This window comes from Sorghum bicolor, chromosome 4, assembly GCF_000003195.3.
Source record: "Sorghum bicolor cultivar BTx623 chromosome 4, Sorghum_bicolor_NCBIv3, whole genome shotgun sequence".
In the NCBI taxonomy this organism is placed as follows: Eukaryota; Viridiplantae; Streptophyta; class Magnoliopsida; order Poales; family Poaceae; genus Sorghum; species Sorghum bicolor.
Genome location: NC_012873.2, coordinates 12,928,401 through 13,059,200, shown reverse-complemented (window position 1 = coordinate 13,059,200; position 130,800 = coordinate 12,928,401). Strand labels below are relative to the sequence as shown.

Genomic DNA, 130,800 nt, shown 5'->3' with positions numbered 1-130,800 from the left:
TCGATTTCGAGTGAAAGCTTTTGACGATTTTGCATGCATCTTTTTGTTAAAAAGGTGCCTATTGTCAGGACTGAATTGTTTGGTGCAAAGTTAGATAAACATTTTTTACCAAATAAAGTATGTCAGGACTGAATTGTCAGTTGCAGTTTTTGGAAGTATTTTACAAGTTCGTTCAGATGCCAAAATTGCTGGTAAAATTGTCACTACTAGGTTGGTAAAAGCAAATAGAGGGGCCGCTAAAATCGTCCTTGGGTGGTAAAATCATTAGGGATGGTTGGTAAAAGCAAATAGAGGGGCTGCTAAAATCTTCAGTCCTTGGGTGGTAAAATCATTAGGGATTGGCTGGTAAACTCTTTAGACCTTGGGTGGTAAAATCTTTAGTCGGGTGTCTTTAGTCCTTGGGTGGTAAAATCATTAGGGATTTGCTGGTAAATTTTTGAGGGATTATCTGGTAAAATCATGAGGGATTGGATGGTAAAATCATCAGTCCGTGGTAAAATCATTAGGGATTGGTTGGTAAAATCTTTAGTCCTTGGGTGGTAAAATTATTAGGGATTGGCTGGTAAAATCTTCAGTCCTTGGGTGGTAAAATCATTAGACCTTGAGTGGTAAAATCTTTAGTCCTTGGGTGGTAAAATCGTGAGGGATTGGATGGTAAAATCATCAGTCCTTGGGTGGTAAAATCATTAGGGATTGGCTTGTAAAATCTTTAGTCCTTGGGTGGTAAAATCATTAGGGATTGGCTGGTAAAATCTTCAGTCCTTGGGTGGTAAAATCATTATGGATTGGCCGGTAAAATCGTCAGTACTCAAGTCAGAGCACGTGCTGTTCTTCCAGCCCCTAGGTTGGTAAAATCGTCAGTACTCAACTTGAGATTTTGCAGCCTGACCTGGCTAGAACCTGCGATTTTTACCTGGATGGAACCTGAGATTTTACCACATGTTTGCAGCCAAAGCAACAGATTCAGCCAAAGAGTCAGAGCACGTGCTGTTCTTCCAGCCCCACGCCGCTCGTGATGAGCCGTGAGGTTTGTTCCTTGCCAACTTCGTTACTGTTTTTTCTGCTAAAAGAAAACAAAATGTATGCATTTCCTCTGGTTTTGATTCTGGTTTTGATATAGAAGAAACAAAGAAACGCACACAAATGGACCCAAGATGAAGAAGAGTTTGTTAAAAAAGAAGCTTCGAAGTATCTTAGTTCTCATGGTGTTCCACCCAAAAGAACTAGATTGTATCGTAATGTTGCAACTTCAGCGAATATGTCCGGCTATGTTCAATTGGATGCTAACAATGTTGAGCAAAAATTTCGCCAGTACGAGAAGAAATGGAATACGCTAGGTCTTAAAGATACGGTATGTCCCCCACTCCTGCTCGTTCTTTCCCCACTCCTGAAAACGCTAGGTCTTATTCAGTATGTTTTTTTTCCTCTCGAATATGCAGGCATACAGTGAGTTATTCAGCACGTTATTCGGTGGTCCTAACACTGGATCCAAAAGTTCAGGTCCAATAGGTGTTACAAGTTCAGGTCCATTGGGTGGATCCAAAAGTTCAGGTCCAATAGGTGATACAAGTTCAGGTCCATTGGGTGTTACAACTTCAGGTTCAATGGGTGTTAGAAATTCAGGTTCAATGGATGTATCGATGATGCCACCAAAGAAAAGGATGCTGCAGAGAGTGGAGGAGGTCGAGGAACCCGAAGACATAACAAGTGCATGCTCTTATATGTTTAAACATATGAGGGGCTTGTACCCTGGGGAGTGGAACAAACATCATTGGGACGAGTATTATTTCTATTCAACGGCACTGCAGGAAACATCTGTCTTAACTGGGTTTCTTGCATTGAAGGGCATGGACTTTGATATTAGGCGCTCTTTCCTCCTTTCTAGGCAGGACCAACAGAACCCATCTGGTGCATCTTCCTGCTCTTCCTGCTGATACTATTGTTTAGTTCATACAAATTAGTTTGGTTTTTTGTGACTATTATTTTTACTACTGTAATGTGTTGCAACTTCATGTTTTTTAGACTTTTGAAAGCTACTGTAATGGCTTAGATATTTTACCAGTTTAGATTTAGAGATTTATTTTACCAGCATGGGCTTTGAGATTTTACCAGCATGGGGGTTTAGAGATTTATTTTACCAGCATGGGCTTTGAGATTTTACCAGCATGGGCTTATACTATGCCATTGTTTAGTTCATACAAATTAGTTTGGTTTTTGGTAAAATCTCAAAGTCCATGCTGGTAAAATAAATCTCTAAACCTAAACTGGTAAAATATCTAAGCCATTACAGTAGCTTTCAAAAGTCTAAAAAACATAAAGTTGCAACACATTACAGTAGTAAAAATAATAGTCACAAAAAACCAAACTAATTTGTATGAACTAAACAATGGCATAGTATAAGCCCATGCTGGTAAAATCTCAAAGCCCATGCTGGTAAAATAAATCTCTAAACCCCCATGCTGGTAAAATCTCAAAGCCCATGCTGGTAAAATAAATCTCTAAATCTAAACTGGTAAAATATCTAAGCCATTACAGTAGCTTTCAAAAGTCTAAAAAACATGAAGTTGCAACACATTACAGTAGTAAAAATAATAGTCACAAAAAACCAAACTAATTTGTATGAACTAAACAATAGTATCAGCAGGAAGAGCAGGAAGATGCACCAGATGGGTTCTGTTGGTCCTGCCTAGAAAGGAGGAAAGAGCGCCTAATATCAAAGTCCATGCCCTTCAATGCAAGAAACCCAGTTAAGACAGATGTTTCCTGCAGTGCCGTTGAATAGAAATAATACTCGTCCCAATGATGTTTGTTCCACTCCCCAGGGTACAAGCCCCTCATATGTTTAAACATATAAGAGCATGCACTTGTTATGTCTTCGGGTTCCTCGACCTCCTCCACTCTCTGCAGCATCCTTTTCTTTGGTGGCATCATCGATACATCCATTGAACCTGAATTTCTAACACCCATTGAACCTGAAGTTGTAACACCCAATGGACCTGAACTTGTATCACCTATTGGACCTGAACTTTTGGATCCACCCAATGGACCTGAACTTGTAACACCTATTGGACCTGAACTTTTGGATCCAGTGTTAGGACCACCGAATAACGTGCTGAATAACTCACTGTATGCCTGCATATTCGAGAGGAAAAAAACATACTGAATAAGACCTAGCGTTTTCAGGAGTGGGGAAAGAACGAGCAGGAGTGGGGGACATACCGTATCTTTAAGACCTAGCGTATTCCATTTCTTCTCGTACTGGCGAAATTTTTGCTCAACATTGTTAGCATCCAATTGAACATAGCCGGACATATTCGCTGAAGTTGCAACATTACGATACAATCTAGTTCTTTTGGGTGGAACACCATGAGAACTAAGATACTTCGAAGCTTCTTTTTTAACAAACTCTTCTTCATCTTGGGTCCATTTGTGTGCGTTTCTTTGTTTCTTCTATATCAAAACCAGAATCAAAACCAGAGGAAATGCATACATTTTGTTTTCTTTTAGCAGAAAAAACAGTAACGAAGTTGGCAAGGAACAAACCTCACGGCTCATCACGAGCGGCGTGGGGCTGGAAGAACAGCACGTGCTCTGACTCTTTGGCTGAATCTGTTGCTTTGGCTGCAAACATGTGGTAAAATCTCAGGTTCCATCCAGGTAAAAATCGCAGGTTCTAGCCAGGTCAGGCTGCAAAATCTCAAGTTGAGTACTGACGATTTTACCAACCTAGGGGCTGGAAGAACAGCACGTGCTCTGACTTGAGTACTGACGATTTTACCGGCCAATCCATAATGATTTTACCACCCAAGGACTGAAGATTTTACCAGCCAATCCCTAATGATTTTACCACCCAAGGACTAAAGATTTTACAAGCCAATCCCTAATGATTTTACCACCCAAGGACTGATGATTTTACCATCCAATCCCTCACGATTTTACCACCCAAGGACTAAAGATTTTACCACTCAAGGTCTAATGATTTTACCACCCAAGGACTGAAGATTTTACCAGCCAATCCCTAATAATTTTACCACCCAAGGACTAAAGATTTTACCAACCAATCCCTAATGATTTTACCACGGACTGATGATTTTACCATCCAATCCCTCATGATTTTACCAGATAATCCCTCAAAAATTTACCAGCAAATCCCTAATGATTTTACCACCCAAGGACTAAAGACACCCGACTAAAGATTTTACCACCCAAGGTCTAAAGAGTTTACCAGCCAATCCCTAATGATTTTACCACCCAAGGACTGAAGATTTTAGCAGCCCCTCTATTTGCTTTTACCAACCATCCCTAATGATTTTACCACCCAAGGACGATTTTAGCAGCCCCTCTATTTGCTTTTACCAACCTAGTAGTGACAATTTTACCAGCAATTTTGGCATCTGAACGAACTTGTAAAATACTTCCAAAAACTGCAACTGACAATTCAGTCCTGACATACTTTATTTGGTAAAAAATGTTTATCTAACTTTGCACCAAACAATTCAGTCCTGACAATAGGCACCTTTTTAACAAAAAGATGCATGCAAAATCGTCAAAAGCTTTCACTCGAAATCGAAATCGAATCATTGAGAAATACCTAGAAATACCTGTTCTTGTTCTTCTCTGTTGCTCTTCTCTGTTGCTCTTCTCTGTTGCTTCGGCTGCTCTTCTCTATTGCTCTTCTCTGTTGCTTCGGCTGCTCTTCTCTGTTGCACTCTGGTTCCGCCGGATTCCGTTCGGCCGGATTTCACTCTAGTTCGGCCGGATTTCACTTTGGTTGCCCCAGCATTGGGTTGCTGGGGCAGGGGCTGCTTGGCTGCTCTTCTCGTCTTCATTCGGCTGCTCTTCGTAATATACCAATGGGGGGGAGGGCGAGTAGTAGGCCTCATTACTGCTGCTAGCTCCGCCTTTTGAGAGCTCCCATTAAGCGAGGAGCTGAGAGAGCAGACCTGGCCGGCGTTTGCGTGTGGGAAAGGAGCGAGGAGCTGAGAGAGCAGACCTGGCCGGCGTTTGCGTGTGGGAAAGGAGCGAGGCGTGAAGAGGAGAGAGGAGAGAGGGAGCGTCAAACGGCGTGTGAGATATAAATGGAGGAGAGATGTGGCGGGCGCGGGATGGGCTGGTAAAATCATCAGTCCATGTGTGAAATCGTTGTGTCAGTGTGAAATCAAGTCCCCATAAAAAGCCGCGCTCTGCTTCGCCGCGGAAGCCGTTCCCGCTCTGCTTCGCCGCGGAAGTCCGGCCGTTCCCACCATCATCTTGGTGTCCACCATCATCGTCTTCATCCTGGTTCCACCATCATCCTTGTATTCCTCATCCTCGTTCCTGGATACCTCCCCATCCTCGTTCCCGGATACCTCCTCATCCTCGTTCCTTGATACCTGCTTGCCCTTTGTGTGCTGCAAAAAAAAAAAGGACCAATTCTCTAGCAAGCAAGCAAGAAAATTGTCTGCAGCAGCAAGCAAGATGGTAAAATCTCAAAGCAAGGATCTTTGCAACGCCGCTTGGTGGCCAATACCTTCTTTGAGGGGGGACGATCATCTTGTTTGGCGCCGTCGTCTGGCGGATCATCTTTGCGGATCCGCTTGGCGGCGCCGGAAATTTTGGGCGGAACCCGACGCTTCTTTCTGCCGGGAGGCATGGGGGCTTGCGCGGCATGATCTTCATCCTCGGGTTCTTCTGACGGATCTTTGCAACGCCGCTTGGTGGCCAATACCTTCTTTGAGGGGGGACGATCATCTTGTTTGGCGCCGTCGTCTGGCGGATCATCTTTGCGGATCCGCTTGGCGGCGCCGGAATTTTTGGGAAGAACCCGACGCTTCTTTCTGCCGGGAGGCATGGGGGCTTGCGCGGCGAAGCAGAGCGGGAACGGCCGGACTTCCGCGGCGAAGCAGAGCGGGAACGGCTTGCGCGGCGAAGCAGAGCGGGAATGGCCGGACTTCCGCGGCGAAGCAGAGCGGCGGGAACGGCCGGACTTCCGCGGCGAAGCAGAGCGGGAACGGCTTCCGCGGCGAAGCAGAGCGCGGCTTTTTATGGGGACTTGATTTCACACTGACACAACGATTTCACACATGGACTGATGATTTTACCAGCCCATCCCGCGCCCGCCACATCTCTCCTCCATTTATATCTCACACGCCGTTTGACGCTCCCTCTCTCCTCTCTCCTCTTCACGCCTCGCTCCTTTCCCACACGCAAACGCCGGCCAGGTCTGCTCTCTCAGCTCCTCGCTCCTTTCCCACACGCAAACGCCGGCCAGGTCTGCTCTCTCAGCTCCTCGCTTAATGGGAGCTCTCAAAAGGCGGAGCTAGCAGCAGTAATGAGGCCTACTACTCGCCCTCCCCCCCATTGGTATATTACGAAGAGCAGCCGAATGAAGACGAGAAGAGCAGCCAAGCAGCCCCTGCCCCAGCAACCTAATGCTGGGGCAACCAAAGTGAAATCCGGCCGAACTAGAGTGAAATCCGGCCGAACGGAATCCGGCGGAACCAGAGTGCAACAGAGAAGAGCAGCCGAAGCAACAGAGAAGAGCAATAGAGAAGAGCAGCCGAAGCAACAGAGAAGAGCAACAGAGAAGAGCAACAGAGAAGAACAAGAACAGGTATTTCTAGGTATTTCTCAATGATTCGATTTCGATTTCGAGTGAAAGCTTTTGACGATTTTGCATGCATCTTTTTGTTAAAAAGGTGCCTATTGTCAGGACTGAATTGTTTGGTGCAAAGTTAGATAAACATTTTTTACCAAATAAAGTATGTCAGGACTGAATTGTCAGTTGCAGTTTTTGGAAGTATTTTACAAGTTCGTTCAGATGCCAAAATTGCTGGTAAAATTGTCACTACTAGGTTGGTAAAAGCAAATAGAGGGGCCGCTAAAATCGTCCTTGGGTGGTAAAATCATTAGGGATGGTTGGTAAAAGCAAATAGAGGGGCTGCTAAAATCTTCAGTCCTTGGGTGGTAAAATCATTAGGGATTGGCTGGTAAACTCTTTAGACCTTGGGTGGTAAAATCTTTAGTCGGGTGTCTTTAGTCCTTGGGTGGTAAAATCATTAGGGATTTGCTGGTAAATTTTTGAGGGATTATCTGGTAAAATCATGAGGGATTGGATGGTAAAATCATCAGTCCGTGGTAAAATCATTAGGGATTGGTTGGTAAAATCTTTAGTCCTTGGGTGGTAAAATTATTAGGGATTGGCTGGTAAAATCTTCAGTCCTTGGGTGGTAAAATCATTAGACCTTGAGTGGTAAAATCTTTAGTCCTTGGGTGGTAAAATCGTGAGGGATTGGATGGTAAAATCATCAGTCCTTGGGTGGTAAAATCATTAGGGATTGGCTTGTAAAATCTTTAGTCCTTGGGTGGTAAAATCATTAGGGATTGGCTGGTAAAATCTTCAGTCCTTGGGTGGTAAAATCATTATGGATTGGCCGGTAAAATCGTCAGTACTCAAGTCAGAGCACGTGCTGTTCTTCCAGCCCCTAGGTTGGTAAAATATTAATTCCTTGGCTGGTAAAATCGTCAGTACTCAACTTGAGATTTTGCAGCCTGACCTGGCTAGAACCTGCGATTTTTACCTAGATGGAACCTGAGATTTTACCACATGTTTGCAGCCAAAGCAACAGATTCAGCCAAAGAGTCAGAGCACGTGCTGTTCTTCCAGCCCCACGCCGCTCGTGATGAGCCGTGAGGTTTGTTCCTTGCCAACTTCGTTACTGTTTTTTCTGCTAAAAGAAAACAAAATGTATGCATTTCCTCTGGTTTTGATTCTGGTTTTGATATAGAAGAAACAAAGAAACGCACACAAATGGACCCAAGATGAAGAAGAGTTTGTTAAAAAAGAAGCTTCGAAGTATCTTAGTTCTCATGGTGTTCCACCCAAAAGAACTAGATTGTATCGTAATGTTGCAACTTCAGCGAATATGTCCGGCTATGTTCAATTGGATGCTAACAATGTTGAGCAAAAATTTTGCCAGTACGAGAAGAAATGGAATACGCTAGGTCTTAAAGATACGGTATGTCCCCCACTCCTGCTCGTTCTTTCCCCACTCCTGAAAACGCTAGGTCTTATTCAGTATGTTTTTTTTCCTCTCGAATATGCAGGCATACAGTGAGTTATTCAGCACGTTATTCGGTGGTCCTAACACTGGATCCAAAAGTTCAGGTCCAATAGGTGTTACAAGTTCAGGTCCATTGGGTGGATCCAAAAGTTCAGGTCCAATAGGTGATACAAGTTCAGGTCCATTGGGTGTTACAACTTCAGGTTCAATGGGTGTTAGAAATTCAGGTTCAATGGATGTATCGATGATGCCACCAATGAAAAGGATGCTGCAGAGAGTGGAGGAGGTCGAGGAACCCGAAGACATAACAAGTGCATGCTCTTATATGTTTAAACATATGAGGGGCTTGTACCCTGGGGAGTGGAACAAACATCATTGGGACGAGTATTATTTCTATTCAACGGCACTGCAGGAATCATCTGTCTTAACTGGGTTTCTTGCATTGAAGGGCATGGACTTTGATATTAGGCGCTCTTTCCTCCTTTCTAGGCAGGACCAACAGAACCCATCTGGTGCATCTTCCTGCTCTTCCTGCTGATACTATTGTTTAGTTCATACAAATTAGTTTGGTTTTTTGTGACTATTATTTTTACTACTGTAATGTGTTGCAACTTCATGTTTTTTAGACTTTTGAAAGCTACTGTAATGGCTTAGATATTTTACCAGTTTAGGTTTAGAGATTTATTTTACCAGCATGGGCTTTGAGATTTTACCAGCATGGGGGTTTAGAGATTTATTTTACCAGCATGGGCTTTGAGATTTTACCAGCATGGGCTTATACTATGCCATTGTTTAGTTCATACAAATTAGTTTGGTTTTTTGTGACTATTATTTTTACTACTGTAATGTGTTGCAACTTTATGTTTTTTAGACTTTTGAAAGCTACTGTAATGGCTTAGATATTTTACCAGTTTAGGTTTAGAGATTTATTTTACCAGCATGGACTTTGAGATTTTACCAGCATGGGCTTATACTATGGCATGAATGTTGTGGAAGTTGTTTGAAGAAATTCATTGTGCTACCACCTCTTAGCATTCTTATCTCATTTGTTTTTCAGTTGAGCACTGTCCAGCTTTTTGGTATTAATAGAGATTCCTTTTGATCTTCGCTGCAGGCTCAAATGCAAAATGATGGACACATGTTGGCGAGAAGCTTCTGCTGAAAACTGTGCACAACCTGCACTTGGGTCTGCATTGCCACTAATGTTTTTTTCTTTAGTGATCTTTTTAGCCTGTTGGTGATGAACCGATGTCATTGTGGAACTTGTAATGCTTGTCGGATTGTTTCCTTATTTCATCCCCTAGTTGCTCAACGTATGTGCTGCTGCCCAACAGTCCCATGCACATGGGTGTTCCATGCATGCAAAGGACACATGAGGATTATGTCAACGTGATTAACTATTTCTTCTCCTTGCGATGTTTTTTCTTTAGTGATCTTTTTTGCCTGTTGGTGATGAACCGATGTCATTGTGGAACTTGTAATGCTTGTCGGATTGTTTCCTTATTTCATCCCCTAGTTGCTCAATGTACGTGCTGCTGCCCAACAGTCCCATGCACATGGGTGTTCCATGCATGCAAAAGACACATGAGGATTATGTCAACGTGATTAACTATTTCTTCTCCTTGCGTCAGGCTCATTTACAAGGTGAACTCGAATAATGCATTCAGGGTCTTGCCATGAACTAGAGAATCACCAGACTACAAGTAGGCCAAGCCTCATCGTCGCTCGTCAAACCGCGTATACGGCCAACGCGCGTACATACCTCGCTCGGATACGGCCGGCAAGCGTATGAGCAAGGCACCGTATTCTATCTAGTGAACTTGTAATGCTTGTCGAATTGTTTCCTTATTTCATCAAGTCAAGACCGGTTTAGCCTGGTAACATACCACGTTAAGTACGCGGCGCTTTAGCCTGGTAAGTGCGGGTGCGGAGCTAAACCGGACTTGACTTGATGAAGAGAGACATGGATTTTTTTTGGGTTCGGTTTGAGTCCTGACCTATATATATGTGGCCCTACGGGTTCCATCAATTGAACACCCAAACCAGCCAAGGACTTTGGCTGGCCCTACGGGGTCCATCAATTGAACACCCAAACCAGCCAAGGACTTTGGCCGCACCGAAGGTTCCCACTCTTAATTTACCAATTGCATCGGATGCCGAGCGCGCCCGGGCTCACGCCAACATCGACCTACTTGAGAAGCGACGCTCTGACGTGGCGGCTCTTGTAGGTAAGTGCGGGTGCGGAGCTAAACCGGACTTGACTTGTTGAAGAGAGACATGGATTTTTTTTTTGGGTTCGGTTTGAGTCCTGACCTATATATATGTGGCCCTACGGGTTCCATCAATTGAACACCCAAACCAGCCAAGGACTTTGACTGGCCCTACGAGGTCCATCAATTGAACACCCAAACCAGCCAAGGACTTTGACTGGCCCTACGAGGTCCATCAATTGAACACCCAAACCAGCCAAGGACTTTGGCCGCACCGAAGGTTCCCACTCTTAATTTACCAGTTGCGTCGGATGCCGAGCGCGCCCGGGCTCACGCCAACATCGACCTACTTGAGAAGCGACGTTCTGACGTGGCGGCTCTTGTAGAAAAGGCCGGCCAAAGGAGGCAACTGGACGCCGACTATCCCCCGGATGTTGGCACTATCCTCTCGTGGCTCATGTAGAAAAGGCCGGCCAAAGGAGGCAACTGGATGCCGACTATCCCCCGGATGTTGGCACTATCCTCTCGTACCCGGCTAAGGAGCTTCTGGAGGAGGTGGACTCCTAGGAGGTGGAACCGGATTGGGTCGTCAATTCGATTCTTATTTTGTTCATGGAGCTCAGTTAGTTTTTTTTAGATCATCAAATTAGAGTCATGTGTTTATGGAGCTCGGTTAGTTTTTTTAGATCATCAAATTAGAGTCGTGTGTTTAGGAAGGGGCATGGTGATGAACCGATGTTATTGTGGAACTTGTAATGCTTGTCGGATTGTTTCCTTATTTCATCAAGTCAAGTCCATCAGTAAGGATTTTTAAATGACACCATATTACCCCGTTTAAATGACATCAGTTAGTTGATGGACATGGTAATCCCTAATGATAAATCTTTAAATGACACCATATTACCCCGTTTAACTTCGATAATTGCATGAATTTAATATCTAAACTAATGATCATACTCTATAATCGGGTCATATTCGTATATGCATGTGTTTTTGGAGGATTTTGATTTATGCAGGATAAATGATAAATTAGAGATGAATATGGGCTAAATTCGAGACAAGCGAAAGATGAAGGCCGAAAGCCCGGATGAAGCAGGCCTAATAGGCTCAGGTGCCCAAGCCATGGACTTGATGCCCACTCATGCCCGGATGCAGCCCACCAACCTCCAAGATTGCTTAAGGACTAAGCAAATGAAGATAAGATCAAGTTACTTCGGGATGAAGGCAATTCAAATGGAAAGTCATCAAGAGATAATTATATCCCGAAGCAAACGACGTCCTGGACCCACATGCAGCGAAAGGAAGACTTTAGAAGCATCAAGGAAGCTTGGGTAAAAAGTTGAGCGCAAATGGGCCAAGGAATGGCCCAGGCCGCGCGGCCAAGGCTCCCTTTGGCCGCGCCGCCCAAGGCTTTCCTTAACCGCCTCGCCTTCCCCTTTGACCTAGGGTTTCCCAAGACTATAAATATCTCACCTTTCGGCCGGCACCCCATCATTCGAAGCAGAAAGCCGAGGAACTTGAGGGACATCCATCTACGGAGAGCTGAGGGCCGTGCAGTTGTCTAGAGGCTAGCCTAGGCTAGGCTCTAGCCGGCGGGATCACCATGGGGGAGTGGTGGTGCGAGCCCAGCTTCGGCCTGTAGCGGTTCACTTCAGGGCGCGGTGGTGTGCCGGTCCGGTCGGGGTCGGTGCGCCCGTTCCCTTTCTTTACGTTGCTGGCCTGGCCTGGGTGCGTGCTCCGGACCTCCTGTAGGCTGGCGCAGGGAGATCGCTGGGTGCGTGCTTGGTTTCTGGAACTCTAGAACGCGTTTGTCCTATTACTTTTTTTATGAAAGCTTTGTTGATTCTATCTCTTCAAACAAATACTGCGGAGTACAAGAACTGTCGAATATAATGGACTTAGGCCATATTTATATTTGATGATTAATTCAAAAATCCATAATAAATGCTATAATAAAAACAGTTTAGTACCGTATTAATGATTAACAATGTGTTAACTCAACTTAAATAGGTGGCCTTTGATAGCTCCTATGGAGAAGTTGAGAAAGGGAAAAGGTGTGCCACACGCGCGTGCCGCCGAGCCGTGGCGTGCTTGTCTTGTCGAGACACACGAGGACCAGACGAGACGTGACGTGGCACACGCATGGTGAATAAGGAAAGGAAGAAAAATGAGAAAAATGGGGTCTGACGGGATCTGACTGTTGTGCAATTAATGACAATTATTTAATAATTGATTGACTCGTTAATAGCAATTAATTATGATTGATTGCCATTAACCTATGCAGACACTCTTTTCTAACCTGTGAGACAGAATCAGTCATACCTGTCTTTCCAGTCGCGTTGCTCGTTTTTGGGAGCGTCTTCCGCGACCGCTCGCCGGCGAGATCGTCTTCTTCCACTCCTGCATTTCTGGTGGACGGTCGAGTTCGTGACTGCGACTACTTCGTCTTCTTCCTAGTGGACGTTCGTGGAACTGCACTGCGATCATCTTCCTGCATCGACTATGGTCCACTACAGCAAGCAACACACTATGTCGACTAGTGCGAATGGAGCCACCGGTGTCTTCGGCACTGGTCCCTCCTTGGGGTACAAATCTAATCTACTTTCTTTTATTTTCAGTATGTCTGCAGTAGTATTTGCAATATTTATCTCTAATCTGAGTAGTGATAAAATTGTACACGTGCACATCTATGCCACCCTAATATTATGCGTTTATCTAGATTAAATCAAACATTAAAATATCTAATTTTCTAACAATCCAAAAACTTGATATTAGACCTTTCTGTTAGTGGTTTTGCTGCTGCGTTAATACCGGATCCGTTTGATGGTTCAAACTATAAGCGGTGGCGCGCGAGAATGATATTGTGGTTAACTGCTATGAGTTGCTATCACGCTACGAAGGGGAAGCCGGAACAGTTTACTCCTGAGGAGGAGCAAACGTTCATGGGAGCCGATAACTAACCTCTTCAGAGGCGCCGTGATCAGTGCGCTCGATAAAAAGTATGTTGACAACTATATCATTTGCACTACTGCTAAGGAATTATGGGATGCGCTTGAGGCCAAGTTCGGGGTTTCTAATGCTGGTAGCGAGCTGTACCTCATGGAGCAACTGTTTGATTACAAAATGGTGGATAACCGTCTGTGATTGAACAAGCACGTGAGATACAGGCACTAGGTAAGGAACTAGAACAATTCCCTTGTGTGTTGCCTGAAAAGTTTGTGGCCGGCGGTATAATCGCTAAGCTGCCACCTTCTTGGAAGGATTTTGCTACTTCTCTAAAACATGAGAGGAAAGAGTTTGGTCTTACCGAACTCATGGAAACTCTTGATGTCGAGGAGAAGGCGAGAACAAAAGATACACATGAGAAAGGCGTTGAGTCTTCTAGTGCCAATGTGGTGCAGAAGAAAAAGCAATTCGCATTCCGTAATAAGAAAAAGAACAAGCAAGAGAACAAGCCAGGGACAAATCCGAAGCCAAAGCAAACTGTAACTTTTAAGAAGAAAAAGGCAGATGGTGGCTGCTTTGTTTGCGGTAGCGATGACCACTAGGCAAGTGTTTGTCCAGACCGCAAATTCAAACGAGAAGAGAAAAAGTCAGTGAACATGGTCATCAGCGAAGCTGAAGGAGGAACATCTGGGTATGGTAATTATTTACCCACTGTTCTTTCAGTCTGTCATTCACCTGAGTGGTGGATGGATACTGGGGCTAATGTTCATGTATGTGCTGGCATCTCTTTGTTTTCTTCTTATCAGGCCGGCGACAATGGAGCCTTACTGATGAGGAACGGCTCTCATGCGTGTGTTCTTGGTGTTGGTACGGTCATTCTGAAGTTCACTTTGGGAAAGACGGTGCTGATGAAGAACTTGCAGCATGTCCCCTCCATCAAAAAGAATCTAGCTAGCGGCTCACAGCTTTGTAGAGATGGCTACAAAATAGTCTTTGAGGCCAATAAAGTTATACTTTCAAAGTTTGTAACTTTTATTGGTAAAGGTTATGATTGCGGAGGCTTGTTCCGTTTATCTATGCATCATGTGTGTAACAAAATCGTGAACCATACTATTATTTCGAATGAGTCGAATATTTGGCATTCGCGATTTTGTCATGTTAATTATGGTTGTTTAACGCGGCTAGCAAATATGAATTTAATCCCAAAATTTAATTTAGTCAAAGGTTCTAAGTGCCATGTATGCGTGCAATCCAAGCAACCACGCAAGCATCACAAGGCTGCAGAGGCGAGGAACTTAGCACCATTAGAACTAATCCATTCTGATCTATGCGAGATGAATGGTGAGTTGACTAAAGGTGGTAAACGATACTTCATTACATTTATAGACGATTGTACTAGATTTTATCATGTGTACTTGCTTAAAACAAAGGATGAAGCATTACAATATTTTAAAGCCTATAAAGGTGAAGTAGAAAATCAACTTGAGAGGAAAATTAAACGCCTAAAGTTCGATCGTGGTGGAGCATATTTTTCAAGTGATTTTTCTGATTTCTGCGTAGAACATGGAATTATTCATGAGAGGACACCGCTATACTCACCACAGTCCAATGAGATTGCTGAAAGAAAGAACCGTACTCTAACTGAGATGGTTAACGCCATGTTAAAGACTTCGGGACTATCTAAGGAATGGTGGGGTGAGGCGATATTGACAGCATGTCATGTCCTGAATAGAGTTCCTACAAAGAATAAAGAAATCACACCATTTGAGGAATGAGAAAAGAAAAAGAATAAATGTCTCCTATATATTTGCGTACTTGGGGTTGTTTGGCTAAAGTGAATGTGTCAATAAAAAAGAAACGCAAAGTCGGACCTAAGACAGTTGATTGTATTTTTCTTGGTTATGCTACTCATAGCGTTGGGTATAGGTTTTTAATTATAAATTCTGGAGTACTAGATATGCATGTTGGTACTATAATGGAATCAAGAGATGCAACATTCTTTGAAACTGAGTTCCCTATGAAAAGTACACCTAATATTTCTAGTCATGAGTCTATAAATTCCCATGAGCAATTTATTCTGATAGAATAATTTGAGGAACCCCATGTTCACTATCCTAAGGAGGATGATAATGTAGTCACTCGAACGAGCAAAAGACATAGAAAAGTGAAGTCTTTTGGAGATGACTATATTGTGTACCTTGTGGATGATACCCCAACAACCATTAAAGAGGCATTTTCCTCTCCTGATGCTGACTTGTGGAAGGGAGCAATATGGAATGAGATGGATTCAATAATGTCTAATGGAACTTGGGAAGTGGTTGAATGTCCTTATGGGTGTAAACCTATAGGGTGTAAATGGGTGTTCAAGAAAAAGCTTAGGCCTGATGGTACAATTGAGAGGTACAAGGCTAGGCTTGTGGCTAAGGGTTATACCCAAAGAGAAGGGGAAGATTTTTTTTGATACTTATTCATCAGTTGCTCGTTTGACAACAATTCGAGTGTTAGTATCTTTGGCTGCCTCTCATGGTCTTCTCATTCATCAGATGGATGTGAAGACAGCTTTCCTAAATGGAGAGTTAGAGGAAGAGATCTATATGGATCAGCCTGATGGATTTGTAACAAGTGGTCAAAAGGGCAAGGTGTGTAAGCTATTAAAATCCCTATATGGCCTAAAACAAGCTCCAAAACAATGGCATGAGAAGTTTGACAGAACTTTAACTTCTGCCGGCTTTGCTGTTACTGAAGCTGACAAATGTGTGTACTATCGGTTTGGTGGGGGTGAAGGTGTGATCCTTTGTTTGTACATGGATGACATACTGATTCTTGGGACAAGCCTTGATGTGATCAAGGAAGTTAAAGAATTTTTGTCTAATAACTTTGAGATGAAAGATTTGGGAGAAGCTGATGTTATTCTAAACATTAAGCTTTCAAGAGAAGGCAATGGTGGGATTACACTTGTGCAATCTCACTATGTTTAAAATATATTAAGTCGCTTTGGGTACAGTGACTGTTAATCTGCTCCTACGCCTTATGATCCTAGTGTGTTATTGAGGAAAAATCGAAGAATAGCAAAGGATCAACTAAGATTCTCCCAAATTATAGGCTCACTGATGTACCTTGCAAGTGCCACGAGGCCTGATATCTCGTTTGCAGTGAGCAAACTTAGCCGGTTTGTGTCAAATGTGGGAGATATTCATTGGCAAGCTCTTGAGAGAGTGATGCGCTATGTGATAGGTACTGTGAGCTATGGCATTCACTATACCGGATACCCCAAGGTATTAAAGGGTTATTGTGATGCGAATTGGATATCTGATGCTGATGTGTTAAAGGCTACAAGTGGATATGTGTTTCTTCTTGGAGGTGGCGCTATTTCATGTAAGTCTTGCAAGCATACTATCTTAACGAAGTCAACCATAGAAGCACAACTCATAGCATTAGACACCGCCGGCGCTGAGGCCGAGTGGCTTCGTGAACTCCTGATGGATCTACCAGTGGTTGAAAAACCTGTGCCGACTATTTCTATGAACTGTGACAATCAAACGGTGATCACAAAAGTCAACAGTTCTAAGGACAACATAAAGTCCACAAGGCATGTCAAACGGCGTTTGAAGACTGTCAGAAAATTGAGAAACTCCAGAGTTATAGCGTTGGACTATGTCCATATGTCTAAAAATCTGGCAGATCAATTCACAAAGGGACTATCACGTAATGTGATAGATAGTGCATCGAGTGAGATGGGTTTGAGACCCACATGAGGTCTACCATGGTGGCAACCTATTCTATATGATCGGAGATCCCGTGAAGTAGAATGGTGAAACAAGCCAAGTAGATTGTGAGGAAAGACCCTTTACTTAACTCATCTCAATTGCACTTCTTTTCTAAGTCTATAAGGAAGGCTCGTTATATACCTTAATGTATTCCAAAGTGGCTTGTGAAGCGATAGATGTTGTCCTACAGAACATCTTTAAGGAATATACCTATATGAGTTTGACTACTAGTCACAGTCTATGAGATTTGGGTGATGTCTAAGATACTCATGAATGGGCCAGAAGTATGACTTATATGCTTCAACCAGAGGGGATGTTCATGCAACCCGATATCAGTTATGAGTTTAGATGAAACTTATATCACACAAAACTTGCAATTCAAGGCATAGTCCATTGTTCAAGTTGTGACTGAGTGTAGTCTGTACTCTAGGTGGAAGTTCAACTTAACAGTCTCCACTGAAACGACTGGTATATGAAACGACATGAAAATTCGAGAGCTTTTCTTATGTGCCCTAGAAATAATTGGGGATTGTTGAATATAATGGGCTTTTAGCCCATATTTATATTTGATGATTAATTCAAGGGCCCATAATAAATGCTATAATGAAAACGGTTTAGTACCGAATTGATGATTGACCATGTGTTAACTCAACTTAAATAGGTGACCTTTAATAGCTCCTATGGAGAAGTTGAGGAAGGGAAAAGGGGTGCCACACGCGCGCGCGCCGCCGCCGTCGCCGAGCCGTGCCGTGCTTGCTTGTTGTCTTGTCTTGTCTTGTCTTGTCGTGCGTGACACACGAGGACCAGACCAGACGTGACGTGGCACACGCGTGGTGAATAAGGAAAGGGAAGAAAACGATGTCTGACGGGATCTGATCGTTGTGCAATTAATGGTAATTATTTGCTAATTGATTGACTCGTTAATGGCAATTAATTATGATTGATTGCCATTAACCAGACGTTTCCTCCTGAGGCCTATATATTCCATACGCAGACACTCTTTCCTAACCTGCGAGACACAATCAGTCATACCTGCCTTTCCAGTCGCGTTGCTCTCTGTCCATCCCCGTCCCGAACCTCTGCGCGCATAGAGATCGGGAGAGCAGGCCTCCGGAACTCGACGCCCTGCATCGAGACACCTGCTCGGGTGTGCGGGCAATCAGGTTTTTAGGGAGCGTCTTCCGCGACTGCTCGCCGGCGAGATCGTCTTCTTCCACTCTGGCATTTCTAGTGGACGGTCGAGTTCGGGACTGCGACTACTTCGTCTTCTTCCTGGTGGACGTTCGCGGGACTGCACTGCGATCATCTTCCTGCATCGACTGTGGTCCACTACTGCAAGCAACGCACTATGTCGACTAGTGCGAATGGAGCCGCCGGTGCCTTCGGCACTAGTCCCTCCTCGGGGTACAAACCTAATCTACTGTCTTTTATTTTCAGTATTTCTGTAGTAGTATTTGCAATGTTTATCTCTAATCTGAGTAGTGATAAAATTGCACACGTGCACATCTATGCTATCACAATATTATGCGTAATTATCTGGATTAAATCAAACATTAAAATGTTTAATTTTCTAACAAAAACAGATTCATTTCGTCTTTAAAAATAATAAACCTTGCTCTTTATCCGAACGCAATCTGAACCAACCCATCCGTCAATCGTCAGCTGACGTGGGCATTGAAAATAATTAAAAAACATGATACAACAGGGCTGTAAAAGTGTTAGGCCTTGTTTGCTTCTAAAAAAATTAGGGTTTTTTTAGATTGGTGCCATTGCAATTTTACAAGTTTGGAGAAATACCATTACTATTCGCCTTTTTGGAAATATGTCATTATAATTCTTCTTTAGCGAGATCGTGCCATTTTCTATGTATTGGCCAGCATTGGGCCCACGTGTAGGTGACTGAAGGTCTATTTATTCTCGTATGTCCCAAAATGCCCCTACAGCTTCTCTCTCCATCTACTCACTGACGTGCATCTTCTTCAACCTTGAGCCGTCTGTGTCCCTGCCACTGTACAACCTGCGACCCCATGACCTTTGTGACCAAAGCGTCATGATAGTTTCAAAGACCCCTCATATAATCTCCAGTGGGTATAAGTTCGAGCATGTAGGAATGTCGACCACTACATAAGTCGTCGGCACAGAAAGCTCGCAGAGCTTCCCTTCATTCGCTTCATGGGAGTCGCACACAACACATAGCTAGAAGTTAGAGGGCTTGTACTACCTGCCTAACCCTTCGGTCTGAGGGACCGTAGAATGAAAAGCGCATTCTAAAACAGCTTGGTAGAATGGAAGGGACGTATGTATTTGCATGACCCCTCAAAGAGCTTCCCTTCATTCGCTTCGCGGGAGTCGCACACAACACATAGCTAGAAGTCAGAGGGCCCGTACTACCTGCCTAACCCTTTGGACTGAGGGACCATAGAATGAAAAGCGCCTTCTAAAACAACTGGACAGAAGGGAAGGGGTTTATGTATTTTGCATGACCCTGTGGATTTGACCCTACCTACACCCGGAGCCAATCCACTAGTAGTCTTGCCACCACGGCGCAGAACAGGAGCTTGTGTGGAACCTTGGATTTCTAGCGTAACAGCGGTGGAAGCTATAAAAACATTACGGGCATATAACATAACATAGGGGCCTACACTAAGGTTAGCCAAAATATGGACACCCAAAGGGCGCGTTGCGCATAATCCTATCCTATCTGAGCTCATTATTAATTGCATGGGTTGAGCCATGCAGCGAGACCCACGATGACACAAAACAAAGGTGATACGCTCCGCCAGCTCTGAAAATCTCACGACACACCTTTGACTCACTAAGTAATACGCTCAGGGGCTCGCTACACCGCAAATGATGACAGCAAGGCTTACATCGACTACATGGGCGCCAAGCTGCTACATCCATTCTATCCCTAAACCCTTTGCCTAGTCATGTACATATTCACATACATGTTTGTTCCTAGCAGAACTATCAGAACACATCTTAGAGCACGAAACATGCACAACCCTTCGTTAACATGCCTTCTTCCCGAGTGACCCATCTCGACCTACGCAACGGGTATCCCCTCATAGTGGTTAGCGCACTGGATCTATTGTGGATGTTCCCGCGGGAAAGGCCATGCTAGGCCGTGTGGTCGACGCCTTGGGAGTACCTATTGATGGAAAAGGGGCTCTAAGCGATCACGAACGAAGACGTGTCAAAGTGAAAGCCCCAGGGATTATTGAACGTAAATCTGTCCATGAACCTATGCAAACAGGCTTAAAAGTAGTGGATAGCCTGGTTCCTATAGGCCGTGGTCAACGAGAACTTATAATCGGGGGCAGACAAGACAAACTGGAAAAACAGCAATAGCTATCGATACTATATTAAACCAAAAGCAAATGAACTCAATGGGCACAAATGAGAGTGAGACATTGTATTGTGTCTATGTTGCGATTGGACAAAACCCTAAGGACCAACTCCGAGGCGAGGTCGAGCGCCCATGCATAAGAATAAAGTGTTGGGAATATGCTCTAGAGGTAATCATAGAGATGATGATATTACGATTGTATCCATGATATATATTATGAGTTTAATGAATATTTATTATAGACAAACTTGTATCGATTGACAATTATATGAATTGTTTGTGAAACTCTTTTACTTGTATGGTTATTCTAAAGTTGTCCCTGATCAGAGTTCATGTGAGGACACACATGAATATTAGATTAGCACATATATTAGTTGATGACTATGTTTCACAAGTCATAGACATAGAGATGTTAAACTAATAATGTGGACACATGTATGACATGGGGCTTGACTGACCCAATGTGAGATGTTCTTATTATCTCTTTATGCATGGACATTATGTCCTTGGACCTGAGACTGTCTAGTGGTAATCTCATGATCTATAACTAGCAATTGATCTTGTTTTATGAGATTAAAAATTTTGTTTTATAGCTAGCATAGCATCCTCATAAACCTTCATAAAGGGAGGTGGAATGCTGCCTGTTCCCAAGATTTTTGTTCAAGGTACCTCTTGAACATGCCAATGGGTCGCACAAGTCAAGTCCTGTAGACTAGCTCCCTGGCAAGGTCGAGCACCCACGTGTAAGAACAAAGGGGAAACGGAAAGCTACCTTGACCTGAGCAAAAGAGGTGAAAGGACCTAACTGGCCTAGAGCGGGGTGAATAGCACTTTTTACAAAACCAAAAACTCACAAACTCGAATTTGCAAAAGTAAATATTGGACCGGAAGTTCCGGTGGTCTGGATCAGAAGTTCTGATGAGGGTACCGGCATTACTGGAAACGCATCCTCTACCGAAGGTTTGAGACTTTGCCGAGAGCCAAACTTTGAGCACTTGGCAAAGCCACTCTTTGTTGAGGGCCCTCTTCTGAGGCCCTCGGCAAAGAAAAGCCCTCGGCAAAGAAAGGCCCTCGGCAAAGAAATTCTTCATCGAGAGCCTCGGCCCTCGGCAAAGATGCCCTCGACAATTTGGGTCCATCTGGTAACGGCGGTCGAGCCCGTTAACCTTTGTCGAGGGCCAACCGTCGGGCCCTCAGCAAAGGTTGTTTAATTTTTTTAAAAAAATTCTTTGCTGAGGGCCGCAGGCTAGGCCCAGGCCCTCGGCAAAGAATTTTTTGTTTTTTGGATTTTTTAGCCCTTTTTTGTCATAAAATACATTGTTTTAAGCATAGTTTTAAAAATTGGGTCAAATTTGACTTTTTTATATATTTCGTTAATTTATTTCAATTCGTCGCAATTTTTTCACTGTTATAAATTTGAACTGTGCATAGAATAATTCACTGTAGTTTTTCAAAAAATATTATTCATGTTGTTTGGTGTATGTTGAGTCCCTATGAACAAACTCGCATCAAATTCCATGCATCTTCTACGTGTAACAAACTCGCATCAAATTCCATGCATCTTCTACGTGTAACATGATGAGCCACTTGTCGGAAAAGTGATTTAAAATTATATAAAATCCATACAAAATCCAAAAATCACAAAACTTGACGAGACCTCATGTTAACGCATGTGTAGGCGGTGGTAAAAAAATTCACACGGTTTCGAGCAAGTTGAGACGCCAGATGCTTAAAACCCACACATCTCCACATATGTTTTTGAGTGATCAAATGTGGAGATGTGTGGGTTTTAGACATCCAATGTCACAACTCACTCAAAACCTTCTTAACTTTTTACCAAAGGCTACACATGGGATAACATGACATTTTAAAACACTTTTTTGACAAGTGGCTCGTCATGTTACACGAAGAAGATGCATGAAATTTGATGGGAGTTGATAGATAGGGACTTGTAACATCCCAAAAATTCACATTCAAAAATCACTCGCATTAAAAATTATTTTCAAAATATATTTCAAAAACTATAAATTATTTGAGCTCTATATTATCTTCTTCTCATTTTTTTTCATCCATCCCAATATATCCCGCACAACGTAACATTAGCATCACCTGTCCACTGCTCATCTCTCTCTCGCTCGTTTTGCCCGATATCCGGCAACAGCGTGTGCGCCGACCCCACCACCATCGGCGTCGCAGCGCACTCGTGCCCGGGCCCCTCGCCAAGCGCAAACGCTCGCACGCGCACCGCGACATGCAGGCTCCACCTTTTGCCTTTCCCTCGCTCCTCTTTTGCTGTACAAAAAGATAGCAAGTCGCAAAGCATAGGCAGGGGATAATTTATATTTTTTTCCGCACAAATAATAGCAAGTACCCACAGCGTGTACGCCCATCAACAGCAAGTTAGGCACCGTCTATTTGCATAGCAAATATCTACACTAAGAGCCACCGTCCATGCATGCTGCCGCACCGTCCATCTGCAGCTCGTACCATCACTCCTGTGCATCAGTCATCTCAGACACCCAGCACGAGAACCGCTGTTGATGACGAAGCCACCAAGCTCACCGGGCAGTGCCCTCCTCTGGCCTATAAAAGCCAATGTCGAGGAGCACTACTCCACCTTGCCAACCACGCTCAGCCGTTAGCTCTGCGGCCACTCACTCGCTTATCTCCTTCCTCCTCTGTTCTTACACAGAGAGAGAGCTGCACCCCGTAGATCTCCTTCTCTGGACAACAATCAGCAAGGTAGCTAGCATCCATCAATTTCCTACCTCTCCTATCTCTCTCCATGTTCTTGTATTTTCTACAACAGTGGTCTAAACCGTCAGCTAGCCAAGTTTTCACAGCCAGCAATGGCGTATGAGCACGCATGATGAACGTGGTCACTGTCCTGCCTCTGTCGTGTCTCAGTACCTCCTCTCCCTTCGTTGTCTCCTTATAGTCTTAATTAAATACAAGATTAGAATGCTGACCAAAGTACACCGCTCACAGCTCTCAACGCCCTTCTCCAAAAAGCCTTGTTTATTTTAGTAGACAATAATCTTGTAAAATTAATATCTCCTTCATCTGAATTCTGATTCAAATTCTTTGTTCTAAATTCATCTAAAATCATGATCTACCACCCATATTAATTTCATAATTTTTAGGGCTCATTTAAATTTATGTGATTTATTTATCTTTGCTTGTTGTCTGTGTCGATCGCCCCGTATTTTAGGTGACGTAGTGAACGAGCCGAAGAACGAGGATATTGGAGACGAGTACCACGATTTCGATACCGAGGATCCGGACTGTCAGCAGGAGTTTGCCGCAGCCGCTGACGGAGGCAAGTCCAACCGATTCCCTTTGATGCATATTGATCTTATTTTTAAAAACAACACGTAGAAGCCGATTTAAATATTACATGTACCATATATGTACGAGATATTTTTGTTGCTTAGTTAAAATCTGTTGAATAGCCATCCTTGAATTGATATTACCCGATAATTGTCTTATTCAAACCTAGGAACAAATAGTATGCTAACAGAAATATTATTATTTAATTTGCTTAGGACTTGTTACTCATCGTGGATACTCAACGCTATATTTTCTTAAATATAATGATTTTAAAAGCAAAACTGTGTGAGTAGGTGAAAATGTATTGTGAAAGGGTTAATGAACAAGTTAGAGATGTGATTACTATGGAGATGGGGTGGATGGGATCCCTTTTGGGGATGCCCTGGTGTTGTAGCTTATACCTTACGGGGTTAAGTGGGAAGATATCTGCCTTGTCTCGATTAAGGACTGAGTTGATGGTTCATCTTGCCTAACGAATTTATCGTACAACCACTCATCTTGTATGGGAAAGGCTTAGTCTAAATCCCTCTAGTTAGTATGGTAATCACCTGGAAGCAGGTGTACAACGGGACACTAAGAGATGTATGTGAAATGGTGGAAATATATGAAATATAAAGAGCTCTGTGAATTATTGTGGTATCATGAGATGTGGCCTTAGTGTTCCCATGGTGAGCACCATTACTTAGCTATGGAGGGTAATGACTTTGATGGATCTGTGCGTGCACGACGGTGTTAGTTATGGTATCCTACTTGTGGTGAAAGTGTACAACCTCTGCAGAGTGTAAATCTATGTGGATAGCCGTGTTCGTGGTCTCGGACGGGTTATGGTTTGGTTTCAACAACTACATGGGTTTGGATGAGTGAAAACATGAGAGTGAGTGTGATTTTGGAAATAAATGGTTAACTGTCATTGTGTTGTGGGAACAAGGCTTCAACAACACTTAAAATTATGATCAAACCCCCATTTTCAGAAATAATATCATATGTGGAAAAAGAGGTCTTTTACAAAAGTATTTGTGAAATAAAACCTTGCGTGTGTAAAAAGATAGCTTTATGCGAATAAAACTAAGCCTCGTCCTTGATTTATCCATATGCATATATATTGCTATCCCCTTCTGTAGGGTAAGGTTTGATTTGTTGCGTACGTTGTACTAACTCTTGCTTTATTAAACAGAGGAAGATCCAAACTTCGATCCCAAAGTGGCGTTCAAGTAAGGTCGTGTCTACACCCAACTAAGCCTGTGGCATTGGGACTCGTTAGATGTTCGGTTGTGATATCGTCTGTTTCTGGGTCCTTTAGACCTATGTTGTATTTTGGTGTCTTATTATTATAGCATGCCTTCATTGTCCACGCTTATCGAGACTACTGCGCTGAAACTTATCTGATGTAATAAATGTGTTACTAGCCTCCTAGGACTAGTATTGTATCACATTTGAGTTCCTGGTTTACTAGGGGCGCTTCAGGTGGTATCAAAGTGGTAGTTGGCTGTAGGACGCGACCTTAGGCTTTTCTGGACCAGTATTTTACTAAATGAAAGTATTTTACAAAAGTTCTTACCCTATTCCCTCTGTTTTATAAAAATATTTACCCTCATCTATTTCTCTCAGATGGTACAAGGTGTTTGGACTAGAAGTTACTGTCTAAATGTAGAAGGCTTTCCCAAGCTCTTGTATGCTACCATGCAGAAACTTGGAGAATATGAAGAGCATGAAACCGAGTGGTGTGAAGTTACCGTCTATATCGGGAAAAGTGAGGACTTCCCTAACATAGCTGAAGCTTGGAGTATGACTGCGACCGGATTTCGGTTTGCAGATACATATCAAGCCATCGCCCACAAAGCCTTGATGTACCTATACCAGATCTACGAGAAGCCCATCACCCATACACCCAAGAGGTTCTTTCCACCCAAAGAAAAAGACCGACCAGTTTGGAGGACCCACATGGAGCTCTTGCAAGGACGTTATTCACTCGAGGATGACCCAACTGTGGTAATCAAGACCACATACCTGCTTGCTCTAGATAAGCAATATGATGAGCAGGCCTTAGAGTTAAGGAAGTGCATCCATCGTGTGGAGGAAGCTGAGATCATAGCTAGAAAGCTCCATGTGTAGCTTGCGGAGGCTTAGGACCAAGCAGCTACAGCCGAGAGTTGTGAAACTGCCATTGCTAAAGTCTTAAAGGCAGCTGAGGACCGCCATGCTCAGGAGTTGCTGAAGTCTTAAAGGCAGCTGAGGACTACCATGCTCAAGAGTTGAAGGATGCCTACCTTGTCATCAGGATCAAAAGAAGGATGTTAGCCTCAAAAGACCAAGGGCCCATGATCCTAGAAGGGTTCCCAATAGGAAGAAAGTTGGACATTGAAGGGCCATCAGCTCCCCCACCCACAGAAACCTCTCATGAAGCTTTAGAGTTGGAGCCTACTAAGGAAGAAGAATTTCCCGTCCTCACCCAGCCACCACCAAAAGAATACGGTGACCCACCTTTTAGTCCAAAGGAAGAACCACAGATGCCAGAAGCATGATCCTCCTCAACACCAAGGGAATGAAGTCGTTCCGTCCAAAGTAGTTGAAGATTAGTATCACCTAGTTCCTCCTTTTGTCTTGGGAAAGTGAAGTTTACTTCACTTTTGTTCAACCCCCAAAGTAGATGAATCGTATTATAGTATGCTTATTTTCCCTATTACTATGTTGTAAGCCGCCCTCCTATTCAAAATATGTATTTGTACTTGTTGGTTGTGCTAAATAATTGAGTGGTCTATGTTGTTCCCTTACGAGATAGCAAGTCTTAAAACTTGCACCTTTTTAAAATATCACACCCTAACCAAAAAACAACATCACTCAATAGATCTAACCCTTATCTACTACTTTCTCATCTTAACCAATAGATGCCTCCCAAGCCAGCTACTTGCTCTCAACCAAGCGGTCGTGCAGCTAGTAGACAAAGCCAAAATCCAAATGGAAGTCAAGCCAATGCAAATGTTGATGGTATTCATGAAGATGAAGTGAGTCAGACTAGGAACCATAATGAAGGAGATGACTTGCCCCTCCTCCAGCAATTGACTTAGCACAAGTCATGGCAACTCAGACTCGCCTTCTAGAGACCTTGGCTCAAGGCATGAACCGCCCCAGGAACAACCGTGGAGCCGGAGTCCAAGACAAGATGACTGAGTTCATGAGGCTTAAGCCACCCAACTTTACTGGATCTGACAACCCCATAGAAGCAGATGATTGGCTTAAGGTGATTGAAAGGAAGTTGGACACAATCCACTGCGATAGAAGGGATAGAGTTCTGCAACCATCTCATCAGCTGATAGGAATTGCCCTTTCTTGGTGGAAAACCTAGTGGAGCTGTGGACAATGCCAACACGATCACATGGGAAGAATTTGTGGATGAATTCCATCGCTACCATATTCCAGATGGAGTCATGAAGCTGAAGGCTGATGAGTTTCGCAACTTGAAGCAAGGAAACAAAACTCTGAGTGAGTACATCTTCCAATTCACCGAGTTGTCTCGCTATGCCCCAGAATTGGTCAACACTGATGCTAAGAAGCAGACACAGTTCATAGAAGGATTGACCTGTGAGCTCAGAACCCTCATGACCCCACAGATCTATCCAGACTTCAACACCTTAATAAATAGGACCATTCTGACTGATGTGGCCAATACTGAAGAAAGGAAAGAAAACAAGCACATGTTTCTAAAGCGTAAGGTTCAAGACGGTGCTAGATCCCACAGGCTGAAAACCTTTAGCCAACCAAGCTAGCGGACTCAAGCCCCAATGCAGTTCTGCTCTCCTGCTAGTGCCTCCAATAACCAAATGAAATCATCATATCAGCCCAAGACAACCTATCAGAATCAGGCTTATGGTAAGACTCAACATAACAACATTGGTCAAGTCACAAACAATGTCAGAACTTGCTTTAATTGTCATGAGACTGGACACTACATTGCCAACTGTCCCTACAAGAACAACACACCAGCAGTATCCACTCAGTCCCACACAGTTAATGGACCAGGACCTACAGTGTCTGAAGTCAACTGTGGTTTCCCTCACAACAATAGCAATGCCAACAATAATAGCCAGATGCTGAAGCAACCACAACAACCCTACGGTAGAGCCCATGTCAACCATATTCATGCTTAGGATGCTCAGACTCCTTCAGGAGTAGTACTTGGTGAGTTCTTAGTCAATTCAGTACTTGCAACAGTATTATTTGATTCTAGAGCATCACATTCATTCATATCATCAAATTTTGTTGAGAAGCATCAACTACCCAAAGTACTACTAAAGTTACCCCTAATAACCCGAACACCTAGGTCTAACATCAAATGTCATCTAGGTTGTTCAAATGTAAGGATCATTCTAAGTGGGGTAGTTTTCTTAGTAGACTTGGTAGTGCTCAAGTCCAAAGGGATAGATGTTATCCTTGGAATGGATTGGTTAACCAGACATAATGGAATTATTAGCTATGCAATCAAGAAAGTATCATTAGTTAACCATGAAGGGATTAAGGTGAAATGCCAAACCCGAGGGTCTAAAGTCAACCCAATGGTCTTCAACTTGGATGCAAGGACCATAGAGGAAGTGCCAATAGTGCAAAAATACCCTAATGTATTCCCTAAGGAACTACCTTGAATGCCACTAGACAGGGATATAGAGTTCATCATTGATCTTATCCCCGGGACTACCCCCATAGCCAAGAGACCTTACAGAATGGCCCCAACAGAGTTATCTGAACTGAAAGAGCAGCTAAGAGAATTGTAGCATAAAGGTTATATCAGACCTAGTTCTTTACCATGGGGAGCCCCAGTCTTGTTTGTGAAGAAGAAAGATGGAAGTATGAGGATGTGTGTGGATTATGGGTCCCTAAATGAAGTCACCATCAAGAATAAGTATCCCCTACCAAGGATAGATGACATTTTTTATCAGCTTAAAGGAGACAAGTATTTCTCCAAGATTGATTTGAGATCAGGTTATCACCAGCTCAAGATCAAGAATAGTGATGTCCCCAAGACAGCTTTTGTAACCAGATATGGACAATACGAGTTTACAGTGATGTCCTTTGGATTAACCAATGCCCCTACTTATTTCATGAACCTCATGAATAAGGTATTCATGGAAGAGTTAGATAAGTTTGTTGTAGTCTTCATTGACGACATACTTATCTACTCTAAGAGTGTTGAAGAACATGGGCAACACTTGAGAGTAGTGTTGAAAAATCTAAGAAGACACAAGTTGTATGCTAAATTCAGCAAGTGTGAATTTTGGCTTGAGAAGGTTGTGTTTCTAGGTCATATTCTAACAGTTGAAGGAGTTGTAGTTGACCCTGAGAAAGTAGAAGTTGCTCCCATTGGCAACAACCCACCAATGTGAGTGAGGTTAGAAGTTTTCTTAGATTAGATGGATATTATCGAAGGTTTATAGAAGGATTTTCCAAGATAGCCAGACCCATGACAGAGCTTCTTAGGAAGGATAAGAAATACACTTGGACAGAATCATGTGAGAAGAGTTTCCAAGAGTTGGAGAAGATACTGACAACAACACCAGTATTAACTTTGCTAGACATTCACCAAGATTTCATCATATACTGTGATGCCTCAAGACAAGGTTTAGGATGTGTTCTCATGCGAGGAGGAAAAGTGGTTGCTTATGCATCCCGTCAGCTTAGACCTCATGAGCAAAATTACCCTACCTATGATTTGGAGTTAGCAGCTGTAGTACATGCTATCAAGATTTGGAGACACTATCTCATTGGAAACAAGTGTGAAATGTACACAGATCACAAGAGTTTGAAGTACATCTTCACACAGTCAAACTTGAACCTAAGGCAAAGAAGATGGTTGGAGTTAATCAAGGACTACAACCTTGAGATTCATTACGACCCAAAAGCCAATGTGGTAGTAGATGCCCTAAACAGAAGGTCATATGATCAAGAGTTGGTTCCTAAGAACACTCACCTACAAGAAGAGATAACACAATTGAACATGCATATAGTACGCCAACCTTAAAATGGTAGTCTAAAGGTGTAGCCAACTCTTGTGGAAGAAATCAAGCAGGCACAACATAAGGATAAGGATCTGATGAAGATTCGTGAACTGGAGAAAATAAAGCTCCAAACTTTAGAGTGGATGATAAAGGAGTATTGTGGTATAAAAACAGGATTTGTGTGCCCAAGGAGGGAAAATTTCAAGGAGGGAAAATTTCAAGAACTAATCCTTGATGAAGCCCATAACTCAGCTTATTCTATCCACCCTGGTGCCACCAAGATGTACATGGACCTAAAAGAAAGATATTGGTGAAATGATATGAAAGCTGATGTGGCACGATTTGTTGCACAATGCGATGTTTGCCAAAGGGTTAAAGTAGAGCATCAGAAACCAGCAGGCTTGCTCCAGCCATTGCCTATTCCTGTTTGGAAATGGGATGAGATAGGTATGGATTTTATGAATGGATTACCCAAAACTTAGAAAGGGAATGATTCAATATGGGTAATAGTGGACCGCCTTACCAAGGTTGCTCATTTCATACCTGTGCACACCAAATATAGTGGAGATAAGTTAGCCCAGTTATATATGGATAACATAGTCAAACTGCATGGTGTGCCAAGCGGAATTGTATGTCACTGAGGTACCCAATTTACCTCTAAGTTCTAGAAAAGTTTGCATGAAGCTATGGGAACCAAGCTAGATTTTAGCTCAGCTTATTATCCTCAAATAGATGGTCAGACTAAAAGAACAAATCAGATTATAGAAGATATGCTGAGAGCATGTGTGCTCACATATGGTAAAGATTGGGAGAAAAGCCTAACTTATACAGAGTTCTCTATAATAATAGTTATCAAGCTAGTTTGGGCCCTGTATAGAAGAAAATGTAGGACCCCATTGATGTGGTCAAAAGTTGGAGAACGAACCTTGCTTGCACCTGCCCTTATAAGAGAAGCAGAAGATTGTGTAGCTAAAATAAGAGAAAAATTGAAAGAGGCACAATCACGTCAAAAGAGCTATTCTGATAAAAGAAGGAGAGAGTTAAGTTTTGCAGTTGGAGATTTTGTGTATCTCAAAGTCTCTCCTATTTAAAGAACTCTAAGGTTCCAAGTCAGAGGCAAGCTAACACCTCGGTATATTGGACCATATCAAGTAGTACAGAGGATTGGAGCTGTAGCCTATCATGTTCGGCTATCTGAAGAAATGTTAAATATACACAATGTGTTTCATGTCTCCCAATTGAAGAAATGTCTCAGAGTACCAGAGGAACAGATATTGCCACATACAGTTGATTTACAAGACAATCTAAGATATCAAGAAGTGCTAATAGAAATCCTAGACACAGTCACCAAGCAAACTCGAACGACAACAGTTCGAATTTGTCGTGTTCAATGGAGTAGACACACTGAAGCGGAAGCAACATGGAAAAGAGAAGATGCCCTAAGAAAAGAGTTTCCTCATCTATTTAGAACCCAGCCAAATCTCGAGGACGATATTCCTTTTAAGTGGAGGTTTGTAACATTCCAAAAATTCACATTCAAAAATCACTCACACTAAAAATTATTTTCAAAATATATTTCAAAAACTATAAATCATTTGAGTTCCAATTCTTTTTCATCCATCCCAATTATCTATTTTTATATATATCCTGCACAACATACCATTAGCATCACCTGCCCACTGCTCATCTCTCTCTCGCTCGTAATGCCCGATACCCGACAACCACGCGTGCGCCGACTCCACCACCATCGGCGTCACAGTGCACTCGCGCCTGAGCCCCTCGACGAGCGCAAACGCTCGCACGTGCACCGCGACATGCGGGTACCACCTTTTGCCTTTCCCTCGCTCCTCTTTTGCCGTAAAAAAAGATAGCAAGTCGCAACGCACAACTGGGCAGAATTTATATTTTTTTCTGGCACAAATAACAGCAAGTACCTACAGCGCGTACGCTCATCAACAGCAAGTTAGGCACCGTCTATTTGCATGGCGAATATCTACACTATGAGCCACCGTCCATGTATGCTGCCGCACCGTCAATCTGCTGCTTGTACTATCATTCTTGTGCATCAGTCATCTCAGGCACCCAGCACGAGAACCGCCATTGATGGCGAAGCAACCAAGATCACCGGACAGTGCCCTCCTCTGGCCTATAAAAGCCAATGCCGAGCAGCACTACTCCACCATGCCAACCACGCTAACCACACTAAGCCGTTTGCTCTGCGTCCACTCACTCGCTTATCTCCTTGCTCAGAGAGAGCTGCACCCTGTGGATCTCTTTCTCTGGGCTACAGTCAGCAAGGTAGCTAGCCTCCATCAATTTCCTACCTCTCCTATCTCTCTTCATGTTCTTGTATTCGAGAACGGTGGTCTAAACCGTCAGCTAGCCCAAGCTTTCACGGCCAGCAATGGCGGACGAGCACGAACGATTAACGTGGTCACTCCTCTGCCTCTCTGTCCTGTCCACTACCTCCTCTCCTTTCGTTGTCTCCTTATAGTCTTAAATACCAAATCAGAATGCTGACCAAAGTACACCACGCTCACACAGCTCACGTCAACGCCCTCCTCCGAAAAGTCTTGTTTATTTTAGTAGACAACGATCTTGTAAATTTAATGTCTTCTTCATCTGAACTCTGGTTTCAACGATTCTTTGTTCTAAATTCATCTAAAATCACGATCTACCACCCATTTTAATTTCATTATTTTTAGGGCTTATTTGAATTTATGTGATTTATTTATCTGTGCTTATTGTCTGTGTCGATCGTCACATATTTTAGCTGATGGAGTGAACGAGCCGGAGAACGAGGACGTTGGAGACGAGTACCGCGAGTTCGACACCGAGGATCCGAACTGTCAGCCAGGAGTTTGCCGCGGACGCCGACGGAGGCAAGTCCAACCAATTCCCTTTGATGCATAGATCTTATTTTTAAACACAACCCGTAAAAGCCGATTTAAATATTGCATGTACCATATATGTACGAGATATTTTCGCTAGTTAGTTAAAACCTGTTGAATAGTCATCCTTGAATTGATATTACCCGATAATTGTCTTATTCAAACCTAGAAAAAAAATATTATGCTAACAGAAATATCATTATTTAATATGCTTAGGACTTGTTACTAATCCTGGATACTCATCGCTATATTTTCTCAAATATAATGATTTTAAAAGAAAAACTGTATGAGTAGGTGAAAATGAATTATGGGTATTGTGAAAGGGTTAGTGAACAAGTTATAGATGTGATTACTATAGAGATGGGGCCGATGGGATCCCTTCTGGGATGCCCTGGTGTTATGGCTTATACCTTGCGGGGTTAATTGGGAAGATATCCGCCTTGTCTCGATTAAGGACTGAGTTGATTATTCATCTTGTCTAACTCATTTATCGTACGACTACTCGCCTTGTATGGGAAAGGCTTAGTCTCAATCCCTCTAGTTAGTATGGCAATCACCTAGAGGCAGGTGTGCAATGGGACACTAAGAGAGGTATGTGAAATGGTTGAAATATATGAAATATAAAGAGCTCTGTGAATTATTGTGGTATCATAAGATGTGGCCTTAGTGTTCCCGTGGTGAGCGTCATTACTTAGCTATGGAGGGTAATGACTTTGATAGATCTGTGCTTGCACAACGGTGTAAGTTATGGTATCCTACTTATGGTGAAAGTGTACAACCTCTACAGAGTGTAAATCTATCTGGATAGCTGTGTCCGCGGTCTCGGACGGGTTATGGTTTGGTTTCAACAATTAGATGGGTTGGGATGAGTAAAAACATGAGAGTGAGTGTGATTTTGAAAATAAATGGTTGACTGCCATTGTGTTGTGAGAACAAGGGTTCAACAACACTTAAAATTATGATCAAACCTCCATTTTTAGAAATACTATCATATATGGAAAAAGAGGTCTTTTACAAAAATATTTGTGAAACAAAACCTTGCGTGTGTAAAAAGATAGCTTTATGCATATAAAACTAAGCCTCATCCTTGATTTATGCATATGCATATATATTGTTATCATCTTCCACAGGATAAGGTTGAATTTGCTGAGTACGTTGTACTCATCCATGCTTTGACCCGGACTTCGATTCCGAAGTGGTGTTCGAGTAAGGTCGTGTCTGCACCCAACAAAGCCTGTGGCAATGGGACTCGTCAGATGTTCGGTTATGATATCGTTTGTTTCTGGGTCCTTTGGACATATGTTGTATTTTGGTGTCTTATTATTATAGCGTGCCTTCATTGTCTACGCTTATCGAGACTACAACGTAGAAACTTATCTAATGTTACTAGCCTCCTAGAACTAGTATTGTATCACATTTGAGTTCCTAGTTTACCAGGGGCGCTTCAGGACTCAACATACACCAAATAACATGAATAATATTTTTCAAAACACTACATTGCATTATTCCATATAAGTGCAGTTCAAATTTGAAATATTCAAAAAAAATCAACCAAACAAAATAAATTAAGAAAAATATTAAAAAAGGTCAAAATTTGCCTAAATTTTAAAATTGAGTTTCCAATAATATATTTTACCACCACAAAAACTAGGCTTAAAAAATCTAAAAAATAATTTGCCGAGGGTCTACCCTCGGCAAAGAATCTTTTTTTAAAAAATAAAAAAATTTACCGAGGGCCTTATATATGGGTCTCGGTAAAGTTTTCAACCCTAGATCCCAATCGAGCCGGCAAAAAAAAGCTACGCGCAGCCTATTCCTTCTCCCCCGCGCACCCTATCTCCATATCATTTCTCCCTCCCCCATCCACAAGCCGCCGCCACCCCTGTTCTTGCCCCGCGCCGTCATCCTCTTAGAGTCACAAACTCCTCCTCACCTGCGCCGCCGCCGCCACCGGCAAGGTCGCATCCCCCCACCTAGGCTGTGGACTCGAGTGTCTCTCCGCCCTAGCCCCACGCAGCTGCGCCTCCACCAGCAGCAGCAGAAGTCGCAGTGCATCTCCACCAGCATGGGTGCCCAGATCCACACCTGAGAACGTCACTACCGCACATCCCGTAGACAAGGCACAAGGAGAGGGGGAGCCGGTGGTTCGCTGTCGGACCAACCCGGCTCCATTACTGCTCTGGCCTGTCACATCCCACCATCGCCCCCGCATCTATGATCCACTCAAGGGCCGTGATGCTAAGCCCTCCGACCTGGCCTCGGCATGTCGTCTCCAAATCTGCATGGCGTTAGTGCTGCTGGTCCCATTCAAAGGTGAGCCTTGCTGTTCTCTCTTAGATCTGCTAAATTTTGCATTCTTTTTACTAAAATTTGGTGCCTGTACATAAAATAGTATAAGAAAGTTAATTATTTTTGTTCATTGTGTAGTTGCTTGAAAAATTGGAGCCAACATCTAGTGAAGGAAGAGTTTAGAATAGAAACTGAATGAGGTATTGTGGGGGTATAAACCCATGTACCCTCATGGGTCGACATAGGCGGCACCATCAGAGGTGGCCTAGCCCACAAGATAAAGACGTACGGCGCATGACGCTGGTCGGCGTGCACCACAAGGCTACAAAATATTGTACCAAATAGAATACTTTACTTTTAACTCTGTCCCTTCACGATATATAAGGAGGAGTAGAGGTCCCTAGAGGATAAGTCAGAGATCACATTATATCTCATATCAATACAATCAGACGCAGGACGTAGGTATTATGCCCTCACGGCGGTCGAACCTGGATAAAATCTTTGTATGTGTCTTGCGTCACCATCTAGTTCGTAGCTTTCGCACTTGTCTGCCGATAATCTACTACCGTGGTATACCTCAAGGTAAACTACCGACTAGCTTTCGTCGACAGTGGCGCTCTAGGTAGGGGGTGTGCGTACAGCTTCCCAGGCGACCCCAACTTCACGACCGTGGTGGGCGGCTTCACGTTCACCGTCGGCTAGATCACCTAGACCACCGGCTTCAACAGTTTCACCGCTATGACCACGGAGGAGGTGTAGATCTGATCTGCGTCAATCACTTCATCGACGTCGGCCGTGGCTCCAACCATGTTGGCTTTCGGGCAATCGACCAAGTTGTTTGGTCTACTTCCCTAGACCATCTGTCACATCGCAATAATAATCGCCGCCAAGAATGGCGCTACGACAACCGCGGCCACCATTATGACAACACGTCAGAAAGATAAGTGCACTTCTAATATTTTATTTATTTTTGGCATAATATTTTTTATCCTTCGAAACGACTTTTTGTTAGCCGACTAGTTTTTTCTCCTACACAAGTTTTCCAGAGCCAGCACTGTCTCCGACTCCTCCCCACACGTGCATGAGATCCGCTCTCTATGTTCTGGGTGGTCGGATTGTTGGTTAGACTAGAGCTGGTACAAGCTCTAGGATGAATTAACTACTCGTGTTAACTCTAAATATAACATAAAAGCTAAAATCTTACACTAGTGCTGTTTTTTATCTAGAGTTTATTTATACATCATATACTACCAATTCTCTATATTTATTTTTCAGGAGTTTGGCCCAGTCAACAAGCTACGCTCGGGGACTCGTCGACCATTCCCTACGCTGTGCTCGGAGACTGCTCCGACCACCAAGCATGTTTACGTTCCCAACCACGCTCGGAGACTTGTCGACTAGTCTCTACGCTGTGCTCGGGGACTGTGCTGACCACCGAGCATGTTTACGTTCCCAACCACGCTCGGAGACTTGTCGACTAGTCTCAACACAGTGCTGGGGGGTTGTTCCGACCACCGAGCACGTTTACGCTTCCAACCATGCTCGGAGACTCGTCAATCACTCCCTACGCTATGCTCGAGGCTTACTTCGATCACTCTCCGACCACAGCTTGGGGACTGCTCTTCTCAGTTACATATGAATTGGACTTATATACAACTGAGGGGCAATTTAAATTTTTTAGACCTTGCTACAAAGCTTATACTTTGCCTTCCAGCAAGCTTGGGGACTACATTGGTACGATGCATCTGGCGATGTATCTCAGTATTGAAATTTCTACGTGGATTTTTCTTTTCAGACCCTAGCACCACGTGTCCATGTCACCTACTACCAGGCTCGGGGACTAAGTGGGCACACTTCACCTGACGGTGAATATGCTTGCATTTTGAAAGACTATACTTTTTAGAAAAGTAAAGTGGACACACTTCATCAGGAAAGAAATCTTTTTTCTTAAGAGCACCGTACATTATTCGAACAACCTACTTCTTCGGTGTCGACATTGATAAACTGTTAACTGTTCGGGTGACTTTCCTGCTGGTCGAAGACGTCAAGCCTCACTGGTCGAAGAAGCTTAAGACGGCGTGTTGCATCACAATACATGGAGCTCAGGGACTAGCTGTGGAGGTATAAACCCCTATACCCTCATGGGTCGACATGGGCCGCACCATTAGAGGTGGCCCGACCCACAAGATGAAGACGTGCGGCGCACGACGCTGGTCGACGTGCACCGCAAGGCTACAAAATATTGTACCAAATAGGATATTTTACTTTTAACTCAGTCCCTTCACGATATATAAGGAGGGGCAGAGGTCCCTAGAGGACAAATCAGAGATCACATTACATCTCATATCAATACAATCAGACGCAGGACGATAAAATCCTTGTCTGTGTCTTGCGTTACCATCTAGTTCGTAGTTTGCGCACCTATCTGCCGATAATCTACTATCGTGGGTATACCCCAAGGTAGACTGCCGACTAGCTTTCGTCGACAGGTATTTAGTCTAAAAAATTCAGATAAGTACTTGTTGTTTATGTCTAAATAGTGTCCATAAACAGGGCTAAGATTCTAATATCCCATTGGAATTTTGATTAATGTCCATTAACTTGCTAATCTCTGCATATTTAACAGTCTCTTGTACTCGTGGTATGTTAGGTTCCACAGAAGATTCTAAACAAGGAGCTCGAGTTCTACAAGTGGGAGGGGAATATTTCTGAGTAGAGAATGTCTACAACAGCTTAAACCTACAGGCAACAAATGCTTGTGCAACACCAAGTGAGTAGATGCAGTACCTTACTATGCATTTGTCCAATTTTGTTCTGTACATGTGCAATACCAAGTGTCTGGATGAGCAAATGGTTAGTACGAAATTCGTAGCATTTAGTTCTTGGTGAAATTTTACAAGACATACATCCATGCCACCATGCTGATCAATCCTGCACCTAGAGTGTTCTTCGCCATGAGCTGATAAACCATTCTTATTGAAAACTATTTTCTTTTTACAGTAACTTGGTGATAGACTATAGAGAGTGGAGCTATGAGTATAGCTAGGCGCTCAGTATATGCAATTTTGTGAACTTGGTTGTCTAGTATATTGACTAAATACTGCATTCTTTTTAGTAAACTTTGGTGCCTGTACACTACAGTGTAAGAAATTTATGATTTTTGCCCATGTGTAGATGTTTGAGAAATTGGAGCCAGCATCTACTGAAGGAAAAGTTCATAACAATAAAAAACTGGATTGCTCTACCTAAGGTGAAGATGCCACTTTTTGGTGCAATTGTTTTTCTTATTCCAGTCATAAATTTTGTCTGATTGACATAATGTCTCTTGCTACATGCAATTCCTCTAAATTTCTTTCCATTTTCCATTATTTCAAATACTACAAGTGCACATACCCTGCTTCATGTTGTCTGTTCCTATTTGTCTCTAATTTGCCCCAAATGCTGCTAAGAATTTGAACCAATGCTTGTTCCTTTAAAAATCTGATCTGACTGTCTTGTACTAGTTAAGACAATTTCTCATTTCTAGAGAGTGCATAATCTATAACTCTACTCCATGTAGGTCATTGGGTCACTCCATGCTGTTAAGTGGTATCAACTCCAAACAAGGACTTTTATTTTGTGCAGTCCACATGTTCCTATCCAACTCTATTTAGGAGGACTTGTTGTGTAGTAAAGACTTGCATGCTGCTCTGAACCAATAGTGTAGAAGAGCTCTGTATTCCTATCTTACTAATCTGTACAGATCTATACATTTGGATATGGACATGTGAGTTTGTAATGAATTACTAATTTCACGGATCACTTTGTGTTAGCTTGTGTAACGTGGCTTGTGAGTGGATGTATGAGCATCTTGAATTGACAGATCAAATGGACAATAGATCATTTGATTATTATATTTTTTTTTGTTGTAGTAGTGCCTTTGCCGAGGGCAATGATCAAGACCCTCGGCAAAGAAGGGTCCTTTGCCGAGGGCCCTGGCAATAACCCTCGGCAAATATTTTTTTCGGAAAAATCCTAAAAATTACTTTGCCGAGGGCCAGGATGAGGCCCTCGGCAAAGGTTTTTTTAAAAAAATAAAAAATTATTTGTCGAGGGCCCGGGGAAGCCCTCGGCAAAGAATTTTCAAAAAAATGATTTTTTTTGCCGAGGGCCGGCCCTCGACAAATAAACCGCCAACGGCGCCGGTGCCGTGACGGCTGCTTTTCTTTGTCGAGTGCCTGATAAAGGTCCTCGACAAAGACCCTCTTTGCTGACTCAAAATTTTCCGAGAGCTCTTTGCCGAGGGCCACCATCGGTAAAGCCTTTGCCGAGGGTTTTTTGGCCTTTGTCGAGGGCTTTGGACCCTCGGCAAAGAGGCCGCGTCCAGTAGTGCAGAACTTCCGGTGCAGACCAACAGAGCTCCCGACGCCCTAAACAAGCTATGAAATCAGAGTGAATTGAGTTGGGATTTTTAGATTCAGTGTTACCACACCCTCCTAGAGGTTGTTGAAGGTGATGTTGAGCTCCCCAAGGTTTGGCACAACACCAAGTCATAGATCAGCATGGACCATCTATGTAATAGGAAGTAGAGAGGAAGAACAACAAGAACACCAAGCACAAAGGGTAGTTGAAGCTATCACCACAGCAAGACAAGCAATTTTTATCGAGGTTCGGCAATCTCCACAAAGGAGTTCCTATGTCCCTGTTATTGAGGTGACCACTAAGGTCTAACCATGAAGGTCTCCTCCCTCAAGCAACCACGAAGGTCAATTTGAGATTTCCACTAAGAATCAAGAGGTAATACAAACACTTTAGGGTTCCCTCACAAATGAATCAACACGGGCAACCACGAAGAACGCCTAGCCGGCTAGGGTTCTAAGAACCCAAGAGTAATAGACACAAACCAAGCCAGCAAGTCATGGAATCCAAGTGCTCAAGTCAAAGATCGATGCTCCCACTCTCTAATCTCACATCCCTAGCTCAAACAATCGAAGATGAAGCTTAGAGGCAAAGGGGGAGAGAGAGTGGGTGAGTCACTGCTTGGAGATAGTTAGAAGGTAGAGAATGAGTGTAATGTTCTTGGGCAATGGTTAGAAATGGAGGTGAGAAGTATTTATAGTGTGGCACCAGAAGTTCTGGTGCCTAGGACCAGAATTTTTGGTCTGAGTAGATTTGACCGTTGTGGAGGCTTGGCCCCACCGGGACTTCCGGTCAGGGACCAGAAGTGAATCTGTTGGTGCAAAAGTGAATCTGCAAACACAAAGGGCTAATACCCGATTCAAACGTGAAGGCGTGCCAGCCGATTTGACCTTACAATCGACAAAGGTGGTAACTCGAACACTTTGGTCCTGACAACAACGATGCGCCCGGATGTCACAGCCAAGAGCTATTCACGCGGAACTTGAGAACACGCCGAGGTTGACTCGATGAATTCCTAAGAACTCGTAGTAAAAGAGAAAATATGCGGGGCGACGAAGTCGTTGAAAAAGTAGATGCTAGATGTAAAAACTTGTGTTTGATTGGTTGTGTATATCTATTACTTCACCATGGGGTCTATATTTATACCTTGTTCACAAGAGTTACAACCAGACACGATTAGGATTCGAATTCTAAATTAAAAGGAATCCGCATACAAAACAAACTCTAATAACTATGGAAAGCATTAAACTATCTTCCTCAACCGATTGGTATACCGCCATGAGTTGATCAACAACTCCTGCGCCTTTCTCTATGATCATCGGTAAACCACTTTTCATGGCCATCGGCAGCCATCAGTGCCAGTCATCGGCACAAATCCATCACCACTTCTGGACTTAGCCATATCCTGTTGTCTTTTCATCAGCACCAACCTTCATCGGCAACTCTTCTGTAGACTAGCCACCACTTTTCTGCCTGCCGATCTATACCTCATTAACTCCAGATACGCGCCTAGAGATACGTGTCCAAAAATGGTGTCAACACATGCCCCCCAATTTCGGAGTATAAAATCATTAATGCTCCAAAATTCTCCTCAGTAATATACCTTTTCGTAGTTATCCCTTCTCTTGTCAGTAATTAATTACCAAATTCAAACAACCTTAGCCTGGTTCTCCGGCACGCACCTCGAATCTTTCAACTTCTCGAACCGAATCTCCCCAGAATGCGCTCATCGGCAACATTTCCGTTAGAGGAAACTGCCGATGAGCCGTCCAGGAGATCTTACACAGTAAGATATCTCCAAAACCATGACCGCTTGTTGTTAAATCACCTGCGCAATCCCTCGATTACCGTGCGAATAGTTACCATCCTGTCGTTCTACAGCCTCAAACCCACCTTCCTGGCGGCGGCACTGCTCGAGAACTTCAAGAACTCCAGCAAGGATCTTCTCCAGCAAGGCCATCAACTTCGTCATCCATGAGGTCAACTCAACACCCCCTTTCTTCTTTTTACCATACTCTTGTTGTACTCCTATTCCTCAGCGGATCTATTTACTGAGTATATTTTTTTCTCTTTTTGCTCCTTTTCTGTTCTTTCAACCTTCAAACCTCTTAGGAATTGGCTGATAAGATTGTGATTCCTACCGATCAACCCCACTTCCAGTGCCTTGGTCCATTGGGAAACCTAGATCCTACCGATCTGATAAATGCAGAGACAAATAGGATTCCCTTTAGAGCTAAAAACTTCTCTTTAGATCTATGGAAAGACACTTTTCGCTCCTGACCCAGTCCTATCAAGGGGTGGAAAGATTGGTTCCTGAGAATCGGCAACTCAAATGAGGTCCAATGGGGTGAGCGCAAACTAGACCAGTGCATTAGGCTATCTATTGCCGATATGGAGAGGAACGAATCACTGCTGATAGTCGCTTTATACTTCTGGTCAGATACTCTTAATGCATTTGTTTTTAGTCATGGCCCTGCTTCCCCTACTCTCGTCGATGTACTCATGCTTACTGGTTTAGACATATCATCTGCCGATGATGGCCATCTATATGACCGTAAACCTGAGCGCAAAGTAGAAACCCGTAACATCGGCGGTTGGTCAGGATATATTCAGAAATACCGAAGAACAGGGCCAGTCGGTCAGAGAGAGCATGCCGTTTTCCTGAACATGTGGTTAGATAAATTTGTTTTTTGTGGCTGATCAGTAGGACTAACGTCTGTCTATCTATTGGCAGCAGAAAGACTGGCCGATGGTGGCCGATTTCCCCTTGGCCGATACTTGCTTGGTGCTGCTTATCATCTTCTCCATCAATTAACTAAAAAACTCCTGTTAGGCCAACCCATCGGCAACCTAGGAGGTCCTTGGTGGTTCATCAACATGTGGCTTAGTGTCCATATGCACAAACGCCTTGGATTTGACCTTTTTGCACAGCGTTTCCCAAGAGATATCGCCGAAGACCACGAACTGGCTAACGAAGAATCGGCAACTCGCCCACCCTTGAATTACGGCGAGGCAGCTATAGTCTTACCCGGTACTAGTGGTAATGAAGACCAGGTCAGCCGATTCTTCCAAACTCTTTATGAGGGTCTCGCCAAAGATCAACGGGCATGGATGCCTTACGAAGACATAGAAACCAGATTCCCACTGATCTTTCATCCTTTCAATGACGCTCTTAATAAAGATACCGATTTGATGATGGCGATTATCACACCATGGGCCATTCCAGTGAACACCTTTGGTAGTGGGAAGAGTTCCAATCCCACCTATGAATTCTACAACCCATCGGCACTAGCTCGTCAACTAGCTTTTGGGCAGCTGCCGATTGGACTGAGTTATGCCGATCTAGTGAAACCAAGGGAAACCATAACCAGTGGGCTCGAATGGATCAGGATAGCCCAGCTCCCACCAAATGCCAATACGTCAGACATTGATCTATCGGCCTGGATCCTAGCCCTCTTCATTACTCAAGCATACAAACAGTGGTGGGAGGAGTAGAAAGAGCATATATTCTGCACATCGGCTCTCACATACCGTGGTATGATCGACCCCAAGTACAAAATCCCTGAAAACACTATAACTCTTCAACCGATGCTTCAATCCTTTCATTACTTTTATCCTTATCGGCAACTCACTTTCTCCCTTTTGAACAAATCGACGACACACCACCGACAGTTAGCAGGAGCGGAAAGCCGATCGAGCTCCTTCCATCAGGCCCGATTTCTCTGATCGGCAACAATGCACCAAGCTTGGCAGCTCTAATGCACCGGAATGTGCACTTTAAGAAGATAACCACCAGGCGGTCAAAGGTATCCCCAACGCTTGCCGCTGCCACATTGGCACAAGCCTTCAAGGTAGACCTGTTGACTCCTCCAATCTATACCGATTCCATTCTATACTTACACAATCCTTTCAGGATACAAGCCTTCAAGGTAGACCTGTTAACTTTTATCTTTTAACAAGATTTTCATCAACATTCTTTCATATTTAGACTCATGGAATCTTGCTTATTGTAACAACAGGCTGGCAAATCGGCAAAGACCAGAAGTGCCAAAGCAAGTACTGATGCCCCCCAGTCCAGTCAAGTTAAGAGAAAAGGCCCCAAGAGCACCAAGTCAGGAGCAAAACGTCAGAAGACAGCACCGCCTTCTCCTCCTCATCTAGTGTCATCGATTCATGTGGAATCGTCCCCTTCTTCACCAGAAGCCCAGACTCAGCAAGCATCATCTCCTCTTTAATCAGCACCTCAGCTTCAAGAAACGCTAGCTGATGTACTTGAGCAGATTATCGATCCGGTAGATCCAATTATGCCATCGGTAGTTTCTTCAGGACAGACAAGCATTGCACCCCCTCGAGATAAAAGTACGGTCCATAACATTACTACCGATGGATTTATTTTCTTTCAAATTATAATTATCCTTATTTCTTTTCAGCTGACATTGTTCCATCGGCAACTCCAACCAATCAACCTGTAGTACCAACAGCATCAATCGGCCAGAGGCGTGAGATAGCTCTGAAGCAAGTAAGTTACCCGATTCCCATCCTTTTACTACCAATATTCAATCATTAAATAACCTATCTCCGTTTTGTTTTCAGGAACAGGACTCTCTAGATAGCTTATTTTTCTTCGCTATTGAAATTTCTGATGATGAAGGCGAGGAAGCAAGCTCTTCTCAAGAAATAGGGATCTCATCGGCAGAAGTCAGAGCTAAGCTGGAGGATCTACTGGCCCTGTTACACCAAGACACCGCTCAGTTGGTCGATGACTCCGACCCAGCCAAAGCCCTGTTCAAGACTCTTCGTGGTCAAATTCCAGCCGATGCTGAGGAGATTCTTTTCCGAGCTGCACACTTGGAGAGCCGTCAACTCTAATACCAAAAGGCTACCCAGCGTATTGCCGATAGAGCCACCCATGCCCAACTCTCAGAGGAAATAATGCAAGTGAAACGCCTCACCGATGAGAAGCATAAAAGCATCGGCATCCTGCAATCCTCAGGAGATGAATTAAAGCAAAAGATCTCTACCTTATCGGCAAAAAGAGAGGCTTTGCTGGCTGAACTCAAACAAGTTGAAGAAGCCCTGACCCAAGCTCAACAAGAAGAAAGTCAACTGCCTGAGATGCTCAAGACCCTGCAACAAGAATGGAACATCCAAGCCCGCAAGGCGCTGCAGATGAAGAAGAAGCTGAAGCCAGTAGAGGGTTCTGCCGATGAAGAGATCCGGGAGATAGAAGAAGCCGATCAAATCCGCCTGCGCACTATATCGGCCATCCAAGCCCTGCTGAATGTATAAGTTCTTCATCGGCAATTTGCCTTGTCCTGTCTTTAAAACACCTCTAACTATTCTAGTCTAGCCGATAGGACTGTTATCGGTATCTTTTGAAACTCTATGCATGGCCCCAGATACATTTTATCCAGCCGATAGGAGTGTTATCGACACTTAAAATTTTATGCATCGACCCAGATGCTTCGGTAATATCTTTTTAAGTATTTTCCATTCAATGCTCTGGGAAATTCAACTCCCTCAAGAGTCTCTAAAATATACGCATTACCCGGAGTAGACCGATTTATCCGATAAGGACCTTCCCAATTGGGAGACCATTTTCCAAACTTTGAACTTTTAGTCCCAATCGGTAAAATTAATTTCCACACCAAATCTGCATCGGCAAACTCCTTAGATTTTACCTTTTTATCATACCATCTAGCAACTCTCTTTTTATTTTCTTCCATACTCATCAAAGCCCTCAGCCGATGTCCTGCTAAATTGTCTAACTCATCTTTCATCAAAGTAGCATAGTCATCGGCAGCCAACTGATCTTGAAAAGATAGTCGCCTAGATCCAGCCTTCATTTCCCATGGTAGCACTGCATCATGTCCATACACTAACTGATAAGGTGAAACTTTGGTCGATCCATGACCTGCCATCCGATATGACCACAAAGCCTCATTCAACAATGTATGCCACCTTTTAGGGTTTTCTTCAATCTTTCACTTGATCAGCTTAATAATTCCTTTATTAGATGCTTCGGCCTACCCATTAGCTTGAGCATAATAAGGGGAAGAATTCAGCACTTTAATTCCCATACCGATTGCAAATTCATCAAACTCTCCCGATGTAAACATAGTACCCTGATCGGTAGTTATTGTCTGAGGAATACCAAATCGGTAAACAATATGCTCTTTCACAAAATCAATCATGTTAGCCAATGTCACTTTCTTTAAAGGAATAGCCTCAACCCATTTAGTGAAATAGTCAGTGGCAACTAGGATGAACTTATGTCCCATGCTTGATGGTGGATAAATTTGGCCGATTAGATCGATAGCCCATCCCCGGAACGGCCAAGGTTTAATAATAGGATTCATGGCCGATGCGGGTGCCCTCTGAATATTGCCAAATTATTTCTCACATCCTTGACATCCTTTGAAATATTTAAAGAAATCTTCGAGTATAGTCGGCCAATAATATCCATTTCTCCTAATCATCCATTTCATTTTGAAAGCCGACTAATGCGCTCCACACACCCCTTCATGGATCTCACCCATCAAGCTTTTAGCCTCATCATCACCTAAGCATTTGAGTAGAACTCCATCTATTGTCCGATAATATAATTTATCTCCAAGGAGTACATACTTGGTAGCTTGAAACCTGACTCACCTCTCAACCCTTTTAGATGGTTCCTTTAAATAATCAACGAGTTCCTTTCTCCAATCATCGGCAGTGATTGCCGATAACACATTTAAGATAGGCTGATATCTCGAGGCATGCTGAGCCAACCGATTAGCCTCCTCATTATGCAATCGAGGAACATACTCTAATCGGAAATCCTTGAATTCCTTCAATAGTTGCATACTTTTTTCATAATAGGTTATCAAGACCTCGCTTCAGCACTCATAAATCTCAGCTAATTGATTTATAACCAACATAGAATCACTGAAGATTTCAACAGCATCTGCATGAACCTCTTTCAATAATTCCAACCCTTTGATCAAAGCCTGATATTCGGCTTGATTATTTGTTGACGTGGCAACAATCGGCAGAGAGAACTCATACTTCTTTCCTCGAGGAGCAATTAGTACTATGTCGATTCCTGCCCCCCGGTCACACGTGGATCCATCAAAGAAGAGCGTCCAGGGAACGATCTCCAAAGCTCCTACCATACCGCAGTGCCGGGTCACAAAATCGGCCATAATCTACCCCTTAACTGCTTTAGCCGATTCATAACGCAGATCAAATTCCGACAACGCCAAAATCCATTTGCCGATCCTGCCACTCATAATCAGCATAGATAGCATATACCGGACTACATCATCTTTGCATACGACAGCGCATTCGGCCGATAGCAGATAGTGCCTCAATTTGACACACGAAAAGTATAAGCATAAACATAATTTTTCGATTGCCGAATACCTTGTCTCAGCATCAACCAGTCTTCTACTTAAATAATAAATCACACGTTCTTTCCCTTCAAATTCTTGAATTAGAGCTGAACCAATGACCATTCCATCGGTGGACAAATATAATTTGAAAGGCTTTCCTTGCTGAGGTGGAATCAAAACTGGAGGATTTGTCAAATAATTCTTGATTTCATCTAGTGCTGATTGTTGCTCTTCTCCCCATACAAACTCTTGATCGGCTTTCAGCTTAAGTAAAGGACTAAAAACACGAACTTTACCAGACAAGTTAGATATAAATCGCCTGATAAAATTTACCTTGGCGATCAGAGATTGGAGTTCAGTCTTGTTGGTGGGAGCAACTATTTTGTTGATGGCATCAATAGATCTCCTACTAATCTCAATTCCTCTCTGATGCACCATGAAACCAAGAAATTGCCCTGCCGATACACCAAATGCACATTTATTAGGATTCATCTTTAAACCATGTTTCCTCGTGCATTCCAACACCTTTCGTAGATCGGCAAGATGCTTTGTGAAATCTCCAGATTTAACCACCACATCATCAATTTAGATTTCCACTAGCTTGCCGATGAACTCATGAAAGATAAAATTCATAGCCCTCTGATAGGTAGCACCAGCATTTTTCAAGCCAAAGGTCATGACTATCCATTCAAACAACCCAACATGACTAGGACATCTAAATGCAGTCTTCGGAATATCTTCTTCAGCCATGAATATTTGATTATATCCTGCATTGCCGTCCATAAAGCTAATGATCCGATGTCTAGCTGCAGCATCAACTAGCAAATCGGCAACTGCCATTGGATAACCGTCCATCGGCGTAACCTTGTTAAGATTCCTGAAATCAATGCAGACACGAAGCTTCCCATTCTTCTTATAAACTGGAACAACATTTGAAATCCATTCGGCATACCGACATTGCCGAATAAATTTAGCTTCGATAAGTTTTGTTATTTCGGCCTTAATATCAGGGAGAATATTAGGATTACATCGGCGAGCTGGCTACTGATGTGGCCGAAATCTAGATTTGATAGGTAACCGATGTTCAACAATCGATCGGTCTAAACCAGGCATCTCGGTATAATCCCAAGCAAAGCAGTCTTTATATTCCTTTAACAAATCGGTTAATTGCTGCTTACACTCAGAATCTAACTTAGCACTAATAAAAGTAGGCCTTGGCCTATCACCACTACCTATATCTATTTCTACTAAACCATCAGCCGATGTAAACCCCTAGCCTAATTTTCCATCATTGGCGAACCTATCCATTAAAACTCTTCGTCAGAATCGACTGCTTGGATCGGTGGAATTTCATAATCGGCAACTTTGAGAAAATCTTTCTCCCAAATCTCCCCTAAAATGCATCTGGTCCTTTCATAAGTATCTGCCTCTGCCGATGCGATGACATATGAAGAATCTCCTGGGACAATATCAATCTTGTCACCTATCCACTGAACCAAGCATTGGTGCATTGTAGATGGGATACAACAATTGGCATGAATCCAATCTCTCCCCAATAGCAAATTATAAGCACCCTTTCCACTGATGACAAAGAAAGTCGTCGGTAAGGTTTTGCTGCCGATGGTTAACTCAACACATATGGCTCCCTTGACTGGAGACACATTTCCTTCAAAATCTTTTAACATCATATCGGTCTTGGTCAAATCTTGATCTCCTTTGCCAAGCTTTTGATAGACTGCATATGGCATAATATTGATAGCAGCCCCACCATCAACAAGTATCTTAGTCATCGGCTGCCCATCAACCCTGCCTTTGACAAACAGAGCTTTAAGATCCTGCCTTTCATTGTCGGCTAGCTTTTCAAAGATATCCGTCATTGGATCCAGAGCCAACTGAGCTATCTGGTCGGGAAAACCGCCTCCTCATCATCACTAAAAGGCGCAAGGAACTCCATCGGCAACATAAACACCATATTGACATCTGCCGATGACCTTTTTCCTTTAGGATTCGGCTGCTGCTGATCTCCAGACTTAGTAGAATTCTCTTCTTTACTCAGCTCTTCTCGTCTTTCCCGCTGCAGCCTTCTTTTCTGTGTCCTAGTCAGTCCCTCTGGAAACCATGGAGGAAGTTGTGGTTGTCTAACTGACTGGCGACGATTCTCCCTCGATTCCATTCGATAAGTATTAGTATCCCTGCAAAACATGAACTCATCGAGAACTCGTGCATCCGCCATCTCTTCAAGCTCTTCTTGGTTTCTGGGAAAATACCCGGCACGCTCACCAAGTCGGTCATGCACACTGAGTCTGCCCCCCAGCCGATCATGAACTGAGGCTCTTCCCCTAATCGGCCCTTTAAAACGCCGATCGTCGTTCTGATACTGCCGATTTGGTCTATCATACCGATCATAGCCATTGCACTCAGGGCAGTGTCTAACAGTGGGCAGCTTAATGTTTTTGCTCTCAACAGTGGATAAAGAACGGGCAGTTCCAATGATCTTTGTGCCAATTCCACTCTTGTCGGCGTCTTTCTTCCTCCCGACGACGATCCTCCTGTTGGCGCCGATACCGATCTTCACGCTGTTGCCAGCTCTCCCGATGCCTTCTATGTGTAATCACAATGCCAGATTGGGGAGACCTTCCTGAGTTGGTTCCTTCCTGGATCAAGCCCTTGCCTTTGGCATCATCGGCAGTAATTTGGTGTTGAGGATCCACCGATGCGCTTCTTTCAGTCGCCTCTGATGTCAAGACCTTAATCTTTCCCTTAGCATCCAACATTTTTGTAGGAAAAGGATGTTGGTCAATTTTCATTGGCTTTTGAGCTTTGGAGCTGTCAAACTTAATTCTCCTAGACTCTATAGCCGATTGCAGCTGCTGCCTGAAAACCTTGCACTCATTTGTACTATGAGATGTTGCATTATGCCACTTGCAGTACTTCATCTTTTTTAATTCTTCTGCCGATGGGATTACATGGTTGGGTGACAACTTTATCTGCCCCTCCTGAAGCAGAAAGTCAAATATCCTATCAGCTTTGGTAATATCAAATGCAAACTTTTCTGGTTCTTTATGCCCAAAGGGGCAAGACATCGGCTTCTTATTCTTGACCCATTCTGCCAAGCCGATGACTGGTTCTTCATCAGAGTCTGAGCTTGTTGCGTCATCGACAAATGACACCTTTTTGTTCCATGCCCTCTTAGGTTCAAAAGCCTTAATATCTTGGTCCGAAATCGTCTGTACCAAGTGGCTCAGACTTTCGAACTCCTGAGAAGCATACTTGTCTCTGATATGTGGTAATAATCCCTGGAAAGCCAAATCGGCTAGCTGCCGATCATCTAGAACCAGACTATAGCATTTATTCTTGACATCTCGCAATCTTTGCACAAAGCTTTCAACTGATTCATCATTGCGTTGCTTGAGTCTAACTAAATCGGTAATCTTCTTCTCATGAACTCCAGAAAAGAACTATTTGTGGAACTGTTTTTCTAGATCGGCCCATGTGATCACTGAGTTTGGAGGTAATGAAATAAACCAAGTAAAGGCTGATCTGGATAAAGATGATGAGAATAAGCGCACTCTTAATTCATCTCTGTTAGCAGCTTCCCCACACTGGATAATGAATCTGTTAACATGCTCCATAGTTGACGTATCATCCTGCCCAGAAAACTTGGTAAAATCCAGCACCTTGTACCGATTTAGAAGTGGAATTAAGTTATATGCAGGAAGATACGGTGTCCGATAAGAGTAAGTGTTGACTTTGGGTTTTATCCCAAATTGGTCCCTCATAACCTCAGCTATCTTATCGGCCCAATAAGCATCGGCATCTTGCCGATGGACTGGCTGTGGATCTGGCACCTGCTGATAAGCTTCCACGTGTCTCTGTGGCGCGCGATCTCCAGGGAACACTGGATTAGCCATTGCCTATTGACCTCCAATTTGCTGACCAAGATTCATCGGCTGGTTGATCAATCCTTGATTCTGAAATCCATGCTGCATTGCTCCCTGTTGAAATCCCGTAGCCTGACAATTCTGCTGAGGTATCTGTGGAAAGACAAACTGCCATGTCCATCCATTATTAACGTTCATCGGCGTAGGTCCTACCGATGGTTGATAATTAGGCATCATCATTGGATTGACATACCCGGGCTGTGTCATAAACCTCTGTTGCGTCGGCATGGGATCTGCCGATGCATTAGGCATCTGGAACGTTGGTACTTGAGAATTCCCAGTGAAAGGTCTTGCAGTAGTAGTCGTGGAATACTGGGGATTTTGTGTCATCGGCGATACTGGGGTGCCGATGCCATAGGAGCCTTACCTGTCACATCAGTCATCTGAGATGTTCCAGGACTTTTTGCCATCAATTCTGGGGGCATACCATATCCCCACCAATTAGGAGGAACAGACCCTGACATTGCCGATGCTAACAAATCTGTAGCAAGTTTAACTTGCCCCTCTGATGTTGATGGATTGGTCGTCATCGGTGTAGATTGCGCATTAGTCATCCCTAATGTGCTTGAAGGAGACGTAACTTCTGATACCGCAACTTCTCTTCAAGTATTAGATCCTATTCTTTTGCCATGGTTGTATCGCCACATGGGCCATAAATCTCGAGAGCTCAAGATCGATGGCACAGAAAAATAGGTACGGAACCTATACTTGGCCAAACGGGCGGCCCGGCCCTGACACTATATGGCACTATGCGGCACTATGTCTATCGTGCCGTGCCGTGCCGTTTCGGGCCATCGTGCCAAACTCTCGGCCCAGATACGACACTATGGCTCCTTAACCGTGCCGTGGCGTGCCGATAGACACGGTGGCCCATCGTGTCCGTGGCTTCGAGAGAAGTCGAGAAGCTCACTGCGCCCTGCCTTAAGAAGAAGACGAGCATCACCGCTGTCGTATAGTCAGGCGGGAGAAAGAGTGGCCGCCGCCCTGCCTTAAGAAGAAGACGAGCATCACCGCTGTCGTATAGTCAGGCGGGAGAAAGAGTGGCCGCAGCAAGGATGCGTCTGCGCCGCCGACTAGGGAGTTAGGGTTTAGAAGGGTTGTGTGATGTTTATATACATGGCTCAGAATACATTCAATGGTCATGATCTATCCTAAAAGCATTAGACGATAGAAATAATCATATCAGCGTCGTGCCAGCCTATTAACCGGTGCCCGTGCCAGCACTGCGGGCCGAAGTTATGACCCAGGCATGGCACTACCACCGAGCCGTGTCGTATCTAGACCGTGCTTTTTAGTGTCGTGCTCAAGCCGGTCTACAGTGTTGGTGCCAGATAAAAATCTATACGGAAACCCACCTCTTTTGCCATATTTTGCCCAAGATCGATGACTTCGGGAGTTGTCTTCAAGTTTACACTTTCCCCCCACTTTTCACCCCTAAAAACAGGTACGGAAACCACGTCCACACGTTCCGCTGCCATCACCGTCCTTCTCGCGCCGCGGCCCGCCCTGCCCCGCCCCGAGGCCACTGCCTCCTACTCTCTCTCTCGCGCTCTCTCTCTCAAAGTCGGAGGCGACACCCACCTGTTCGTTGGATTGCGGCCGAGGAGGAAGACTGATGGCGTCCCTGCGACCGTTCGACCCCTCGCTCGCGGCCCGCCCCGGGCCTCCTCCGCCAGCGAGGCCGGCCGCACGCCGCCCCGTGCCTGCGCCACCGCTCGCTGCCCCGTTTGCGTCCGCGCTCATCTTCCCCGTGCGCCCGCGAATCCCAGGGAGGACGAGAGGGACCGGAGTCGCGGCATCAACAAAGCATATCACCAGGTGGGACGGTCCTATATCTCATTCTTGCCTCTCAACCAAACCAAGGCCTTGTTTACTTCCACTCAAAAATCCAAAATTTTTCAAGATTCTCCATCACATCGAATCTTTAGACGCATGCATGGAGTATTAAATATAGACGAAAATAAAAACTAATTGCACAGTTTGGTCAAAATTGACGAGACGAATTTTTTGAGCCTAGTTAGTCCATAGTTAGACAATAATTACCACAAACAAACGAAAATGCTACCGTGTCGCGAAATTTTTTCGAACTAAACAAGTCCCAAACCAAACAGCACAAAAGAGATCACCCCGTTCCCATCCCACGAACCAAACACTGCTAAAATGGTACTTTGAGTAAATTTCGAAGTATTCAAACATCTCTAGTTAGATAATTTAATTCTAATGTTGCCAGAATATACTTATCGGAACTCATTTAATTTGATAAAAGTATTGTAATTCAATTCAATGCTGCTTCATTGTACATTTTGATCAGTTTTATATTTCTTTTTCAATTAATTCAAACGACTCTAAATGAAATTCCATGTCTAGCTTTCCATTTACTACTTAATGTAATGTCTTCTGCCCATATGCATTGATGTATGACAAGTAGATCACCTTTTATGAACTACTCCATGGATCTAGTCACAGTTGTTTCTTGATTGCAATATATTTTTCTTCTCTGGCCTATGATCATTATACAGCAGAAAAGATGAAACAGTTACTTGCAAATTCTGCTCTTACACACATGCAACTCTCTGAGTTCTGAAAGTCTGATTTCCAGTAGAGTTTGTTGGCTACACTCACTGTTTTTATTCTACAGAACAAAGGAGGAAAAACAAACAGATCCTTCAAAGCAGGATATAGTGCGTCTTCATGTTTGTCTAGATCACCAGGTTATGTTTGGTGAGCATGTTGGCATTATTGGTTCGGCAAAAGAGCTTGGCTCATGGAAGAGTCCGGTTGAGATGGATTGGACACCAAATGGTTGGGTCTGCCAGCTTGATCTCCCTGGAGAAACACTTCTGGAGTTCAAGTTCGTGGTGTTTTTGAATAGAGGCAAGGACAAAATATGGGAGGATGGTGACAACCGTGTAGTTAATTTGCCAAAAAATGGTTCATTTGATATGGCATGCCACTGGAATAAGACAAAAGAGCCTTTAAATCTTTTAGGAACATCAGAGATTAAGTTGTCTGGAGATACTGAGAAGGAGAAAGATGAAGATGCTAAACTATCTCGAAATATTGCTCTAGAAGAGATGGGAAATATTTCTAATGCTGGGGATGGCGATCTAACACCAAAACTCGAGTCGAGCACACTTGGTGGCCTATGGCAAGGTAGTGATACAGTTTTCATGCGGTCAAATGAGCATCGCAATAATGAGAGTGATAGGAAGTGGGACATGACTGGGCTTGATGCAGTATCACTGAAATTGGTGGAGGGTGATAAAGCATCAAGAAACTGGTGGCGGAAGGTTAGTTGGATTAATTCCCTATTTTTTCTTGTGAAATGGGTACAGTATTCCATGTGGGTTTATTCTTTTGATCTTAACACCTGGCTGTTTACCTTCTGGTAGTAGTTGTTGTAGATGTAATTCATAATAATTGTTAACTGTGATAACTGGGATCTCTTGTGAAGCTATTATCTAGAAGTATAGTGTTTATTGCCCAGATAGATTTTTTTGAAGGGACTTAAAGATAGTGTTATCATTTTTTGGGATATTATCTAATATATGCTAAAATTTCTAGGCAAGGCTAATTCCATTTGTAGAATTTGTAAAGCTTCCAATCGAGATTGGACTTTCTTTACTAAGTAATATAAAACCAGGGTATAACTTTTTGCACTTCTGGAGAAAGAAAACTAATTTTATCTACTGGACTATCTATGTGAATTCACTTTGCTATGTTTCTGCAGTTGGAGCTTGTCCGTGGGCTCGTATCTGAATATGTTCATGATCAGAGTCACCTGGAGGCTCTTACATATTCTGCAATATATCTAAAGGTCCCCCCCTCTTGCACCTTACTGTGCTGTTAGTCAATAGGTGCCACAGATATCCAAATATTCCCCTTGAGCTTTGTGTCTGGATACAGTGATATTGGTTAATGGTTTTTGTAACATTCTCAATATCTTGTCTTCATTGCAGTGGATATATACTGGTCAAATACCATGCTTTGAGGATGGTGGTCACCATCGACCCAATAAACATGCTGAGATATCCAGGCAAATTTTTCGTGAAATTGAAAGGATATACTATGGGGAAAACACATCAGCTCAGGTTGATCGCTTCATTCCTCATAGTAGTTGTGACATCAACATTGTCCTACAAGTATTTTATTTTGTGTCACTACTTATTTCTATAAAAAAGAATGCCCCATGACTTTGCACTAAGGTGAAACTAGCTATGAAAACCCCAAACCCTGGCTTCACCGTACAGGGCCACACTATAACCTGAGCCGGTGACCATTGTCACTACCCTGAGATAGTACCGCACCATTATGGTGCCTTGCCACTACTTTTTTTTTGGGGGGGGGGGGGGGGGGGAGGCAGGGAGGTTTTTGTTTTTTTTTATCTTGCTGATGGAGGAGGTGGCAATGACCAGTGAGGATTTTCAATGGTGGGCGACCGATCATCTCTCTGTCTTACTGTCTACACATCATGCGCTGGTCTCGTTTCCCTTCATGCCTCGGCGGAAAATCTCTTGTTCGCTGCGGACATTGAGTTCCAATGCATTCCTGCTCATGTCTAGGATCAAGACACGTGGAGGGTGGGTGGGTGTGGAAGGTGATGGTTAGGTCCTTGTCTTGTTTAGAACCACCCCCACCCTTTCCTTCTCGGTTAGGGTGGGTGGATGTGGTGTTGTTTTGTTCCGCGAGCTGGGTTTCTTTCTAAATCCAGCTCATCTTGTATTCCTCTACCTCCTGTGTAGTTTGAGAGAAAAAAAGTAGGTGACCAGAAGTCCAGAACTACCAAAACCAGGAAAACTCCTGGCGCATTTTTGCTTCAGGAGAACACAAGCTACATTCATTTGTGCCTGGCTAGAACACCACAATGATATTCAGACTTGAGCTGTTAAAAACACAATCATTCTGATGTTTCCAGATTTCCTAGGACACACTAATGATAACTGAATTGAGGCCTTCTCTGATCCCCTTCTGCACTTCTTTGATTGCCCGGTACTACCAGCTTGACTCTGCTGACAGAGGCCGGCGCAATGGAATGCAATCCCAATCCTTGGAAGATTCTGTACCATACCTGTCTGGCAAAGGCTGAATTGACTCTTCTGCTTGATCACAAAGTGGGCAAGCAGCCAGATGAGGAAGTCCTCTCTTGGCAAGACGAGTGTCTGTCCAACAACGGTTGTTCATTGCAAGCCAAATGAACTTGCAGTGAGGATAAGCCCATGACTTCCAGATTCTTTTCATCGGAGCAAAGAAAGCATTTTGTAATCTTTACTAGAATATATTGTAAGTTGAGAAAATATGTAGAGTAGTAGATTGCATTAGAGCTTGAACAGGCTCAAATGTTCCATTGATGAATAGGAGGGAGGGAGGGAGGTATTAGCCGAATGGTAATAAATATGCGCCAGGTTGATATGTTGAGTAAGGTACATGTGGATAGGGGCGGAACCGTCCTCCAATATCCTTGCCGAATACAACTCAATAGGTGTGCCGGGCTTGGAGTCCAAGGCAACACAGCTAAATAGGATGGCAGCTGGGCTACGGCTGCTTGGCCAGCCCAAGCCCATATTTGTCTAACATATATTCCTTAATGAAGACAAATATTATTCAATTTTGTAATTCTGACCATTTACATTTTGATTCATATTAATACAGGATTTGCTTGTGATACGCAAGATTCATCCTTGTCTACCTTCATTTAAATCAGAATTTACTGCCTCTGTTCCTCTAACACGAATTCGTGATATTGCTCATCGTAATGACATACCACATGATCTCAAGGTGATGATCACATTTCACAGTTTTGGATAACTTCCTCAATGGAATTCTTGCTTAGTCATCTTCTATTATCAACAGCAAGAAATCAAGCATACTATACAAAACAAGCTTCACCGGAATGCCGGCCCTGAGGATCTTATTGCTACTGAAGCCATGCTTGCTAGGATTACTAAGACTCCTGGAGAGTACAGTGAAGCTTTTGTTGAACAATTCAAGACGTTTTATAGTGAATTAAAAGATTTCTTCAATGCTGGCAGGTTGTCTAATTCCTAATTTGCCCACATTTTCTGCATTCAGAAATTTTCATTTCACTGTTTGCTATAATAAACTGCTCATATTAAAGCTACTATTCTTTCAATCATGCTAATCCTGATATCCTATATCCTGCCTAAATTAGCCAGGTTGTCCTTGGTCTCTAGCCGGTCCTGTGGCCCAGCCGCACCTTCTGGCCGTGTGCAGCCCTCTTGCACCGCCGTCTGTATGTGCACCCTCACGTGACAAAGATAGTGACATCAGTTTTGAGTTTCTATTCATAACGACTTGTCACCAGAAGTACCAATACAGGCATGCATTGGTGATGGTGATTATTGAAACATTGTAATTCACATTACTAGGCTAACCCTAGACAGGGTAGCCATATAGTTCCATACATGGGCCTCATGGGCCTAGATTACTCATACTCCAACAGGCCCCCGCAGTCTGAACTACCGGCGCAGCGGAGTTGCAGACTGGACTGGAAAAGAAGTACACTCACGAGCCCCCCCACAGACACAACTAGCCACCGGTAATGTTGAGGCTGGAGCGGAACTCAGCGAAGGTCGAGGACGGGAGGCCCTTGGTGAAGATGTCGGCGAACTGGGAGGTGGTCGGGACGTGGAGGACCCGAACATCGCCGATGGCGACCCGATCACGAACGAAGTGTAGGTCGATCTCCACATGCTTAGTCCTCTGGTGCTGCACAGGGTTGGTGGAGAGGTACACCAAACTGACGTTGTCGCAGTAGACCAGCGTACTCCTAGAGAGAGGGCTGTGAAGCTCGGCAAGGAGCTGCCGGAGCCAGGAAGCCTCAGCCACGCCGTTAGCAACAGCGCGGTACTCCGCCTCGGCACTGGAGTGGGAGACAACCGGCTGACGCTTGGACGACCAGGACACGAGGTTGCCGCCTAAGAAGACAGCGTAGCCGGAGGTAGAGCGCCGAGTGTCCGGGCACCCGGCCCAGTCAGCGTCAGTGTAGACGACCAGCTCGGTGAAGAAGCAACCCGTAGTCGACAGTGCCGCGGAGGTAGCGGAGGAGGCGCTTGAGAGCTGTCAGGTGGGGCTCTCGAGGATCATGCATGTGGAGACAGACCTGCTGCACGGCGTATGTGATGTCCGGCCTGGTGAAAGTGAGGTACTGAAGTGCACCAGCAAGACTCCGGTACGCAGTGGGGTCTGATACTGGATTGCCCTCGGCCTCTGACAGCTTGCCCTGAGTGTCAACCGGAGTGGGGCAGGGCTTGCAGCCAGTCATCCCTGCTCGCTCCAGGATATCAAGAGTGTACTGCCGCTGGTGTAGAAGAAGCCCAGTGGGATGAGGCTCAACAGTGACTCCAAGAAAGTGATGGAGGACACCCAGATCCTTCAGAGGGAACTCCAGCTGAAGAGCGCTGATGATGCGGCGCAATAATGAAGGACTGGAAGCTGTGAGGACAATGTCATCAACATAGAGTAGCAGGTACGCAGTCTCGGCTCCATGGTGGTAGATAAACAGGGACGTATCTGACTTGGCCTCCACAAACCCCAGTGTCACCAAGAAAGCAGCAATCCGAGAGTGCATGCCCGAGGGGTCTGCTTGAGACCGTAGAGAGACTTGTTGAGCCGGCAGACCATGTCTGGACGAGAGGAGTCAACAAATCCCGCTGGCTGACTGCAGTAGACTGTCTCAGTAAGATGCCCGTGCAGAAAAGCATTCTTCACATCCAGCTGATGCACCGGCCAAGAGCGAGCAAGAGCCAGAGAGAGCACTGTGCGGACGGTCGCCGGCTTCACCACAGGACTGAAAGTCTCATCGTAGTCGACCTCAGGGCGCTGAGTGAAACCCCGGAGAACCCAACGAGCCTTGTATCGCTCAAGGGTGCCATCAGCCCACCGCTTGTGAGTCCAGATCCACTTGCCGGTGACAACATTGGCGCCGGACGGACGCGGCACCAGATCCCAAGTCTGGTTGGCAAGGAGCGCTGCGTACTCCTCTTCCATCGCGCGGCGCCAGTGAGGGTCCAACAGGGCGGCGCGGACGGACGAGGGTACAAAAGAGACCTGCGAGTCGCCGGGCATCGCCGCAAGAGCCCGGGACCGCAGGGTACCAGCCGCGTGCCGCGTCACCATCGGGTGGACATGACGCGGGTCGCGGTGAAGAATCGGCGGGTGGTACACTGGCGGCACAGCACGGGCAGTCGGTGCCCACGGTAGCGGAGTAGGCGTGGCCGGCGGAGAGGAGGCCACCGGTGGTGGCGGTGTCAGCGGTGGAGGAGACACCACCGGTGGCGATCGAGGCAGGGGCGTCCCTGGCAAAGGAGAGGCCACCCCCGGTGGCGGAGGAGGCGGGACCGTCTGCGCCCGGCGCTGGTAGACGCGCACCGGCTGGGCGAAGCGCGCCGGAGGTGCAGCAGGCACCGGCTGGGTGCAGGGTGCCGGAGGAACGGACACCGGCGTCCTCGGGCCCGCGTCAGGAGTAGTCGCAGGAACCACCCGGAGGGGCGTGGCCACCGGACCCGTGCAAGGCACAGAGGACCTCGGTGGAGCAGATCCTGCAGGAAACAGTAGAGGTGGCTGGGCCACCGGGTCAGCGGGACACGACGAGAAGAAGTCGAGGTCATGAGCGGAAGCCGGTGGGGTGGTGGTGGAGAAAGGGAAGACAAGCTCATCAAACACCACATGGCGAGAGATGAGGACGCGACGAGAGGTAAGATCATAGCACCGGTACCCCTTGTGGTCTGGGGCGTACCCGAGGAAGACACAGAGAGTCGAACGGGGTGCCAGCTTGTGGGGAGCAATGGCCGTGGTGTTAGGGTAGCACGCACACCCGAAGACACGAAGGTGGTCATACCGAGGAGGGGTGCCGAACAGAGCATGGTGAGGGGTAGGAGCGGGACAAGCAGTGGAAGGAAGGCGGTTAAGGAGATAGGTGGAGGTGTGCAGGCTCTCAGCCCAGAAGCGAGCGGGTAGGGACGCCTGGAGAAGAAGGGTGCGTATGGTGTCGTTGGTGGTGCGAATCATGCGCTCAGCCTTGCCGTTCTGGGAGGAGGTATACGGACAAGACATGCGCAACTGGACACCGTGTGAGAGAAAGAAGGCACGGGAGGTGGAGTTATCAAACTCCCGGCCATTGTCACTGGACGGCCTTGATGGTGAGGCCGAACTGAGTAGACACCCAGGCGAAAAAGTGGAGAAGAGTGGGGAAAGCATCAGACTTGGCACGCAGAGGAAAAGTCCAAGAATAATGAGAAAAATCATCGACCACCACTAAATAGTATTTGTAGCCAGAAATGCTGAGGACAGGAGAAGTCCAAAGGTCGCAGTGAACAAGATCGAACACCCGAGAGGCATGAGAAGAAGAGGACTGAAAAGGAAGACGAACATGACGGCCCAGCTGGCAAGCATGACACAAGGGCTCATCGTGAGTCCGAGGGCACTGAATGTCAGAACTACGACTCAGCTGTGTCAAAGCATCACGACCAGGATGGCCGAGACGACGGTGCCAGGTAGTGGAGGAAGGTGTGGTGGCAAAGGCAGTTGACAAACCAGGAGGCGAGGTAGAGGACGCAGAGGTCGGAAACTGAAGGGTATAAAGGGGCCCCGTGCTGTCGCAACGGAGAAGAGGCCGCCGGGATGCCAAATCCCTCACAGTAAGACCAGAAGAATCAAACTCAACCGAGCAGGAATTGTCAGCTGTAAACCGACGAATAGAAAGAAGGTTGTGAACCATAGAAGGGGCAACAAGGACGTCGGGAAGGCAAAAGGAGCCATGAGTGCCGGCAGCACCCACAGAGGTGACAGGAAGACACGAGCCATTGGCGACCATGATGGACGAAGGATGAGAGGAAGAAGGAGGTTGAACATAGGAGAGGATACCCGGGTCGGGAGTGGTGTGGTAAGTGGCTCCCGAGTCGGCGACCCAGTGAGGTCCGACAAGAGGAGGTGGAGTCATGGCGCTGAAAGAGTTGGCCAAGGCCGTCGGGTCCCAACCGACAGGCCCGGGCGAGACGGCAGGAGGTGGGGCCCAGGAGAAGCGGAAAGAGACCCTGGAGGAGCATAAGCGAGCATGGCCGCCGCCGGGTGAGGAAACACACCGTCGGGAGGTGGAGGCCACAGAGGTGCTGAGTGAAACCCCGGAGGAGCTCCTGCAAGCATGGTCTCGGCGAGCAAAGCTCACCACGTCGAATTCGGCGGCGACGGCGACGGCCTCCTCGGACCCCCCAACCCCCGCTCGGCCCGAGGGGAGGGCCAAGAAGAGAAGCCCGGGCGGCGACGAGGGCGGTGGCGAGGGCCGAGGCAGCAGTGCCATGGAGGGGCGCACCGGTTCCCGCAGTGCTAGGAGAACCAGGAACCGCGTCCAGAGTAGGGGCCACTCCCATGGGCGGAGCAGGCACGGCCGCGGTCAGAGCAGGGACCGCAGCGCCAGCTGCACCCACGCTCGTGGCACTTGCGGGCGCTGCCAGGAAGATAGCCGAGGCAGCCGTGCTGTGAACAGAGAGGCAGCGGGCAGTGGCGCCGGCGCTGGGAAAAATGGCAGCGCTGGGAGCCGCGCGCACACCTGCTGCGGCACTGGGGGGCCGCGCCCACGCCCGCGGCGGCGCTAGGGGCCGTGCCCGCACCCGCTGCGGCGCTGGGGGCCGCGCCCACGCCCGCGGCGGCGCTGGGGGCCGCGCCCGCACCGGCTGCGGCGCTGGGGGCCGCGCCCGCGCCCGCCGGAGTCGCGCCCGCGCTCACCGCGCCCGCGTTGAATCGGGGCCGCGCCAGGGCCGCTGCGAAGCTGGGGCTGCGCGTGCGTGCCGGACCTGCGCCTGCACCGGGGCCGGCCGCGCTTGGAGAGGGAGAGGGAGGAGCGCCGGCCATGGCTCGCCGGCGGCGGCGGCGCCGGCGGCTGAGCAGGTGGCGGCTGGGAAGGGAGGGAGGGAGGAAAGAAAACCCTAGCTTGATACCATATTGAAACATTGTAATTCACATTACTGGGCTAACCCTAGACAGGGTAGCCATATAGTTCCATACATGGGCCTCATGGGCCTAGCCGCATGGGCCTAGATTACTCATATTCCAACAGTGATGAAGGAAAAAACATTGCAGCAAAAGAATCAAGGTCATTGGAGTGGATCTGTGTGTTCTCAGAATAACTTGCCTCAAAGCCTAAAATTATTGTACTAGAAATGGTTTATGTGCAAAACTAAGAAAGTTGAATCTAGAATAATTAAATACTAAGAGCAGTTAAGAGAATAAATCCACTGTATGCCACTAGAGAACTTCCTAGCTGTGATTATCATCAAATAAGTCCATTTTCAGTCCATGCCATCATGGTTTTCATTTTTCTCCTTGAACACATAGGAGAGTTGCATATCACTATATTAAGCAGAAAAATGGTTAAGGTCCATACAACACACCTGCACACCCAACACACAAGTCTTAACCCAAAGACCTAAGAAACTCCTTGAGCTGTGGCCAAGAAGTAAGAAATACCATGGGAAGGTGAATTTCTTCCCTAACGAGCAGGAGTGTTTCAGCAATTTTGGGAAGATGGTTTTCAATTTGATTTTGATACTTTTCTCAGTCCATGATATCTGGCAATGACACGGAGTAAAGAAATTCAAAATCTTATGGTATGGAATTAACTCTGACTTATTCCATGGAAAGTCATGAAACAAAGAAATATCCAATGACAAATAATTAATGTCAATATAAATTCGCCCTTAAACCTTCAGACTAGAACAGAAATAATTTTGTGAATCATATTTTATTTTCAACCATGCAGGCGAATAATATAAAAGAAGCTTTTATGCTGCATCATCTTTTCTTTGTACTCTGTGGTTAAATACTTTTTGAAATAATTATGTGATTATTTGATACTGTAATGTGGGCTTTGCAGCCTACTGGAGCAAGTGCAATCCATCGAGCAATCTTTGGATGAGTCTGGCTTAGAAGCTCTCTCATCCTTTCTGAAAACCAAAAAGGTTAGTTTTTTTTGTGAATTTATTCTTCACTCCCTAATATAGACAAGTACAATAAGTTTGAAGTTGTTAATTTGTTCTACCATCACGTATTTGCTATTTCTATGTTTCGGCAACTTCATAGAGAAGAGTAGCCTCATCTTTGCCAATGTACTTAAGTTCTGTTAGTATTCATGCCTTGCTGGGTTCGATGCTATGGCTAGATGGATAATGTTATTGGCCCTGGTGTACGCCCTGCAACCAAGATTCAAGTCCCTTTAAACTTGAATTTTGGAGCCTATTCTTCTTAATATCTGACTAAGTTCCTCCTAGTGTCAGTCTTTTTTTAATAAGTAAACAGCTTTTACTGCTTTATCTTTAACCAGTTTACTGAGTGATGGACCTGCTGCTCACCAGTGTAATGGCCATTTCATACGTGTATATGTGATTCTATTGATTATCTCAGAATTTAGACCAACTGGAAGATGCAAAAGATTTGGATGAAAATGGTGGCGTTCAAGTTTTGTTGAAGACCTTGCTGTCGTTATCTTATCTAAGATCAATTCTAATGAAGGGTCTGGAAAGTGGCCTTAGAAATGATGCTCCAGATAGTGCTATTGCAATGCGACAAAAGGTTATTTTGTCAAAACACAATTGAGAAAGTATGGGTTGAAATTGGATGCATGTATTTTCAGTTAAATTGATTGTTGAGGTTTTGCAGTGGCGTCTTTGTGAGATCGGGCTTGAAGATTATTCGTTTGTATTGTTAAGTAGGTAATGACATAGTTGAAATTAAATTTGTTTCTTTTTTCAATTATGATGCTTCCGTACATACTTAGTTTCTCATGGAAGCAAATCCGGTTTTTACCATAACAGATACATCAATGCTCTTGAAGCTTTGGGTGGATCAGCTTCACTTGCAGAGGGTCTTCCTACAAATACAAGTCTATGGGATGATGCCCTTGATGCCCTTGTCATTGGCATAAATCAAGTTAGCTTTTCAGGATGGAAACCAAATGAGTGTACTGCAATAGTGAATGAGCTTCTTTCTTGGAAGCAGAAAGGTCTATCTGAATTTGAAGGTACAATTTCTCCTTTACTATATGTCATGCATGAATGTGCATCCCTACTTGTGTTCTCATTGTGGTGAGTACCCTTCAACTATTGTTGTCATGTACATAGGCAGTGAGGATGGAAAGTATATTTGGGCACTGAGACTCAAAGCCACTCTTGATAGATCACGAAGACTAACAGAAGAATACTCTGAAGCACTTCTTTCTATATTTCCTGAAAAAGTCAAGGTGAGTTTACTGAATGAAGAGTAGATGAGTCCTGTGATCATAAGTTTATCATATGCTATTCTGCTGTCCACCTATTTTTTCCCCTCAAATATGTTATTGGCTGTTACTAACCTTGGAGATTTGAGAAGATGAGCACTCCAGTAGTGGAGATGACTATATATATAGGAGCCTCATGGACCATATAGGCCTATAGTAGATGGACTTTCATACACTTTAACACCCTGCTTCAAACTCAAGGTGGAAGTGCGGGATCTGAACCATTGAGTTTGAGCAAGTGAAGCTGATGCTGCTCATAGGTTTGTGCTTTAGCGAAAAAATCTGCCACTTGGTGAAGATCTCAACATATTGAGATGACGTTGGCACATGGAGAACGTGGGCACCACCGATGGGAACTCGCTCCCAAACAAAGTGAAGATCGATCTCAATGTGTTTGGTGCTTTGATGCTGAACTGGGTTGGAGGACATGTAGACCACACTGATGTTGTTGTAAACCAGGGTAGCACGGCAGGGCGGTGAGTGAAGCTCGCAATGAACAACATTAGCCACAATGCGGTACTCGGCTTCTGCATTGGACGGAGACACAGTGGTTTGCTTTTTGGAGGGCTAGGACACAGGGTTGTCCCTGAGGAAGACCGCATAGCCCGAGGTGGACCTAAGATGTAGAGTGCGGTGAATGTACCTCAAAATGCATTTGAGAGCCGCATGATGAGATTTCCGAGGATCATGCATATGGATACATACTTGTTGAAAAGCATAGGGGATATCCGGTCGTCACTAACCGAGGCGCTATCCATGGCCGACAAGTATGTACCTATTCTGCAAGAGAAACAAACCGTTGGCATTGCACTGAACTTGCATCCTAAGAAAGTGATGTAGCTCACCCAGGTCCTTCATCTACAACTCTTGTTGCAAGGCATGGGTGATGTGGCAAAGGAGAGCTGCTGATGATGCAGTGAGGACAATGTCATCGACATAGAGAAGCAAGTAGATGACGTTGCCTCCTCAGCGGAATACAAACAGCGAAAAGTCTGACTTGGCTTCCACAAAGCCGAGTGAGAGCAAGTAGGCGGTGAATTGGCTTCGACACATAGCCTAGTATAAAAAGCAAACTAAACCCTAAACTAGATGTCTCTTGTAATATGAAATTCTGCATGTTTAATATATTGTTTTGACACCATGGATTTGCTTTTACTCTCCAAATGGTGCATTTTGTGATGGGGGACCTGATGTGGCGTAGAGGAGCGCAATGTCTTGGTTGGGAAAATGTTAAGGAGCAGTGTGGTGGTACTAAGGCTTTCAACCCAATAACGAGGAGGGAGACTGTCCTGAAACAAGACAGAGCGGACGACATTGTTAAGCCTGTGAATGGGAAGGTGTACTTGTGCAACTTCCTTGAGGATAACTTCGTCACGGACGTGGCAGGAGTACTTCTCGAGGATGAGAAGGATCTAATGGCTCCAATAGGTGTAATTGTCGGAGTTAGTGTTGAGGATGGCGGGGATGAGGTTGCGGATGTTCTACACGTCGACTGCGTGAGCGTGCAAATTGATGATGGCAACGACCTCATGGACCAATAGCACATTGCGAAGGTGCTGTTGAGGACCATCCAGGAGTGGTTGACTTGAAGTCCTTGTCGGTTGCGATGACCCGTTTGTGGGCTGCACGGGTGAGGGTGTGGATGGCCGCTGTGACGGCCCTTTTGTTGGCCGCACGGTTGAGGGTGTTGCTAGCACGCACGACAGCCATGTTGCACGCTTGGGCGGCAGTGGAGGCTTCCCTCTTGGCAGCTTGGGCATGAGCAAGGGAAGCAGTTCCTCTAGAGTTGGTGCTTCTTGGTCACGAGCATGGGTAACTAGCAGGTCAATCAGGGCCACCCTCCAGTCACACAAGTGTAGAGGCACCAACACAACTGCAGGGGCAACAATTGGAGAAGACTTGTTTATGAGCAAGGGCCACCTCTTGCGTGGCCTTGGCCTTGTGGTGGCAGGCGACAACACTATGCCTAGGGGTGTCTGCGTCGGCAATGGTAGCAGTGTTCGCAATGGCTGCTGCTGTCGTAGCGGCCTTGGCCTCCGCATCAGCAGCTGTGGTTGCAGCGAGGTTGGCCTCATTCTCGGAAGGAGAGGCGGCGCCGCAGCAGCGTTGGCCTCTGTGTCTGTAGTTGCAAGGAGGTTGGCCTCCTCATCGATCATGAGAGTGGTGGAGACAGCAGCCAAGGGAAGAATAGGGGACTTCTGGATATGGTGGACGCAACATGAGGGGATCAAGCGTGGGAATTGTTGCGGGGCGAGGGGCCAGCCCATGATGAGGTAAGTTGCGTGGGCGCACTAGGGTAGTGGAAGGATTAGGGTTTAACATCAGTGTTATCCTAAATGCTAAACGCTTTTCGGATATAAACACTAGGGTATCTATTAACCTGGGGATTAGCTCTCATCCAAACTGGCTTATCCGACGATCGGCCAGACTAGTCCACCCCAAAGGCAAAGCCAACATCTCGGCTGACCCTAAACGCGTAGCCTACACCTTGCCTGACCCCAAGGTTTGGGTTTCAATTCGCATGACCTCGAGGGCATGGTTCCCAACGACCCCAAGGGCATGGTTTCTGATTCGCCCGACCCCAGGGCTGTGGGCTCCGGCTCGCCTGACCCCAGGGGCGTGGGTTCTGTCTCGCCCGCCCCCCACGCGGGAGTTCTGCCCAGTCCGATGGTGATTTTTGTGTGGGAGCCCCTGGCCGAAGGCAGAATGCTCTTGGACAAAGGTACAACATGCACTAGAGGCGTTAGAGGCGAACGGGATGGCTCACCTCGATGTGACCTCGGCCCAGATCAGGTGTAGCCAATGAGCTGTACGTAGCCACAGGGCTCCACTGTGGAGTTAACTCTTGTACCACACTTGTACTTTGTCCACAAATATGTTACAAGGTGTCATTTTGTCACCTAAAATGACATGGGACTTGCCTAAGCACCCGGTTGACCATCCCGCATGTCCCGGGTGCGTGAGATGTCGTGTACGCCCCTAATGGATGCCACACTGCCGTTGTGGTTAGTAGGACGATGAGATGGCACCTCCCATGTCAAAGCTACAGGAGCGGACCAGCTCGTCAGCAAGGAGGAGAGATGACCCCTGGAGACCTATTTTTCTCTTCTTTTCCTCTTTTAGCCTCTTTGTCTTCTTACACATGTACACCAGTCCCTTCCCTTGAACTATAAAAGGGAAGGTGGGGCATCCCTTCTGGGACACAACGACCACCACAATGAAAAACATGAACACAACATTCTAGCCCACATTCACACACTGCTCTCAAGCACCATAGAGACTTGGGAGCCCACTCCCTCTCTCGACTGTTTGTAACCCCTACTGCAAACAACCTCGCAAGTAAACATGAGCAGCTCGCCACTAGACATAGGGACATTCCGCCTGAACCAGTATAAATCCTTGTGTTTGTGCACCATCCGAGTCCAGAAGTGCAGATACAAATAGCCGGTCGCGGTTCAAAACACCGACAATGCTAAACCATAAACAGTAAGTCATCTACTATTTAGCCATTATTCGGGCTAAACGGCCAATTAAACGGGCAGAACAGATGTTTAAACAGGATAAACTGTCAATTAAATGGAAATGATGTACCAACATTTAGCATTTAAATGGTGTGTAAACGGGCTAAACGATCGTTAGGCGAATAATGTTTAACCTAGACTAGTGATCACAGTTATTTGGATTGGACCGGACTGGCGGTCCGACCGGTAAAAGACCAAACCGGAGCCCTAGCCGGTTCGGTCTGCCTAAAAGATCGGTATGCAAATGAACCGGTATTAAACCATTGAACCGCCGGTTTTTTTGGAAAACCAGTGAAAAACCGCTCAGAAAACCGGACATTGGGCTGCTGGAGCCGGTGACATCGCGGGCGCAGAGCCTGTGGTCACCGAGAGGGGTGGAGAAAATATTGAAAAAAAGGGCTAAAGTGACTGGGAAGGGAATCGAACCTCCAACCTCAGCTTTTGAGAGCAGCAACGCCACCACTACGATATGCTGGTGTTTGTGTCTTTGAACAGATCACATAGTATTTGAACCGTATTGAACCGGTGGTCTAAACGGTTGAACCAATCAAACCGTGAACCAAGATGTTCACCGGTTCGATCTCCGGTCCAGTCCTAATAACTATGCTAGTGATACCATGAAAGCAAAGGTATTGCATGGGAAAACAACAGATTGATTAGGGCTGTAGAGTACAGGCACATATATAGGCAAGGATGATCTAGGGTTGGTTTATAGAAAGTATGGCCACTATCGGATATCATTGATCAATCTATAGAAAACCATGACAGGCTCTAGGCCCAGATGCGTATTTGTCTAACAGTGACAGTGAGATAAACAAGGCTTCCCACAATATGACGATATCTAGATCCCCAAGTGGTGTTCCTTCAGTAGGGTGAAGGTCCAAGTGAAGATCAATAGGTGTTGTAGTCGTTTGATTATCAGTAATGCCATAACGGGCAATATGATCTTGGAATGAGAGAGATAGTATCCCTTAGTAGAATGCAACACCTCAATTCTGAGAAAATAACAGAGAGGCCCAAATCAGACATTTGAAATTGCTCACTGAGTTGCTTCCTCAGAAAATGTCCATTGCTTATTGCTTGACAGATAAAACATCATGATATTTGTCCATACCTCTCTGGCAGAACACTTGATGGGAATGTTGCCAATCATCACCGATGATTTAGGTTAACTTAGTGTATTACTACTGCATCTTTATTGCAAAGTAATATGCTTTAGTGTACATAATATAAATATTCGAGCCAATAGGATCAAAATTACCAGACATAAACATTACATAACGAGGGTTGTTCCACATGATCTTTGCTTATTTATTTGCATCATTTTTTTTTGCTTCGCTCATGGGTTAGGAAGCTAGAAAAGATCTGTAAATGTGGTTGGATTGCAAGTTACAAGAAGGTGGGAGCAGGACATATTTGTATGAGGAAGATACATGCAGTGTGTCCAAAAGGAAGTGAAAATAAGGATATAGATGCAGTATGTCCAAAAGGATGTGAAAATAAGGATATAGATGCAGTATGTCCAAAAGGAAGTGAAAATAAGTATATAGTACTAGATTATTTCATGCTTAATCCAAAATAAATTTGTTTCCTTATATGAGGAATTCCTAAGAAATAAAGTACAAAAAATTAGAGACCGATTTCAACACTTTAAACAAACATTGGTGCATGCTATGTTCAATAGAACATAAGCCAACATTTCCATTTATTCTCACACTTTAACTTTCTTGTGAATTGTGGGTAAATTTTCAGATTGATTGTCTACATATGTAGGTTCTTGGGAAAGCCCTTGGAATACCAGAGAACAGTGTGAGAACATACACTGAAGCTGAAATTCGTGCTGGGTAATGTTTTCTTTGGAGCAACAGAAGAGTACTAAGTGCTTCTGCACATTGTTTCGACGATACTGATATTTAGATTAACATCAATCTGATTGATGTGAATCTAACTATTTAGATTTGTTTTAGTGTTATTTTTCAGGTCTCGAAACTTTGCACTGTACTTTTAAAAGCAACTCGAGCAGTTCTTGGATCGTCTGTGTGGGATGTTCTTGTTCCTGGAGTGGCCCATGGAGCCTTGATACAGGTGTGGGCAATTTCCATTTGCTCCTTTTGCCCTGTTCTTTTTTTACTGAGATGTAATTCGAAACATGCTGCGGTATGACAAGATCAAACATTTTATCATTCAAATGATCAGCTTATATACTGAACAATTGTCAGTCACACATGGTGGGTATTAGAGATATACATAGATATATATTAGATTTATGCACCACTTAAGCTTCATTGAATTATTAAAAAGAGCTAAAAGATTGATTTGATGATAATTAATAATAAATCATTCATGTAAGTTGTTGTAAAAAACTGAAGCATAGACCATAAGACAGGTTTCTGTCAGACCAGGATATTTGATCTTAGCATTTTTCAGTTATGATTCATAAGTTGGGCTTGACCTTGGTTCATTAAAAATTCTGGCCTACCCTTGAGTCTTTAAAAAATTAGACTGGTGGGAGGAGACATCTCCTGGGCATTTTAATTAAAACTGACCCTAGTCTCTTACCCATCTAGAATGGCCACAAAGGTTGGTTTCACAATCGACAATTACATCCTGTTGGTGGCAGCTATTTAGGGTATAGAGTGTGAGCCAACGAGGGGCCTTTATTAGCCCAGCCTGAAATTCACTCACATGGGGAGTCGAATGTAGGACCTATGTTGCTACTTGTGAGCTCTTCTAACCAGTCAAGTTGCAGGCTCGTTCACCCTTTTAGTCTTTAAAACCATCTCAACCCATCCTTGCTTGCCATATTTAAGTTGAAAAATCATGTGTTTATAGCATTGTTTCTTTGGTCATAGTTCATTTTTTCAGGTTGAAAGAATAGCTCCTGGATCATTGCCATCATCCATCAAAGAACCTGTCGTGCTAGTTGTAAACAAGGCTGATGGAGATGAAGAGGTATCTATAAACAATTAAATCCTTGGTTTGTTGTTGTCTTGACAACTTCCTGATATCGCAAAGGTTTGGCTCCTCATTTGACAGGTCAAAGCTGCTGGGGATAACATAGTGGGTGTTATTCTTCTACAAGAATTACCTCACCTATCACATCTTGGTGTTAGAGCTCGTCAAGTTAGTACCAAAAGCCTCATTTTATTTAATTATGGTTTCCCTTTTTAATGAAATCCACTGCACTTTTTTGAAAAAGAAAAAAAAGAATGCTACTTACATATGTTTCCAGGAGAAAGTTGTATTTGTAACTTGCGAAGACGATGACACGATTAAGAACACGAGGTTACTTGAGGGAAAATATGTCAGGTTAGGTTCTATTTTACTAACATATCATTCCATTCTGATATGGACCGTGTTGCTCCCATGTCATGGAAAAAAGATTTTCTTATTTCTTGAATGAACATATTTAATAATTACTGGTGTGTTACAAATCTTATATGATAATCAACTATCATAAAGAAAGTTAGAACATTTCACAATGTGTTGTCTTATCTCAAAATTGTATAATTCAGATGGAAAATCATATGGCGCCAGGGGGGCTGGTGCTCTCGTTCTAAAATACCATGTTGCAATGTTTCAAAAATCATCACAAAAATCATGTATTTTTAGCTATACTTATCTTTATGTGTGCTAGATACATGATTTTCGTGATGATTTTTGAAACATTGCAACATGGTACTTTTAGCTAACGAGGGCGCTAGCCCCCCCTGGGCACCAAATCTGCACTTAATTCAGATTTGAGTTTTAAACTGTTAGTTGACTATTCTGTGGAGATTCAATTGTATATCGATAGAGATTTAATTGATTTGTTTCATTTATTGCATAAGAATTATTTCTTTGTTATATTAGTAGCCGTAATGCTTCCTTTTATGTCTTGGTAGTGGGCTGATCTAAGCCAATGTACTAATAGTACTTGGAGTAGATGGGGCTGTACTCAGCCATACTCTTGTGTACCATATAGTTGGTACAAGAGTTGTATATATACTACACCTAAGGCTGTTAGAATATAATTATAACAGCCCATATTGGGCTTACAGCCCATTGGCCTTGTACTCCTAGCCTGACTTGTATTAGTACCACATTGTAACTTGTAGATGTACTGCAAGCCTTCCTTGGGATCTCTGTCACGCGTTCTGCGGATGGCCTCTTCCTGTCTCAGCGCCAGTCTGCTCCAGCGCGCCGGCATGGCTGAGTGTCACTCTACGGCAACTCCTGTTGACACTCATGCCAAGCTCTCTGCTACGGACGGCGCACCGGTGTCGGATGCTACTCAGTACCGCAGCCTCGCCGGTGCACTACAGTACCTCACGTTGACTCGTTCGGACCTCGCCTATGCTGTTCAGTAGGTTTGCCTCTTCATGCACGACCCGCGGGAGCCTCACCTTGCGATGCTCAAGCGTGTCATGCGGTATGTCAAGGGCACCCTGTCCACCGGGCTTCACATCGGCACAGGCAACATCACCAACTTGACCGCCTACTCCGATGCTGATTGGGCTGGTTGTCTGTGTCTTCCTCGGCGACAACTTAGTCTCTTGGTCCTCCAAACGACAGACTACGGTCTCTCATTCGAGTGCGGAGGCTGAGTATCGTGTGTTGCGCACGCTGTGGCTGAGACTTGTTAGCTTCGTCAGTTACTTCAGGGGCTCCATGCACCCATCTCATCGACGACGATCGTCTACTGTGATAATCCAGTTCATCATCATCGCACGAAGCATATTGAGATAGATATTCACTTCGTCTGTGAGAAGCTTGCTTTGGGACAGGTTCGGGTGCTCCATGTTCCATCGTCTCATCAGTTCGCGGACATTATGACCAAAGAGTTACCTGTACAGTTATTCACTGACTTTAGGTCCAGTCTTTGTGTTCGTGACACTCTCGCTTATACTGAGGGAGGGTGTTAGAATATAATTATAACAGCCCATATTGGGCTTACGGCCCATTGGCCTTGTACTCCTAGCCTGACTTGTATTAGTACCACATTGTAACTTGTAGATGTACTGCAAGCCTTCCTGGCTATATAATGAAGGTCACCTCCCCTGTTTAGGGTGTGCGGTGTTTCTCTACAAAGGCAATGCAAAAACTCAGTTCAGTTGCCACATTCAGTTTATAGAGCTCAAGTTCAGAGCTTGTGTGTGCTCTGTGCTCAATCCCTTCTGCCTCTAGCCATGGTGTGTGTGAGTGTGCTGGTAATCTTGCTCACCTGCGCAGGGAGATCGAGGGCCAACAAGGGGTATGAGGTGTTTTTCTATTTTGGGCCTGATCGAACCATTCTCCCCATCCCTTCCGCTGCCCTAAACTCTACTACTCTATTTACTGCTTGCCTGGGAACTATCCCAATGTGTGCTGCCTTTAGTGTTGGTCATCACCTGGGTTCCTCCCCTGGCTGCCACCCTCTTTATCCTGGTCTCTACTAGCTCTAGTTATCTTCTATATATAAGTGGATTCTGTAACCTTGTTATCAATCAATGAATACATGCAGATTTTTATCTTCTCTCAGTTCCATGTAATAAAGTTGCCACTCATGTCTGTCATGCATGTCAACTTGGCAAGCATGTTCGTCTACCTTTTTCTATTTCGTCATCATGTACTTCTGCTCCTTTTGAACTATTACATTGTGATGTGTGAACATTCCCCGTTTCGAGTGTCACTGGCAACTCTTATTATTTGGTTATCCTAGATGGCTACACTCGTTACTTCTGGACCTTTCCACTTCAGCGGAAATCTGACATCCATCAGCACCTTGTGCATTTCTGTGCTTTTGCCCACGCACAGTTCGCACTCCCCGTCAAGTGCCTTCAAGCTGATAACGATACAGTTTGTGAACAACGCCACTACTAGCTTCCTTGCAGCCAATGACATTCTGTTGCGTCTCTTGTCCCTACACTTTGGCTCAGAATGGCAAAGCTGAGCGTAGCTTGCACCCCCTCCATTCTTCCATGCCTTCAGCCTACTGGGCCAAAACTCTCTCCACAGCCACCTATCTTCTTAATCGACACCCATGCTCCGCCATACGCAATGAGATCCCATTCTCTCACCTCTATGGTCAGCAGCCCGACCTATCCCACCTTCGTGTCTTAGGGTGCCTCTTCTACCCGAATCTCAGTGTCACATCTGCTAATAAGCTTGCTTCACTGTCCTCTGTCTGCAGGCTATCGTTGCCTTGATCTCTCATCGCGCCATGTTGTGTTCGATGCCAGCATGCTATTGAGCTTCTCCAGCGTGTTGGCATGCCTCAAGCTCTTCGCCACAGCCAGTGTGCCCGTCATCGACCCGTCCGAATACCGCAGCCTTGCTGGGGCGCTGCACTACCTGACACTCACCTGTCTGGACCTGGCCTATGTGGTCTAGTAGGTGTGCCTCTTCATGCACGGCCCCAGGAGGCAGACCTTGCACGACCCTGGTCTCTTCATCTACATGTCTCCATATTGGCATCGGTCCTGTCCAGTTTGTCATGACATAGTCTGATGCAGACTGGGCAGGGTGCCTCGACTCCTGCCACTCCACATTAGGCTACTGCATCTTCTCAACAAACTCGGTAACAATTCTCCTAAATATCCTCCCTGCAATCCCCTTCCTAACCAACCCAGCCTCTGGTCAATCCTAGCCATGGTTTGGGCTCGGTGAACACCTAGGGTGTTGCCTATATATCGGCGGCCCATGAATGTGTCCACAACTTATTGCATGCATACAAGAATAGTTGGATGAGTCTGTCCTATTTTGAAGTTACAAATCTAAAAGTTCTCTTTTTCTAATGATGAAGGAATGTGTAGAAGTAGAATTTTCAGTTGCATACTGAAGTACTAAACCTGACTGCTAATTAAGCACCACTTAGTGGTATTGAAGTAGTATGCTACTGCTATGCACCCTCTATGTGAATATGTTGGTGAGTTTTGGTGTTCCTTTTTACAGGTTGGGTGCATCATCCAATAATGTTGATCTTTCAGTTGTTTCAAACAAAGATGAGTGTGCTGCCATGTCTTCAGAGCTGTCCAGTGGAGGAAATCTATTTGCACAGCAATTTTCACTACCGCTGACTACAGACAAGAAGTTAGAATTGTCTGAGGTTAAGTTTCTTTTGCTTCAAATCATCTAATCAAAGCATGCCAATCCATCACATCTTGCTGACTGCATGTTACAATGCATGTTTTTACACTTGCTCCTACTTACTTTTTTTCTTTTCCCTAACCCTAAGGGGCCTTCACTTCAGCAAAGGAGCTATACTTCAGGAGCAAATATTATGTCTGGTGTGCTCGAGCTTTCAGAGGCATCAATTGAATCATCTGGTGCAAAAGCTGCGGCATGTGGAACTCTTTCAGTTCTTTCCTCAGTGTCAAATAAAGGTACCAATTTCAGTTGAGATATCCATAAAATTCATGTTGATTTGTGTTACGTACTTTGTTGTGAATCGATACCTTACAAGGTTCACAATATATCTCTGATGATAGGGAATCAAGGTAGTTATCATGCTCATTCGCAGAGCAAAATGTTATGTTTAGGAATGTTCTTGAATTTGACAAGTATCATTTATAACCAGTCAATTTGCCTGGACGTTATTAGTATGTTGCTGCTTATTAACAGAGAAACGTAGTAAACAGGGCAGATAACTTGCATTCCACCAATCCAGATTTGTAGAATATATATATATATATACACCCATGGTATCATTCAAAGCAAGTAAATCTAGCTGATAATGCTGTATTCCTCCTTTAATAAATAACAAATTATTAAACATAGTGCTTAACCAAGGTGATCAAGAATAAGCTTAGTTTTCATGTAACAATAACAGTGAATGTTGTGATAGCTTTTTATCTGCTAGAATGGCAAAAATGATACTGTTAAGGACTTAAGGTCATTTCTGCTGGTCATGTTTCTTGTAGATTGTGGTGCGAATCTAGCCTAGTTCCTGGGGTGTGGTGTGTGTTTGTTCCTGTACTCAGGTTTGGGTCCTTCTAGACTCGTGCACTACTTTTTTTCTACCTTAATGAAATGATGCGCAGCTCTCCTGCGTAGTTCGAGAAAAAAGATCGTTTCTGCTGCATGATAGTGTTTATGGATCCATAGACCTTGAAACTTATGTGAGTACAACAGAACTGCAAGCTTATAGTAGTACGGCTGAACTGCTTTCTTGAAAGTCTTATGTTCCGTTTCCTATTATCTTTACATTTTCCATTGATTATTGGGCAGTTTACAATGACCAAGGAACTCCAGCAGCATTCAGAGTTCCTGCAGGTGCTGTCATTCCATTTGGATCCATGGAGGATGCCTTCAAGAAAAGTGGATCACTCAAATCCTACACTAACCTTCTAGAGAGGATCGAAACAGCTCAAATTGAAAATGGTGAACTTGATAGCCTATCCGCGGAGCTTCAAGCCACTGTTTCACTTCTTTCTCCATCGGAAGAAATCATTGAATCTTTGAAAAGAATATTTGATCAGAATGTTCGACTAATTGTCAGATCTACTGCTAATGTGGAGGATTTGGCTGGAATGTCTGCTGCTGGACTCTATGAATCAATTCCTAATGTCAGTCTCTCTGACCCTAGTTCCTTTTGCGCTGCGGTTGGACAAGTTTGGGCATCATTATACACAAGGAGAGCAATCCTTAGCCGTCGAGCGGCTGGTGTACCTCAGAGAGATGCAAAGATGGCGGTTCTTGTGCAAGAAATGCTGCAGCCAGACCTCTCCTTTGTGCTTCATACAGTTAGCCCAGTTGACCATGATCCCAAGTTAGTAGAGGCTGAGGTTGCCCCTGGTCTTGGAGAAACCCTCGCTTCTGGAACCCGTGGCACTCCATGGAGACTCTCATGTCACAAGTTTGATGGCAAAGTCACAACTCTAGCTTTTGCGAATTTCAGTGAGGAGATGGTGGTGCTCAACTCTGGCCCTACTGATGGTGAAGTGACTCGTAGGACCGTAGACTACAGCAAGAAGCCGTTATCTGTTGATGCAACCTTTAGGGGGCAGTTTGGTCAGCGCCTTGCCGCCATTGGACAGTATCTGGAACAGAAGTTCGGAAGTGCCCAAGATGTGGAAGGTTGCCTGGTTGGCCAAGATATATTTATAGTTCAGAGCAGGCCACAACCATAATAAACAAAAAGTTCTGCTAAGATGAATGTGGTTACCTGGTTAGCTGAATAAAAATGGATACTGGCTGAAGAAATTTAAGGACTCTGTAGCATGAATAGCAGTGATTGAGTCTTTTTATATGTTATCTTAGGAAAAATAATAATTTGGCACAGGTTCAGCCATTCACTTGTATCGATTTTGTGAACTAAAAAACTTACTGGATATACATAATGAAAATCTACAGGACTTATAAGAGTATCTTCAGTAATACTACTCAAAACAGATACCTACTTGTATGTTTAGGTAGTCATGTATTTTGATACTACCTATTTTTTTGCTTCCAACTCTAGCAATATTACCTAATTATGGCTCTCAAATTTATTTAAGCAGTCAATGACATGTGGGACTCATATGTCATCCTCTCCCTTCAAACAGATTGGATATAGATGGGTATCACTAATATTGTTTTTTTTCATATTTCTATTCATACTCGGATTCAAATATAGATAGTATTAGCTATGTCAGATATAATACAAATGGACATCGACAATATAAATATATGATTTGAGTATTCAGATACGGTTTCGAATGTTGAATATTCAGATTTGGATATGGGCACGTCTAAACTCTTCTAAACGGATTCAAACTCGGATATGGTAGGTGGTGCCGATGAGGGGGTTGTCGGAGGAGTACCACCCCTTTGTGGGGAGGGGGTCACCGTGAGAGGCGCCACTGCGGATCTGGCGTGGACGTGGCTGGATTTGGTGTGGAGGTAGGGAAGGTCAGCGGTGGGCTCCTTGCATGCGGCGGTGTGGAGGCGGGGACGAAGGTGGATAGTGGGCTCTTTTTTTTCAAATTAGGCGGATAGTGGGCTCCATGCGAGCGTCCGCGTCTAACGAGAACGAGCATGAGACAACATGCGGGGGTGGAAAAAACAAAGGAAAAAATTTGGGTAGCCACCCATAGGAATGGATGGGGGGATTTGGAGGTCAACAAATTTGAGAGGCCTAGTAGACCTAGTAGGTAGTCTGTTAGAGTATGTTTTGATCTCCGTTACTAAAAATATGATAGGTAGTTTGTTGAAGACTACATTAGCTTATAGTCACAATCACGTAAGCGGACGCCCATGGAAAACTACTTCAATTTAATGAAATCATACTTTGGTATGTGATTTGGTGACCACATGCTTTTATCAATTTGAAAGTTAAAAACTCATTGTCACGTATTCAAATTGAATTCACAAAATTTGAATCTAAAATGGAGTTGTGGAAGTAGACATTGCTAAAATAATTGATTTTGAATGCGCAAGCTTCTTTAAAATGAGATCAACTCTTAGATATCAGAGAATCATATGTTATACAGTTTATTTTTTTAAGTGCTAAAATTTGTGTTACATGAATCTTCGCCTTTCAATTATGATGGACTAATGTTTACATTTCTAAATTTCAAGTTTAAAACAACAGCTTACTCCAATTCTTGCTACATAACATCTCACAACAACCACAATTTGATTCAAATTATTTGCATCCACAAAGTTTTAGGTTAAGACTATAATAATTTATGTTCACAAACTAAAAACTAAAGAGAGTACCAAGATATAAACTAGGAACTTACACAAAATCGATAGAGCAACAATGCATCATTTTTATAGCAAGGGATTTTTTTGACAACTTATAACAAGGGATTCGACCAATCCATGTGTACAAAGCTGGGAATCATTTTTAAGTTATCTCTTTTTTAAATATGTAAGTGAACTAAAGGAAAAAACTTAAAGGTCCTTTTCTAAAAAAACTTAAATAGTTTGGCGTGGTAAAACAAAATGGGTACCAAGAATAATTGGCAATGGAAAGGTAGTCTGTGACACGTATCGTTTTTATGACGAGGGGTTCGACCAATCATTGTGTACAAAGTTGGGAATAACTTTTTTAGTTATCTCTTTTTAAATAGAATCAATCTAGCCAACAACTCGTTGTTTTATGTAATTGAACTAAAGGAAAAAAAATAAATAATCTGGCTTGGAAGAATAACATGGGTGGCAGGAATAACTCATGTAGGATTCACGGACAATGGAACGGTGGTACCTAACTGGCTAACTGACTCTCACTTTGATCTGAAGCATTGGACCGGGTAATAACCCATTTGTCTTAAATACAATACTATTTGCCTCTCAGTTTTCATGTTGTAAGGATCAAGTGGCCAACGGGGGATGAATAGCCTAGTACAAATTTCTCTATAAATACATAACATTAGAGCAAAGTGGTTAGATTAAAACACAACAACTCCTAAAAAAAGATTTACCACGGCCTCTCGAAAACACACTCTAAGGTAAGAAGTAATTTCAACTGCCTCGGTTAATGCCTAGCATTAATCGAGGTAGTCATTTTTCATTAACCGAGATGGTTACAAAAACCGCCTCACAAAATTCATTAACCAAGGCAGACACACTTAAAATGCTCGCCTCGTTAAATCATTAACCAAGGCAAACATTTTAACTCCAACTGCCTTGATAAATTGGGCCCAGCCCACCAGCCCACTACCATCTTCGATATATATAAACAAATAATCAGGAACCCTAACTCCCTCACTCTCTCGGCTCCCACCAATCCTAGCCCAAGCGCCCCTCCCCTCACCCATGCGAGCGCCCCTCCCCTCACCCACGTGAGCTCCCCTCCTCCTCCCCTTCCTATCCAGTGGCAAAGCCCCTCCCTAACCTCCAAGTAGGGCAAAGGTGGTGATGGCACAGCCAGGCACGGGTGCATGGGGCAGCCACTGCGTTGCATGCGCGGGACCCTTCTAGCGGCGGACAGGCCACGACAGCAGATAGGCCACGGCGCATGGGGCAGCCCTCTCTCTCTCTCTCTCTCTCTCTCTCTCTCTCCTCTTAGATCCGTCCCTCACCATCTCCCTCCCTCGTAGATCGACGATGATGTCTACGGTAGTGGAAGCTATGGTGGCTGGAGCTCACGTATCCGTCGCCCTCCACCTCCACCTCCACTCTGACGATGCTTGGCCTGGCTCTCCTCTAGATCTATGGTGCAAGGACGATGGCGACCAAGGGGGCGAGTGGCCACCACCAGATCTAGCTAGGAGGAGCCCCGAATCCGTCGAGGAGGAGAGGTTGAATCTGGTGGTCTTGTGTGGTAGCGGGGCTCCCTCGGTGGCTACGGCGCGTAGGTGCAGCGGTGGTGGCGGCGTGTAGGGGTGGCGACACGAGGCCAAATCTAGGCCTGATTGGGTCTGGGCTATGGGCTTTCTCCTTTTGTATTTTATATTATTAACTGAGGCAGGCATCCAAAACGCCTTGGAAAAGGGTCTGATTTACTGTGACTTTGGTCTAAGGTGTTTTGAATGTCTGCCTCGATTAATCCAAAATTCCAGCCTTGATTAAAATTATTATAGTAGTGAACCCTAATAACTACTATTTTGTCTAGCCTAACTCACCTAATGCAAACCTTCTATGTAGGTGTAGTAGCAAGTTGCTACTAGTAGACAAGCAGGCTAGAAACTAAACAAGTAGTTGAGCTAAGCGAGTAAAGCAACTAACAAGCTACTCTACTCAGCTACAACTGCAACTACAACTAGAGACCTACAACAACTAGCAACAACTACACAGGCAATTGAATTAGTGTAAGTGCAATCAAGCCCTAATGTGGGCTTTAGTGATAGTGACCACATAATTAGAGGAAATGATATTTTTTGAATTGACAAGTTGGTGAAAAAGTAATGATGATGCTAAGTAAGTAGTGGAGCCCCTGATTAAAAAGATTGTGGTGTTGGACTAAATGAAGGTTTAAATTTGTTTTATATTTTGAAGCTAAGTATATGAACCACCGTACTATCAAGGGGGATGCAAATACACAAGCTTTAATGTGTAACCAAGTACTCAACTCAAAACGACCATACAGAAATCCTCACACAAAAATCAAAGCTAGCCAAAGCCAAACTCCTACCTTCTGTTGTTTGGCTTGTGCAAAAGTGCCACATATTCTGCATCACTGCTGCACCGCGACACTACCGTCACTACAAGAAACATGTTAATCCGTGATGAAAGATTTCCGTCACAAATCATCAAAAATCCGTCACTATGTAGCATCTGTGATGGTTTTAGAGATCGTCATGGATTGAGCGTCAAGGATTGAATCCCGTGACGATTTCGAAAACCGTCATAGATTAATGGAGTCAGTGACGGTTTTAAATCGTCACAGTAGAGCCCAAAGCCTAGTTGGCCCAGTCCAAACCCATTTCCTATGACGAATAGAAACCGTCACGGATGAATTACAACATCATCATGAATGATTACGTGGATGGTGCTTATTTGTAATATATTTTCATCCAATTTGCAATAAACAATGACACGACATTGATTATAGGACACCCACATAACACATGCGGTATACATTCATGACAAAATCAACATAGTACCATTGGATGGCCTTTATGAAGTACTCACAAGACTATATAACAAGTGATAATAACATATGGTCCGAAGCCAAAATGCTTGTCTGAATCATTCTGGATGTAACTACAACTAAGGAATGACCTACTCCTTCATTAAAAAGCAAAGTACTAGGGGTGTTGATGCCATTAGTGGTATCAAAAATCACCATCTCTCCTAGTTGTTTGTCTCATCCTAATTTTCAGCACAAAGCAGAACTGCGCCTCACAAAAAACATCTGTCAGGAAGGTCCAAGCTACCATATCCCTCAGTTGTCTTGATTGTTGCAAAGCTCCTGAAAATAAACTAAAGACAAGAAAATAAGTAGCTGGACAGACTGATTGCTACAAGTAGACTGCTAACTTACTTGAGAAAAGAAAATAAGGCAAGGCTAATAAATGCAAAGCTATCAGCAAGCTGGAGTTGACATGCACACTATTACAAGCTAATTTACGCAAGAACAATTACTGAACCAACATACAACAAGAAGACTGCTAAAACTAAGGAAAAACAAGATTAAAGATAGCGCATTACAGTAGTGGTAGCGAAGTAGCGGTACCGGTAGCGAAGTAGTAGTAGTATAGACAGACTGTTATTGCTACTAAATTACTGCTCATGTCAATACACTCACACAACAAGCAGACTGCTACAACTAAGGAAAAACAAGACTAAGGATAGCTTAGTACTGTAGTAAGTATAGACAGAGACTGTTATTGCTACTAAATTACTGCACATGTCAATACACTTACACACAACTGCTACTTACAGAACCCATGTTTAATTACTGTTCAATTTGCAGAACCCAAGTTTAATTAGTGTACAGATCTTAGATTACACATGAGCCACATAAGCATACAATTCGGTTTACTCTTCAGATAAAACATGTCCAGCACCTTGTCTTAATAAATTATATACTATTTAGCAAGTATGTCATTTATAAACAAATAAATACTTTTAACTACTCGGCAATGAAATCGATAGAATAGCAATGCAACATTTGACATGCTTTCGAGCAATGCACACACCTGATGGTTTCTCTCACTATACACTTATCAGAGAAAGAGAAAGGAAAAAACATACCTAGATTTGGGACTCTGTAATGGAACAGATCATAGTCAGACCTAAAGGAGGCTCAGAAAACCATCATGAACTGAATTTAGGGCTCTGTAATCTGCTCTTACAGCCGCATCATTGTTTTCTTCTGAAAAAAAGATATAAGTTTCAACATATTTGATTACTGCACTTGCATATATACATTGTTCTAGAAAAAGATATAAAGGTTCAACATGTTTGATTACTGCACTTACAGATGCTGAACAGGAGCAGTGCCTAGTTGACATATTATTAAACTTGTATACCAGAATAGGCAGAGCAGAATGGAATGTAGTGACTAGTATTTAGTAGAATTTGCTGTTACAAAGCATTGAGCAGGTAAAATAGAAGGCAACTACAATGTACATTTGGCTCCAATTTTCAAACATCTACACATGGAAAAAAATGATTAAGTTTCTTACAGTGTTGTGATTACAGATAATTTACAGAGCACAAAAGTTGATATGCCATCAACTACAAAATTGTTCACATACATTGATCACCGGGGTCACTTAAATATCCTATAGCATGGGCACTTGGCCTCTCAGACCTCCACCCACATAGTCATGCCCTGCACAGGATCAAAGCCACAATATGCAGTGTGCACACCGTGACACAAGTACAACTCAACACCCAGCCGAAACCACGTCTGCTCACACCTGGAGTGCTTCGTACCATGCCTGGTCTGATCCACAGAGTTAGGGAATAGATATGAAAAAGGGAGGTGAAGACACCTACCATGGCTGTTGTTGTGCGTGGTTCATAGTCATGATGCCGTGCCTACTCAGATCTGGACTGTTTGGGCAGCCGGAGTAGGGCAGCAACACAGGAGGCCCATGGAGATAGAGCTCATGTGGGAGGTGCCACAAGGAGCAGGAGCACCCGAGTGGGAGGCGCGGTAGGGAGCAGCTGTGCTCCAGTCGGAGGCACCATAGGGGGAGACGACACTCAGGTAGGGTGGAGACCAGAGCGAGCAGTGGAGATGAGGAGTTAGTCCAGAACTGGGAGACAGAGATGGGGAGGGGTGGATGTGGCGGCTGGTGCAAATGAGGAGTTAGTCCACATGAGTGGATTTAGGTTTTGGAGTGACTTATATATGAGATCAGGTGCTGGGTCTCGGGCTGGATATCCATTGCTGTTAGTGACGTTCTCTGAATCTGTCATCGAAAATCCATCATAGATTAAGAGATTTCTTGTAGTGCGTGTAATATGGGGCACTATCGTGAGTTAATGGTCAGTTGGGAGAAAGGGGATATTTATACCTCTTCTTCCTCCTAGAGCACTTGGTTCACATTCAACGTGGCATGTTGCATTTGTTACTCTTGGAGCAAGAGCTGCTATCCAGCTAAGCGTCGCCCTGTCGAAGCACAACAACAACTTGTGTGTGCTCTGGGAGTTTGTAACTCTCCCAACATCTAGTAAGAACTCTCAACCAAGATACTTGTTCTCATGACTTGAGAAGAGGAGAGAGTTTGATGAAACCCAACCCTTTGTGGCTTCCTCAACAATGTGGAGTAGCAAGCCTTGGTGGTGAGCTGAACCACAAGATAAATCCTTTATCTTTGTGTTCTTTCTTTTTGCATCACGCTCTACTTTATTGTATTTGTTGTGATTCTAGGGTTTTCTCCTGGTCTACTTGTGCTTGAGCTTCCAACCTTGCAGAAATGCTAAAATAGGGTCTATACAACCTCAGGAATATGAGTATTTTGCTCGACCTAGTTTTCAATCATTAGATTTTGAATTATGTTCTTAAGGTGCTCTGATACGCATCATTACTATAGATGTACCTAGAACTACAACACCATAGCTATAGGATCTCTAGTAGTCTAGGATGGCCTACGGGGTGAATAGGTCTATCAAAACTCAAACTTCAACTTTTATCAGATTCACCAGGCAGGGCGGCATTGTCGGCCTAATAGGGTGGCACTGCCAGCCTCTCATAGAGAGCAACAAGAATGTATTCAAAAGGTACTTTGAGAAATTTTTATTAGATAAAATTCCTAGCTCCCTACAAGTTAATATACTCTAGAATAATCACCAGAACCTGCACGAACACCACCACGAGGTAGATTAGGCTCAAACCCTAAAAGCAACTCAACAACACATGTAAGTAATATACAAATTAGCACACAAGGATTTATTTTGTGGTTCCGCTATTGCCACAACAAGGCTAGGCCTAATCCATGTTGTTGAGGTGCCCACGCAAGGACTGGCTTGTCACCAATGCTTTCCCTTCCCTCGTTCTCCAACAAGAGTGTTACCTCTTGAAGGAGGGGTGATTTCTTAGCTACAAGGTGACCTTACAAACTTCCCTTGGTTGCCACACAAGTTGGCAAGCTCTAGGGCGATGCCTAGCTGGCTAGGAGTAAACTCCAAGAGTAACAAACTCTAAGGCGATTGGCCAAACGTGGATCAAATGCTCTTTTGACTTTAGGAAATAAAAGATCTGCTCTCCAATCGAAGTTTGTTGCCTTTTCTCTCAAGATTTTGATGGTAGTAATCAAGGATTTACTTGGGAGCTTTAGAGGCAACAATGGAGGAGATAGAGGTAAGCACTGGTGTTCTGCAATGCTTGGATCAAATGAAGATAACATGAATGGCATAGGTGACCATTACGATCAAGAGGAAAGGGTATTTATACCCAAGTCCTGCAACGATCAGAATAAGGGTGGCACCACCACCCTCATAGGGTGGCACTGCTGCCTTAGCTAGACCAGCCAAGGATTATAAAGCACAGTATGCTAGTTTGGCTGAGGGTTGAGAATGTGGATGAAGATTTGAACATTTGGTTTATCATTTGATCAACAAACCTAGAGTCCCTCTTAATAGTATGGATTTTCCTATACTCAAATTCAAATAAGAAATGAAATTAAACCTTTAATGAGCTTAGGATTACCCTCCTTTAATATTAGGGTCTCCTCCGACCTGTTCCACATCCTCCTTCCATGACCCTGCTTGTCATCTTGATAAACCTCATTAGTTCTCTAATTCGGGGATCACCAACACCAAAGCCCACAATAGGTTTGATTGCACTTACAATCTCTCCTTTTTCGTGATTGATGACAACCCAATTAGAGCTTACAAATAGATATAAACATAATTGAGATTTTTGACTCATGTACATAGGAGTTCCCCTAAATGTATGAATAGAATTTTGAATACTCAAACTTAGTATAAAAACCAAAATTCATACTTTAGCATGTGATGGGATATCCCCTATGTCCATGGCTATTGTGGCGTGCTGCAAACTACCTCACAAGAATATACATGAATGCATATGATAGTTTATGCACAACAAGATCTAACTGCCAGAGCAGAGGGCTTCACTGTTAGCCTTGCTTCACCAGCCAGATCACAAACCACATAGCACAACCTACTTAAGATTAACCCAAAAACTCTAGCAACAACTGACAAGTGAAGTCACACAAATAGTGCATGTCCACATCTGAAGCAACTAAAGATGAATAGGTAACAAATATTACATAAATTAGAGTTTTGAGTGACTCTCAAACTCATAACCTAACATCTACTCTCAATGGATCTGGACATGAAGATCAAACTCACAACCTAACATCTACTCTTAGTGGATCTGAACATGAAGATCATCCTCCTTGAGTGTTGATCAAGAATTGACCCCTCTAATTTCTCTAATTTTCTCCTCCTTTGCCATCAAGTACCAAAAAGAGAATAAGAAGAGAGAGAATGAGGGACCAACTCACTCCTCATCATTGTTAGACTTGATCATAGCACATCCTCCATGGTGAGTCATCAAAGTGTAGCAAGTGGAGCGGGTAGAGCGACATGGACTAGCACATGAAGTGCTAGCTCTCTACTACCTAGCATCCTCTCTGAACTATCTATAGAAGCTACCAAGGTCTCCTCAAGATCAGGGTCATCATCATATGATTGCTGTCTGTGATAGCTACCTTCTTCTTCTTCACTTTTTGTGTCAGAAAGGCGAGGAAGGTTTGGATACTGAGGCAGAGGCTCAAAGGGTGGAAGTAGAGGAAATCCTTGAATATCCCTTGCAACATTGATTGCATGTCTACTCTCCATCCTATCATCATACTAATTCTTTGCCATGTAGGAGCAGGTTCCAAAAATTGCTTTCATTCATTCAACCAATTTTTGAAATAGTTTTTTCTTCCTTCCATTCCTCCTAAAGGGCTCACTAGCACCCTCATGGGTTGTGATATGAGCTTTCTATAGTAGATGGTGGGGTTGTTCTACCACCTTTAGTCTTCTTAATGTTGTACACAGTGTGGTAGAAGTCCTTTGGATATTTGAACCCAGTCACTCACTCAATCATAAACATTAGATAGGGAGAATAGGGAAGTGCTCTCCTATCATCATAGCATAGGCTAGCTCCACCCATATGAACCTTGGCGCATTGAACTTATGCCCCTCTGGAAGTCTGGAGTACATTGGTGATATGCCCATTGAGATCAGTGACATTGTCCTTGGAGTTGAGAGTCATCCTAATGAGATTGTTCATGACGTAGTAGAAACTCTTCAAACTAGTTCTCCTATTGTTTACTTGGCTTGGATCCTCCCACAAGAAGCTCACCTCATGGAGCTCAAACCTTCTCTCATTATGAATGCGAGAGTAGTTCCTATGAGCATGCCCAAATCCAAGTATTCTACAGAAAGTGATGAAATCAATCTTGTAGTGCCTTCCATCAATCATCCAATGTAGCTCATCATTGTCTCTATTCTAGAAATAAGTTGCCTAAACTTGTGCAAGAATCTCTCTATTCCAATTATATTGAAAAGACATGATACTAGAGAGCTCAAACTTGTCACACACTCTTATTGCAACATTAAATTCGGGCTCTTCCTTTGCTTGCATAGCATCAAAATCAATGTAGTGCATCTCATAAATCTTTCCCTTCCTAGCTGGTATGATGGCAATGGCATAGAGATTTGAGTGGAAAAAATTCTAGAAATGGTAATCAATGCTACTTATCTTGCTATGAGTATAGGGACCCATCTCTCTTGCTTCTTCCATAGCTTTCCAACTGTTTGTATAGTTAACCACAAGATGGCCCACAGTGTCTTGAGGGTCTCTCATTTCAAACACATCAATGTTGTCCCTCATGTAGCTATCATCAAACTCAAGAATGTGCAAAGGAGTGTCTAGACATCCTCTTGGATCAATTGTGTACCCAGCCTGCTACAACACCTCCTCTTGGTGGATGTACTACTCTCTTGCTCCTCTATCATCTCCAATAAACACACCTGAGCTACCAGCTCTCCCCTGCCTCTATGGATTAGCTGCTTGGTTGTCATTTTCCTCTTCCCATGCTCTATACAAAAATAGAACCAAATAAGAGACTATAGAAATGAGTAGTAGTAGTAGTAGTAGTAGTAGTAGTAGTAGTAGTAGTAGTAGTAGTAGTAGTAGTAGTAGTAGTAGTAGTAGTAGAAGTAGTAGTAGTAGGATACCTATAGAACAAGTTAAACAAGCAAAAAGAGTTAAAACATTGTTGGTGCAAAAGTTGATCTGCAAACACAAAGGGCTAATACCCGATTCAAACGTTAAGGCGTGCCAGCCGATTTGACCTTACTATCGGCAAAGGTGATAACTCGAATACTTTGGTCCCGACAACAGCGATGCGTCCGGATGTCACGGCCAAGAGGTATTCACGCGGAACTCGAGAATACGCCGAGCATAAGTCGACGAACTCCTAAGAATTCGTAATAAAAAGAAAAATATGACGAAGTCGTCGAAAAAGTAGATGCTGGAATATGAGTAAAAACTTGTGTTTGATTGATTGATAGATGTCTCATTACAAGGCCCTAGGGTCTACATTTATACCCTGCTCAAAGAGCTACAATCAGACACGACTAGGACTCGAACTCCAAATTAAACGGAATTCGTACATAAAACAAACTTAAATATCTATGGAAAACATAAAACTATCCCCTCGTAATAGACCGGGACACCACCACAGGTCAATCGACAACCTTCACGTTCTCCTTTCGAGTCATCGGCATACTTCTTATCATAGCCATTGACCATCGGCACAAACGCGCCACCACTTCTGGACTTAGTCACATTCAGCTGTCTCTTCGGCAATCACCCTCATCAGCAACTTCTCTGTAGACTAGTTACCGTTGTTCCTTCTGCCGATCTATTCTTTACCGATCCCTGGGTACGCGTCCAAAAACGGCATCAACACATGCCCCCCAATTTCGGAGTATAAAATCATTAATGCTCCGAAATTCTCTACAATAATGATGCCTTTCCGCAATTAACTCTCCCAATTTGGCAACCGACCGTTGAAGTCGAACAACCCTGGCCCGATTCTTCTACAGATTCCTCGAATTCCTCAACCTCCCAAACTGGACATCCCCGCTTTATTCGCCCATCGGTAATATTACCGTTAGAGGGAGCTACCGATGGACCGACCAGGAGATATTGCACAGTGAAATATCTCCAAAATCACGACCACTTGCTGTCAAATCACCTGTGCAATCCCTTGATTATTGTGCGAACAGTTACCATATCCATCTGAACACCCTCGGATTTCACGGATGCGGCAAAGAGATAAGTCAGATTTGCCCCTACCCGTTTTGTCCTATAAATACTTCCTTCTCAGGTACTCCTTCTCCATCTTGTCATTCTACAGCCCAAAACCCACTTTCACGGCGGCGGCACCACCCGAGGTTTTCAAGATCTCCAACAAAGGCCTTTCTCCACCAACCCCAAAGTCTTTGATCTTCTTCCCTGTGAGGAGATGGCCATCAACTTTGTTGTTCCTGAGGTCAGTTTACCACCCTGTCTCCTGTACTTTTACCATACCCCTGTTCATCCGCAATTCATCTTACTGAACATCCCCCTTTTTTCTTTTGTTCTTCTTTTTATCCTTAAAAACTTCTAGGATTTGTCCAATAAGATTGTCATCCCTACGGATCAACCACACCTCCAATGTCTCGGCCCGCTAGGGAACCCAGATCCCACCGATCTGATAAACGCAGAGACAAACAGAATTCCTTTTAGAGCCAAAAATTTTTCTCTAGATCTATGGAAGGATGCCTTCCGTTCCTGGCCCAGTCCTACCAAGGGATGGAAGGATTGGTTCTTGAGAGTCAGCCATTCAAATGAGGTTCAATGGGGCGAGCGAAAACTGGACCAGTGCATTAGGCTGTCCCTTGCCGATATGGATAGAAATGTGTCGCTGTTGATCGCTGCATTATATTTCTGGTCAGACACACTTTAATGCTTTTGTGTTTGGCCATGGCCCTGCTTCTCCTACACTTGCTGATGTGATTATGCTCACAGGCTTAGACATATCCACTGCCGATAATAGCCACCTGTTCGACACCAAACCTAGCGCTAAGGTGGAAACTCGCGCTATCGGCGGTTGGTCTAGGTACATTCAGAAGTATCGTAGAACGGGGCCTGCCAACATAAAGGAACAGACTACCTTCCTGAACATGTGGTTGGACAAGTTTGTATTCTGCGGTCGATCGGCAGGACCAACCTCTGTTTACCTATCGACAGCAGAGAGATTAGCTAATGGTGGCCGATTTCCCCTCGGCCGATACCTGCTCGGCTCTACTTATCACCTCCTCCACCAGGTAGCCAGGAAACTACTGCTTGGTCAACCCATCGGCAACTTAGGAGGTCCCTGGTGGTTCATCAATATGTGTCTTAGTCTTCACATGCACAAACGCCTTGAGTTCGACCTCTTTGCGTAGCGCTTCCCTAGGGACATAGCCGAAGATTATGAGCTGGATGAAGAAGAATCGGCAACTCGTTCCCCTCTGAACTTTGGCGAAGCTACCATAGTTTTGCCTGGCACAGGTGGCAACGCAGACCAGGTTAGCCGATTCTTTCAGACTCTGTACGTGGGCCTGACCAGAGAACAGCGAGCATGGATGCCTTATGAAGATCCAGACACCAGATTTCCTTTGGTCTTCCACCCCTTCAATGATGCTCTCAACAAAGATCACGACGTGATGATGGCAATTATCACCCCAAGAGCCATACCAGTGAATTTCTTTGGTAGTGGGAAAGCCTCCAATCTGACCTATGAGTTTTATAACCCATCGGCACTAGCTCACCAACTAGCTTTCGGCCAACTGCCGATTGCACTCTGCTACGCCAATGTGAGAAAGCCGAGGGAGATCATTACCAACAATGTGGAATGGATCACGGTAGCCCAACTTCCACCAAACGCCGATACAGATGTCGATCTATCGGCTTGGATCCCGGCTCTCTTCATCACTTAGGCATACAAACAGTGGTGGGAAGAATGGAAAGAACATATGTTCTACAGATCGGCTCTCACATACCATGGCATGATCGATCCCCAGTACAAAGTTCCCGATAACACTGTAAGTATTTTAATACCGGTGCTTCGATCCCTTCACTTTTATTTTTTCATCGGTAACTTACTTTCCTTGTTACATACAGGTCGATGGCATAGCACCATTGGTCAGCAGGAGTGGTAAGCCGATTGAGCTCCTTTCATCAGGCCCAATTTCTTTGATTGGCAACAACGCTCCAACTCTGGCTGCTATAATGCATCAGGGTGTACGCCTTAAGAAAGTCACTACCAAACGAACGAGAACATCTCCATCGGTAGCTGCCACTACCCTAGCACAAGCCTTCAAGGTAAATTCTCAAGTGCTTCAACTTATACCGATTCCATTCTTATACTTATTACACTTGTACTCATAAACTTCCCCCTGTTGTATCAGCACACCGGTACATCGGCAAAGACTAGAAGTACGACTGCCGATGCCCCCCAGTCCAGTCAACCGAAGAGAAAAGGTTCTAAGAGTACCAGATTGCAAGTAAAGCGCCAGAGAACAACAACGCCTTCTCCTCCCCCAGTATCTCCGATCCCAGTAGAATCATCCCCTTCTACTCTAGAAGCCCAGATACAACCAGCACCGTCTCCTCTTTAACCACAAGAAGAAACCCAAACAGAAGAACTCCAGCCCGAAGAACCTCAGCCAGAAGAGCCTCAGCCAGAAGAAACATTGGCTGATGTACATGAGCAGACTGCCGATCCAGCAAGCTTAATTATAGCATCGGTAGTTTCCTCGATTCAGACTAGTACTGCATCTCCTCAAGGTACCATACTTTCTATTTATTGCCGATGAACCCACTTTTTCCAATTTGTAATTACCTTTGTTAATCTTTCAGCTGACATAGTCTCATCGGTAATCCCAGCCGATTAGCCTGTGGTTCCATCGGCTTCAACTAGTCAGAGGCGAGAGATGGCTTTGAAGCAAGTAAGTTACCCGATCTTCATCTTTATTGTTATCAGTACTTGATCACAAAATAACTTATTCTGTCTGCTTTTTCAGGAACAGGATTCTCCCGACAGCCTGTTCTCCTTCGCCATCGAGATCTCTGAGGATGAAGGCGAGGAAGCAAGTTCTTCTCAAGCAGTTGGAATCTCATCGGCAGAGATTAGAGCAAAACTGGCGGATCTGTCAGCTCTTCTTCATCAAGATACCGCGCAATTGGTCGATGACTCTGATCCAGCCAAAGTTCTGTTCAAAGCTCTCAGAGGTCAAATCCCTGCCGATGCCGAGGAGGTTCTTTTTCAGGCTGCACACTTAGAGAGTCGTCAGCTGTAGTATCAAAAGGCTGTCCAACGTCTTGCCGATAGAGCTGCTTACGCTCAGCTCTCAGAGGAGATGATGAAAGTGAAGCTCCTTGCCGATGAGAAGCATAAGAGCATCGGAACTCTGAAATCCTCAGGAGATGCACTGAAGCAAAAGATCTCTGACCTATCGGCGAGAAGGGACGCTCTATTGGCTGAACTCGGACAAGTGGAAGAAGCTCTATCCCAAGCCCAACAGGAAGAAAGCCAGCTGCCTGAAGCAATCAAGATTCTTGAACAAGAGCAAAACCTCCATGCCCGTAAAGCACTACAGATGAAGAAGAAACTGAAGCCAGTGGAAGGTTCTGCCGATGATGACGTGAAGGAAATAGAAGAAGCCAACCAGATCCGTCTGCGCGCCATATCGACGATCCAGGCTCTGTTAAACATGTAAACTCTTCATCAGCGACATGCTTTGCTTCTTTCTTCTAATCATTTTGGTCCAGCCAATAGGACTGTTATTGGCATTCTTTTAAAACATTAAGTCCGGCCCCAGATACACTTTTAATCCAGCCGATAGGAATGTTATCGGCGCTTAAACTTTTATGCATCGACCCATATGCTGGGGTAATATCTCTTTAAATATTTGCCGTTCAATGCTCTGGGAAATTCAACTCCTTCGAGAGTTTCTAAGATATAGGCGTTGCCAGGAGTAGATCGATTTATCCGATAGGGACCTTCCCAATTGGGAGACCACTTCCCAAACTTTGAACTTTTAGTCCCAATCGGTAAGATTAGTTTCCATACTAAGTCTCTATTGGCAAACTCCTTGGCCTTTACCTTCTTATCATAACATCTGGCAACTCTCTTCTTATTTTCTTCTATACTTATCAAAGCCCTTAGCCGATGCCCTGCTAGATCATCCAACTCGTCTGTCATCAAAGTAGTATAATCATCGGCAGCCAATTGATCTTGAAAAGATAGTCGCCTAGACCCAGTTTTAATTTCCCACGGTAGCACTACATCATGCCCATACACCAACTGATAAGGTGAAACTTTGGTCGACCCATGACAAGCCATCCGATATGACCATAAGGCTTCATTCAACAACGTATGCCACCTCCTAGGATTTTCTTCAACTTTCTGTTTAATAAGTTTGATAATTCCTTTGTTAGATGCTTCAGCCTGTCCAATAGCTTGAGCATAATAAGGAGAAGAATTTAACACCTTAATTCCCATACCGATTGCAAACTCATCAAACTCCCCCGACGTAAACATAGTACCCTGATCGGTAGTAATTGTTTGAGGAATACCAAATCGGTAAATAATATGCTCTTTCACAAAATCAATCATGTTGGCCGATGTGACCTTTTTCAAAGGAATAGCTTCAACCCACTTGGTGAAATAATTGGTGGCAACCAAGATAAACTTATGTCCTTTGCTAGATGGTGGATAAATCTGGCCGATTAAGTCAATAGCCCATCCCCGGAACGGCCAGGGTTTAATAATAGGATTCATGGCCGATGCGGGTGCTCTTTGAACATTGCCAAACTTCTGACACCCTTGACACCCTTTGAAATACTTAAAACAATCCTCAAGTACAGTCGGCCAATAATACCCGTTTCTCCTGATCATCCACTTCATCTTAAATGCGGACTGATGTGCTCCACATACTCCTTCATGGATTTCTCCCATTAAACTTTTAGCTTCATCCTCACCCAACCATTTGAGAAGAATTCCATCAATTGTTCGATAATACAATTCATCCTCGAGGAGTACATACTTGGTGGCTTGAAACCGAATACGCCTTTCAACTTTCTTGGATGGATCCTTTAAATAATTAACGATCTCTTTCCTCCAATCATCGGCACCGATTGCCGATAACGTGTTAACCAAAGGTTGATACCCTGAAGCATGCTGAGCCAACCAATTAGCCTCCTCATTATGTAACCGAGGAACATGCTCTAATCGAAACTCTTTGAATTCCTTTAATAGTCGCATACTTTTTTCATAGTAATCTATCAAGACTTCGCTTCGGCATTCATAGCTTCCAGCCAATTGATTTATAGCCAGCATAGAATCTCTGAAGACTTCAACAACATCAGCATGGATTTCTCTTAACAATTCCAACCCCTTTATCAAAGGTTGATATTCGGCTTGATTATTCATTGACGTGGCAACAATCGGCAAGGAGAACTCATATTTCCTTCCCCAAGGGGAAATTAACACTATGCCGATTCCTGCCCCCCGGTCACACGTGGATCCATCAAAGAAGAACGTCCAAGGTACAACTTCCAAAGTCTCCACTACACCGCAATGTTGAGTCACAAAATCGGCCATAATCTATCCTTTAACCGCTTTAGCCGATTCATAACGTAGATCGAATTCCGACAGTGCCAAAATCCACTTACCGATCCTACCACTCATAATCGGCATAGACAGCAAATATCGGACTACGTCATCTTTGCATATAACAGTGCATTCAGCCGATAACAAATAGTGCCTCAACTTAATGCATGAGAAGTATAGACACAAACATAACTTTTCAATGGCCGAATACCTGGTCTCAGCATCAATCAATCTTCTGCTTAAATAGTAAATTACACGCTCCTTCCCTTCAAATTCTTGAATCAAAGCTGAACCGATGACCATCCCATCGGTAGATAAATATAATCTGAAGGGCTTTCCTTGCTGAGGTGGGATCAGAACTGGAGGATTTACCAAGTTATTCTTGATTTCATCTAAAGCCAACTGTTGCTCTTTCCCCCATATAAATTCTTTATCGGCATTCAACTTAAGTAAAGGACTGAAAGCACGAATTTTACCAGACAAGTTAGATATGAACCTCGTGATAAAATTTACCTTACCGATCAAGGACTGGAGCTCAGTTTTGTTGGTAGGAGCGACTATTTTATTGATGGCATCAATGGACCTCCTACTAATTTCAATCCCCCTTTGATGCACCATGAAACCAAGGAATTGTCCTGTCGATACACCAAATGCACACTTGTTAGGGTTCATCTTTAAACCATGCTTCCTTGTGCATTCCAACACCTTTCGAAATCGGCAAGATGTTTTGTGAAATCTCCAGACTTAACTACCACATCATCAATATAAATTTCCACCAGCTTGCCGATGAACTCATGAAAGATAAAATTCATGGCCCTCTGATAAGTAGCACAGCATTTCTCAAGCTAGAGGTCATGACTATCCATTCAAACAACCCAACATGACTAGGACATCGAAATGCAGTTTTTGGAATATCTTCTTCAGCCATGAATATCTGATTGTACCCTGCATTGCCATCCATAAAGCTGATGATTCGATGTCCGGCCGCAACATCAACTAGTAGATCGGCAACTGGCATTGGGTAACCATCCATCGGCGTAGCTTTGTTAAGATTCCTGAAATCAATGCAAACCCGAAGCTTCCCATTTTTCTTGTAAACTGGAACAACATTGGAAATCCACTCGGCATACCGACATTGCCAAATAAATTTAGCTTTGATAAGTTTGGTTATTTCGGCCTTGATATCAGGAAGAATATTAGGATTACATCGGCGAGCTGGCTGCTGATCTGGCCGAAATCTAGATTTGATAGGCAATCGATGTTCAACAATCGGTCGGTCCAAACCAGGCATCTCAGTATAATCCCAAGCAAAGCAATCTTTATATTCCTTTAACAAATCGGTTAACTGCTGCTTACACTCTGAATTTAACTTAGCACTAATAAAAGTAGGTCTAGGTTTATCACCACTACCTATATCTACCTCTACTAAATCATCAGCCGATGTGAATCCCTGGCCTAATTTTGCATCATTGGCGAACCTATCCATTAAAACTCCTCATCAGAACTGAGTGCTTGGATCGGTGGAATTTCATAATCGGCAACTTTGAGGAAATCCTTCTCCCAAATCTCTCCTGAGATGGACCTAGTCCTTTCATAAGTGTCCGCCTCTGTCGATGCAATAACATAGGAAGAATCTCTCGGGACAATCTCAATCTTGTCACCTACCCACTGGACCAAGCATTGGTGCATTGTTGATGGAATGCAACAATTGGCATGAATCCAGTCTCTCCCTAGCAGCAGATTATAAGCACCTTTTCCACTGATCACAAAGAAAGTTGTCGGCAAGGTTTTGCTGCCGATGGTCAACTCGACACAGATTGCTCCCTTAACCGGAGATACATTTCCCTCAAAGTCTTTTAGCATCATATCGATCTTGGTCAGATCTTGATCTCCTTTTCCAAGCTTCCGATAGACTGCATATGGCATGATGTTGATAGCAGCTCCACCATCAATTAATATCTTGGTCATCGGCTGACCATCAACTCTTCCTTTGACAAACAGGGCTTTAAGATGCTGCCTCTCATTATCGGCAGGCTTTTCAAAGATAGCTGTCATCGGATCCAGAGCCAACTGAGCTATCTGGTCGGAAAACTCCAACTCCTCGTCATCACTGGATGGCGCAAGGAATTCCATCGGCAGCATAAATACCATGTTAACATCTGTCGATGGCCCTTTCCCTTTAGGATCTGGTTGTTGCTGATCCCCAGACTGGCCAGAGTTCTCGCCCTTGCTTAGCTCTTCTCGTTTTTCACGCTGCAGTCTCCTTTTCTGCGTCTTAGTTAACCCCTCTGGACACCATGGGGGAAGTGGTGACTGCCTTGCCGATGGACGACGATGTTCCCTCGTCCCCGCAAAATATGAACTCATCGGGAACTCGTGCATTTGCCATCTCTTCAAGCTCTTCTTGATTCCTAGGAAAATATTGAACACGATCACCAAGCCTATCGTGTACACTGAGTCTGCCCCCCAGCCGATCATGAAGTGACGCTCTCCCCCTAATCAGCCCACTAAACTGCCGATCATCATCATGATAGTGCCGATCGGATCTGTCATACCGATCATAACCATTGCATTCAGGGTAATCTCTAACAGTGGGTAATTTAATATTCTGCTCCCAGCAATGGATAAAGAACGGGCAGTTCCAGTGATCTCTGTGCCGATTCCACTCCTGTCGGCGTCTTTCTTTTTCCCGATGATAGTCTTCTTGCTGGCGCCGATATCGATCTTCACGTTGCTGCCAAGTTTCTCGAGGCCTTCTATGAGTCATCACAATACTAGATTGGGGAGACCTTCCTGAGCTATTTCTTTCTTGGATCAAGCCTTTTCCTTTGGCATCGGCAGCAGTAATTTGATGCTGAGGATCTACCGATGCACTCTTTTCAGCTGCTTCTGACGTCAAAACCTTGGTCTTTCCCTTAGCATCCAACATATTTGTTCGGAAAGGATGTTGATCAATCTTCATCGGCTTCTGAGCTTTAGAAGTATCAAACTTTATTCTCCCAGATTCCATAGCCGATTGCAGCTGTTGCCCGAAAACTTTGCATTCATTGGTGCTGTGAGAAGTCGCATTGTGCCACTTGCAATATTTCATCTTCTTTAATTCTTCAGCCGATGGAATCACATGATTGGGCGACAACTTGATCTGGCCTTCCTGAAGTAGAAAGTCAAATATTCTTTCAGCTTTAGTGATATCAAATGCGAACTTCTCCGGCTCCTTATGCCCGAAAGGGCAAGACATCGGCTTCTTGTTTTTTACCCACTCTGCCAAACCGATGACTGGCTCCTCATCAGAATCCGAGCTTGTTGCTTCATCAACAAATGACACCTTTTTGTTCCATGCTCTCTTGGGCTCAAAAGGCCTGATATCCTGATCAGAAATTCTCTGCACCAAATGACTTAAGCTTTCGAACTCTTGAGAGGCATACTTGTCCTTGACGTGTGGCAACAAACCTTGGAAAGCCAAATCGGCTAGCTGTCGATCGTCTAAAACCAGACTATAGCATTTGTTTTTGACCTCCCGCAATCTCTGCACAAAACTTTCAACCGATTCATCATTGCGTTGCTTCAATTTGACCAAATCGGTGATCTTCTTCTCATGGACTCTAGAAACGAAGTATTTATGGAATTGCTTCTCTAGATCGGCCCAAGTAATCAATGAGTTAGGAGGCAATGAAATAAACCATGTGAAAGCCGATCCAGACAAGGATGACGAGAACAAGCGAACCCTCAATTCGTCTCTGTTAGCAGCCTCGCCACATTGGATGATAAACCTGTTGACATGCTCCAGAGTTGACGTATCATCCTGTCCAGAAAACTTAGTAAAATCGGGTACCTTGTACCGATTTGGAAATGGGATTAAATCATATGCAGGAGGATACGGTGTCCGATAAGGGTATGTATTGACTTTGGGTTTTATCCCAAACTGGTCTCTCATTACTTCAGCAATCTTATCGGCCCAATAAGCATCGGCATCTCGCCGATGAGGTGGTTATGGATCTGGCGTCTACTGATAAACCTCCACGTGTTGCTGAGGTGCACGATCTGCATGGAACATAGGGTTGATCGTCTGACCACCAAACTGTTGACCAAGATTCATCGGCTGGTTGACCAACACTTGATTCTGGAACCCAGGTTGGATCTGGCTTTGTTGAAACCCTGTAGCCTGATGATTCTGTTGAGGCATCTATGGAAAGACTTGCTACCCTGTCCATCCATTGTTGGCATTCATCGGCATAAACCCTGCCGATGACTGGAAATTGGGCATCATCATTGAGTTGACATACCCCGGCTGAGTCATAAACCTCTGTTGCGTCGGCATTGAATCTGCCGATGCGTTAGGCATCTAGAATGTTGGAGCTTGAGAATTCCCAGTGTAAGGTCTTGCAGTAGTAGTTGTAGTATACTGGGGACTCTGCTTCATCGGCAGATTGGGAGGTGCCGATGCCATAGGAGCCTTGCCTTTCATATCAGCCGTCTGAGATGTTCCGGGAGTTTTCAACATCATCTCCGGGGGCATACCAAAACCCCACCAGTTAGGAGGAACAGATCCCGACATTGCCGACGCCAATAGATCTGTGGCAAGCTTGATTGACTCATCTGATGTTGATGGGTTGGTCGGCATTGGTGTGGTTTGTGCATTAGTGACTCCTAACGTGCTTGGAGGAACGGTAGTTTCTGTGCCCGCAGCGGCCGTAGCAGCCGATGGAGCTGTAACGACTGGTGATCCTGGCTGATGGTAGACAGGGCCCACATAATTTGGTGGCAATTGTCCTTCTTTGAAAGTTCTAGCCATGGCATTGAAAACCGTATTGGACAGCACACCAGCTTGATTGATCCAGGCATGGTTAATAGCACTGTCAACCATGTCTTGAAGTTTACCAGGATTGGCTTCGAAAGTAACCTGCCGAGGAGCCAGCAGCGCTTCCTTCTGGATCACCTCACCACTCCTGTTGATACTGAAGGATTTCAAACATTGCTGCTTGTAGTCCTCCATGGCTTTTGCAATAGCTTGCTTCTGCTCATCTCTGAGATTGGCTTCCGTCACGAGGATGACGTTCTCCAAGTCGAAATCGCTAGTTGCCATGTCGATCTTGATCTTGAATCTGGGTCCCACTGGGCATGCCAAAAGATGTGTTGGTGCAAAAGTTGATCTGCAAACACAAAGGGCTAATACCCGATTCAAACGTTAAGGCGTGCCTGCCGATTTGACCTTACTATCGGCAAAGGTGATAACATCAAATACTTTGGTCCCGACAACAGCGATACGCCCGGATGTCACGGCCAAGAGGTATTCACGCGGAACTCGAGAATACGCCAAGCTTAAGTCGACGAACTCCTAAGAACTCGTAATAAAAAGGAAAATATGACGAAGTCGTTGAAAAAGTAGATGCTGGAATATGAGTAAAAACTTGTGTTTGATTGATTGATAGATGTCTCATTACAAGGCCCTAGGGTCTACATTTATACCCTGCTCAAAGAGCTACAATCAGACACGACTAGGACTCAAACTCCAAATTAAACAGAATTAGTACATAGAACGAACTTAAATATCTATGGAAAACATAAAACTATCCCCTCGTAACAGACTGGGACACCACCACAGGTCAATCGGCAACCTTCACGTTCTCCTTCCGAGTCATCGGCAGACTTCTTATCATAGCCATTGACCATCGGCACAAACGCGCCACCACTTCTGGACTTAGTCACATTCAGCTGTCTCTTCGGCAATCGCCCTCATTGGCAACTTCTCTGTAGACTAGTTACCGTTGTTCCTTCTGCCGATCTATTCTTTACCGATCCCTAGGTACGCGTCCAAAAACGGCGTCAACAATCATAAACTACAAAAGTCACTTAACCAGACCTGGTCAGGGGAGGGTGGCAGTGGACTTTTGTAGTTTAAGGTTTACTTATTTTTATTTCACTTGCCCTACAACTATTCTACTGATCATCATACAATCCCTAGAATAGTTCAGAAGTAGGATATGTCTATTTTGCCATGGATTTGAAAAAGCATGAGTTAATGAAATAGAATGGATTTAATCTATGAGTTTTGATTGATTCAATCTTCGTTTGACATATTGAAACTGTAGGAACTATTTTGCAATTGCCAAGGCTGGCACTTCTGACCTTAAGCCATGGTATTGTCGAGAGGCAAACTTTCAATATATTGTGAGAAAACCAAATCGATTAAAATCCATTGACTAAACATCTTCCTACTTTATCAACCATCCATTGGATACTAAAATCCTTGACCAAATCATAGGCATTGCATAAATCAGGGTAGTTTAGCGTTTCACCTTGCTTTGCTTCGTGGATTAAGGGGATGAGAGAAGAATGTAGCTGAGAGAGAGAGGAGATAAGATCCAATGATGGCACAGAGTACAGGCCGACGATGAGGGCACGCGTCACTGCCCTAGCACCTTACACGATAGGGAGAGGCAATAGTGGTGGAAGCCGCCCTGGGCGAACGTGCGTGGGAGAAGGGCCATGATGCGTCTAGGGAGGAAGAGAGAGGTTCATGAGCCTTGAGGTAGATAGAAGGGGACAAAGAAAATGAGGCCTACAAAATAGTGCTGACCAGGGTTGACATGCGTGAGTCACAATGGGCGGCACTGCCGCCCTCCTTGGTAGCTAAGAATTATTCCTAATTCCGGTTATGTCATTGAAGGGCCTTGGTGAAGAAGATGACTTGAGGACAGCCATGGTAGCAATCTTCTCATCCCCTTCACTTGAGGTCTCTTGAGTTGAATCCTACTCATGCCTGATGTGTGCTTCTCCACTTTTATTGTAAATTTTTTGTCCTCATACTTTCCTTCTCTTGCTATGCTTGTGCTTGTTTTCTTTGTTCTCAAGTGGGCAAGCTACAATAAGATGCTCAGTGCTACCACATCCATAGCACATTCTCTTTTTCTTGTTTGTGAATCTTCTTGGCACAACCTTGTAGCCTTGCTTCAATCCCTTGTGGTGCTTCTTCATAAAGAAAGCAACATCATTAATTTTCTTGTAGTTGGTACTATCACTTTCATCTTCACTTGAAGAGGAAGATGTTGGATCACTTTCTTACACTTGCTTGACTTTCTTGGGCTGACATGTTGATGTTTGCTTGCTGCATTTAGACTTGTTGCAGCCACCTTTCTTGTTTGATTTCTTGGCCTTGAGTGCTAGATCCTTGACTTTCATGCCTTCTAACTTGGCTTGTAACTCACCAAGACTTCTCCTCTCATTTGCCTCTTCCCTTTGCATGTTGAGGTCAACAATCTTCCAAGCATATCATTTGGAGTGAAGTGTTCAAACTTCTTCTTGTCCCTAATTAGAGTGACTATAGTTTCATTTCTTGGTGAGCAAGCCTCTAGCATCTTTACCACTTTGTGATCATCAAGCTCATTACCACCATAGCCTCTAATCTTCCCAACTAGCACCATCAATCTAACAAACATTTGTGTGGCCCTTCTTCATCAACAATCACAAATCTATTTAGCTTGGCCATTAACCAATCAATCTTTGCACTTCTCACTTTGTCAACTCCTTCATGTGCAAGATGCAAAGTGTCCCAAATTTGTTTTTCCACATCAACATTTATCACATGATTGTACTCATTTCCATCCAAGGCACTAAGAAAAAATACTTGTAGCTTGGACGTTGAGATGGACAACTGGTAGCTTATCATTTGTTGGACTCTTATGATCTTCAGGTTGCTAAAATCCACTGCACACAATCTCCCAAAGATCAGGGTGAAGATAATAAGGTTGTTCCTCATCAAATGCTTCCACTTGGCAAAGTTAGTCCCATCAAAATGAGGTAACGTGCTGGCGGGCACGTTGATGTAGGACTTTTTATCACAGTTAGTCAAATAAGAGTAGTTAAAGGATACATCAGGGTATTTCTTCTTGCTACTATTGCCCTTGTCCTTATTATTGCTCTTCTTGTCCTTCTTGGAGGTGTTATGTGAAGCATCATCATCACCATCATCCGAGCTAGTTGATAGCTCACTTGATGATGCATCATATTCCTTCGTTTCATCCTTAGCTCTTAGCTCATTCTTCTCTCTTGATTCTTCTATCTTCTTTTCTCTTTTTCTTGGCCTCTAGCCTTTCTTCTTTCTTCTTCCTTCTTCTTCTTTCTTTTTATTCTCCCAAGACTGGTGGTCCTTCCTTCTTCCTTGAGGGTTGAGTTGCTAGTAGTAGATAGCGACAACTCACTACTATTAGTATCCAAAACCTATGACCCAACTTCCTCAACATTCTTGGGCTCAACCACAACTGGTTTTGCTCCTGTCAAGGCTCCTTCGACCTTCATACTTCATGTGGTGAAGCGTATATGAAGCAACCTACTCTGATACCAATTGTAGGATCTCTAGTAGTCTAGAATGGCCTAGAGGGGGTGAATAGGTCTGTCAAAACTCAAACTTCAACATTTATTAGATTCACCATGCATGACAACACTCTTAGCCCAATAGGGCGACACTGTTGGCCTCTCATAGAGAGCAACAAGAATGTATTCAAAAGTGTTGACATTCGTTAAGTGCAATAAGAATAAGAAAAATTCCGCAAGCGCACAGAACATCATCGTAGCATTTTACCGGGAGTATTCTAGGTATCGTTATTTATATTTTACCACTGGGAAGCTAAGGTCAAAGAATATGATAACTTACTATCATGCATCTACTAATTTAATAAACCAACTAGACTAAAGTAGGGGTAAATGATATATGATAGGTAATAATATAAAGGTGAGAATTCTATGGTAAATGCGTAGATAGCCATAGCGGGAGGACAACGGGAGAGACCTAGGTTCCTGTATACTTTTCTATTACTTCAGTTCTATGATAACAAAGAATGAATAGATATAGCAATCACATATTAGCACTTTGGGACATCAGAACACCAACCACAGAAAGAGAACTGGAAGGGGGCTGGGAAGCTCTGACTACGGTCCTACAAACACCGATCCGAACGAGGTGGAATACGTCGACCGTTAGGGCTGTCACTACCCTAGGGCTACCACAACAATCCGCTGGACTGGGTGCAACCTCAGGTAACCTCTAGTATAGACACCACGTCTACACTAACGATTACTACTCTAATTACCATGAATAACTAGAGCACTCGATGCGAACGGAGATCCTATGCCAAAATATAACAACTACACTACTCGATAATAATAAAGGCATAAAGCATAAGTCTTACAATAAATATAAAGACATACCAAAACTCTGAAGACTTCTCCAGAACCGAAGCGCAGCTCCACTCTCCCTAACTCCCGACTAGGACTAATCTACTACATTGGAATGTCTAGCCCTAATTCTCTCTAGAGGAAATGTTATCCTTTGAGGGCACCTCTCAACTCTATATTGATGTGTTCTCCTCCAGGGGCCAGGGGCCTTGCTTATATAGCCTCCTTCTTTGTGCCTTTTTTGGTTCAGCAGGCGATGTGGTACTAAACTTTCCACCATATCTCATTAAAATGCACATAGGCCTTAATGGACCAAAATCTGATTTGGGCCCAATTAATCCCGCAGCTCTTTTATGTGGAGTCCTTTTATTAATATCTCTTGATTCTGAACTCCAAATATAGCAAATAATATATGCATTTCGATCAGCTCGACGAGATCTTTGTAATGGTGTACTCTATTCTATGATTCGTGCTTGTACCAGGGCGGGCGCCCTAGGATCAAGGGCGGGCGCCCTGGCCCCGGGCACATTAATTCTCTATGTAAACCCGACGTATGGGCCTTTCCTTCGTATTTCCTAATAACCCCCTGCACAAATAGACAAACACCAAAACTCGTGGAAATCTGTCAGATGAAACCCTAAGTCTAGGTGTCGGTTGTATTTGGATCCTTTTTCATGATTAGTTGATGGTTAAATGTGAGCATTAAGGACCGTCAACAAAAAGATAATTTGAGAAATTTAGATCAGATAAATTTCTCAACTCTCTGCAGTTAGTATACTCTAGAACAATCACCAAAACTTACAGGAACACCACCATGAGATAGATTGGGCTCAAACTCTAAATGCAACTCAACAACACATGTAAGTAATATGCAAATCAGAACACAAGGATTTATTCTATGGTTTAGTAGTTGCCACAACAAGGGTAAGCCTAATCTACATTATTGAGGTGCCCACACAAGGACTGACTTGCCACCAAGGCTTACCCTTCCCTCATTCTCCAAACAAGAGTTTTACCTCTTAAAGGAGGGTGATTTCTTAGTTGCAAGGTGACATTACAAACTTCACTTATCTGCGACACAAGTTGGCAAGCTCTAAGGCAATGCCTAGCTAGCTAGAAGCAAGCTCTAAGAGTAACAAACTCTAGGGCCACCAGCCAAACATGAACAAAATGCTCTTTAACTTTGGGAAACAAAAGATCTGCTCTCTAATCAAAGTTTGTTGCCTTTTCTCTCAAGATTTGATGGTGGGAATCAAGGATTTACTTGGGAGCTTGAGGAGCAACAATGGAGGGGAGAGAGAGAGAGAGAGAGAGGTAAGCACTGGTGTTCTATAATAGTTGGATTGAAGGAAGATGACATGAATAGCATAGGTGACCATTACGGTCAAGAGGAAAGGGTATTTAAAGTAAAGTCTTCCAATGGCCAGAATAAGGGTGGCATTGTAGCTTTAGCCAGACCAACCAAGGATTAGAAAGCACAACATGCTAGTTTGGCTAAGGATTGAGGATGTAGATGAAAATTTGAGCATCTAGTTCATCATTTGATCAATAGACCTAGAGTCTCTCTTAACAGTATAGCTTTTCCTATACTCAAATTCAAAGAAGAATTGAAATTAAAGCTTCTTTGAGATTAGGGGCTCCTCCGACCTATTCAACATCCTCCTTTGATTCCCTGCTTGTCATCTTGATAGACCTCATTATTCCTCTAATTTGGTGATCATCAACACCAAAATACACAATAGGTTTGGTTGCACTTACAACAGCAGTTCCGTGTGCAAGTGCATCAGTGTTACACCTATTACTAACCGTTGCATTGAGTTAAATTTTAAACATGCCTATTCACCCCTGTAAGGATCCGTAGCAAGCCTAGAGGGGGATGAATAGGCCTATTTGAAACAAATCTCAAATTTACTGTTAGAGCATCTCCAGGAGTTTGGTAAAACAACTCCCTATCTTAATATTTTAGCAACAAGAGAAAAAACCTTCCTCCAGCAGTTTGGTAAAATAGCTCCTTAAAAATAGAAAGTTGTCAAATATCCTCCTCAACTCATAAATTTCCAAAGTCGAGAGAACTCCCTATCTCTCCTCCTTGGGCCTGTTTTCACGCCATTGATCTTTGTTTCGAAAGCATGGCATGCTGCCTTCACATGTGGATAGCATGCTGTCTTTATATATGCTCATCATTTGCATTATTGGTCAAAAGGCATGGAAGCTAGGCATGCCTTGCTGACCATACAGAGCTAGTGCTTGCTTAAGTGCGGTGCCGACAAAAGATGCAATTTTGTTTTCAATTTTTTAAGAACATAATAAACCAAAAAAATATTAGAAAGTTATTGGAAAAGAAAAAAATTAAGGTTGCTATTTCTTTTGTTAACTTGCTAAATTGATTAGTTTAGCAAGTCAATTATACCAAACTCCTAGAGATGCTCTTACTATGCGGCACTATCGCTTAGTCTGTGACACTACTGCTCCACTTAACAAGCTCAAAATCACAATTCACAATCTACTAAAGGAAATTTAGATTGAGTAATTTACTGAACCTCCTAGGCTACTATAGAGCCTATTCTACCACTTGAATGTAGTCAAAAGCTTACGCTCGAGTAGATCGAGACCAAACCCTAGAATCACCAACAAACAAATATCACTCAATACAAAACAAGAACACAAGAGAGACAAGGTGTTTATCCCATGGTAAAGCTCACCACCAAGGCTTGCCTACCTCTACATTGTTGAGGATGGCACAAAGGCATAGATTTCACAATCCCTAACCTCTTTCCCAACTCAGGAGAGCAAGTCTCTTGATTTAAGAGGTTGTTGCTAGAAGAGTGGGTGATTAAAATGTCCTAGAGCTGCCACACATGGTTGAAGCTTTGTTGGGTGATGCCTAGCCAGTTAGGAGCCTTGCTCCAAGAGTAAAAAAACACAACCCACTGGCTTGAACGTGAACCAAGTGCTATAGGAATGGAAGAGTAGGTTCGAGAGCTCTCTATTATAGTTTGCAGGCTCAATCTCTCAATGAATCCGAATGGCAATGATGGGAGAAGTTTGAGGTGCTCCATTGGAGTGTTGTGTGTGTGTGTGAGAGAGAGAGAGAGAGTCTCAAGTTGCACTAGGTAGAAGAATGGTTGAGATAACCGTAGGGAGGAAGGGGAGATGTAAAAAATCCGCTTACTCCTAATGGTCAGATCACATCATGACAGTGTCACTTCACGCACGACAATGTTGTACGATGAGTGGCAGTGTTGAAGGGTCAAGATGGTGGACTAGAGAGGGTGAATAGTTCTTTCTAAAAACTTAATCGCACTGGCTAACAAAAAAATAATGCAAAATTAAAACAATTGGTCTAGCCAAGACTTCACCCCTCTATCTAAATTCATAAACACCTTAAAAGATCCTAATTAGGCAACAAAGATGCCAAGCTAGCTAGTGCTCACTTAACAAATTCTAGCTTGCAAGGTCACATAAACCTATGCAACTAGTATTTCAAGAAAACCAGGGAGCACCGAGACAACTAGTAAGTAAAAGCACAAAGCTTCTTAGCTCACTAGCAAAGCTCAAAAACAAGGCAACCAATGCCAAATTAGAGAGCACAAATGACTTAGCTACACAAACTAAGCAATGTGACTAACAAGGTTACAAAAATCAAATTAGCCACGCAACGAGAGCTACTTCTAGCTACACAAGCAAGAAGGCAATTAGCAAGCTACACAAGGTAACAAATTACAAGAGCAACTACACAAGCACAATGCATATGAATGTAAATACAAGCTTATGTTGAGGAATTACAAACCAATAGGAAGAACAATGTTGACACAATAATTTTCTCTCCAGGTTCACTTGGTTGCCACCAAGCGACATCCCTATTGTGATGACCAACACTTCATGGTTCGGTGGCTAATTAAAATTCTCGCAAACCGAGCCCCCATGTAGGTGTTGATGGAAATTATAGCTTAAAAATGCACATCCAAAACACCATCAACAACCTTGATTTCAAGGAGGAATCACATGACATAGACATATTTTATTGATAATTGGTTCCAGATGTACCTTGAGCTTGCGAATGCAGGACTTAGCAAAATGGCACAAAACAGAGCTGAAGTGGGCCCACATGGGGGATCGGCTCATCCCCCTATGCCACCTCCTCAAGGTGTCACGTAGGCATGATCTAAGGCAACCTCCTAGAAGCAATTCTCAGCCTTCGGATGAGAGTGTGCTTTCTCTCAACAGCTGAAATCAAGAGCACACGGATTTATGGGTCCACATGTCAGAAGAACCGGCGTGACAACGTGCAACAAGTGCGTGAACCAGTGCCTATGACCAGTGGGGACACCAGCCAACTGACTTTGGCTGGCCCCACCAGTCATAGGGGGATCGGCCGATCCCCCCTGGCGCCAGCTAGGTCAGTTGGCCCTCCACCGACTTCCCCACATTGAGCACATGTTGATTTGATACAAGACGTTGGATTAAAGGCGATTTCAAGGTCAGTTTGATCCAATGGCCATCAAGCAACATCACGCGGATCGATGGCATAGCGATGGAGTAGCCCCTACTCCACCTCTCCCCATAAATACCTGCTGTATTCACCCTCTCAAGGCATGATGTGATAGTATTCAAGACTACAAGTCTAGTTTCTTTAGTACTTGTTGTCTGTCGATGAAAGCTAGTTGGTAGTCTACCTTGGGGTATACCCACGGTAGTAGTTTATCGACAGACAGGTGCGCAAGCTACGAACCTGATGGTGACGCAAGACACAGACAAGGTTTTTATCCAGGTTCGGCCGCCGTGTGGGCGTAATACCTACGTCCTACGTCTGATTGTATTGCTGTGGATTGTGTTGAGTTGAGATGAGATGTCCTAGGGGGGTCCCTTGCCTCTCCTTATATAGTCCAGAGGGCAGGGTTACAGATCCGAAAACTAATCCTAGTCGGTTACAGTTGCCATAGATAACACGATATCAATTCCTATTCTAACCGACTAGAATCTGGCTTGACCTCCACGTCTTGTTTCCTTGTGCGAAACTCCAAGCAGTTGGATCAAGCCTCGAACTCATCTCGTAATGGGCCAAGCCTCCTGGCCCAAGTCTAGCCGTAAGGGTATAGGGGTTTATACCCCCACAGCTAGTCCGCGAGCACCGTGTATTGTAATGTAACACGCCGTCTTGAGCTTCTTCGACAAGTGAGGCTTGACATCTTTGATAAGCAGGAAAGTCGCCCGAACAGTTGCAACGGTATTTTAACCAACTCAAAAGACAGTTGACCAACATTGACATCGAAGAAGCAGGTTGTTCGAAGAATGCATGGTGCTCTTAATCAAAAAATATTTCTTTCCTAATGAAGTGTGCCCACTTTACTTTTCTGAAAAGTATAGACTTTCAAAAAGCAAGCAAATTCACCGCAAGGTGAAGTGTGCCCACTTAGTCCCTGAGCCTGGTAGTAGGTGACGTAGGCACGTAGTGCCAGGGTCTAAAAAAGAAAAGTCTTCATAGAAAGTTTGATATTGAGATGCATCGCTAGATGCATCGTACCGATGTAGTCCCCGAGCTTGCTGGAAGGCGAAGTATGAGCCTTGTAGCAAGGTCTAAAAAGTTATCCGATTAGACGTTATGCAATTGAATTTTCCAAGCTGAGAGCGTGTTACACTTATTTGCGGCTAAGAGAACCGGCCAACCAGTCCCTGAGCACGTCATGCTCGACGATTGGTACAGTCCCCAGATTTTCGAAAGATCGGACTAGTCAACCAGTCCCCGAGCATGTCATGCTCGGTGGTCGGTACAGTCCCCAGATTGTCAAATGGGCGAACTGGTCGACCAGTCCCCGAGCGTATCATGCTCGGTGGTCGGTACAGTCCCTAGATTGTCGAGTGGACGAACTGGCCGACCAGTCCCCGAGCATATCATGCTCGGTGGTCGGTACAGTCCCCAGATTGTCAAGTGAGCGAACTGGTCGACCAGTCCTCGAGCATATCATGCTCGGTGGTCGGTACAGTCCCCAAGCATATCATGTTCGTGTGGCCAAGATCCTACTTATCTTTTGAAAAAAATCGTATTGCCATATTAATGTGCGATGTGACGGAGCATCCTGTCATCTTGTCAGTCTGTTGCATAAAAAGGAGCGCCTTCTAACTGTACAGCCGCTCTTCGCGTGGATCAAGAAAAGGAAACCAGCAATCATTTAAAAAGGCTACCAAATTAACTGTGACAATTCTTGAAAACCGAAACGCCGCGACTGTCGCGAGATCCACCCACTTCCCCAAATGGCGGGAAGTGGAAAAGGTGGGTTTGCTGTTATAAAGGGCCCGATGTTGCGTCCCTATTCTTTACCCAGCAGTTGCATCCCAGTCTCCTGCCTTTGCCACTACTGCCTCCTGCCATCGCCATCCTTAGCACCCCCAAACACTCAACACCCGATTCAAAGCTTGCTCTACTATGGAGATGGCGAAGAGTGATTCGAAGAAATGGGCCGAGATGATGGCAAAAGAGTGGAAGAAGTCTCGGAGCACCACGAGGTCCCTCAACAACCTCGTCGGAATGGGGCTTCTGCACAACTAGGAGCTCGACGGCTGGAGGGCACCAGAAGGTGAGAGTTACCCCGACCCCCGCGCCGGTGAGATCGTAGTCTTTGAGGATTATTTCAAAAGGGGATTTGGGGTTCCCGTTAATCCTTTTTTTCAAGGTCTTCTTCTTTACTATGAGATCGGAATTTGAAATCTGCACCCGAACTCCATTCTCCTTGTCTCTACCATCATTCATTTGTGCGAGGCCTATGTTGGAATAGAGCCGCACTTTGATCTCTTCCGCTACCTGTTCTGCTTGAGGAAGAAGGGGGTGGTTGGAGGCTCCAAGATTGCAGGTGGAGTATACCTCAATCTTCACGACGGAATGAAGAATCGTTACCTCAGCTGCCCATGGAACACCTCCCTGACCGAGTGGTACAAGAGATGGTTCTACATCAGGGAGGAGCCGGGCAGCGCCACATTCTGCGACGTTGGCTACATTCCTGAGAGGAGGGTTAGCTGGACAGATTGGCCAGAGCATGCTGGTCAAGTATCAGAGTTGATGAGTCTGATCGACTAGTCCCGCCTGGATGGACCAGGGGTGGTCGGGAATTTCCTCGCTCGACGAGTGATGCCCTGTCAGAGAAGGGTACACGCCGCATATGAGTACCAAGGCGGGCAGGATTCGACCAGGCTGCGCCAAGAGAACCTTGAGAAATCAGAGATCCAGCAAAAGATTAATGTGCTGTTCAACTTGGGCGACAGCAGCTTCATGAGAAGCGACAACCGAATGCACGCCTATAAGCTGGGTCAGCCAGATCCCAAGGTAATTGTAGTCCTTTTGCAATGTTCCAAAATCGTGAAAATCGTGATATTTTGTGCTAATGATTTGTCGTGCTCTTTGTGTAGATGGGAGACGTGGACCGGGCAACGGTGTATGTGTCACTGGCGCCCGGTATGGAGCCTCCGGCCGGAGTGATACACCAGCAGCGATGAGGAGGGGAACCGTCAAGCGCCGACCACCGACGATAGGGTGGCCGCCAAGAGGCCAATGGCTGCAGAGCCATCTGTAGCAGGAGGCAGTGCGGGCAGCTGTAGGTCCCATAATGGGCCAGGGTCGACCTCGAACACTCGAGCACCCAAGCGGTGCCGGCTTATCAGAATTGTTGATGACGACGACGAGGAAGAAGAGGCGGCCCCAAATTTGGTCCACAGACCCCATAGCCGCCCGGATGTCGCCCCGAGCGATGGAGGTCGGGTTGCTGGAGATCCGCCTGCCGCGCACGTCGAGTAGGCGCGCCCAGGGGCAGCCGAGGCAGCAGCGACGGCCGGGAGAGCTAGGAGAAGGTTCTTCACGGCAGCGCACCGAAGCTCCAATCTGTAAGTTCAAAAAGTGTCTCTTCGCTCTCTCTTTTTACGAAGTTTGATGTCGGTATGGTAATTTGCGTTAACTCTTCTTTGTAGTGCTGCCTCGGATGTTGATCCGAGCAACGTTGCGGGCTTGAGGACAACCGAGCCAGCAGCTGTCGATGATAATGCCACCGAGCAGACCGTTCGCGAGCAGCCCGTGGAGCGGCCCGCAGTTGTGGCTATGGTAGAGGTTGCCGAGGAGAACCCGACCCAAGGCAAGGCCAGGGCGAGCACCCCAACAAGGGGCGATGAGACCGCAGGGACACCTCCCTCGAGCAGCGTGGTGGAGGAGGAAGACAAGGTCCCGTCCCCCTCTCCTGCTGAAGAAGAGAGGGCGCCAACTCCAGCCCTGGCGGAGGCTTCCACGCTGGAGGGCTCCCCTAGCCGGGATAAGGGTCCTATGATACCTATTACCGTGGCTGAGGGTAGCGCAGAGGGCGAGGAGGCCCAGGCGGCCTCCGATGACGAAGTGGAGGAAATCCAAGGGCGTCCTCATGATGGTCGCCAACACGTTTACGTATGGCGCCAGCATGGGGACCACTGGGCCGGCCACGAAGAGATCGCCGAGACCGAGCAGGCGGAGAGGGTGGAGCGCGCTGCCAAGCATCTCGTTAATGAAGTTAAGGTGAGTGGTCGTACGCTCCGCTGTAGTATATATATACCATGGTTTGTTCATTGTGTGGTATGTTTGATTTCCGCAGGACGCCACAAAAACGGCGAAGTACCGGAAAAGGTGCTTCGACCAAATTGAGGGCGTGGTCGCCGAGAACAAGGCCTTGACCGCAGAGGTGGACCGCCTTCGGCTAGAGGCCGAAAGGGAGGCGGCCGAGAAGGCGGCTCAGGAAGAGCGTCTGCTGGATCTGACTCGGCGACTAGCCGATAAGGACCTTGAGAAAAGGGGTATGTCGAGTGATTTGAGCAGTTGCAGTTAACCGCGTGGTCAGTTTTGATGACAAATAATTATTGCTTCAGGTCTGGAGGAGGAGATCGAGCATCTCCGAAAAGAGAGGGACTAGCTCGACCAGGAACGTGCCTGTGCGCTGGAAAGCGAGCGCAAGGTTGGCGACGAGCTAAAGACCAGGAGTCAGGAGCTAGCTGGTAAAATCTGTTTTGTCCTCTCCGACCACGAAGTTCTTCTTTTTTTATATTGCCATAGGATGTTGCTGACTGTTTGCTTTCTTTTTTCCTTGTAATTGGTCATAGTGCTCAAGGCCAACGCCAAGAAAGACGTCGAGGACCTGGTCAAAGACCAGGACTCTTGGAAGACAAATTGCATAAAGCTGTGGAAAGGAGTTGCTCCAGTGGTGGATCTCATCAGCCCTGAGCTTCCCGAGGACTAGGCCTGTGCACCGAGGCTAACCCCAGTCGAGAAGGCGCAGCACGCGTGGGGCTAGCTTCAGCAGTTCGTCAAGGATGCCAGGGAGTTTGCTGGGGCGCATGTCACTACAAGAAATCTATCTTTTGGTGACAAAATAGCTTATGACGGGGGCAGTTTTTGTCACATAATGTGGCTTTATATGACGATATTTTTTGTGTCGTCACAAAGTTGTGAGACCTAGATGTATTTGTGACGATAGTGTCTAATATGTCACATAAAGGTCATCAGGTTCGTCACAAATTGCCAAACACGGGGCACCAGTCGTCGTTTGTCCTTTTATGACACTATGGTGTGACTTTATGTGATGTTTAAATTGTGTCACAATAAGTAAGTTCCAAAAATGCCGTTCACAGAGTAAATATACTCCTTGTAGGTGGACCCTATCCATATATGTTGACCACTTCACTTTCCCCATCTTCCCGGCGTCAACTGAATTGAGGGAGGGAGGCGAGGTCATTGCGGGCGTGGCGGAGGGCGGTGAGCACGGAGCGAGGGGCCGACGGCGAGGGGTGGAGGACGGTGCGGCGACTCCCCTATCCCTCTTCCCCGTCGACAGCGTGGCGGCGTTTGGGCGCTGGTGGGCGGAGTCTAGGACAGCATCTCGGTGATTTCAGCGGGGACCAAGGCACCGGTGGAGGCAGGTATATCCCTCTCTCCAATCCTAGGCGCGCCAGGCTCTGGCCTTCTCCCCAGGTGCCACCCACCCTCTTCCCCCTCTCGGACACCTTCGATGCACCCTCATCCCCTCCGCGTCCCCCCTCTGCTCATCTCCCTCAACTTGTTTTGTTTCACAGAGTTATCTTCCCTAATTGATGTGTAATGCTATGCCTAATTAATATCCATTTTATTTAGTGATAATGTCTCAGGCCTCATCATCTACCAGTCTCAATCGGCGTTCAAGCGCAGCTAGGAGTGTCCAACAACATAGAGAATTCATGTAGATTGAATGATTATTAGTAGCTGTTCTTCTAATTAATTTACCTGAGCTCAAGTCCGAGCTAGTGCTGCTGCTGTTGTTCATGTTGTAGCTATTCTAAGCTTATTTCCAATGGCAATGATAAATTATCCATGCTTTTCATGAGGAAATGTTTGTCGATGACCTAATGAGCCCATGTCTCTCAATCAGGCCTCATGTCTCAGGTGTCGTCATGTACTGCTCGCACTCGGCGGACATCACCACCTGACATGTCTGGAACTGTTGATCCAGAGGCGCCAATTGATGAAGTGTCGAAGTTGCCATTGATAAAGTGCCCTGAATGTAAGGATAGGAGGGTGTTTGCTGCCACTACCATGAAATCTGAGGTTAACCGTGGAAAAAGATACTTCAAGTGTGCTAGACAAAGCTATGTGAGTGCTGTTGGCTGTGACAGTTTTTTAATCTTTGTTGACCAAATTTAATTGATTTGCAATGTGGTGCAGGGGACATGTTCTAGCTATTGGTTTGAGGAAGAATATGTGCTCTATCTAGAGGATAATGGATATATACAATCAGCTGCGAGGACGACAAAAGTTGCCATGGACGTAGGCAAGATTGAAAGCTTCACCCAAAGCCTGAACAAGCTGAATGAAGTGGTAGTGAAGAACAAGGATGGCATGGCAAGCTGCATATGTCTAGTCTGTGGATGTGTGAATGTAACACTGTTTCTACTGTTGGCCATTTTATTGGTTGTAGCTGTAGTGTTCAAGTAGGCAAGGCTAATGAAGGTGTTGGGCATCTGTTTGGTGCTAGCTGTAGTGTTCAAGTAGGCAAGGCTGATGAAGTAGGGTGTTGGTGAAAATGATGTAATGAACCTATTATGATAGATTTGTCTTTGTTATGAACTATGGGCCTTTGTCCCCTTGGACATCTGTTGTGTGCATGTATCTTTTGTGATAGCTTGTGTACTTTTAATGACATTGTCTTTGGTCATGATAACAGAGAAATCTAGGAAGTTTTTTCTGGCCAGTACATTTTGTGACAAAATTTCTACATTGCATGACAAATTATTTGCATTTCATGACATTGTCCTGTGTCATTATAACCTAAAAATCTGGGCAGATTTATGTGAATGTTTCTGAGAACTGTAACTTTTTTGACACATCAAGTATACAGTGGAAATAGAATCACTCATACAAGTTCATAGTTCACAAATGGTTCTACAAATGCAATAGTTAGTCATCATCAATGGTACAAGTTGACAAATACAACAGGAGCACTAACAAGAGTGAGTGGACTACAAATTGGTAGAAAAATGCGAAGGTTAGTCATCATCACTGTAGTCCTCTGACATGTTGCCTTCATCTGGACTATGGTACTCAAGGAAGGTTTCATCTTCTTCTTCTTCATCTGCAACATATGTTTCATCACCTTGAGCTATTTGTTGATTGTGACGGATGCTGTCGACAAGGTCTCTACTAACAGGGCTTCCTGGTTCATTTTCCATGTGCAACAAATCCATATCAGGATAAATGTCTCCCACTGTACCATCTCTGGACAAAGTATTCTCTTCTTGATATGCCTCTAGACATCTCATCTGTACTTGTTCATGAATTTGTTGGTTGTTGTCAGACTCATTGACATCAAATATATGTCTATGGCCAAAGTCTTGTACCACACGCCAAGATGGACCTAACTTTGTATCTTCCAAGAGGAAAACTTGTGAAGCTTCTATGGCAAGAATGAAAGGATCATTCTTATACCATCGGCCTTGGATGTTAATGCTCTTGAAGTAACCATCATCTTTCATCTGGTATGTCCTTCCCTCTAGATGGTACCATTCACACCGTAATAAGACAATAGATCTATCTCCTTTGTTGTTCTTATTGTAAGTCAACTCAATGATGTGTGTGATTGTCCCATAGAAGTCAATAGTGTCATCATTGTGAGTACCTGCAGTTTTGATGGTGGAGTTCTGTGTCTTCCGGTATTCCTCACGGGCCACAGTGTGGTACTGTACCCCATTGATTATACAAGCTGTGTATGAACGCACACGCCTATCTGGCCGACATGCGAGTGAGTACAGGTCTTCATCAACATCTGTTGTGCCTTCATATTTCAATCTGGTAATCTGTAGGTTATAGACATACATAATTAGGATGTTTCATAATGTATTGTATCAAAAAATATTGATTCGTGTTGTAAAAGCTGCACACACATGTTTCTCAAACCATTGAGCGAAATGTGTTGAGATCACTTTTTCAATATCGTTGACTTGTTGTTGTTCTAATTCTTCCCTGTACAAGCTAGAATGGAAGAAAGAAGTTAATTAGTTTAATGTGACACAAGTATTGAATAAAGTAGGCTGAAAAGAAATGTCAAAAATTACTCACTCTTTGTATTCATCAACCTGTTCACAGTTATTTAGAACAAACCAAACCATGGAGTCATAGTCTTTATCTTCGTAATGAAGTTTTGAAGCACCCAATAGGTTAATACCATGATCAAAAATACAGTAACCATTGGGTGAGGTGCTATGTTGTCCATCTATGTTTCTTTCTGGCCTAGTGAACCTATTAATAATGTCACTGAAATATGTTGAACACTGGGTCATGCACTCATAGGCAGTGTATGCCTCTGCAACAGATCCTTCAGGTCTTGCTTTATTGTGGATGAAACGCTTAAAGGTGCCCAATCTTCTCTCAATGGGATACATCCATCCATACTAAACCAGTCCCCTAAGGAGTGCCTCATCAGGTAAGTGTACTGCTAGGTGAACCATGACATCAAAGAATGCAGGAGGATAAATTTTCTCCAACTTGCAAAGGATAAGTACAATATCTTCCTTCATCTTGTTCAATGCATCAACCTTTAGAGTTTTGGAGCAAAGTTGCGTAAAAAACCTACCCAATTCAGCAATGACTTCGTATACGTCTTTGCACACTAAACCACGAAGGCCAGCTAGTAAAATACGCTGCAGTAGTATATGACAGTCATGTGTTTTCAGCCCATGCATTGATCCTCCTCCCTCCATATTGACACATCTTGATATATTGGAGGCATAGCCATCAGGAAACTTAACATTGCTCACAAATTGCAAAAACTTCTTTTTTGCTTCTGGTGTTAGAACGTAACAAGCTCTTGGCTTTGAAGATGCAGCACCACTGTCATTTAGCAAATGAAGCTCCTTTCTTATACCTCTTTCTTCCAAATCTATTCTAGTAGCAATTGTGTCCTTTGTCTTGTTTGGAATATTAAATAGAGTTGACAAAATGTTTTCACATATGTTTTTCTCTATGTGCATAACATCAAGGTTGTATTGTAGCTTCAATTTTGACCAGTATGGCAAATCATACAAGCTAGCCATCACATGCCAAACTGGTTCTCCATCACGGCATCGTTTTCTTGATTTTGGCATTTCTGGATTCTTGCCAGGAACATAGGAAACTTCATCCAACCTTGCCATAACCTCATCTGCACTAAATTTCCTTGGCTTCTCTCTATTTTCTTGGTGGCCATTGAAAGATCTATTTCTCCTCCAAGTATGGCCATCTGGGAGGAAACGTCTATGACCTATGAATCCAATTTTGTTTGTTAGACATTCAGAGCATGGATTCTCATCACAATGGACACATGCGAAGTAACCCCTGGTGGTTCTTCCTGACATGGTGCCTAATGCAGGGTAGTCATGGATTCCCCAAAGAATCGCTGCACGTAGACTGAAGTTTTTGTCTTCATAAGCATCATAAGTAGGGACACCCTCCCAAAGTCTAAGCATGTCTGCAATCAAAGGTTGCATGAACACATGGAAATCTTTGCCTGGTGATTTTTTCCTGGAATTAGTAAAGCTAGCATGTAATTAGATTGGTCCATACACAGCCATGGTGGAAAATTGTATGGAACAACTATCACTGGCCAGATGCAATATGAATTGGTCATCTGACCATATGGGTTAAATCCATCAGTAGCAATGGCTAGCCTCAAACTGCGGGGATCATCTGCAAAAGACTAGAATGTATCATCAAAATCTTTCCAAGCTTCTCCATCAGCAGGATGTCTCAGTTCATTCTCAACCGGTACCCTCTGTTCCTTGTGCCATCTTGCATACTTTGCCCGTTGCTTTGAGATAAAAAGCCTTTGAAGGCATGGAATTATTGGAAAGTAACGGAGGACCTTGTGAGGAACTTTCTTTCTGCCCTCCTTGTTCACTTTCCATCTTGTGTAGCCACAAACTGGGCAAGGATCATCTTCTTCATGGTCTTTCCAAAACAAGACACAGTCATACTTGCACACATGAATAGAAACATAACCAAAACCCATCTTCCGAAGTAGAGCTTTTGTTTCATTATAGGACTTAGGGAGGCCGGGCACATTCTTCAAAGATGTCGAAAGCAACTGAAGGATTGCATCGAACCCAGAATTTGGTATCCGATTGTACACTTTTATATGTAGGAGCTTAACAATGAAACTTAGCCTTGACTCTTCGGTGCAACCTAGATAAAGCTCTCGCTTAGCCTCTTCCATGATTTCTTTATATAAGTTACCACTGTGTCCATGGCTTGCTGCAGTGTACAAATCTTGAATCAACCCTTGAACTCCCCGTGCACTATCTTCTATGACATCTTCACCTTGCACTTCATCATCAAGTGGAGCTTGGTCATTTTCATCCCAAGACAAATCCTGTTCAATAGCTAGTGTGCCACCATCTTGGTCAACATCATTATCATCTCCCTCTCCATGTTCAATCCACCTTGTATAGATCCTAGACATACCATTGATGTGTATATCCTCCTCTACCTCATCTTGACTTTTTTCTACGTGGTTTAGGCATCGACGACATGGGCACTTGATTTTTTCATCTGCTCTGAATCTACTTCTAACATGTTGCATGAATTTCTCAACACCAGCCTTATAGGGTTCAGTAAATGGTAAGCTGTTATAAATCCAGCTTCTGTCCATCTTGATCTGCATGAATTGAGGTGCCAACATGTTAGGAATTGATCTCCATTAATCTTATAGGAATTGAATTTTCAACATGGTGAAAACATATAAGTTGTAGCATGTGCCTTTTGTGATAAATTCCATACTTTATATGACAGATTATGGTCATTCAATGACATTGTCATGTGTCATTTAAACACAACAACTTGCAAAATGCACCAAGTATCCACTGAAAAATCCTGTGGAAATCCTATAACCTAAATGAGGTCTTAGAAACCAACAAGTCATTGATGAACAGAAAAAACCCACCTTGTTCAAATCGACCTAATGTAGCAGCAGCATCTAGCTGCTAGCCGTCGAAGCAGCAGCAGCTACAGATCTGGTGGCGAGGGGGGTGCCAAGGCAGCAGCTGCAGATGCTGTAGGTGAGGGGGTGGTGAGGCAGCAGTGCGGATGGCCAACATGGGAGCACCAGTGGGACGCACGAGGCTGGTACTCGGGTTCACCGGCGAGGTAGCCGTTGGGGTCAACGATGAAGTAGCAGCAGTGGGGAGCAGTGCGACATCAGCAAGGCAAGGTGAGGAGCAGTAGTGGGGCTGGCAAGAGAGCAGCAGTGAGGATGGCGACGGTGATGTGGGGTCACCGCCGGCGTGCCCCTGCCCAGGAGTGCCCTCTGCACTGGCCGAGAGGTGCCTAAGTGCCTCTCCAACTCTGCTTTGCTATGTGCCCCCAATGACATGTGGGTCCCGAATTGAAGTGAGCATTGACAGACATTTGGGTCCAATGTGTGACTGACAAGTGGGCCCTATATGGTTCTTAGCCTTGGATGCAATGAACTCAGTATGGAAGCATCATTTCTCTTTTTAATCCATATAAAAAAAATGTAACTAGTATTTCTCCCACATACATACTCGAAATGCGATGCTTTTTTTCCTAAATTTTTCTAAATTCATGCTCTATCATTTTATTGAGTTTCTTGTGATCATCATTTCATGTGAAAAAGTTTGCACAAATCATAATGTGAGTTTACAAAAAATGACAACTTTAAGCCAATATTTGAAACTCTTAATGATTCCAACTACAGAAGTCATCAACATGAAAGTTTGTCAACTCATCAATATCTTTAACTTTTATTAAGGTCATTTTTTCATCTGAAAAAGTTATATAAACGTTGTTCACAAATTCTATGCATCTCACTTCTAGTTTATGAAACAACAAGTATGATGCATGGAATTTGTGAATAAGATTTCTATAAGTTTGTTGGATGAAGAAATGACCTTAATAAAAGTCAAAGATATTGATGAGTTGAGAAACTTTCATGTTCATGAATTTTTCATTTGAAATAACAAAGTATCTAAAAAATTTGTTCGAAGTTCTAATATTTTCAAATTCAAGATTCAAACTATCAAAACAAAGTCTTATGACAAATCCCCCAAAATCAAAATGGTAGATCTCACTGCATTGCACAACTTTGTTTCTAACATTTTTTACATTTGATGAAAATTATTACTCCAAAAAACTCAATTAGTTGGTACTACTACTAATATAGTCACTGACATAGAGGACCCACTGTCCAGACCCTAAAATTGGCACCTACACCTTGGAGCTCTCCCGCCCTCACTCGGTCACCGACAAATGGAACCCACCATGACTCCCGCTCAGCATGGCCAGAATCCCCCACTCATCCGGCCTTATCCTCAGCGCTCAGCATGGCTCCACTCAGCGCAGCCATGGCCTCCTCCTCCCTCCCGTAAACCTAGTGCCGCCCTTCGCCTATCTAGCCACCGCACCGTGGCGGGGCCCAGATCCGGCACCGCCCGTCCCGCCGTTAGGACCTCCACGGGGATACGAAGCCCCCCATCTCACCACTGCACCTACGCCAGTTCTTGGATCCACCGGAGCTCGAAGCCCGAAGCCACCATCCCGCCGTCGATAGCAACACCGGAGCCTAGAGCCCGGAGCAGCCAATCCTGCTGTCAACAACAACGCCCGCCCATCACGCCGTCCTTACCTCCGCGGGGACCCAGCTCCCCATCTATCGTCTTCCCGTCTGCTCGTCAGAGTAAGTACCATTCTATTACTACATGCTTTGTTTTGTCTGTGCTCGAAGTGCACTGTCTATGCTTGAAGTGTTAGTCCTATTCTATAATTTGAAGTCCTATTCTTGACTTTGTTTGTGCATGCTAACTAATACGTTGTCTGTGCATGCTAACTGTTACATTTAGAGGTACTTTCATGTTTCGAACTAATATGGAACTTATCATTGTAGTCATCAGTTGTCATAGTATTTGATTTGAAGTGTCCATGCCTCAGGAGCTAAACGTGTCATTCAGTATTGAACTTTGTTGCTGTGTGACAGAAAAAGCACCATGTTTATAGTATTCTGCATGTCAAGCTCTTTCATTCATACTAGCTAATTTACTACTCTTGGACTAACTATTAGACTTCCTTCAATTTTTTTTACAGAAACTGTTAAAAGTTTCTGCTATTTCTGGGTTGCATCATTAAAATTGTTAAAGGAAATGCCAAAAACTCAGTATGAGCTGCAGAGGGACCAGAACATTAAGAAGGTCCAGGATGTTTTTATGTCATTGGGTATTCCTGTGTTATCAAAAACTGTTAGAAATGCTTTCTCAAAATGTGAGAAAGAGGGCAAAGGGAAGAGCCTAGTGTCTTGTAAACCAGATTCTGACAATGAATATGATCCATCATCTGACATTGATAACAAATCTGATTCTGATGATGATTATGATGATGACCTCAATACTGAGGTGAGATGAAACACTGGGCCAATTTTCAAGCTTACATATCCTTCTATAGCTCAACACATACATCATTGTACTTATCACTCTTTGTTGTTGTGTTCTTAACTTATAAGATGCACGTTTCTCTTGCCAGGTAAGACCAATGGCTCCAGGAGCTCGCCCTCAACAAAAGAAGCAAAAGGCGGCTACCAATCAGCAGCCACCGCGCACACCAACCAGATTTACCAGGGCTCAGGCTGCCATGTATTCGCCTGGTGCAGACCCTAGGAAAACTGCAGGCCGTCCACCACCTAAGCCAAGACAAAACTTGCCTCCAAAGACCACTGCAGCCCGTCCACCACCTAAGCCAAGCCAAGACAAAGCCAACACTGATACAAATGCCATTCCCAATGCCAGCCATTTGCATGGCCATCTCACTAGCGCCACCCTAACCACAGACACTACAAACACTGTGCCTACTTCTTTGGGAAACATTATGGCCAATGCAGCGAACTCCTCACCTGCCCCAAATATAGTGCCTAGTCCACGTAGATTCACTAGGACTAGTGCAGCCATGTCTTCACCTGGTGCTTACAGAGTGCCTACTATTGCCAGAACCAGTGCTAGCCTACCTCAAGAACCTACTCCCACAAACAGCAATAACCAAACAGTTCCTGCAGAAAACTCACCAGGTGCACAAAGCAGCCGACAAAGCAATGACATCAATGTGTCATCTCCTCAATGTGATACTCCTAATTCTGAGGGACATACAATTGAAGGAGAACCAGTCCATGACTCTGCAGGTAAATAATTTGTGTTTCGAAGCATTAGTTTCCCTATTCAATATCTACAATTGCTACTGCTATAATAAAACATTTTTGTTGTTATGTGCAGATGCAGCTCCCAAAAAGAATGTTCGCAAGAGAACATTGGGCCATGGTTTAGAGAAGATGCTTAATAGAGGAAAGAAGCTTGCTATTGAGGTGGCTCCTGGGAAGAAAAGACCTGATGTGCCACTTCAAGCAGCAAAGCTGGCATCAGAATGTGGTGTAGCCCTTAGAGACAACCTACCAATATATACAAAATGGAAAGATTATGATAATGATGCTGGGCAAGCAGAAGTTGCAAAAGTGCTAAGAAAAGTGGCGGTGAGTGAGCTATTTCATTCTTCCTAATATTTTCATGTATTACAGTACTCTGAATTATAAATTAAGTCTAGTATTTAATTTCTGTGCTTATAGTCAAGGTTGGATGTTGATATTAAGTCAGAGGGACCAAGCAAAGATGCATGCACTGATATCATTAAGAGGGGACTAAGGCAACAAAGGTATCTCCTGAAGAAGAAGTACTTCGACCCCTCACTGACCAGAGAACAATTGTTGGCCAAAGAACTCCCACCTAAAATGCAGAAAGAGGAATGGATCAAGTTGGTTGAGTACTGGTGTGACCCAACTAATCAGGTCCATGTCCACTATCTGATTTTGTTAATATGCAAAGCAAATTGAGCATGTGAATGAAACATGTGCTTTCCATTTTTAATGTAGGAGAAATCAACTAAGAACAAAGCCAACTGAGGGCAAGTGCAGCTTCACCAAAGGACAGGATCTAGGTCCTATATTGCCCATCGATACAGCCTAGTATGGATATTCATGCTTTCTTTGATGCAGAATTTTTTATGATGATAATGGCCAACTGCGAATCAAATAGGTGTGAATGTTGATTGACAAAGCATAGCACTAATTAATTGATTGCCTGTGATTTCCTTTGCTGTTGCCATAAAAAAATATGTTAGCAACTAGCACACAATTGTATGTTCCTATACTGCTTACATTTCTTAGCATCTTGCTGTTTACATGAAACAAAATTATGCCTCATCTTATATCCCATGTTTGTCTAGCCCTGTATATACCTTCACTTATGTCATTGTAACCCAAGATTTTTGCATGCTGCAGAGGCCGAAGTATAACAATATGGAACCAGATCCTATTGAATTCTTTGGGGAGTGTATGAATAGCCCACAAAATGGCCGTACTCCTCTTGCAAATGACATATATGTCAGTACAATAATTAATGGATATATGTACTATGACCAATAAATTGCTAGACTCAACTAAGATGTTTGGCCTTGTTACTAAGTGCATTCATTCCATGTAGGAACAAATGGTTTTGGAGAAGGAAAGAGAACCAAATGAAGGAGAAGAACAAAAGAGCCCCTCTAGGATTGTTGCTGATAGTCTTAGCCAGATCTGCCGATCATCCACCTTCCTTCCAAACATCGGTGTCGCTCGAGTGTCGAAGACTAGCCGGTCCACAACAACAGTCAATGAAGCACGCCTTCAAGCTCAGTTCGAGGCAACACTGCAAGCTGAAAGAGAGCAAGCTGCTAGGCATCAGGAAGAGCTACAAGCACAGCTTCAAGCTCAACAGGCCTCGCTTCAAGCAAACCAAGCAGCTCTTGAGGAAAACCAAACTTTGTTGCGCCAGACCCAAGATGAAGTGAAGGAGATGCATACCAAGTTTGAAGAGACAAATGCACTGCTGCGGGCTATGCTGAAACTTCAGAAAGATTGAGGTCTAGGTTTGAATGCAGCTTCTATTTCTGATGCCTTTGCCAGAATAACATCTGTGAACTTTTGTTTCACTGTGTTTGTAGAACCAAGTATCTGAACTTGTAGAACCAAGTATCTGAACTTATTTGCATCTGCTTTTATGTTTGTACCTGTATGGTGGATTTGAACCTATGTGATGGAACCTAGAACTACTATAATGTGTTTCAACTTGCAAACACTGTGTCTTATAGTCTGGAGTGTATATGTGGATGATGGCTTGCCTAAAATGTGTATGATTTATGAGCTATGATGAGAATGATGATGTGTGACATTGGTCATGAATTGCAATTGATACATACACTAGAGCCTTCGTCATGGAATGAAATGAAAATGTATGACAACCTGGAGTCATCTCAGATTTATCTAACTTCCTTACATTGCAAGACACAAAAACAGCGTCACAACATATGCATGACTATATAAGACGCAACAGTCTCGTCACAAAAAATAGACTGAATCTTGGTCCCCCAGAGGCATATTGTGACAGTGACGTATTATATGTGACGAGTTGACCAGCAAATATGTGACGACGACAACCGTCATTAAAGGTAAACATTATACGACGATATGGTATAACCGTCACAAAACGTTAACCCATTATATGATGACTTTGCTTAATATCGTCACAAGGTACATTTAGCGACGGTCGATATATGACGACCTCCATGATGGTGGTTTTTCGTCATGCCAAACATTTTGTGACTATTTCTTTACTTTACATGACAAATACTGTTTATCATAAAATCTGAGATTTCTTGTAGTGTGTCCTTAGCATGGTGCGCGCACGCTACCCCCTGGTCGACCTATCCTGGCTGGAAAGGGGGTACCCCAAGGAGGTCGGTCCGAAGGAGGCGAATGACCTTCGCGTCGGCCTGCTCGACCTGTCGTCGACTGTGATCGGCGATATAAACCTTTGCGGGACATCCACCCCCCCCCCCCCGAGCAGCCAGGATCAGATAGGTCGGCCAGGGAGTTGTCGGGGGCGTCGATTGCGGGAGATGGGTGGTCAACGCCTGCGGTCTCGACCAGCCAGGCGCCGGTGGCCCCGACCCCTTCGGCGGGATGAGAGACCCACGCGGGTGATCAGCCCGAGCAGTAGGTTCATAGAGTAGTCGGTAGGAATAGACTAGAAGACGCCCAGAGGGGTGTTTATTGTAAAATTTGTATATAAAGTTTGTAATAAAGTCCGAATTTGCTTGAGTGATGTATCACTGAATCATGTTGAGTGCCCTTGAGTAGCTTGTCAAAGAAAGTTATTGTCGCACTTGTCGAGTATTCTGCATATGTAAAAGTATATAGCATAGAAGACAAACTTTATTATTATTCACTAAAAGACAGGTACAATTAAGATATACTGAGACTTAGGGATAAAAACGTCGTAATTTGTCTATGTGCCAGGAGTTGGGCACGCTTGTTCCATCTAGGTACGCAGTCTATAAGATGTAGGGCGTGTAACTTTGGTAACCACGAAAGGTCCCTCCCAGGGTGTAGATAACTTGTGCATTCCCTCCTAGCTTGTTTTCCATTTGAGTACCAGATCACCGACCATGAAGGAGTGGTCTTTGACGTTCTTGTTGTAGTATCGTCTTATGGCCTCGAGATACTTTGCTGTTCGAAGGCAAGAAGCCAAACGTCTCTCTTCTATGCAGTTGATTTCGAGTTCTCTGGCGAGGTCTGCTGAAGACTGGTCGAAGTGCTCAACTCTTGGGGATCCAAAGGCTACATCGGAGGGGAGCACTGCCTCAGCCCCATAAACCATAAAATAGGGGGATACACCTATGTTCCGACTAGGCTGTGTTCGAAGACCCCAGACCACTGTCGATAATTCTTTCATCCATCGTTCCGGCGCCCTGTCATTTTCCGTGTACAGCCTCTTTTTTAGTGCATCGATAATCATTCCGTTGGCTCGCTCAACTTGACTGTTGGCCCAAGGATGGGCTACCGACACGTATTTTATGACTATGCCTCTATCATCAGAGAAGTCCCAGAATGTGGTGCCGGTGAACTGAGTGCCCAGATCGGTGATTATACTGTTGGGAATCCTGAATCTGTGTATGATTTGATTGAGGAATTCTACAGCCTTCTCGGAAGTTGCTTTGACTAGTGGCATGTACTCGATCCACTTGAAGAATTTGTCGATTAGCACGAACACGAATTTGAAATTACCGGGGGCTGGTTTGAATGGCCCGATCATGTCGAGACCCCAACAAGCGAATGGCCAAGACGATGGAATGATCTGGATCTCATGAGCGGGTACATGGGTCCGTTTGGCGAAGAACTGGCACCCTTCGCAATGCCAGACTAGTTTCTCGGCGTCGGCAACTGCGGTTGGCCAGTAAAAACCTGCTCGAAAGGCCTTTCTGACCAGTGTTCTAGAGGCGGCGTGGTTGCCATAGGATCCAGCGTGTATGTCATCTAGTAGCTTGATGCCATCATCTTGAGTTATGCATTTCAACAAGACTTCTGAGTTTGCGTTCTTACGCATAAGTCTACCATCGACCAGTATATAATTTTTGGAGCGCCGGATAAGACGCTCGTTCTTCATTTTGTCTTGAAATCCTGAACCGTCCGAGAGATACTTAACGAAGGGAGCGCGCCAGTCGTTGCCATTGGTTATCGGATTGGTGTTTCCTACGAGCAGCGTCTCGTTGGGTGGCTTGTCGACCAGGTCCGTTCCGACGCTTGGTGTGTGAATGTCTTGAACAAAAACACCTTGCGGAATCTGGGCCCGGGATGATCCTATCTTTGACAGCGCATCTGCTGCTTGATTCTTGTCTCGGACCACGTGGATCTATTCTATGCCATAAAACTTTGATTCCCATCTTCGGATTTCTTTGCAGTACAGGTCCATTTTCTCATGGGTCGTGTCCCACTCCTTATTTAACTGGTTAATGACCAAGGTGGAGTCGCCATAGACATGAAGGCACTTGACTCCTAGTTCGACGGCCAATCGGATGTCGTGCAGGCATGCTTCGTACTGGGCGACATTGTTGGATGCCGGAAAGAGGATCCTAAGGATGTAGCGTAGTTTGTCCTTGTTTGGTGAAATGAAAAGGATGTCGGCACCAGCGCCATTGATGTTTAAAGACCCATCCAAGAACATTGACTAGTGATCAAAGACATCTGGAGGGGGTGGTGCATTGAGATCTGTCCATTCTACGATGAAGTCGACCAGGGCTTGAAATCTAACGAAAATGGACATAACTCCATAGCCCATTTTACAATCCTGCCGTTGGCGTCTTTGTTGTGCAGGATGTCCCCCAACGGAAAACTCATGGTAACTAAGACGCAATGGCCATCGAAGTAGTGCTTCAGCTTCCTTGAGGTAATTAAGATGGCGTAGATTAATTTTTGTATCTGGGGATACCTAGTCTTAGACTCATTTAGGACTTTGCTTATGAACTATACTGGTCTCTGGACTTTGTAGACGTGGCCTGGTTCATCCCGCTCGACCATGAGCACAGTGGAAATGACCCGATCAGTTGCTGCTATATAGAGGAGCAGGTCCTCGTTAGGTTGAGGTGCGGTGAGGACGGGTGGTGAGGTGAGGAAAGTTTTGAGCTGGGTGAACGCAGCGTTGGCCTCTTCTGTCCAGGAGAATTTTTCCGATGCTTTTAGAAGTCTAAAGAAGGGAAGCCCTTTTTCCCCCAGCTTAGAGATAAACCGGCTGAGAGCAGCCATGCACCCCGTGAGCTTTTTAACGTCTTTTACGTTCCTGGGTGGTCGCATATCGAACACCGCCTTGACTTTTGAGGGGTTTGGTCATATGCCGTCGCGACTGACGACGTTACCGAGCAGTATACCAGAGGGAACCCCGAAGATGCATTTTTTGGGGTTAAGCTTCCACTTGTATTTATTTAGCGCTTTAAAAGTGCGGTCTAAGTTGTCGATCAGAGTGCTTGCGTCCCTGGTTTTGACGACAATGTCATCGACGTAAGCCTCGACGAGGTCATCACGTATCTCGTCGTGGAGGCATTGCTGAATAGCGCGTTGATAGGTGGCTCCGGTGTTTTTGAGTCCGAAGGACATGGTGGTGTAGCAATACGCACCGAAAGGAGTGATGAAGGAAGTTTTGATCTGGTCGTCTTCCTTTAGCGAGATCTAGTGGTAACCAGAGTAACAGTCGAGAAAAGAGAGTAGTTCACATCAGGCCGTTGAATCGACCACCTCGTCTATACAGGGGAGACCAAAAGGATCTTTAGGACAGTGTTTATTGAGATCAGTGTAATCAATGCACATTCTCCATTCATTATTCTTTTTTCTTACAAGGACTGGATTGACGAGCCAATCGGGGTGATACACTTCTTTAATAAACCCGACTGCTAAAAGCCGTGTAATCTCTGTCCTAATAGCCTCCTTTTTGTCACGAGCGAACCGTCGTAGCTTCTGTTTGATAGGTCTTGCGGTCTTCGAGATGTTTAAGGAGTGCTCGATCAGGCTTCGTGGGATGCAGGGCATGTCTGCGGGTTTCCATGCAAAAACGCTTACATTGTCCCTTAGAAACCCAACGAGCGCGTCTTCCTATTTGGCGTTCAGATTGGCCCCAATGAGAGCCGTCTTCTCTGGGCTACCATCGACCAGTTGTACTTCCTTGTGCTATTTGGACTTGGAGCTTTTTCTTGGGGTCTCGTGCTTGGGTAGTTGGAGCTGGTCGGGTGGGACTTACATGGCTTGTGCTATAGTTTCTGCCATGCGAATCGAGGGGTCAATTGCCTCGATGATCTTGAAGCTTTCCTCTTCGCAAGTGTACGCGGTGTAGATGTTGCCTCTGACGGTTAAGACGCCCTTCTCGGTCGCCATCTTGAGGACCAGGTATGAGTAGTGCAGAACTACCATGAACTTGGTAAGCTAAGGACGGCCTAGAATTGCATGGCAGGTCCCGTCGAAGTCGGTGACCATAAAGTTGACGAACTCTGTACGGAAGTGGTCTGGCGTTCCGAACTGGACGGACAACGTTATCTGGCCAAGGGGTACTGAACTTTAACCCGGCAAGACGCCCCAGAACTGAGCGTCATACGGTTTCAGCTACGCCGGAGTTAGCTTGAGAGCAGGCAAGCTGTTGCGGAACAGGATATCGATGGAGCTACCCCCGTCAACGACCACACGCTCGAACCTGACGCTGTTGATGCACGGGTCTAGAATCAACGAGAAGCGCCCTAGTTCTGGGATGGCGGCCCACTGGTCCTGCCTGTTGAAGGAAATCTCTCGGTGCGACCATGGAGGGAATTTAGGATCGGCGATCAAACCATCGGCGCAGTCCACATTAAGGCAAGCCCGCTTCAAGAGCTTTCTTTCTCGTTTTGACTCAATGGAGACTTTGCCTCCTAAGATGGAGTGTACCACGTTGGTGGGACTGACATATTGGTGTCGTGGGTCCCTATCCTAGTCATCGTATTCGTCTTCATGACTGCGTCTGTCCTGTTTCCCGTTTTTCTTGGCGGCATCTCCGTGAGCGGCCCGCTGTGTGTAGATGCTTTTGAGGACACGACATTCTTCCATCGTGTGGTTGGACTTGGGATGGAGTTGGCACGGTCCTTTCAGCGTCTTGTTGTAGTCTTCCTGGTAGTCTCGTCGTCCATTGGGATGCTTGACTGTGTTCACCTCGTGATCGTTGTCACGATGTCACTTGCCTCTGAAATCATTACGATTTTCACGACGCCTGTCCCACCCTTCTCGGTGGTTGCGGTTGTCGCCGCGGCGGGGATTCCGGTTGTCGAAATGCCCACGGCTGTCGTCTCGTCGGGGAGGCTGCTCGGCTCCTCTTACATCTTCTCGGATGAGCTTTTCTGCGTCGTCGGCATCGGCGTAGTTTTTGGCCATGGTGAGGAGCTCGGCGACCATGGTCGGCCTTTTGTGCAGTAGCTTGCTTCTTAATGCTTCGTGGAAGCGTAGGCCCTTGATGAAGGCCGATATGGCCTCGTCGTGAGAAATCTTCAGAATCTTGAGGCGCATATCCAAGAAGCGTCGGATGTAATCGCGCAAGGGCTCATTCTTCCTGTCCCTTATCCTCTCGAGATCGTATTTGTTTCTAGGCTGCTCGTAGGTAGCAATGAAATCATCAATAAACGCCTGGCGCAATTCCTCCCAAGAATCGAAAGAGTACTCAGGTAGACCAAGGAGCCATTGGTGGCCAGCTTGGTCGAGGACCACTGGGAAGTAGTTTTCCATGACGTGCTCGTCCCGTGCTGCTGATCGGACTGCGATCTCGTAAAGAGTGATCCAGTTTTTGGGATTCTCCTTGCCATCGTACTTTTTAAGCTTCTCAAGCTTGAAGTTGCGGCGCCATACGACTTGGCAAAGGTGTGAGGAGAATTGTTTTAGGTCGGGGGGCCATGTGCAACATCGTACTCAATGCGTCGCACGTTTTCGTGTATTGCTCTTTCCATAATGCGCCTGTTGATGCACTCATGGACATCCTTAGGAGGGATGTTGTGTCGTAGATCTCGGTCTTGGTTCACCTCCTGACCACGTCCACGTCTTTGTTCGTGGTAACTGTCAGCGTTCCGACCACGATTGTCGCGATGTGTGTCCTTCCTTCGATTATTGATAGGTGAACGGCTACGACGGTGTCCACCGGGTCGCGGTGATGTGCGGCTGCGATGAGTCTGGTCAGAGGTCACCTCCGTCTAGGAGACGGCTTGGACCCTTTTGAGCAGAGTAGTGGTCTGTCCCATGGCCATGATCAGATGCGCCCGTATGTTGGTACGAATGCCCTGATATTCTGGAGTATCCGGAAGTCGATCAAGATTTGCCATGGCGACGGCCACGTTGGCACTTGGTGTCTTAAACACTTGCTAATTTCCAACCATGTCAAAAGCATCGTCAAGGTTGTTTGGGGTTAATTGCCGCTCCTCATCTGCTCGCCGCTGAGCACGATCGGTGTTGCGCTGTTCGCACTGTTGTCTTTGTTCGTCGGTTTCGCCATCGACAACTGGTTCGTCATTGCTGACGTTGAAAACTAGATCTTCTCGTCGAGGTGGAAAGACTGGAAAGCAAGAAAAACCTAGGGGGTAAGGTGGTAGATTCAGGTCGTAGTCTTCGTCCTCGGGGTGTAAAACCTCGGTAGGGACAAATCCTGTGCTAGAGTTTGTGCTGGTGGCCTTGTCGTCTGGTAGAGTTCGGATGGATACCATGTTGACAAAGTGACGAGCTGGCCTACTGGTTTGCCTCGGCGACAATCCCATCTTCCTGAATAGAGAACCGGTATGCCGCGAAAACTGATCAGTCGCGTTGCTCAGACCATGAGGGAAGTTCTGGTCTGGCGAGGCTGTCTTGAACTTGACAGTCCGTCCCGCGGTGGT

At 44.5% G+C, this 130,800-nt stretch overlaps 3 protein-coding genes and 1 long non-coding RNA gene across 7 annotated transcripts; all 4 read left to right on the top strand.

Annotated features, from left to right (window-relative positions):
• LOC110434537 lies at positions 11,726-14,295 on the top strand. The gene is made up of 3 exons (XR_002452047.1): positions 11,726-12,026; positions 12,263-13,889; positions 14,005-14,295. It is a non-coding gene; the product is annotated as an uncharacterized LOC110434537 (long non-coding RNA).
• LOC8080376 (phosphoglucan, water dikinase, chloroplastic) lies at positions 34,378-76,755 on the top strand. Of its 4 annotated transcripts, XM_021459926.1 has the most exons (21): positions 34,378-34,835; positions 37,462-37,581; positions 37,986-38,061; positions 53,162-53,813; positions 54,254-54,340; positions 54,483-54,614; positions 56,173-56,298; positions 56,374-56,552; positions 62,411-62,495; positions 62,938-63,105; positions 63,193-63,245; positions 63,348-63,553; positions 63,654-63,772; positions 69,103-69,173; positions 69,297-69,414; positions 70,195-70,281; positions 70,366-70,452; positions 70,562-70,638; positions 74,242-74,395; positions 74,525-74,672; positions 75,517-76,755. In XM_021459926.1, exons 4-21 carry the CDS (start codon positions 53,238-53,240, stop codon positions 76,416-76,418), a joined length of 3,375 nt encoding a protein of 1,124 aa, XP_021315601.1. In that variant the 5' UTR covers positions 34,378-34,835; positions 37,462-37,581; positions 37,986-38,061; positions 53,162-53,237; the 3' UTR covers positions 76,419-76,755. The 4 variants fall into 4 exon arrangements, with proteins under 4 accessions (XP_021315601.1, XP_021315602.1, XP_002453659.1 ...); XM_021459927.1 differs by lacking the exons at positions 34,378-34,835; positions 37,462-37,581; positions 37,986-38,061; positions 75,517-76,755 and adding exons at positions 51,988-52,341; positions 75,210-75,474; XM_002453614.2 differs by lacking the exons at positions 34,378-34,835; positions 37,462-37,581; positions 37,986-38,061 and adding an exon at positions 51,991-52,341 and having other exon boundaries at positions 74,540-74,672.
• LOC110434924 lies at positions 41,537-44,622 on the top strand. Its single transcript, XM_021459929.1, has 3 exons — positions 41,537-43,568; positions 43,640-43,728; positions 43,803-44,622. The coding sequence occupies exons 1-3, from the start codon at positions 43,514-43,516 to the stop codon at positions 44,076-44,078; spliced, it is 420 nt and encodes a 139-aa protein (XP_021315604.1). The 5' UTR covers positions 41,537-43,513; the 3' UTR covers positions 44,079-44,622.
• LOC110434413 lies at positions 112,789-114,040 on the top strand. Its single transcript, XM_021458387.1, has 3 exons — positions 112,789-112,931; positions 113,417-113,637; positions 113,710-114,040. The coding sequence occupies exons 2-3, from the start codon at positions 113,422-113,424 to the stop codon at positions 113,977-113,979; spliced, it is 486 nt and encodes a 161-aa protein (XP_021314062.1). The 5' UTR covers positions 112,789-112,931; positions 113,417-113,421; the 3' UTR covers positions 113,980-114,040.

Excerpts from the sequence above, each read along its gene's own strand:
- LOC110434924 (XM_021459929.1), top strand. The coding sequence starts at position 43,514 with ATGCCATCGGTAGTTTCTTCAGGACAGACAAGCATTGCACCCCCTCGA. Across the intron at positions 43,569-43,639 it reads TGCACCCCCTCGAGATAAAA|CTGACATTGTTCCATCGGCA; the intron begins GTACGGTCCATA and ends ATTTCTTTTCAG. Across the intron at positions 43,729-43,802 it reads GTGAGATAGCTCTGAAGCAA|GAACAGGACTCTCTAGATAG; the intron begins GTAAGTTACCCG and ends TTTTGTTTTCAG.
- LOC8080376 (XM_021459925.1), top strand. The coding sequence starts at position 52,139 with ATGGCGTCCCTGCGACCGTTCGACCCCTCGCTCGCGGCCCGCCCCGGG. Across the intron at positions 52,342-53,161 it reads TCAACAAAGCATATCACCAG|AACAAAGGAGGAAAAACAAA; the intron begins GTGGGACGGTCC and ends TTTATTCTACAG. Across the intron at positions 69,415-70,194 it reads CCCATGGAGCCTTGATACAG|GTTGAAAGAATAGCTCCTGG; the intron begins GTGTGGGCAATT and ends TCATTTTTTCAG.
- LOC110434413 (XM_021458387.1), top strand. The coding sequence starts at position 113,422 with ATGTCTCAGGTGTCGTCATGTACTGCTCGCACTCGGCGGACATCACCA. Across the intron at positions 113,638-113,709 it reads AGTGTGCTAGACAAAGCTAT|GGGACATGTTCTAGCTATTG; the intron begins GTGAGTGCTGTT and ends AATGTGGTGCAG.